This window comes from Panthera uncia (assembly GCF_023721935.1).
Source record: "Panthera uncia isolate 11264 chromosome A1 unlocalized genomic scaffold, Puncia_PCG_1.0 HiC_scaffold_16, whole genome shotgun sequence".
Classification (NCBI taxonomy): Eukaryota; Metazoa; Chordata; class Mammalia; order Carnivora; family Felidae; genus Panthera; species Panthera uncia.
Genome location: NW_026057576.1, coordinates 1,074,562 through 1,192,695, shown reverse-complemented (window position 1 = coordinate 1,192,695; position 118,134 = coordinate 1,074,562). Strand labels below are relative to the sequence as shown.

At 44.2% G+C, this 118,134-nt stretch overlaps 2 protein-coding genes and 2 long non-coding RNA genes across 5 annotated transcripts; 3 read left to right on the top strand and 1 right to left on the bottom strand.

Annotated features, from left to right (window-relative positions):
• Positions 1 to 44,031: 44,031 nt before the first annotated feature.
• LOC125933653 (uncharacterized) lies at positions 44,032 to 54,408 on the bottom strand. 2 transcript variants are annotated; one of them, XR_007461044.1, is made up of 4 exons: positions 53,999 to 54,408; positions 53,702 to 53,893; positions 51,747 to 51,916; positions 44,032 to 45,049 (listed from the first exon to the last, which is right to left on the bottom strand). It is a non-coding gene; the product is annotated as an uncharacterized LOC125933653 (long non-coding RNA). The 2 variants fall into 2 exon arrangements; XR_007461045.1 differs by lacking the exon at positions 44,032 to 45,049 and adding an exon at positions 46,608 to 46,693.
• Positions 46,861 to 53,414, top strand: GJB6 (gap junction protein beta 6). Its single transcript, XM_049646707.1, has 2 exons — positions 46,861 to 46,957; positions 52,482 to 53,414. Exon 2 carries the CDS (start codon positions 52,497 to 52,499, stop codon positions 53,280 to 53,282), a length of 786 nt encoding a protein of 261 aa, XP_049502664.1. The 5' UTR covers positions 46,861 to 46,957; positions 52,482 to 52,496; the 3' UTR covers positions 53,283 to 53,414.
• Positions 54,409 to 54,411: 3 nt separating the features above from the next.
• LOC125933654 (uncharacterized) lies at positions 54,412 to 92,621 on the top strand. Its single transcript, XR_007461046.1, has 4 exons — positions 54,412 to 54,764; positions 62,230 to 62,347; positions 77,514 to 77,566; positions 92,006 to 92,621. It is a non-coding gene; the product is annotated as an uncharacterized LOC125933654 (long non-coding RNA).
• GJB2 (gap junction protein beta 2) lies at positions 82,488 to 88,254 on the top strand. The gene is made up of 2 exons (XM_049646708.1): positions 82,488 to 82,692; positions 86,218 to 88,254. Exon 2 carries the CDS (start codon positions 86,237 to 86,239, stop codon positions 86,915 to 86,917), a length of 681 nt encoding a protein of 226 aa, XP_049502665.1. The 5' UTR covers positions 82,488 to 82,692; positions 86,218 to 86,236; the 3' UTR covers positions 86,918 to 88,254.
• Positions 92,622 to 118,134: the final 25,513 nt, after the last annotated feature.

The following is a 118,134-nucleotide window of genomic DNA, read 5'->3' as shown; positions in this document are numbered from 1 at the left end:
ATGGGCAAAGCGGAAGTAGAGGCACAGGCTTCCGTTTGCGGAATGAGGAAGCGGGAGGGACCAGAGGCGCGGCACGGGGAGGACGGCCGACGATGCCGTCGTAGTGTTGTGTGGCGACAGATGGCGGCCACGCTTGTGGCCAACACGGCCTGACACACAGCCTTGTCAGGTCGCCGTGTCGCACACCTGAAACGGACGTCATCCTGTGCGTAACTATACTTCAACGTTGTTTAGTTGTGGGGAAAGAAATTCTTTTTCATGGTGAAAAAAGTAGTGGTCTTTGCTAACTGTGGAACTTGGTGCTCGGGAGTCTAAATAATCCGGACGTCTCTGTCCAGCCCAGCTTTCTGCGCGGCTGGAAATAGTACGTATCCGTGCTTTCCAATATGGTAGCCACTGGACGGTACTGGGCACTCGCAATGTGGCTAGGGTGACTGAGGGGCTGGATTTCTATTCCATTTAATTTTAATGAATTCAAGTTTAAACTTAAGTAGCCACACGTGCACCAAGTTAGAGCGAGTCCATAAAATCAAAAGAATTTTTTGTTCAGTTAGGAAATCTTACCGGCTCCCACAGCAGCTCGTGAAACTCGGTTTCCTCATCGATACGGATGCGGACGAGGAGCGCAGAAGCCTGCGACCTCCTGGTTCCCGCCAAAACAAAGCTTTGTTTTCGCATTTCGTTACAAACGGGACTGATTCAAAGCTCTTCTGAGTGAAACGGTCTCTCAAAAAGTTCAGCAGAAGGTAAACGAGGAAAAAGATCCACAACTAAATGGAATCACACACCCTCCTAAAGGATCAGTTTGAAGCTTTTATGTGTAGGCAAAATGAGAATGATGCTTTTTCGGTCAAGCTATACACAAAATGAATAACTACAAATCACGGGATCCCACAGACGTGTGTCTTACCAGGAAGCCTTTACAACGGTTTAAAATGTAGACTTTGTTAGAATTTTATTCAAAAAAATGGCTCCCAAACTTTTTTAGTCGCCCGACCTGGGACGAGTTAATTAACGTCTCTAACCCTCAGTTTGTTTGTTACACAATGGGATGATGATAGTACCTACTTCACAGGACTGTTGTGAGGACTAAATAAGATAAGAATAAACGAGGCTTTAGCCCTCACATGGTAAGCATTCAGGAGTAGATAAACGGTGGCTATTATTCTGTTGTTGTCACTCCTCCATAAAGTGAAGGCTAATCATCACGTAGAGAAGTCCAGAGGCTCTCCCGGGTATCAGTCATACCCTGGCATTCTCAATTTAGACACCCAGAGATGGCTAAACTCGCTAGGACTTCTAATTGTCCATTCCCGATGGTTCCTTCACACGGAGTGTGTGCTCTGGAGGGTCTCTGCATATTTAAGATATAGGCCATTGTCCAGCCAACAGGGTATCTCACTCGGATACAAGGAATCACAGAGTTTAAGGAGTAAATTTATGGATAAAGCATTAACCTTGTCCTAAATGCCAAGGCCTTTGGGGATTTATCGGTCTTTACCTTACAAAAATAGAGTAAATGCTACGTATGTACTCTCTTTTAAGGATAAAACCAAAAACTGAACTTTTACCTGCTAAAATACCAAATCCGAAATTTGTGTTTTAAAGGCTGGGTCGGCATTCCACGCTCAGGTGTCCTGTTAGAACCACTGTGTGACGATTATGTGGCGAAGAGACGGGCTGGTAATGAAAGTGAATTAAACATATCTGGGGATACACTGTTGTACATCTGTATGTCGTAAGAAAAACTCTCATCCGGACTCGATAATTTAAAAATATGTGTGCGTACCTACACCCATACATACGCACACAGGTGTTCACGTGGCCTTACCTGTTTTGAATGTTGTATGCAGGGAATATAGGGGAGATCATAAGTAAAATTACATCCAACTATGCAGATTTAATGAAAATTTTAAATCTAATTTTCATCAGAGCCATCCGGTTTTAATCATTTCCTGCTTCCTAAATCAAATCTTTTGAAAGGGCTCTCCCAATGCGTTCCGCGAGCGACTCACATGAGCCCCGGCGTCTCCTCTCATCTTGTGCCCTTTAAGTGAACAATGGATAACATTGAAATAGATTTGTAAAAGTTGTTTTATACTGTTTCTTAGCCTTGGGATATAAAAGTCAGGAAAAGGAACAACTTGCTTTTAAACAAAGTGAAATGAAAACTTTCATTTCATTGCCATCTTCCACTCTGAAATAGCCACTGGGATGAGCTGGGTGTTCAGTGCACGGGTGATCCTAGCACGGGCTCCCTCTGTGACTCCTTTCCGAGAGCAGTTTACAACAACCCTGTGAGGCTGACGGGGAGCCTGGAAAGAACCACCAAGGGCCAGTGAGAGCTCGCAGCCTGCCCCCAAGGACCGAAAATCCAGAAGCCCCCAGAACAAGCCTCTGAAGCAAAGGGGAGGCTTTCTCAAGCACCCAGACCTTTCTCCTGTCCTCGCTTTTTTCCTTCCCTCCCCTCTTCACCTCAGTCACCACTGAGTGATCACACAGTTCTAGGTGCTAGATGTAGGGATAAAAAGTTGAATAGGAGTAGCCCGTGCCCTTCAGGAAATCACAATCTGATGAGGGAAGGAGATAAGTAAAACTCACACATGCCCACCCAGAATAAAAATCAGTTTATGATTGCTGTGCTGTGTAATAGATGAGCTCCTGGTGCTGGAGTGGGACCTGAAGCTCCCTGGGGCTCCCGGTGTGGGTGACTTCTCCATTCTTGTCTCGTCTTCCCAGAATGTTGATTACAGCACATTCTTCCTGGGCTGCCAGAGGATGGCCTTTGTACCGCTGATGCTGGCCTCATTTTAAATAGATTCCAGCCTCCCGCAGGGCACCAATCCTTGCTATTTGGCATTTGGCTAGAAAGCTGTCGAGCACATGATGCTGCCCGCAAGAAGCCCACCGGTTAGTGGAAAGCAGTCGATCGGAAATCACCAATAAGCACAATGATATGTCAGGGGCAAGATATTCTGAAAGCAAAGAGAAGGGCAGTGGCTGAACCACATTCAGGGAGCGTGGGGAAAGAGTAGATGCATAGCCCATCAGACTCCTGAGAAGTACACTACATAAGGGGACCCCAACCATGTTCATTTTCACTCGATTCCCTCTCTCAAGAGGAAAAACACATCAACAGCGAAAATAGGTACAGGCTATATTTACTACACTATCAAAACTTGAAGCTTTACATAGAATATAATGGTGACCAGAAGAATCTTGCCTCTCAGAAGCAACTGTAAGAAAGTTGTGAGTTTGTCTGTGTATTTTGTTTTGGTTTTGGAGTTTGTTTTGAAGGGGTTAGCTTTTTTGCTCGTCTGATTCTTTTAGAAATCTCAGCAGAATAAATAACAGTTGGCAACAAAAAACATCAGTGCTGGTCTGCCCCAGCAGTCAAGTTCTCAAACAATCTTCAGGAGCCCTCAAAAAACAGAACACAAAAAGTACCTCCACTGGGGAAAAGGGGGGTGGGGGGGGGCAGAAAGAACAACAACAACCCCCGAGCCTCTATATTTTTGGAAAAGTCCAGCATGCAGAAGAAGCCTCCTTGCTTGGCCTACATCTGCCGATTGGTAATTTGTAATTCAGGTTAAAAACAAAACAGAAGCGCGCATTGTTCTGATACTTGCCCTGATAACATCCCAAGAAAACTCTAGAGCTGGCAAGAGAGAAAAGCAGATAATGGTCAATGCTGTCATTTGAGTTTAAAAAGCACTGTGATTTTTCTTTTAAAGGAACATCTTCAGTTTCCAAGACCGTACACATGGTTTCTGACCGCAGCTCAAAATTTTCCACTGGGCTCCCTCCTGAGAACAAACACCGCTCAGCGGAGAGTGTGCGCCGCCTGCGCCCGTCCAGCCTCCCCGCGGGACCCTTTGCAGAACCAGGGGCCGCCGCACCCCACACCGGAAGCCCACACCTTACCTAGCAGAGGTTCGTTTTATCCGCCACACTGCCACTCCCCCGTCAGACGTATTTTCCGTTTCTCCTTTGCCTATAAAAATGAGAAGATTCATCAGGTTGGAATTTAAGGCCTTTTATAATCATAATTGATCCTTCTAGGCTGATCAGAAGAATATTTTATATTTATTAAGTGCTCTAAAGTTACAATGAACATTCACATATAACATATTATTTAATCCTTCAAATAGCGCTTTGAAGAAACTGTTATGGCCCCCACTTCGCAGCGAGGCAGATTCTTAGAGAAGTAAGTTGCCTAAGGTCACTTAGGGTCACGGGGGTGGAGCCTCGGACTCTAACCCCTTCTTCCTGCGGTTGGATCTCGCCCCAGGCTGCTACCTGCTGTTCCCCAGCGGGCACCAGTCACCTGCCCGGCGACTCACTCCGCCTGGACTTAGCACTGCCCATTTATCTTTGCCATTCTCATTCATCCCCTCTTCCGCAGTGCCCATCTCAGTCACCCCGGCTGCCACGACGCCTCCCAGGGCTAATCCATATAGGGCCGTGCTGGGCCTTGTCTCTGGGGCTTTGGCTATCGGTGCAGCTGGGCAGAAAGGGAGCAGTCTTTCAGATTTGGCTTCGAACCGCAGCTCTGGCCTTTAAACTGTGTGGTCCGGGGAAAGTTACTTCACTTCTATGACTCTCCATTTCATCGGCTCTCAGGGGTGCACCATAGTGCCAAATGAACAGGGCCAGCCTGGCACAGAGGTGGGCTCACTCTGCAAAATGCAGTACCCTGCACAAATACTCAATGGGAACTGGCATTGAAATAAGGAGTCCATTAAATACACACACTTTATGAGACTTCTGCTTAACACGAGCCTAAACATGTGCATTCATCTCTGCCCCCGTGTTACATGCCAATTAAATGACGGGGAAAAAAAAGGCGTAAACTCCTAAGAACAAAGAAATGGGAAGGGAAGGGGGAGGGCCGGAGGATGGCACATCGAGTGTATGAAGACATCATACGAGACAAGTATAAAACTTTTTTTTATACAGAAAGACACAAAAGTGTATTCCCCCTGTTCTCTTTCTCAGGAAGCTACTAGAAGATGCGCTTCAGCCAAATGGGGACATACAGCAGGAAAGAAGACATGGAACCCAGAGAGCAGAAGCTCGGACCTGGGGGAAAGGCAGAGGGCCCCGGCTGGCCGCTGGGCAGCAGCCGGCCGGACCCAGTCCAGATGGGAGCAGGGCAAGGGTGAGGACGCCAAGAAACAAATGGAACAGGTCGAGTGTTCAGAGCTGTGCCTGGGAGTTGGAAAAAATTAGTTCTGGCCATGTGACAGATTGGTTGGTAGAGCAGGGGAAAAATGGAACAATAAACACATAGAAAGCTAAGCAGAGGGAAACACAATCATTATTTACTCCATGGCTCCGGTGGGGGAGCTGGGGGTGGGGGGAAGAAATTGTAAGAGAAAGAAGCTGTAAACATAGAACACACCTTGGTTCAGAAGGGATTACGTTCGTAGTTTAAAATCATGTAATGAAGCAATATTGATTTCACCAAAATAGGAGCTATGACTCCGTTATAAGGTTGTAGGTTTTGGTAGGAATGGTGGCGATTACATAAGAACTAAGACTTCAAATGGCAAAATAAAAAGTCAACAGGTCTAATATCCATAAATCAGTATATAGCATATTAAGCACACTGCCTAGAAAATAGTGGTAAATCTCAGAAGAGCGGCCAGAAATGAAGGTGCTGGTTGCCTCTGGGGCAAAGTACTGGGATAAGTATGGGCAGTGGACTGAAATATTGCACTGAAAGTCTTTCGGTTCTACTTAAAGTTATAAACTAAAGTTATAAACTAAAACTTAAAGTTATAAACATTTATTGTTTTGATAAAAATTTTTAAGTGGTTAATGTTTTCGCTATTTAGTTAAATAGTGTAGAATACAATTAAAACCTGTATCTTATAAATTTAAATAGCGGAAGGTCATTTTACCAGTATGATCAGCAAGCATTTTGCTCTTCAGTGGGACAGAACTGGTAAATAGAAGCTTCAAGCTGAAAAGACCCATGGTCGTCACCTATGATGGTCCTAGAAGAGTATTATTACTGCTGATAGCATCTTATGGCGCCTGTTGACTCTGGAGACTTAATAATGTATTTCAAATGCAATGCCTCTGAAGACTTAAAGACTTAGCTGTTTTCATGATAGAGAATAATTTAAGAAAATGTAAGAGTAAGGAAAGGTTAATGACCTGAAATACGTAAGTGACCTGTCTAAAGCGAGCCACGCCGTTTTCTGGCTTTTCCCTTTTACATACACTTATAAAACATGTGGCTTTGGGAAAGTCAGGAAGATTTGTTCTCTTTGTTTATAAAATTGGGATAATCAGCTTCTCCAGGATTACAGTATATCCTTATTAACATCTTAGAATCCTGATCTGTACGCATGTAGAATTGTACAAGATTTACACCTTTGAAACCTGCCCAAGAGCATATGGTTATTAGAAAGATCTCAAAAGGACCTTCTTTATGGGTGATTTTGGTTGTGTAAGACAATTCCATGATACGTTTCCCAAGGACCGATGAAATCCTCGGTCAAGTGGAACCCACGTGGCAGTTGGGCATGGTTACAGGCATTGAGTGGAGAGATATACAGAAGAAAGGATTCTTGTCCATAAGGAACTTACAGTCAACCTAAGGATGTGTGAAAGCACAAAGCTACCAGAGAATGGGCAGTTTGAGATAAATGCCTACGAGTAATGCGAGCCCCCGTGGGCGGCTCATCCCAATACGGAGTAAAGACTTCACCACTCTGTTGGTGCTGATTGTCCCCTCGATGTCCAATCACCTCCTGCCACCATGTCATCAATCTGTTGTACAATCGGAAGAGAGAATGTCTAGGCTGAAATGGCGGTCATGATAAAGTGTTCATTGCATGACCACTTAAAACACCATTATTTAACTAAGCCGCTGAATCCTAAGCCCACTGGTCCTTTCTTACTCCCCTACTCCTGGCATTCCCAACAATTTGTTGCGTTCGACTGTCTAAAATTGTGTTATTCCTGGTTGTGACTCCTAACACCACCTTAAGGTGGGTAGCACTGATTTGCGGATCCGAACCCACAAAATGGAGGCTGCCCCGGCGAAGTCACAAATCTAAACCTAAGGCGGCTTGCCCTTGGGAAACACCGGTCACCAATCACACCAATCACAATCCTCCAGCTCAGCTTGAGCTCGCTACCGTCCACCAGAAAGTAGGACCTGCTGGCCTTCTAAGGACATCCCCAACCTCCTAGCCAACTGTCCCATCTCCACATTGCCTCCTCTGCACTCACTCTTGCTCGCAACCTCGCAGGAAGATTGCAGAGTCCTCCGCGGCTGCTTGTGAGGCACCGTGCTCCTCCCGTCCACGGGCTGTTTTCTTTTGAACAAAGAACATCAAACTTGTTACTAAATTGTCTTGGTTTCATCACTTGACCAAGCAACTTCTGACGTGTATTCACTGTTGTCAGAAAACTCCGAGAAACCACAAGATCTCAGGCAGTGGCCACTCACCATTTCGGAATACAGACCACTGAGTTCCGTGGGATTCATCTCTCTTGTCAACACTATAACCCTCATGCTTAGGACAAAGGAGAAACTTAAGAAATCGTCGCTGAGTAAATGAATAACTGGTTGGCACACTGGTGATCATTTGCCAGCATATCCAAATGTCAACTCCTGCAACTAGTCGTGCATCAGTCTTACCTTAATTATAAAACATTCTCCATGGGCAGTGACAAATGACACATTGTTTAATCACGTAATAACTGCTGTGCTGCGAAAAACGCCTGAATCATCTTGAGGCTCCAAGGAAGTGTTTGAAAATAACTGATCCTGTAAAAGTGAGCAGCTGAAATCGGCCACGTGAGAAACTGCTATCACGGGAATGACCATACAACTCTGTGCGTGAAATAGTAAGAAAATGAGCACGGCCCGGGGCCGGAAGCAGTGCTGCAGACTGTGAGAGCCGTGGGAGTGGAAATTATTAATAAATGGATCGCATATAAGGAACTGCTTTGCTTCTATTGTGGAGATGACAGAGGGTGATTCAGGAGAGCCGGGCACCAAGGGGCAAGAAGGAAATGAAAGAAAACTGGTGAGACTCGTTTACAGAGAAAAATTTAAGAGATAAAAGGCTTTCGTTTCAAAGCTTCCCTCCTTCCCAGCATTCCTCTGAAGTGGAGTTTGAGAAGAAAGCAAATCAATACAGTAGCGACAGGGTCTACCAGTGCGGATCTGGAAATGACTTTCAGAGACCGACCAGCCCCGCTCATTGGCAGGCCTCGGCAACCCCAGAAAGCCCCAGTGCAAACCTCCAGGCAGAATACTCTGCCAGTGAGGGGTGACAGACAGCACAGACAGAGGAACCTGCACCCCCTTTGAACACCCCCTGTGGGGACCTCCCTCGTACCCCAGGTGTATACCCAGGAGCCGCTTATGAGTTATGCAAGAAAATAAGTAACATGGTCTCCTCTCATGCTGACCAAAACGGTAACCTAACCACTTATTTTTTTTTTAATTTTTTTTCTTAATGTTTTTATTTATTTTTGAGACAGAGAGAGACAGAGCATGAGCAGGGAAGGAGCAGAGAGAGAGAGACACACAGAATCAGAAGCAGACTCCAGGCTCTGAGCCATCAGCACAGAGCCCGATGTGGGGCTCGAACTCACAGACTGTGAGATCATGACCTGAGCCGAAGTCGGATGCTCAACCGACTGAGCCACCCAGAAGCCCCCTAACCACTTATTTTTTAGCCAACCCTGACGAAGAACAGCTTTCAGACGTTTCCAAAAATCAAATTGACTCCAGCTGGATGAAGCCTTGTTGAAGGGCTGCATCCATAGCACATGGAGCCCAGAGGTCAGGAGACACATTCTGGCCCTACTGTCACTACTGAGAGGACAGGGGGCAAGTCTCTTTCCCACTTGGAGATGTGGGTTTCTTGTGTGAAGATTATAAGTGCCTGCAGATCGTGTCAGATAATGGTGTAAACGTGCATTATAAATTTTTTTTAATGTTTTGATTTATTTTTAAGACAGAGAGACAGAGCATGAGTGGGGAGGGGCAGAGAGAGAGAGGGAGGCACAGAATCAGAAGCCGGCTCCAGGCTCTGAGTTGTCAGCACAGAGCCCGACGCGGGGCTCGAACCCACGAACCGTGAGATCGTGACCTGAGCCGAAGCCGGACGCCCAACCGACTGAGCCACCCAGGTGCCCCAACGTGCATTGTAAACTGTCAGCAAGCATTAGCACGTGCTCTGGAAGTAGGCAACAGGGGTGGACCAGAGATGAGGCCGTGTGCCCTCTTGAATGCAGGCCGTCCTCGAGACTTGCTCGGGTCACTAGAGGCAGCGGAACTGACAGTGACAGTCCGGGCCTGCACCTTGGGATCCATTGTTGTCAGAAGCCTGTACCTTCTACACGGGTGGCTCTGCACAGGACAGTCACCATCAAGTGTCTAAGGACTCCTTCGGGTTTTCGCTAACTAACATATCAGTTTTTCCTTAGAGGTGGAAAGAGGGAAGGGAAGAGAAGTAACAGCGGATGACGAGGCACCAGGGATTAGTTAGACCTACTAGCTGAACTCTCTTTTCTCCATCTCTCCCATACACACTTGACTTCTTATAAGTGCAAACTCAGATTTTTGCCCTTTTCTTCTTCGCCCTCTGCTTGTTTATGTTATCCATTGACATAGTCACCCAACGTGCTACAGAAAAGGAGAGAGAAAAGCCCTGGAGATTTGAACTAGCCTGAGTCAACCCCAAAGCAGCTGGTGACCTCTTGTGCCCAGAAGCCCTTTGTCCTCTCCAGGGCTGCCTCACACCATGCCTGGATTACACCCTCGCTTGGGAAGGGGAAGCGCCTTGCTTCTGTCACTCCTCTGCCCTAAATCATCTTCAGACTCTCTATGAAACTGTCACTTTTGCACGGCTGGCCACCCACCTCGTGCTTCCCACCCGTCTCAGGCAATCTGCTCCTGGACGTCGTCCGCTGCTGAGACTCTAGAGCGATGACACCTGTGCCATGGAATGTCGGGATGGCTTTCAAGCTCTCGTTGCCCAGACACGGGCAAGACAGAGCTGGGTCCCTATGAACAGCACAGGAAGGGCAGCTGTGGACGAGACACGCCACAGAGACTGCGTGTGCTTGTTGCACACAGTGCATTTCAGGAAGTATAATGAAGTGTCAGCCTTCCCAGGAGAGGAACTACTATTACCAAGCATAAAAATACTCCAAATGGCACAGTTTTTAAATGTTTATTTTATCTATTTTTGAGAGAGAGAGTGGGAGCAGAAGAGAGACAGAGAGAGAGGGGGAGACAGAGAATCCCAAGCAGGCTCCACACTCTCAGTGCAGAGCCCTACAAGGGGCTCAAACTCATGACTGTGAGATCATGACCTTCGCTGAAATCAAGAGTCGGACCCTTTAGCTGACCGAGCCTCCCAGGCACACCAGCACCTTTTATGATTACAATCCTTATTCTCAAAATTTATGTTCCCTTCATCTGTGTCTGGGTCCACACTGTATCACAGATGATAGAGAAAAAAAAGGGTCAGAAGTAGAAATACTTTGTAATTAGTGTCATAGGAGTCAATTGTCTGGGCAGAATTAGTCACATGATAAATGGAACCTGACGCAACGTTTCAAAGACATCGAAAAGGCTAGAGGTTTAAGTTGGAAAGGGTGGGTCTCCTCTAGGAGTACAATAAACACCCGGAGAACACATGGAAGTGAACTATAGTGGTGGGCACCATTATATGCTGTTGCCTCTCTCCAAAGATGACGCATCTCTTAGACAATCTAATCAATGCTATAAACCCTTTCCCCAGAAAAATGTCCATGGGCATGTGCATACACACTTCTGCATACAGTTTCATGCAGCTCATGAACCTAAACCCCATCCTTGCTGGTAGACTATAAATTCCATGATGGGTTCCATGATGACTGAGGTCTGGCCCTGAGGCCAGGATATGGGAATTCAAATCCTGCCATTTACTAGCCATGCATTTTGGGCACACTACTTAACCCGTGTGCTTCAGTCACCCTCAACTGTGGCATGGGGGCCGCAACTCTTATATTTCAAGGGTTGTTGTGAAGTTTAAAGTCAAATTGAGAAGATACACTTGATAGCACATTATTTTTCCACAAAAAGTGCAAAAATGATGGCTAAGAAAGCCTTAACTGCAGCTAAAGGAGTATGGACAATATTTTTAACAGTCATTTTAATCACAGGCCATCACATCTATAGGTAAATCAAACAGAGATGATAACGCCTGGGAGAATCAGCCTTCAGGGACCACCTCAGCAGCTCCCCCCACTTCTGCTGGGACGGCTGTGAAGGACAGAAATGAAAGGTAAGTAGGTGGCATTGCTGTCCTTCAGGTGACTCTTGGCTTCAAGGGTGAAATGAAGCAATGCCATTCGTAAGCTGTGTCCACAAGAAAGATGCAAAGAAAACCTGATTTTGCAAAACAACAGCAACAACAACACAACAGCAAAACTGCAACAAAAATGGCTAAGCCCATAGAACTGGAGTATTTCATAGGGGCCTTTGCACAATGGCAATTAGACACATACTTGATATCCCTATGTTCTTTCCTCCATCCTCTACAGACGCCTTCTCTCACTTCCAATTCACTGCATCCCATTTTTGCTTTATTTTGCATTTCATCTGCTCCAGGAAACCATAACTTACCATCTACCCCGTATCCTCCCGCGGCATAGCGCCCTTATATTCCATCTAATGACTTTTGCTGACACGTATGTGGATTGTTTTGATATCCCTGGATTCCCGAATTAAAACGTAATGCTCTTGAGGGTGGATACTGTGTCTAATCTTTACTACGTACCCCTAAGCATTGTGTCCAAGGGTGGTGGCAGACTGTCTCCATACACAGCTGGGATCTTTATCTCCAAATGTTATAATGTATAGTTATGTAAGAAGCTACTCCAGTACGACAGGCTGTTCCCACCTTAAAAAGCTTAAAGACCTGAATCACACTTAGGTCGTAAGGTATCAGCACCAGAATAAACAAGCTAAATGGGCCCTAGAGAGGTCAGAGCCACAATACGATCACTTACATGTTCCAACTGATCACTAAAAGCTAAAGAAGAAACTAAACTGGTAAGACTAATGTGACATGAGGAAGGCGCCTGGCCAGCCACTTGCCCTTGGGGGCCCGTGCAGACTACTTTCTATGTCCACAAAACCACCTGTGGGTTGATAGACCCAGAACAGTCCTTACTTCTTGCTTCCTCCTATTGTTCTTTGCCACCAGGCCTGCTTGAAAATAAAGTGCCCTTGTTATAGGCTGCCCCCCAAAACCCTGCAGTGTTCTGTTTCTATGTCCTTCCTGGCATTCTTCCTTGTGTGCATCATATTCTGATCACGGGCCTTCTCTTCTATCCCACTCTTTTCTCCCCGACATGATTCTTCCCCCCAAAACACCAATTCACAGCACGACGCTTCCCCAGAGGTGTGAGGAAACGGGGCAAGATGGCCCCTCATCTGCTTAAAAGGATGTGTCCGGAAACGTACTGCCTCTCTGCTCAAGCAGCAACTATGGGTATACCAGGCCCAGCGCTGACTCATCCTGAACGTCACTGGCACGAGCAATGAGGCCACAATGCCTGGACCTTCAGACCCATAACAATCATAACAAGAAACATAATAATCATAATATACCATATACCATAATACCATATGCCATAATAATCATAACATAAAAAGCATATGACCCATTTCAAGCCAGCTTTTGGAGAGCAGAATAAACGGAGATTGTTAACAATTTCAGACAGAAGAAATTCAAGGTTCCATCAAGGTACCCAAAATGTGGAGCCACAGACTACAACCCAAATTTAATTGAATTTGCTCTAAGAGGAAAGAAGGTCAATTAAGTAACATTGTCTATACTCCTCGTTTACACCTCCACGTTTGCTTTTCAACCACTTCAGCCCCCTACTCCACAGAAACTCCCACCACCAAGGCCACAAGTGATCTCCTCATTATACAGATAACATTAGCGAAGTGCTTACTACAGGTTTCGTTAAAATAGGGCCTATAACACTCTGCATAACAATGACCTGGGATGTTGTGAAAAATTAAGATTTCTGAGTCTCAGACCCAGAAAAAAAAGCTAACCGACCCAGGAAAAATATCTTTTAAATATCTTCTAAAAATGAATGCAGAGTAAAACCATTCTCAGGTAAACAAAAACTGACAGAATTCATTATAAACAAACATGCTCTTCAAGAAATGCTAAGGCAAGTTCTTCAGGCTGAAAGGCAATCACACCAGATAATAAATAGGGTTCCAAGAAGGATAAATATCACTGAAAATGGTAAATATGTGGTAACTATAAGAGACTCCGTGTTTGATCTTCTTCTCTTAGCTTCATTAGAAAGCATATGATTATTTAGTGCAAAAGGAAAAGGAATGCACTGTGGGTTTCTAAAATACATAGAGTAAATATGACAACGACAATACAATGGTTAGGGTGATGGGTAATTGAAACTGTACTGTTGCAAATTTTCTGTTTTATATTTCACATGAGGGAGTACAGTGTTAACTTTCAGTATAATGTGAAATGTTAAAGGTGCAGATTTTAATTCCCAGAACAATATTCTCAAAGGGTGGTCCCCTGACCAGCAGCATTGGCATCGCCTGGGAACTTGTTAAAAATGCACCTCCCAGGACACCACCCACCCACTGAACAAGGAATTGTGCGGTGGTGCCCGGTGATCTGTGTTGTAACAAGCCCTCCAGGTGATTCAGGTGCACATGAAGTTTCAGAATTGCTTTTCTAGAGCTGCCTGTTAAACAATAATGCAAAAAGACATAGTGAAAAAGAATAATTAATAGAATGGAATAGAGTAAACAGAACAGTTAAGATGGAATACGAAAAAATATTTTTTTTAAATTTTTTTTTAACATTTATTTATTTTTGAGACAGAGAGAGACAGAGCATGAACGGGGGAGGGTCAGAGAGAGAGGGAGACACAGAATCTGAAACAGGCTCCAGGCTCTGAGCCATCAGCACAGAGCCTGACGCAGGGCTTGAACTCACGAACTGCGAGATCATGACCTGAGCCGAAGTCGGACGCTTAACCGACTGAGCCACCCAGGTGCCCCACGAAAAAATAATTTAAAGAAGGCAAAAATGAGGAATAGAAGGGAACACAGAAAGCAAAAAAGAAAAATGGGGACAAATAGCAAAATGGCAGGATTAATCCAACAATACCAACAATTTCCTTAAGTGTAAGTGGACTAGAATCTTCTGTTAAAGGCAAAGATTAGTAGGCTGGGGGAAGAAAAGCAAGATTCAACTATATTCTGTATGCAAAAAACTCATCTTAAATACAGAGGCACACGGGGTGCCTCGGTGGCTTGGGTGTCTGACTTCACCTCAGGTCATGATCTCGTGATCCATGAGTCAAGCCCTACATCGGGCTCACTGCTGTCAGCACACAGCAGCCCACTTAGGATGCTCTGTCCCCTTCCCTCTCTGTCCCACCCTGCTCATGCTCTCTCTTTCAAAAATAAACAAACATTGGGGCGCCTGGGTGGCGCAGTCGGTTAAGCGTCCGACTTCAGCCAGGTCACGATCTCGCGGTCCGTGAGTTCGAGCCCCGCGTCAGGCTCTGGGCTGATGGCTCGGAGCCTGGAGCCTGTTTCCGATTCTGTGTCTCCCTCTCTCTCTGCCCCTCCCCCGTTCATGCTCTGTCTCTCTCTGTCCCAAAAATAAATAAAAAACCGTTGAAAAAAAAAATTAAAAAACAAAAATAAACAAACATTAAAAATAAGGCAGTAATAGGTTGAAAGTAAAAGGACAGAAAAAGATACACCATGCAAACACTACATGTATTAAAACTGGAGCAGCTATGTTGATATGTAACAAAGCAGACTTCAAGGTAAGAGCCCTCTGTAAATAAAATGGTAGGTATGTTATAATGACGGAAGGTCAAACATCACACATACTTAACAATTATACGTGCATGTGCCTACCAATAGTTTGAAAATGCATGAACAAAAGCTGTTAGAACTGAAGAGAAAAAAAGACAAATTTATGAAACCGGTTAGATAATAACACGTCTCTCTTGTTAATTGGCAGAACAACAAGACAAAAAAAAAAAATGAGTAAGGAGACAAAAGATATGAGCGACACCACCAACCCCCTTGCCCTAGTTGACAATCATAGACACTGCACCCAGCGACTGTAGAATACACATTTTTTTCAACAGCACAAGTGACATCAGGGCAGACCATATGCTGAGCCTCAAACGAGTCTCCATAAATTTCAAAATACGAAAATCTTACAGACTTTCTTTAACAAATGATCTCCACATGCAAAAAGGAAAACAGAACAAAAACTTCTGGACACAGACCTTGTACCCTTCACAAAAATCAACTCCAAATGGATCATGGACTTAAATGTAAAATACAAAACTCCTAGAAGATAACATAAGAGAAAATTTAGAGGACCTTGAACGTAGCGCTGCCTTTTTAGATACAATTCCAAAGATATGATCCACAAAAAAAATTGATAAGCTGGACTTCATTAAAATTAAAAACATCTGTTGTGCAAAACTCAGTATCAAGAGATTAGAACACAAGCCAAGCCTCAGAGGAAAACATTTGCAAAAGACACATATGACAAAGGACTGCTATCCAAAATATACAAAGAACTCTTAAAATTCAACAATAAGAAAACATACAACCCAACTAAAAAATGAGCCAAAGATCTTGACCCCTCACCAAAGAAGATATATAGAGGCAAATAAGCATCTGAAAAGATGCTCCACATCGTATGTCATCAGGAAGATGCAAATTAAAACAAAATTGAGATACCACTACGCATCTATTAGAACAGTCAAAATCTGGAACACTGACCACACCATACGCTGACAAGGATGTAGGATGAACAGGAAGTCTCATGTATTGCCAGTGGAAATGCAAAATGGTACAGCCACTTTGGAAGACATTTGGTGATTTTTTGCAAAACTAAATATGCGATACCATAAGACCCAGAAATTGTGTTCCTTGATGTTTAAAACTTATGTCCACACAAAAATGAGTGAAAAACATCCATGCACATGAATGGTTGTAGCACTTGTTTTCATAATTGCCAAAACCTGGAAGCAATCAAAATCTCCTCAGTCGGTGAATGGATAAACTGTGGTGCATCCAAACAATTAAATATTATTCAGCAATAAAAGAAATGAAATATAAGATCATGAAGAGACATACAAAAACTTTAAATGCATATCACTAAGTAAAATAAGCCATCTGAAAAGGCTATATAATGTATGAATCCAACCATATGACATTCTAGAAAAGGCAAAAACAATGGACATGATAAAAAGATCAGGAGTTTCCCAGGGTTGAGTTTGGATGTGGGGGAAAAGACAAATAGGCGGAGTGTAGAGGATTTTTAGGGCAGTGAAAATACTCTGTAAAATATTATAGTGATATGTCATTATACATTTGTCAAAACCCATAGAATGTACAACACCTAAGGTGTAAAGCCTAAGGTGAACTATGGATTTGGGGTTATTACAATGTGCCAATGTAGATTCATCCTTGATAAAAAAAAAAAAAAATGTAGCATTCTGGTGAGTGATGTTGATAATGGGGAGACTCTGCATGTGTGAGGACAGAGGGCATATGGGAAATCTCTGTACCTCTCTTTCAATTTTATTGTCAACATAAAATTGACCTAAAAAGGAGTCTTTTTCAAAATCTTACAGTCTTTTTTACCAAAACCAAATTCAATTAACAATAAGATAGGTAGAAAACTCCATGTATGTATAAATTAAGCAATAAACACAACTAATTAGCTCATGGATCAAAGAAGACATTACCAGATGAATTAGCAAACACATTTTTAATGTAAGCTCAAAATTTGTGGAATGAAATTACCACAGTACAGTGCTTAGAAATGAACTTATGGTTTTAAATAGGTAGACAAGAAAGGAAGATTACGTACAAATCCCGCACGTGCACCATAGCACCCTCTACCGCCACGTGGACCAGCCTTTGGAATTGGAAATAACCAGTAGAGTTCTCTGCTTCAAAATAGTTCCCTCAACATGTTTCAGAATACCTGGAAATGATACCAGATTTAATTAGAAAATACAACATCTTTAATTAGAAAACACATCTTAAGCTTTTATGTCCTCAGTTCTTTTTTTTTTAATTTTTTTTTAACATTTATTTATTTTTGAGACAGAGAGAGACAGAGCATGAATGGGGGAGGGTCAGAGAGAGAGGGAGACACAGAATCCGAAACAGGCTCCAGGCTCTGAGCTGTCAGCACAGAGCCCGACGCGGGGCTCGAACTCACACACCATGAGATAGTGACCTGAGCCGAAGTCGGACGCTTAACCAACTGAGCCACCCAGGCGCCCCTGTCCTCAGTTCTTAAAAGAAATGTATCACAAGGACAAGATTTAGTACAATATGTCCCTAGAAAAAGCAAAGAAGCAAGGCTGGAGAAATAAATATTAAAGACGGAGACAGTGGAAGAATGGGGAACACAAATGATAAACATCACATGCTTCATGATTTTGCCTACATGGAAGTGTACAAATAGTCACATTCCAAACAGGGATGATAAGCTCAAAACTCAAACAGGATGTCCACGTAGAAGGCAAATTGATAGTAAATCCTACACCGCTAATAAACACGAAGATAATCTACAACTTGATTCCAATACTACCACCTAATCCTAAATGATAAACCTGATAAAGTGTTTGTATGTGTAAGCTGGAAAGATCTTCGGACTAAAATATAACCAAGATAAAATATAGCCAAGATAAACCAAATATAAACCAAGAAAGGACCTCAGACTGCCACCAAAGACTACACAGTGCTGTGATGGGTAAATCGGGTAACAGGGCAGAACAATGGCAGGTCATTGAATGTGGGGATCCTTTGTAAACCAGTTTGTGTATAAAGCTATGGGGTCATTGTCCCCTCTTCCGTTATCCTCTGCTGAGACACCTCCTAGGAGATGGTGCGACAGCTGCTGCTTTAGAGGGATGTGGGGAACGGGAACCGAGCGTTTGCACCCATCTGGCAACTCCTGGAGGTCTCCTCAAAGGCCTGGTGCACAGAACTCAGGCCCTGCTGACACCCGCCCGCGCAGTCCCCTGGACTACGGTCGAGGCCTCCACTGGCGCCATTTCTCTCACTTATTGAAACGAAGTTCACTGGTTGGTCGTGGACGCAAGGAGCCACAGTCAGGGAGATGAGCAACTCATTCTACTCAGAAGCAAATAGGTGACCACAGTCAAGAAGGGATGTAGAAGTGGATAAGGGAGGTCGGGAGTCCCAAACAGGACATTAGGTGAAATGGATCATGGCCAAAGGCACCGACCCACTCTCCCAGCCAGTCCTGATGAAGGACCCCACCACCACCCTACTGAGAAGAAGGGGCAATGCCAGAATCATACCTGGTCCGTACAGTGCTTATAATTTACAACGTTTGTTTATGCTGCCTGGTAACCACACAGCTCACTCGCCTCAAGTTATCGTCAGGCATCGCTGAAGAGATATACTTGGCCAGGGTCAACCCAACCAGAGTTTGCAATTCGTACCTGAGTACTAAACTTGAGAGCAGGCAGGCAGCATCTTTGACAGGATGGCTCAGGGCCAGGGGCCGTGTTCCTGGGTGTGCCCACTGGCATAGGCATCCCACCATCAAACTGACCAGCAGATCAACTCTCTGTTGACCCTGCAGAACCCCTTGTGGGCAGGCCGACAGCAGCAGGCGTAGTTCAGGAAGGATGGAGAGCTCTGTCCATAAAACACGGCAGACAGTCCTGTCATGACAGAACACCTCTGTGTCGTCAGCACTGTTGTTCACATCAATCTGGAGAAAACAGCATTAGCCCGGGGGATATGAGCAATACACCCTAACTTTAACTTACACAGTAATTGGATGGTACAAATCATAGCATTATCCTGAATTTTCCTTTGAAATATTTCAAGTGCCTTTACATGTCTTTGTGATATTGCTGACATATGAAGAAAAGGTAAATGCTAATATCCAGGTCTGGATGGGGATGTGGGCAAAGGATTAGCAAAATCTTTCCCCCTGGGGGCACCTGGGTGGCTTAGTCAGTTGAGTGTCCAGATTTGGCTCAGGTCATGATCTCACTGTTCATGGGTTGGAGCCCCACATCAGGCTCTGTGCTGAGAGCTCAGAGCCTGGAGCCTGCTTCGGATTCCGTGTCTCCCTCTCTCTCTGCCCCTCCCCTGCTCGTGCTGTCTCTCTCTCAAAAATCAACAAATATTTTTAAAAAAAATTTTTTTAATAAAAAAAAAATCTTTCTCTTCTGTAAAAGAATTCGACCTGTGGTTAACTTCTAGGCCCTGTTGTCCTGGACTATGTAACTGTCACTGATGATAGAAACAGCCTGATTGATAACTGCACCAAGACCGGAAACATGTGAACACCTGACAGGAAGCCACATGCTTGGGCTTCCCTCTGTGCAATGATCTTGCCGGTGCGTGCATTTGTGGGGACCCTGGAAACTACAGGAATGGCTCCTGTGAGGAATGATGCTCCATAGTCAGGGCTCCCCCCACACCTGCGCATGAAACTCAACCCTTTGCACCTGAGCCATCAGCTGGGGCAGAAAGACTAGCTCCTTATGACTGGTGGGCAGACCGCGGAGTGCCCAACAAGAGGAAAGCGGGCAGACCTCAGAGTGCCCAGCCAACACTTTCTGTCCCCTGCACTACACATGTCTGAGCAGACTCATGCCTTGAGAGTTTGACAGTTGATTCAGCTCCATAAAGACACCCTGGTGGTGTTGTATCAAGGCATTAAACTATCTGGTTCATACCAAGCAGGAATTCACATTCACGCCAGTGGTGGTTTCCAAGATGTCTACCTATTTTATTAATTTTTTTAATGTTTATTTTTGAGAGAGAGAGAGAGAGAGAGAGACAAAGCATGAGTGGGGGAAGGGGCAGAGAGAGAGGGAGACACAGAATCTGAAACAGGCTCCAGGCTCCGAGCTGTCAGCACAGAGCCCAACACAGCGCTTGAACTCACAAACCGCGAGATCAAGACCTGAGCTGAAGTCGGATGCTTCACCGACTGAATCACCCAGGTGCCCCATACCTATTTTAAAAGCAACTGTCCAGGGGCGACTGGGTGGCTCAGTGAGTTGAGCTTCTGACTCTTAATTTTAGCTCAGGTCATGATCTCATGGTCGTAGGATCGAGCTCCACGTCGGGCTCCACACTGGGCATGAAGCCTGCTTAAGATTCTCTCTCTCTTTCTCTCTCTCTCTCTCTCTCTCTCTGCCCCTTCCCCCCACTTAGTCAATCAATCAAAGCAACTTTGCAGCAAACACAGATCAAAAATGTCTAAGCCACTAAGCTCTCAAGTAGCTGGGTGTGCATATACAAAAAAAAAAAAAAATTCAGCTCAGAAATATCCTGTGGGACCATGCTGAAGATTTACTGTATCCCGGGAGATTCAAAGGACACTGCAGGGAGAAGAGTCAGCCTCGTCATTTGAAGCTTAATGCTCGATCCAAGCGGAGAAGCCAGGCGTGAGACGTACCCCAGGTGTGTCATTTGCAGCACCCAAAAATTGCAGAGTTGAGTTACTCTGGCCCAACTGCCTGCATTTCGTTTCTGCTGATGTTTCATTTCAGTCTCACGAGGTGATAGAAAGAGCCTGAGCAAGAAGTGAAAATACCTGCCCGGGCAGGCGCCTTATGTTACATGTGTGGCACAGTCACATCCAATAAATATTTGTTGAATGAAGAAATGAACGAACCTTTCTGAACCCTCAGCTTCTTCCTCTGTAGAGCGAAAATATCTACCTCACCTATCTTGGAGAATTGTTTTCAAGTGAGGTAATGCACGCGAGAGCTCTTCAAAAACCGCATAGCACTGAACAATTAATAGTATAAAGACATAATTAACAGGCTCCTTTCATTACTGAGTTCTTTTTTTTTTAATTTTTTTTTTAATGTTTTATTTGTTTTTGAGACAGAGAGACAGAGCATGAACAGGGGAGGGGCAGAGAGAGAGGGAGACACAGAATCGAAACAGGATCCAGGCTCTGAGCGGTCAGCACAGAGCCCGACGCGGGGCTCGAACCCACAGACCGTGAGATCATGACCTGAGCCGAAGTCGGACACTCAACCGACTCAGCCACCCAGGTGCCCCCTGAGTTCTATGAGAAAGGTACATCTTGAGACAGATCTCGACATTTACGGCCCACATAGTTCTCCGGTGGAAAAGAGCTTAGAGCTAGTGTCAATGTCAAGCACAGTGGACATGTGGGCTTAGTAGAAATGGATTCTTTACTGTAGTGTCATTGTTGCCTGTCGAGTACGTGAAGCTCCAGGAGGTTTACATTTCGACTCCATCTTCCAAGGTACGCCTGCTAGATCTCTCAAGGCTTAGACTGTTCACTCAGCACAAGTCACTCCTTACACCACACTGAATTCCACAGACTTAGGTGTTAACCTACTGCAGGATACGGTTTCTTAATCACACCCAAAAGAATTTTACAGCGGTGCCACACCCATGTCAATGTCTCTTCTCTGCCAGGGTCCCATGCAGGTCCCACGGCAGGCACGTCCAGAGCCACACACACCTACGGAGACTCAGTAAACGTTCATTGAGTGAATGCAATGGGTGAGTCATCCAATGAAAAGGTGACAAGGGCCTAAATAAAGTCATTGAAAAGACAGAGAACAGAGATACAAGAGAATCAGAAGAGAGAATTGAGATAGTGGCTTCTGAGGGCCATGGGGTGCCTAAGGATAAGGAGGTTTCACGTCAGTGACTGGAAGATTGTCTGGGCCGTTAGCCGAGACAGAGAACTCAAAAGGAAGGGTGGAAGGGGGGAAGTTCTCAAACAACTTTTCTTACAGTATTTATTTATCACCATGCTTTTACTTTTCTCCCTTCCCCCTTCCCTTGCAATGTAATGAAATTTAGCATTATAAACAATGCTTCCTTTTTCCCTAGCTCAACTAGAAAAGTGACACACTAGGTACAGACTGAATCAAACTCTTTTGCTCTCCATTTGTCACAGGATACTATTTCTCCTGTTCCAGGAGGTAAATGATGGCTTCCAAGTTTGTAATGACACGCTAGAAAGGATATTACAGTTTGGTGCCGGCCAAATACAAGGGTGTTAGTTATGGGTGATTGATGCTAAGCTGCTTTTCTGACACCAGCTGGGACAGAAACAGGTCAAAGATAGAACCCACGTCATCTCCCTTAAGACTCAGACGGATGTTGATCCTTCCAGGTGCTTAAGATTACACGGTTGATTCTTGTAACTGTGCAAAGTTTCTTGTTAAACATTAAAAAGAGAAACAGTGGGACACTAACTTGTTTCATCAGTTAAGATAGAGGATTCCATCTGCCTGGATCATTTCAGCTATGGAGCTTTGACACGGGTGCCTTGGAAGATAAAATAGCTTAGACTTTGGGTCAAAGTCTTACCACTGGGCCCAGATAGGGCCAAAGGCCCTATTGAACCAAAGGCTGAAGGTAGGTCAGATTCTGCAAATAACATGGCTTGGCTCTCAGAAATTTTCTTGAATAAGAGAGTAACTGTTTAGTAGATTGACAACTGTGTCCGGGTCCTCTTTGGTCACCATGAAGATAATGCTTGAGAAACCTGGATCCGCAGATGTGGAGAATGAGAGCTGAGAGAAGTTCTAAAATGGACAAGCTCAGGGTCTGCTTGCTTCCCTCCCAATTCTTTGTTGATTTGCTATAAAAACATGAAACCCCTGAACCTTCTACCTGGCCACAAAATAGAAATTATAAGTGAGTAGCCCTGTTTGTGGAGACCAGAACAGCTGGTTATTATACGTACCAGAACGTGTACTCAACAGACCAGACATAGAGATAGGGGTGAGAAGAGGTAAATCAAAGAAAGATGAGGGAGGCTAAAAGTCAAAGAGCTTAATGTTTTCACATTCATTCATTCACTCACTTATTCATGCAATATAGCCAATTTAGTGTGTTAGGCCTAGAACATAGTGAATGAATGTTGAACTATTTGTTGAATGAATGAAAAAGAAAATTACTACAGGAAGCAATGTAATAAATGACACATTTATTGGGGCACCTGGGTGGCTCAGTTGGTTCAGCGTCTGACTCTTTTTTAAAAAAAAATTTTTTTTTAACGTTTATTTATTTTTGAGACAGAGAGAGACAGAGCATGAAAGGGGGAGGGTCAGAGAGAGAGGGAGACACAGAATCTGAAAGAGGCTCCAGGCTCTGAGCTGTCAGCACAGAGCTCGACGAGGGGCTCGAACTCACGGACCGTGAGATCATGACCCGAGCTGAAATCGGCCGCTTAACCGACTGAGCTACCCAGACGCCCCATTAAGCGTCTGACTCTTGATCTCAGCTCAGGTCATGATCTCAAGTTTCGTTGAGTTCAAGCCCAACATCAGGCTCTGTGCTAATGGTGTGGAGCCTGCTTGGGATTCTGTCTCTCCTTTTCTCTGCCCCTCCCCTGCTTGTGCTCTCCTCTCTCTCTCTCTCAAAATAAATAAATAACACCCCCCCCCCAAATTTAAAAACACATTTGTTAAGACAATCAACTGCTTAAATATTTTAATGTTTTGTTGTAAGTAAATGCTATTAGCTACAGGATATGATTTTGTTAATTAATGTAAGGTCTTTTTTTATTTTTTTTTTATTTTTAAAAAAAAATTTTTTTTTCAACGTTTTTTATTTATTTTTGGGACAGAGAGAGACAGAGCATGAATGGGGGAGGGGCAGAGAGAGAGGGAGACACAGAATCGGAAACAGGCTCCAGGCTCCGAGCCATCAGCCCAGAGCCTGACGCGGGGCTCGAACTCACGGACCGCGAGATCGTGACCTGGCTGAAGTCGGATGCTTAACCGACTGCGCCACCCAGGCGCCCCAATTAATGTAAGGTCTTAAGCTAAAGAACAAAAGGGCTTTCTTTTCCTTTTTAATTAATACACTTTATTTTTTAGGGAAATTTTAGGTGTACAGAAAAATTGAGTGGAAAGAAAAGAGAGTTCCCAAATACCCCTTGTTCCCCATATACAGTTTCCCCTATTATTAACATCTTGCTTTAGTGTAGAATGTTGGTTAAAATCAGGGAACATCAACTGACACATCGTTATCACCCAAAGTCCACAGTTCACATCAGGGCTCACTCTTGGTGTTCCATCGGGTGAGTTTGGACAAATGTATAATGACATGTATCCACCATTACAGTATCGTATAGAATACTTTCACTGCCCTAAAACTCCCCTGTGCTGCACCTACCTATTCGTCCTTTCCTCTCCCCAAACCCCTGGCAACCGCTGACCTTTCTACTGTCCCCATAGTTTTGCCTTTTCTAGAATGTCCTATTGTTTAGAATCATACAGTATGTAGCCTTTTCAGGTCGGCTTCTTTCACTTTGCAATATGCACTTAAGCTTCCTCCATCTCTTCTCATGACTTTTCATCTCTTTTTAGCACTAAATAATATTCCCTTGTCCGGATACACCATGTTTGTTTGTTCATTCACCTACTGAAGGACATCTTGGTTGCTTCCAAGTTTTGACAGTTATGAATAAAAATGCTATAAACATCTGTGCATAGGTTTTTGTGTAAACGTAGGTTTTCAGCTCTTCTGGGTAAATGCCAAGGAGCACAATTGCTACATTGTACGGTAAGACAATGTTTAGTTTTGTAAGAATCTGCCAAACTGTCTTCCAAAGTGGCTGCACCGTTTTGCATTCCCACCAGCAATGAGTGAGAGTTCCTATTGCCCCATATCCTTGCCAGTGTTTGGTCCTTTCATTCTTTTGGGTTCTAGCCGTTCTAATAGGCGTGTAGAGGTATCTCACTGTTGTTTTAATTTACATTTCCTGATGACAGATGATGTGGGGTATCATTCCAAATCCATATTTGCCATCTACATATCTTCTCTGGTGAGGTGCCTTGTTTAGATCTTTTGCCCATTTATTAAACTGAGTTTTTGTTTTCTAATTGTTGAGTTTTAAGAGCCCTTTGCATATTTTGTGTACAGCCCTTTTTCAGATATGTGCTTTGCAAATATTTTCTCCAAATTTGTGGCTTGTCTTTTTATTACCTTAAAAGCATCTTCTGTAGAGTAAAAGTTTTTTATTTTAATGAAGCCCAACGCACCAATTTTTTCTTTCATGGATTCTGCTTTCAGTGCTGTATCTAAAAAGTCATCATTGGGGGCGCCTGGGTGGCTCAGTCGGTTAAGCATCCGACTTCAGCTCAGGTCACAATCTCGCGGTCCGCGAGCTCGAGCCCTGCGTCCGGCCCTGGGCTGATGGCTCAGAGCCTGGAGCCTGCTTCCGATTCTGTGTCTCCCTCTCTCTCTGCCCCTCCCCCGTTCATGCTCTGTCTCTCTCTGTCTCAAGAATAAATAAATGTTAAAAAAAAAAATTAAATAAATAAATAAATAAATAAAAAATAAAAAGTCATCATCAAGCCTAAGATTTCCTCTAGATTATCTCCTACGCTATCTTCTTAAAATTTTAAAATCTGGGGGTTTACATTCACATTTTACATGATCCATTTTGAATTAAATTTTGTGAAATGTGTAAGGTCTCTCTATGTATATGTATATATATATATATATATATATATATATATATATATGCATGTGGATGTCCAGTCGTTCCAGCACCATTTATCAAAGAGAATATATTTTTTTCCATTGAACTGTCTTTGCTCCTTCATCAAAAATCAGCTCACTATGTTTGTATGGGTCTGTTTCTAGGCTCTCTATTCTGTTACATTGATCTATATTTCTCTTCTTTTGTCAATACCACACCGTCCTGATGACTGTAGTTTTATGGGAAGTCTTGAGGTTGAAAAGTGTCAATATTCCAGCTTTGTTCCTCTTCAGTGTTGTGTTATCTATTCTGGGTCTTTTGCCTTTCTGCTCTTCTGCTTGATATAAACGTTGGAATCAGCTTGATGACAGATCCACACGTTGCTGACATTCTGATAGGGGTAGCTTTAAATCTCGAGACCAAGTTGCGAAAAACTGACACCTTAACGATGTTGAGACTTCCTATCCAAGAACACTGTTGTGGGTTGAACTGGGCCCACAAAAAGGATGTGTTGAAGTCCCAACCCTCAGCACTTGTGAATGGGATCTTATTTGGAAGTAGAGTTTTCTAGGTGAAATTAGCTAAGATGAGGATATATAGGATTAGGATAGGCTCCAAATCCAGTGTGACTGGTGTCCGTTTAGAAAAGATAAGAGAAACAGTAGTCACAGAGGAGACAGAGACACACAGGGAAGAAGGCCATGTGATGACAGAGGCAGATAGTGGAGTGATATGGCTGCAAACTAACGGACATCAAGGATTGCTGGCAACACCAGAAGCTAGAAAAAGGCAAGGAAGGATTCTTTCCTAGATCTTTCAGAGGGAGCACAGCCTTGCCAAACACTTAATTTTGAACTTCTAGCCTTCAGAATTGTGGGGGGAAAATTTTCTGTTGTTTTACCCACTCAGTTTGTGGTCATTTGTTACAGCAGCCATAAAAAAACTAATACAAACAAGAAATATCTATTTATTTAGATCTTCTGTGATTTCTTTCATTTCAGAGGTCTGTAGTTTTTCCAATATAGATCTTGTATATATTTTGTTAGATTTGTTCCTAAGTATTTAACTTTTGGTGCTAATATAGTGTTGTCAATTGTGTCCATTGCTGGTATACAGGAAAGCAATTGACTTCTGCATATTACCTTGTATCCTGCAACCTTGCTATTATCCCTTACTCGTTCCAGGAGAATTTTTGTTGTGTCCTTCAGAATTTCTACGTAAATAATAGTGTCATATATAAACTAAGATTTCTTCCTTCCCGATAAAATACATTTTATTTCCTTTTCTTTTGTTTTTAACATTTATTTATTTTTGAGAGAGAGAGACAGAGTGCGAGCAGGGAAGGAGCAGAGAGAGAGGGGGACACAGAATGCGAAGCAGGCTGCAGGCTCTGAGCTGTCAGCCCAGAGCCCGACGCAGGGCTCGAACTCACGAACAGTGAAATCGTGATCTGAACCGAAGTTGGATGCTCAACAGACTGAGCCACCCAGGTGCTCCATTTTATTTCCTTTTCTTGTCTTATTACATTAGCTAAGGCTTTCAATACAATGTTGTTAGTAGGAATAAGAGGGGACACCCTTGCCTTGTTCCTGTTAGGAGAGCATTTAGTTTCTCACCAGTATGATGTTACCTGTAGGGTTTTTGTAGATGTTCTTTATCAAGTTGAAGAGGTTCCTTTCTATGTTTAATTTATTGAGAGTTTTTATCATGAATGGGCCTTGATTTTGACAAATGCTTTTCCACTTCTATTGATATGATCATATGGTTCTTATTCTTTAGCCTGTCGATGTGATGGGTTACATTAATTGATTTTTGAATGTTGTACTAATACTCCTTACTTGGGGTAAACCTCATTTTGTTGTTGTATATAATACTTTTTATACTTTGTTGGATTTGATTTGCTAATATTTGTTGAAAATTTTTATATCTATGTTCATAAGAGGTATTAGTCTGTGGTTTTCCTTTCTTACAATGTCTTTATCAGGATTTGGAATCAGGGTAATGCCAATCTCACAGAATAAGAACATATTCCCTCAGATTCTGGAAGATATTGTACAGAATTTGTATTATTTTTCCTTAAATATTTAGTAGAATTCACCAGTGAAACCATCTAGCTCTTGTGCTTTTAATTTGGAAGCTTCTTAATAATACTGCTTCAATTTATTTAATAGATATAAGCTTATTCAGATTAACTATTTTTCCATATATAAATTTTAGTAGATTGTGACTTAAAAAAATGTTCCATTTTATCTAAATTATCAAATTTGTGGGCATAGACCTTTCCATAGTATATTTTATTATCTTTTTAATGTCCATAGGATCAGTAGTGATAGCCCCTCTTTTATGTCTAAAACAGCAATTCATGTCTTCTCTTTTTTTCTGTTATTTATTTTCTTCTGTTTGATTTAAGTTTATGTTGCTCTTCTTCTTCTAGTTTCCTAAGGTAGAAACTAGAAAATATTGATTTTAGGTCTTTCTTCTTTCCTAATGTATGCATTCAGATAATTTCATTCAGATAAAATGCATTCAGATAAATTTAGATAAATTTCTATCTGAGCAGTGCTTTCACTGCATCCCACAAATTTTGATAACTTGTGTTTTCTTTTTCACTTATTTCAAAAATTTTTAAATTTCTTTTGAAATTTTTTTTGACCCATGTATTCTTTAGATGCGTTGTTTAATCTGCAAATATTTTGGTATTTTCTGGCTATTATTCGGTTATTGATTCCTTATTCAATTCCATTGTAGTGTGAGAGCAAACTTTGTATGATTTTTACCCTTTTAAATTTGTTAAGGTATATTTTATAGCCTAGAATGTGATCTATTTTGTTGAATGTTCCATGCGAGCTTGAGAAGAATGTGTATTTTGCTGTGAATGTTCTATAGAGGTCAGTTAGATCCAGTTGATTGGTGATGCTGCTGAATTCAGTTGGGTTCTTACCAGTTTTGTGCCTGTTGGATCTGTCCATTCCTGATATGTTACCAAGTATGATAGTGGATTCATCTATTTCTTACAGTTTCATGGTTTTGCCTCACATAATTTGATGCTCTGTTGTTAGGTGCATATACGTTAAGAATTGTTACATCTTCTTAGATTATTGACCCTTTTACCATTATGTAATGCCTCTTTTTATCCCTGATTATTTTTCCTTCATCTGAAGTGTAATTTGTCTGAAATTAATATAGCTATTTCAGTTTTCTTTTGATTTATGTTAACATGGTATATCTTCCTCCATCCCTTTACTTTTAAAATCAAAAGTATCTGTGTCTTTATATTTAAAGTTGGTTTCTTATTTTTTGATCTACTCTGATAGTCTCTGTCTTTTAACTGATCTATTTAGATCATTCACATTTAAGTTGATATTGGTCTAGTGGATTTAATATCTCTCATATTTGTAACTATTTTCTATTCATTGCCCTTGTTTTTGTTTTTGATCTTCCATTCTTTTCCTGTCTTCTCTGATTTTAATTGAGCATTTTATATTATTCCACTTTTCTCCTCTCTTAGCATATCATTTATAATTTTTTTTTACTTTTTTTACAGGTTGCTCTTAAGTGTGCAAATACACTTTCAACTAATATAAATAACCACATCAAATATCCACTTCACTGACAGTTCAGGTACCTTATATCAGAGTATTACTAACTGTTCCCTCTGTCCCTTATAAGATTGTTGTCATACCTTTCACTTATACATAAGCTATAGTAACTAAACAATTGTTGCAATAATTATTTTGAACAAACTATTTTCTGTTAGATCAATTAATAATAATAAAAATAAAAGATCATATTTTCCCTTATTTATGCCTTCTGCAATGCTCTTCCATTCTTTATGTAGATCCAGGTTTCTGACCTATATCATTTTCCTTCTCTATGAAGAATTTATTTTGATATTTCTTGCAAAGAAGACTATTCTTCTAGTTCTGGGTCTGTCACCAAAATGGTCTGGTGACAAATTCTCTCAATTTTTGTCTGAGGAAATCTTTATTTCTTTTACTTTGTTTTTGTTATTTTTCCTCTACTTTAAAATATTTTCATTTTTCATTGTGATAAAATATACAGGATACAAAATTTACAATTTTAACCATTTTTCAGTGTACATTTCAGTGGCATCCAGTATATTCATAATGTAGCTCAACCATTCCTTTCTCTCCCATTCCATATCCAGAAATTTTTCATACTCCCAAACTTAAACTCCATACCCATTAAACAATTAACTCCCCACTCCTCCTCCACCCAGCTCTTGACAACCACCATTCCACCTTTCCACTTTCTCTCTCTATTAATTGGAATGCTCTAGGTGCCTCATAAAATGGGATAAGAAGGTATTTGTATTTTTCCTCACTTTTGAAGAATTTCAAGGATAAAGAATCCCAAGTTGGTAAGTTTTCTTCTTTCAACACTTAAATTCACTCTACCCTCTTCTTTCCTGCACAGTTTCTCAAAAGATGTTTGATGTAATGCTTGTCCTTGTCCCTCTATAAATAAGGTGGTTATTCATCCTCTGGCTTCAATAAAAATTTTTCTCTTTTCATTGATTTTCTGCAGTTTGAATATTCTTTGTATTGATGTAGATTTTTAAGTACTTATCCTGCTTTGTATTCTCTAAGGTTCCTGGATCTGTGGTTTACTCTCTATTATTACTTTTAAGAAATTCTCAGTCATTATTGCTTCAAATACCTCTTCTACTTCTTTCTCTTTCTTCTCCCTCTAGTATTCCCACTACAGGTATGGTACAATTTTTGTAATTGTTTCATAGTTTTGGATATTCTCTTCTTTAGTTTAATTTAATTTTGTTTTTTTCTTCTTGTTTTTTTGGTTTGGGAAGTTTCTATTGACACAGTTTCATGATTCCTTCCTCACCCCTGTCCAGTGTACTTATGCACCCATTCTCCATTTCTCTCTTGCAGTGCTTTCGATCTCTATTATTTTTTTATTTATTTTATTTTATTTTATTTTATTTTATTTTATTTTATTTCATTTTATTTCATTTTATTTATTTTATTTTATTTCTTAGCATTTCCATTTCTCTGCTCACATCACCCATCCGTTCTGCTATGGTGTCCACTTTCCATTAGAGCCCTTAGCATATTAATCAGTTATTTTAAATTCTCAGTCTGTAATTCCAAATCTTTGCCGTATCTGAGTCTGGTTCAGACACTTGCTTTGAATCTCAGACTGCGTTTTGTGCCTTTTAGCTATACCTTATAATTTTGTTGTTGTTGTTGAAAAGCAGATAGGACATAGTGGATAAAAGGAAAAGCATTGGCTCTAGCAGCAACCTTCTGCTCTGTATCTGCTTCTCTCTCCAGTTTGGGAGCAGTGGTTTCTCTGTGACCTCAACTCTCTGAACAATCTAAGAAGAGTTGTTGATTTTCAGTTTGTTTACCTTTTTTCTTGTTGTCAGAACAAGAGTGATGACTTCTAAGATCTCTACATGTTGTACCAGAAACCAGAAGTCTCCAAAGGACTTTTAGTAGGCCATTGAATCTTTTCTATATTTCATACATTCAGTGAACATTTATGAAGCACAATCGGCCCGGTGCTGTCCCCAGCCTCCACCCTATAACCAAATGTCCAGACTCTTCTGAACCCCAAGGAGACTTACCCATGTGAGACCTCCAGTTTCCAGAGGTTATGTACATGGGGTTGGTGGGGAAGGAGAAGACAGAAGAAGGAAGAGGTTTTAGTGAGGAAGAGAATCAACCTTACTTTTAGAGTTCATCAACTTTCATAAAATTATAACCCACATCATGGATTATGGAAAACTGGCTGTCCAACAATAAACCTTTTCCAGTTTCCTTTTATTCTATTCTTACCAAAGTTTGTTCTTCCCTACTGTCCCACAGAGAAAAAGAGAGGTGCGACATCAGATGAGTCTGTACTTGTTTGTAATATTCCAGTATCGAGTCAATGAGAAGCTTTTCTTTCGTGACAGTTGTGCCTGAGGAGAAAGGGATGAGCTACTGACCAGATCCACGAATAGGCAGAAGTCCACGGTCTGGGTAGCACAAGCACTTCAATGCTGCCCGATGTCAAGCTCAAAAGTATTGTCTCCTCTCCGTAGTTGGCCTGAATGGAAGAACATACACAGTAGAACCAAAGAATGCAAAGCCACGGTCATCCAGCACAGAGATGGAACACAAGGCCACGGGGCAAAACCTCATAGTTCTACCTTGCGCTAATTCAAAATAATTGAACTCACAGAGATTCAAAATAGATTGAAATTTTACTTTTTCACTACTTACAAAGATTTGCTAACAAATTAACAGTGCAAAGCACCTTTTGGAAAAGTATTGAATTAGAGAACAAAACTAAAATCTTTTAAGAGCATCTATGTGCATAAAAACAATAATAATAGAAATGTTTGTATCAATTTCCTAAGAACTTCTATTAGGCAATACGTTTTTGTTTAGTCCTGTTTGTCAACGGCTGTATCTCTAAGTACTTTAGAGACTTTTGACCGATCCAGAAAGGGAAGAAGGAGGAAGGATTAGGCTAAATTGATGAGGCTTTTCTATATATTTACATTAGGAAATAAGGGTCATTTGCAATAGTGTATAATACTTCCAGATAAATAGTGACACAACAAAGACCCAACCCAATAAGGATGAACCAACTCTCTACCTTACTTCCACACAGGTGGTGCCCTCTTTTAATTTCCCTGAAATCTGCCGTATTCTTTTCTCATTTCATTTCTCAAATTGAACTACTTTATCCTAAGTAGTAGAAGTCACCAGGAACAAAGCGGGATGAGCTAGTCAGGATTCACTGTGACAGAAGTTCTCCGGAATATTAAACCACCTACATCTTTCCACTGACAGATAGGCAGCCAAAGCTAAATGAAACAGAAGGAGTAAAGAGATTCTGAAAAATATGTTTCAATAAACAAGGGCAAAATAAACCCACGGGGCAGTTTTGAACCACAAGGTTTTTTGCCAGCTTCTTCTCAAATGATCCCTGGGACACTGTAAACAGTCCCTGCAATGTCTTCAAGCTCAAACAGATGACCTGGACACATGTGAGAGCAGGAGGCAGGAACACTCCAGAAAGGCAGGTCCAAGGAGCCCGGGAGCTGGCTGACACAACAGGGAACCCAGGAGCAAACAGGCCACCAAATCTCAAACAAGCACCATCCCAGCATCTAAGAGATTAGACCCTCTTTCCCTAAACTCGCATTGTGACAACACCATCAAATTACACGGTGGCGAGACAAGAGAGGACCAGACAAGGGGGGTGGGGGGGCGGAGAATGTGACACAAAAACACTGTTGACATTTTTTGTTGAGTGAGAAATGTCCTATGGAAATGGTGGCAAAGATTGAGACGTCATTACGTTTCAGACACTGTGCTTGGCCTTTCAGATACACGGCTTCATTTAAGATCCCAACAATTCTGTGAGATGCTGAAACATCCCCAGTTTACAGGGAGGAAGCTGAGGAAAGAGTAAGACCAGAAAAGAGAGGAGGAGAAAGAGAGGGAAAGGAAGAAATGAGCTTTCACGGAGCACCTGCCCAGGTGCCAGGTCCTGTCAGGAACGTTCACCTGCTACCATGTTTCAGCTTCTCATTTTTAAGGTGGCAAGTTCATTAACCAGGAAAGGCCTGGGCCACGGTTGTAGTTCGGTCTTCTAAAGCCGGGATAGCGCAGAGAACACACAGAGCCCTGACTGGCCAGCGGACAGCTGCGCACTGGAGAGCAGAAGGGAAGTGAAAATCCCCATAGATCAGAGAAGTGGTGAAATGCAGCGTCGAGGGCCAAGTGCAATTAGAGGCAAGAGAGGGCTGAGGAGCGGAGGCTGAGGGGAGCATCCAGGAGGACGCAGTCAGAGGTGACAGGCTGTCGGGAACAGTTATGAAGCTGGAGATTGAATTATGCTCGGTCTGAATCCTGGCTCTGCACCTAGCCGGGAAGCCTTAAGTCACCAGTGGCTCCCTGGGGACAGTATTACCTGCTTTGGGGGACTGCCGGAAGGTGGAGATAATGCCTGTTCCACGGAATTTATTAATAAGTAATAAGAACGTTATTATTCTAATCTCCTCCTTGGAGTATGCCTGGATTGGCCTGGGAGGCGGAGAGAGGGAAGGCATCGCTGTTGCCGGAGATCTTAGGAAGCAGGAAAGCAGAGGGATCTGGAGGCTCTTCCCTCACTCTACGCGGGGCCTTCTTGCCCATCCCTTTGGGTCTCCTCTAATCCCACCCAACACTCAGAGTCTCTTCTCTGAAGCAGCCCCCAAGCTCAGCTGCAACCGTGTTGGATTCGCCTTCGCCGCAAGCTGAGTTAGGAGCGACTGAACCCGTAGTGAACCCACTACAAAAAGGGCCTTTCTCAGGGAAGGCCCACTGACCTTGGTCACCTGCCAGAGAAGTTAGAAAGCCAGTTGCTGGAACAGCGCACCTGGAAACTAGTAGGGAGACTTAGGAGTAGACTTAAAGCGTCTGCTTTTATTTCAGGGTCACAGTCAATGTGGCTTTTCTTGTTTTGTCTTCTACTATTCCGTGGTCAACTCCTGAACTCCTAGCTCCACGCCCGCAGCTCGAAACGCTGGCCTGGCCGGTGCCGCATTCGCCTCGGGGCCTGGCCCGGCAGCCTTCCGCTGATAACACACCTGGGTGACAACAGTCATGTGTCACGTCAGCAGACTTACATTTTGCAGAAGAGTCACGGAGAAGAAGTAAACAAACACCACTCCGCATAAGAAGCTCATTGTTCCAAAAGGGTGCATCTGCAGTGAATTCGACACCTTATCAGCAGGCGATTTCTTCTTTCCCAAAGGGCACTCGCAGAGAAAAATGTCTCCAGTACGGTCGCCGTTCTTTTTACAGAAAGAAGGGACAAAGGACAAAGGCATACCCTCCAATATCCCTAGTCTCTTCTAGTTTACTTTTTAGTCTTTATTTTTCTAACAATCAATGTATCATGTATTCATCGTCGGGGGAAAATTAAGATTACTTGTAAAATCACCTCAGACAAGATAGAATAAATAATTGTTAACATTTTGTGGCGGCTTCTGTTGATGTGCATACCACACATTAAATCAAGGTCTTAACAAGTCCCCTCTGCTTTTCTCCCGTGTTCTCGGCCTGTGGATGGTGCTCGTTGCCCTTGACCACCCTTATCACAGCCCTCACTGCTGTACTGCAATTGCTTGTCTACTCACTGGCCTCTCAGCTCCCCTGTGAGCCCCTGGAAGGAGAAGTAACCTTGTCTACCGGGGTGGCCCTAAAGCTTTGCTCCCTTTGGTAGGATTCATCTGCTGGGAGGAAGAAATGAACCCACCTGTGAGGGTTCATTTTATCCACCAACTGGGCTAGACTACAGTGCAAACATGTAGTTGGGGAAACATGAATCTAAATGTCCTGTGAACATGTTTTTTAGATGTGATTGACAGTTAAACCATAGACTTTAAGTAGAGCAGATTACCCTCCATAATGTGGGTGGGCCTCATCACATCAGTTGAAGGCCTTCACAGAAAGACTGGTCCCCCCCCCACCCCGCCCCGGCAAAGGAGAGAGAACTCTGCCTTCAGAGTGCCTTCACATTCAAGCTGCAACACCAGCTCTCCCCTGGGGTTCCAGCCTGCTGACCTGCCCTGAAGATTTGGGCTTTTGCCAGCCCTCACAATCATGTGAGCCGATTCCCAAAATAAATTTCTGTATAATATATATATGTATATATTATTGGTTTTGCTTTCCCGGTGAGTCCTGATCAGTGCACCACCCTCCTGGATACTCTGTCCCCACCTAGTCGGCCACACAGCTATCCGCCCCTCATCTGGGCTAGCCTCTCTGTCTCCATTCCCTTCTTCTCTCTCCTATTACTGGCTCCCACTCCTCTTTTCTGCAGGCTCAGCATTTATACCTCCACCTTCTCTCCCACCAAAGCCCTTCTCTTGTAGAATTGACTCTTTCAAGCAGCAACTGTATACTGCCTCAACTCCACGTTAACTTGAACGATTTATTCCATCAACGATACAGAAGCAGCAGACAGGATCTGCGCGCTAGGTAGGTGGTACTAAGGGCCGGGGGGAAGCAATGATACAAAGATAAGTAAGGGACGGGTTCCATCCTGAAATGTCTTAACCATCAAGGAAATCATTGCAAGAGGGGTAAAGCAAAGGCACGGAAAGCGGCAACAGAGGGAGGGCTGCACGTGGAGCACAGGAGCGCGGGGCAGAGGGACCGGGGAGAGCACACGGGGATGATCTCTCTCCAGGAGTAAATGGGGAGAAACAAGAATTCAAAGAACAACCGCGGAACAGCAAGCCCATGAAAGATGGATAGGATTTTGAGCACGTTGGGAAAAGTGCAGGCCCATCTGGAAAAGGCTGACTAGACAGGAATGAAGGCTAAACAGGGAGTCCGAAACAAGACTGAATTCCCAGACCTAGGCTTTCACTCCTGACGTTCAGCCACATGTCGCCTATAGCGTCTCACCAACCACCCCCCCCCCCCCCCACCGTCCCGGCCCACAGTCAGCCTCACAGACTCCATCACTCCCAAGGCGGCTTCCTTTATCAGCATCTCTATTTGTCAGTGGAAGAGAAATATGATCGTCTAGGTCATTCAAACTCAAAACGGAACCTCTGGACTCAGTTTTTCCCTCCCCAGTGGTGACTGTGTTACCAGTGTTTCTCCAGTGAGCAGACCTTCGGTCTGTCCCCCATCCAGACAGCACCCTGCTGAGGGTCATTTGGCCTCGGGTCAACTGCTCCCCTCATAGAAATCCACTGCTGGCCCATCTGTTTACAGTTTGTAAATGTCCCCTGGAAAGAAACCTATCTGCTCCCACTGGGCGGGACCAGCTTAGAAAAGAGGGAAAAGAAACACCCAGCTCACTGAGACACCAAACTTCCACTGAAGGTGCCCAAAGTTGCAATGGCTGTGGGGCAGTCACATCCCACTGGCTCGTAATGGACGCGCGCTTCATTAAAGTCGCCACGTTCGGTTCACGTCAAGCGGCATCTTGCTCCTTCTTCCTCATTTCGTAGCTAGTCTAGTTCCTCTTCCTGACTGGCATCCCCCACATGCACCCGGGCCCTACCTGACCACGATGCGCCTGTGTTCCCAACACCAGCAGTCCGCTGCCGCCGGGCCGGCCAGTCCCCGCCCCCCACCTGCCATCACACCAGCACATCACGTTCATCCAGCTGCCACACACACACGCCTGCCCGCAGCCCATCCCAGGCGCTCTGTGCCCCCTGCCCAGGCCACGAAGCTCTGCCCAGAGCTTGTCACCCTCACTGAGCTCTCCCCTCGCTGATCCCCCGCAGAAGGGAATTTGGCTTTTGTATGCGGTGTATGGCTTACGTTGTGAAATGATATTTCGTGGGACATGATATTATATGTGATTATTATACATAGTTTTAATATATTCTTCTTTGGCCAGAACTTAGAGGGTTATAAGAAATCACCCCAGGATGTGTATTTAAAGTCATGAAAATGTCACCCCCAAATTAGTACTGGCCTGCCACGGAAATATCCCAATCTAAGAAATCACTAATAAGTTGCTAAAGAAAACCTGGAAATACTAAGGTTTGTGAAAAGCAAACAGAAAAAGAAGATAAAAGAAGGAGAAGAGTCTGGATATGTGTGTTAGAAGCAAAGTATAACCCCACTAGGTATACTTCGAGATGACATAAGAAGTGAAGACGTGTTTAAATAAGAACTATATTCTCCATGAAGCTTAAAAAGCCGAGAGTCAAAGACCAAGAATCCAGTGTTTTTTTCGGAAATGATCCTGTCTCTAGACGGCAGGCCAGATACTGGACTGAGGTCACTTGATGGACGGCTTGATGGAAAGAACCTTAAAGCATCCACCTGTTCTGCTCACAACTGTAGAGTACCATAAGGCATTGCGGGGGAGTGGACGGGTCTCCCAGGGAGACCTTCCCACCAAGTGCCCCTTAGGTCAGGTGCATCTCCATGAGAGAACAGTGTCATTGGATTGGGGCCTATGATCTCCTCTCTTCCAAGTCCCATAACTTTACGTTGTTTCTGCAGAGCTAAGAGCCGGATGCTGCACTGTCCAGATTGACTTCACTGGAGACACCTGTAACTTCTGGCTGCAAAACAACAGGCCTCTTTCCCTCTAACAGCACGTGTCACATCTCCCTGTGAGATCATAACTGTTTCGAGGGTCAGCACCATGTCCCCACTCTTCCTGGAGACCTGCCACTCTGTCACGTACACAGACACGTCACCGGTTAGATCTTCAAACTACTCTTTCCTCGTATTTTCACCCACCAGACTCTTCTAATATTTTCAATTAATAAACCCAACAAATACTCCTTGAACTTATTCATTCAACAAAAGCTTGCTGAGCCTCAAGAATACATCAGGCACAGCACTAGTGCTTGTACAGGAACACAAATTGATGAACAACACAGTCAAGACACCCTCCCTCAGGGAGCCCACAGTCAAGTAGAGGAGACAGAACAAGTAGGCAAACGAGATCACAGACACTGAGCTCTCCACTGAACGGAAGCAGGACTCCCTGGAGAAATGCCTGATCCTAGGGATGGGGCACGGCACACACAATACGAGCCTCGAGCATCTTGCAGGGCTAGAAAGAAAGCATTAAAAAAACCCACAATGATGGGTGTGTATCGAAAGGTAAAGAGGAACCAAGTGAAAGAACTCCCAACGGACAAAGATGAAATGATTTGAACAACAAAATAAATAAGGTAGTATTTATGAATTATAATCCAAAGTATAAAATAAATATCCATCAGTCCGTGGCAATATAAACAAATGCGGGCCAAATGAGTAAATCTGGAAAAGGGACAAATGTCCCACACAGAAGAATAACAGATCATTATGTGGCTACTCCAGCCTCAAAGAGGTGGAGCGAAACTCCCCCACCCCTTACATGTGAGCTGCAGTGACTTCCTTCCAAGAAGCACAGTATGGAAGGGGGGATGGGAGGATGTAATCTTACAGTGGCAAGACCGGACAGACCCTACCCCAGCCAGATGAATAAGCCTGACATCCCAAGGGACAAGGGATGTTGATTGTAACATGTGCCTTTGACACGACATAATGAAGGTGGCAATTCTCTTCCGTGGTCTTCCTCCCCAAAACGCATAACCCCACCTAATCAAAGAAAATAATCAGACAAACCTCAGTTGAGGGACCTTCTGTTAAATACCTGGCCAGCACTCTTCAAAATTATCAAGGTCATCAAAAACAAGGAAAGCCAGAGAAACTGTCACAGCCGGGAGAAGCCTAAGTGTACATGGTGACTAATGGTGACGTGCTATCTCAGACACAAATCCTGGAATAGAAAAAGGACATTGGGTAAAAACTAAGGAAACCTGAGTAAAGTATGGGCTTTAGTGAGTAATAACACATTGCCATAGGTTCATTAATCGTAACAAACGTATCATACTCATGTAAGGCTTTACTCTTAGGAGAAACTCCATGCAGGGTATGTGGTAACTCTATTATCTTTGCAATTTTTCTGTAAGTCTAAAACTGTTTTAAAAGAAAAGGTTTATTATAAAAAAGAAAAGGTCCAAAACCACAGCTAGGGCTTTCAGTTCATGTACGCGAAGGGCCCCGTGGAGAACTAGAGGACAATCCCAGAGTAGTAACCAGTATCTCAGGACTTCCAACACTGGCAGCCGGAAAGAGTAAGGACACACAGCCACGCTTTTCGATGACAGCTTCATGGTGAGCTGGGCTCTGTGCCCCCTTCCCAGTTTCACCGGCCGTCGCCAGAATACGCTTCATCCTCCAACACAAGACCTTGCCTCATCACGGCGAAGTCTGTAGGGAGCATAGAACTGCCAGAGTCGGGCAGCAGCCTACATTTTGCACATCAGAGGAACTCTGTATTTGTTGAGATAGTGTTTGTAGATCACTTGGACACATGAAAACATCCATAACCGAACAGACATTTCTCCAATGATATACGAATGGCCAACGAACATATGAAAAGATGCTCAGTGTCATTAGACATCAGGGAAATGCAAAGCAAAACCACAACGAGATAATCCCTTAGTACCCACTAGGACGGCTGTAGCTTAAAAAAAGACAAAGGAAATAACAAGTGTTGGTGAGGATGTGGGGAAAGTGAAACCCTCAGACACTGGAGGTAGGATTGCAAAGCAGGGCAGCTGCGATAGAAGATGGGTAGTTCCTCAATAAATTAAACATAGAACGACCACACGACCCAGCGGCCCCTCTCCTCTTCTGGTTTATACTCAGAACAATTGCAAACAAGTGTTAACACAAAAACTTGCACACGGATGTTCATAGCAGCATTGTTCACAATAACCAAAAGGTATAAACAACCAGAGTGCCCGTCAACTGATGAACGGGTAAATGAAATGTGGTATATTCGTGCATTAAAAGGAATGAGGTACAAACACGAGCTACCACACGGATGAACTTCGAAACCATCATGCTAAGTAAAAGAGGCCAGACACAAAAGGCCATATATGGTATGAGCCCTTTTGTATGCAATATCCTGAACGGGTAAATCCATAGAAACAGAAAGCAGATTAGTAGTTAGTCAGGGGTTGGGAATCAGGGAGTGACTGTTCAGTGGGTACGATGTTTCCTTTTAGGTGACGAAAACAATATAGAACTAAACAGTGGTGATGGTGGAAAAACATTGTGACTAAACATCTCTGTGCATTGTACAATTTAGAATGGTTAAAAGTGCAGCACTCAGTAAGTTCTTTACAGATTTTGGATACTAACCCTTTATCTGATATGTCAAATATCTTCTCCCATTCCATGGGTTGCCTTTTAGTTTTGTTGATTGTTTCCTTCACTGTGCAGAAGTTTTTGTTTTTGTTTTTTTTTATCTTGATGAGGCCCCAGTAGTTCATCTTTGCTTTTATTTCCCTTGCCTCCAGAGATGTGTCAAGTAAGAAGTTGCTGAAGTTGCTGCCTAGGTCAAAGAGGTTGTTGCCTGTTTTCTCCTGTAGGATTTTGATGGTTTTCAGGATGAGCGCTGGGTGTCGTATGTAAGAGATGAATCACTGGGTTCTACTCCCGAAGCCAAGACTACACTGTATGTTAACTCACTTGAATTAAAAAAAAAAAAAAAGTAGGGCGCCTGGGTGGCTCAGTCAGTTAAATGTCTGACTTCATCTCAGGTCATGATCTCATGGTTCCTGGGTTCCAGCCCCACATAGGGCTCTCCGCTGTCAGCACAGAGTCCGTTTTGGATCCTCTGTCTGCCCCCCTCTCTCTGCCTCTCCCCCACTCACTCTGGCTCTCTTTCAAAACTAAATAAACGTTTAAAAATAAGTAAATAAAATAAAATGGTTAAAAGTTTATGTTCTGTGTATTTTACCATAATTCAAAATCACAAGTGCACTCCTTAATCCCATCACCTATTTCAGCCGTCCTCTCACCTGCCTCCCCCCTGGTAACCATCGGTGCGTTCTCTACAGTTAAGAGTCTTTTTCCTTTTTATGTATGGAATTGTTGAATCACTATATTGTACACCTGAAACTAATATAACACTGTATGTTAACTATACCAGAGCTAAAAATAAAATAAAATAAACAGAACACAGGAAAAAATAAAAACACCGATATCCTTTTAAAAATCAAAAAGCAAAGAACATCCATAACTAGCATGTTTCCAAGTATCACTCTCAGACTACCTATACCAGGAACACTCAGGATAATTGATAAAAATGCAAGTTCCTCGGCTCACCCAAGACTCACAGAATTAGATTCCCAGAAACCTGTCCTATTATCCTTTCAACAGCATCTCAAATGACCTTTGCACACAGATTTGAAAAATCAAACTAGAAAACTCTTGATATGGGAACTGTTTCCTCTATGTCCCCAGCCTAATAAAGCCCTGCTCAATATAGGCTTTTTTGTGGACTGAATAGACAAATGTTAGTTTTTGGGGGGTTTGTTTTGTTTTGTTTTGTGTTTTTTAAAGGGAGAACATGGTCGTCTCCCTTCCAGGCATCTGGGACTATGTCACTTACGAGGAAGAGTCCCCACGCTGTACTTTCAGCTTTTACACTGTGAGTCTGCTCCACTGACCAACAGGGCAGGGCATGGGGGGTGGCCTGATGGGAGTGGGGGCTGAAGTCCCCTTTGCTCTCCATGGAAAGGCAGGAGAGGTCACCCAGAGAATTTACAGATTTTCAAAAGAGCATTTCACCGTTACCCCTTCAACCCAGATTCTGGTGTTGCAAAGGAAGATCCACACTTCACAGATTTTGTGCGGATTAAAGTCATGGCCTCTGGAAATCATCATTAAGACACAGAGGGAAGATATCAATCAATCGTGTCACTGATTACAACCAGGGCTACAAAAGTCTTGCTTTCAGAATTGCGTGATGCTGTTAAGTGGATAGTGGAGTTGTAATCCGCTCCCGAAGGTTTTTCCATGCGTGCCACACAGGTCACCAACACAGTCTACACTCTAGATGGTTCTCATTAGCATAAAATCCTTAACTTTCAGTTTTCAAGTGAACATCTCAACAAGCCCGTACATTTATACAGTCCATATTAAATTTCTGCTGCCACAGGACCATATGGTAAGAAGTGAAAATTGGACGGGATTAAACATTAAGAGGCAAATGACAAAGTAAAAACCCATAGATACGGGAAAAGAGTACTTTTGCACAGTGTTGAGACTGTTCCCTTTCTGGGCACCTGAGCAAATGAAACACATTCTTTGTGGCTACTTTAGTTCCAAAGTTCTTTCCTGGAAAGGTCCTGGAATGATTTCCATTGGTCTAGAATCTACGTGCTCAAACACAGTGCTGTATGGAAGCAGCTTTAAAGAGGGGGAAGGTGGACAGTCATACTTGAGGAGTAAAAGCCATTTCCAGGATTATCTCCATGTTGCTTGGGCTTTGCCAATCAAGATGCAAATACTCATGGATCAGCATCTACCCTGTGCAAAGTATTTTACCTAGCGTGCTGGGAATGCAAAAACAAAAGCTTAAACTGACTACGATCCCCAAAGAGGTTTACAGTCTGCTTTTATCATTGAGTCATGTTACTATGCAAACAGATGGGTCCGGCTGGTGTATTTGTCTGGAGATAATGATGGAGAGACTAGAGGGCAGGAGAGGACCAGCCACACCTTTAAGGCTGAGGGAACATTCAAGGCACAGGATACATTAAAGACAGCAAGCCTGTCTAAAGAACAAGCCTAAAACAGGTTTTTGTGTGCCTCCTTTCAAGCTTACTTTCAAGGCCATTCCAGGGCCCACTCCGAAGTATTTTTAACTTATCTGAGTCTGGGCAGTTTTCTGAGAATCTTGTTCTCCTGAAAATATTTCAGGGGAGGGAGGTAGATTTTCATCCTCTTCCTTCATTTTTCAGGACCTTAGAGAGACCGGAGAACCACCACTCATCGCGTTACATGACACAATAGGACCCAGTGACTTGCGTGTGGTTTAGGTGGGGATGTTTAATGACCAACCGCGTGGAACACGCAAGGCCCACGTCTCCTGTCCGACTTAGGACAGGCTTGCACCTGTGCAGCCGGGTCCCCAAACAGCTTCCAACATTTGCATCCCACCGGCCCCTGCACCAACGCCTGTGCCTACCCCGGGCATCCCGAGCCCCGTCCGTGAAAGGAGGGCACCAGCAGGGTCCTGACGTGGTGCCCCGGCCAGCCCGGGAGGCCCACTGGGCTTCCCCCGGAGGAGGTGTCAAACAAAGGGCGGAGAGGACTAGTAAAAATAGCCCCTTCAGCTCCCCTAGGCGGTCGTTAATTAATAAAGAACAACAGTCACGGTTCTCCAGGCTGCTCTCCGGCGCGCGCACGGCCAGGCTCCTAGAAGGTGGCAGCGTCCAGAAAAAAAGAGGATGTGTCCTGGCAAAAAAAACTCCCCTGTCCCCAACACCGAGCCCCACGAGTCCACCTGCTTCGGAAGCCCCCGAGGGCTGCGGACCCACTGGCCCAGGCCCTTTCCCTAGGCCGCGGGGCCGGTGGCCAGGAACCCCCCCCCCCTTCAGGCCCAGGTCCGGCCGGGCCCCCAGCGCGCGGCGCCCCCCGAGGGAGGCGCCACCCGCTCCCCGCGTCCAACCCCGGCTGTCCGCGCCCCCGAGGGAGGGCCCGCCTTGCACCCCGCGCCCCGGGGCGGGCGCGCGTCGGGTCTCGGCGCGCTCGCCTCTCGCGGCCGGCGGGGGAGCGTCAGGGCAGAGGCGGGGTGGGGCGCGGTTAAAAGGCGCTGCAGGTGGGAGCCGGGCCTGCACGCGAGGCCGCTTCCGACACCGGCTCCGGAGCCGCGGCGCCCCGGCCCGACCTGCCTCCCGGCTGCCGCGGAGGGCGCCCCCCGCGCCCCCCGCGCCCCGGCCGCCGTCCAGCCGAGCAGGTAAGCGGGTGCCAGGCGCGCGGCCGCAGGCACGGCGGCCCCTGGGTGCTGGCTGCGGGCTGGGGGACCGGGGGGGGGGGGCGACGGGGGGCGCCGTCTCGGCCCTTGGCGCGCAGGCGTTGCCTCCGAGGGCCCCGCGCGGGTGAGGTCTGCAGCCCGTCGCCCTCGTCGCCCTTGTCGGCGACCGCTCCAAGGTGGGCCCTGTGGCCGCAGGGCACAGTCGCCCTCCCGGCGCCGGGCGCCGGCGGGGGTGGGGGTCGGCGCGTTGGGGTTGCCCGGGGCAGCCTTATCGGCCGGGGACCCGCATCCTCCCGCGACCCCCGGGGCCACGTCCGGATGCCGCCCCGCAGCGCCTGGCGTCCTCCGCGCGCCCGGAGGAACGAGGATGGACGGGTCTGACTTTTACCCTGGATGGTCCCCCTTCGACTGGCACAACAGGTTTCATAAATACACCAACCGTGTGTATAAGCGGCCAAGGTGCGGGCCTGGGCCCCTTTCCCCCACTTGCTTTGCCGCGGTTTGGATTTTCTTTGCTTTCACCGAACACCGATGAACCCTGCTTGGAACTTCCCTGCTCGGGGCAAAGGAAGGCCGGTTCAACCGGGCTGGTGGATAAGTCCCAGGTAGAAGTGACCCCTTTGGCTGCGTGATGCGCGCCCAAAGAACTTGGGAAACGCAGATGACAGCGGTGCAATTACTGGACAATTACTGGACAACAGTAATTAAGTGTCGTTGGTGACACATCTCGGTTGAAAGGAGGAGGCACCAGAAGGGACTTCCTGTCTGCTGAAGGAGCAGTCCCAGGTGTTACCTGTATCCTGTGTTTGACGGGGGAGCGGGACTCACCTGAGGTGAGTGTGGCCCCAATGCTGTCAGGGACACCTGGCCCAGCAGCCACCGTGGCGTCGCCCAGGTGGAATCTCCCTGTCAGTTTAGGGCCTGATTGAATGTTACCGCGCATCATTGTTCTTTCCCCTCAGTAGACATTATGCCACAGAAGTATTTTCTTGCTCCAGTTCTAGTCGAATCTAACCAGTGTTCTAGAAGAAAATGTCCTGCCCGGATGCAGTTTCCTTAGAATCCCGGGATGCCGCTCAAACTGCTCCTGTGGAGAGCTTTGTCTGCGGCTTGGACCAGGCTGAGGCTTTGGGGGTGATGTCTGGATCCTGCCAAGGAGGGGAGAAGGAAGTCATGAAGAGAAAACATCAACACTCCCTAGCCTGTGACGTAACTGGGGTGGGGGAGGGGAGGGGGTGCAGGGCTCCCCATCCCTGCCCCGCAGAGACCCAAACTGGGAAGATGCTGATCAGTCCCGCTGCTCCACTGGTGTTTTTATTTTAAAACAAACCCCGGTACAGGTAACAGCGAATTCCTTTTCTTTTTCTCACTTTCCTGAATTACAACAGCTTTGAGAACGAAAAGACCCGCGGAAGGTCTGACTAAGCACTTCAATGGGGTGAAAAGAAACTTCTTGCTTGCAAACCCTCACTGTGCATCTTTGATTCAACCTGAATATTCCAGGAGCTATGAGTAGTCTGTAGACATTAGTTAAAATGTTAAACAGAATAAAATGGTGGGAAAATAATTTTCAACGCACGTGTCTTAGCCATGAGGACATAATCCTCCCAATGGCTACGTTAAGATATATTAAGATTTCTGTTTAACTTGCTTGAACGGTGAGAATGTATGGGCCCACAGAGTGCCTTTTCCTTTTTTATTTTCATGGACATTCAACTCAAGGTAGACTTAAATCTTTGGAAAGGGCACAGGTTTGCTTGAATGAACAGAGACTGCTTAATGGAAAATTTAACTCTTTGAATTCTTTTCTTTTTTAAAAAATATTTATTTTTGAGAGAGAGAGAGGGACAGAGCACAAGCAGGGGAGGGGCAGAGAGAATGGGAGACACAGAATCCAAAGCAAGCTCCAGGCTCTGAGATGTCAGCACAAAGCCCGACACAGGACTCGAAGTTGGGAACGGCGAGATCATGACCTGGGCCGAAGTTGGACACTTAACCGACTGAGCCATCCAGGAGCCTCAACTCACTGAATTCTTAAGTGGATTAAGAAATACGTGTAATTCTATGAATTGTCCATGCTTCTATTTAGACTACGTGGATAGAAAAAGTTCTTTCATTTTTATTGAGTTAATTTTGAAGAAGTACATAAACCCTAAATCCATTTTAACACAACCTGTTACTCTGAAAGGACAGTTGATGACATTTTAAGTCATTACATTTATTTTATTTATTTTTTTTTTTAATTTTTTTTTAACGTTTATTTATTTTTGAGACAGAGAGAGACAGAGCATGAACGGGGGAGGGTCACAGAGAGAGGGAGACACAGAATCTGAAACAGGCTCCAGGCTCTGAGCTGTCAGCACAGAGCCCGACGCGGGGCTCGAACCCACCGACCGCGAGATCGTGACCTGAGCCGAAGTCGGACGCTTAACCGACCAAGCCACCCAGGTGCCCCTAAGTCATTACATTTAAAGGACAACCTAAGGTTGTCCCCAGGAAGACCTGGATATCTGTTGAGAGACAACAGATATAGATTCTTCTTGATTAAAGAGTTTGAGATTTTTTTAGACTGCCGATTTGAGGGAGAAAAGAGCATATCCAGTTTTTCAAATTCCCTTACCCCCTTTTTTAAGGGAATGGGCTCGAGGTTTGGGATTGGGGATCACAATTATGATCTTTGATAGGGGAAAGAATCTACATTAAAGATTTTAGTTTTTTCGTTTTATTTTATTGGTATATAAAGTAAGAAGCATCAGGAAACTGGCGGCCTCTAGACTTCCATCATAACAGTTCTGGGGATAAAGAAAAACACCCACAAAGGTCATGCAATAGACACGTGGGGAGTAGTTCAATGAATATGGCCACATCTACTATTTTTCCCTCAACAGGTGACACCCTCACTGACCTCCAGAAACTGCGTAGAGATTTACATTCGTGTCGTTACTGTGCCCTGTTGCCTTCTAAGCAATCAGATGGTGTAGAAGAAAGCCTGAACCCTTGAAGAGGGACCCTTGCCCTAATTCTCCTCCAGGCCAATACCCTGTGACTCCTTGGAAGTAAGGCTCGGATGTGCTTGTTTCGCTCTGACATTGTCTTTCATCAATATAAATCTCTTCAACTACCTAAAGCTACTGTGGAAATCGGGAGGGATGTGCTCTGTTCTCAGGCCTATCAGATATTCAATGAATATCTTTGAAAGGGTTATCCAAATGGGAATAGAACTTTCTAGAAAGATGATTTCCACCTCTTGGAAATCTCATTGGTGTCTGCTAAGGGGTAACACTATAATTGTAAAGTTTTAGTTTTCGTTCTGTCATCAGTGAAATTTAAGATGGCATTTTTAAGCCAACTACTTAGGATGAAATTTTTAAGTTTTAAAACAATCAGAAAATCGTATTGCTGAAGCAGAATGCCCATAGACTTAAATTATTTGAATTATAAAACGGAAGAACAATCTAACTTCAGAATACTGTGTGTATCATCAGAATGAGATCAATTGTTTACCTATTCTTAGAGCAAAGTATTCCAGCCTGGAGCTTTCGTATCAAGAATGCAATGTTTTCACCACGATTAGATATACCAGAAAACCAAAGACAGTTTTACCTTTGTAACTTGAGGTGTAACCACATTCTTGTACGGAGACAAGACTATAGGAGCGAGGCATATGTATTATTTCCTTAAAAGAGAGCCAGAGAAGCTGGTTTAAAATAAACCTCTCTGGTTGGCAAAGAAAGAGTTAATATTCTACTTTTTGTTGAAAAGTCTCCTCCCATTGGCTGCAGCCTGCCTAAAGCATGAAAGGAAAGAGGTATTTTGTTTACCGACACTAATTGCGAAGGGTTTCAATGGATGCGGTTGTTTTGGAAAGTAATTTTCACAGAGTGTTTGGCCATCAAATCTGCAACCACAGTGCTGATGGAAAACTACCCCAAGAGTTACATTTTTATAGGGCAGACACAGAGGGGGATCCGGCCGGTGGGCAGTCTCTTCGCCCCAAGCCAGAAGTGGCTTTAACCCACTGAAAGGCCAGGTCAGGAGGAGCAAGTGGAACCAAATGTCCTCCTTTCAGCCTTGCTGAGTCTTCTGCCCTCTGTCCGCTCCTTCCTCTCCTGGGCTCCCTGAGTGGGCAAAGTGTCCTGGGGGCAGCCAGGCATTACCAGTGGCTGCAGCAAAGTGTCAGGAAGTTTGGGGCGGTCCCTTTCCCTGACTGGCTCCTCATAGTTGTGAGGCGGGCTGTCCTTAGGTTCTCAACACTCAGAGAGTGATATGCAGGACCCCTGCCCCGGCTTCCTTGGTGAGGCCCTGAGGAAATGATGTGGACTGGACCAAAGAAAGTTCTTAGTGTAGGAAACATGGGCCAATTCACTCAATGGCTTTCCTGCTGCGCACTTAGGGCAAGGGAGCAATGGAGATCATGGACAGAGACTATGGACGGAGACTATGGACAGAGACTATGGACGGAGACTATGGAAAGCAGTGCTTGCTGTCGAGCCGTTTCTACTGTGATCAGTGATAGGGCCTCTGTTGCTCCTGCAGGAAGATGCTACAGATCAGGTGGTTTGCCATTAGCCTGATCGTCTTGAGTGACCGGTAGGCAGGACACACCCGTATTTGGGTTTAATCACTCATTTTTCTTAGTGTCCTAGGCATCTCTTTTTCTCCCTTTAAAGGCACAGGTAAATTGCTGATTTTTAGTGGAAGTCAAAAGTATTGTAAAATAGATTATTCTCTGTTCAGCTTTGCTACTTTGATAGAGCTTCAGAATGTGTAATTTGGGCACCCAGAAAAGCCAAAAGAAATAAAACTGTTATCATAATTGTCCCTGTTTTTTTGTTTTGTTTTGTTTTGTTTTTTAAGAAGGAGAAGACCTAAGGTGCAGATGTCAAGGGTCCTGCTTCTAGAAAGCTGGGACCATATTCTTGTGGGGAAAGCCTCTTGACCCCTCCAATGACTTCAGCCTTTCCAGATTCCTTCGGACTGAGTTGTCCTTTGACACCTGATCGGTTTGCTTGCTAGAAGAGCAGGTAATAGGTGACCACAGGCGTGTCATTGTTCAAGAAGGCGGTTGATAAAGAACTCAGAGGGAAAACACAGCCTTCTTACCTTTGGAGGAGTTTAAATTCTCTGCACTTTGGAGGCTTTGGGAAAATGTGAACTTTTATTTGATAAATCAAAAACTTGTTGAATGTGCACTTAATTAAACCAAATTACAATGGGAGATGTTCATTGGTTAGAGAACGTCTTCATTTCATAAACAAACCAGAGTGACCCCCTAGGTGAACAGCTCCTGTAAAATATGTGTAAACATCAGGTTGTACGAGTCTCTACCTCCTGAAATGCTTCCGGGATAGAAGAGCAACAATTAGGAAAATTTATTATAATGACTTTCAGTAGGGACTAAAACTTAATTTTATAGTTTGTATTACCCAAGGTGAGTTTTTAACATCGAAGATACATGTACTGGGGACACTGAAAATCTCTTTCTCAGAAAGTACACACTAGCTCCCCACCGCTCTTGTACTACGTTAGAAATAATTTTTAGGGGCATCTGGGTGGCTCAGTTGGTTAAGGGTCAACTTCAGCTCAGGTCATGATCTCATGGTTTGTGAGTTCGAGCCCCGAGTCTGGCTGCGTGCAGATAGCTCGGAGCCCGGAGCCTGCTTCGGACTCTGTCTCTCCCTCTCTCTCTCTGCCCTTCCCCGCCCCCCCTTTCTCTCTCTCTCAAAAATAAGTAAACATTAAAAAAGAAATAATTTTTAAAATAATTTCTCTTTGATAAAGAAGGGAGAGTAAAATAAGAGTTTCTGCCTTTTATCTGCTATCAGTTCAAATTATACCATCTGCTCCAAGCATTGGGCCCACCCCTTTCTTTTCTTTTGACCCAAGTTTATCATATTTTTCTTTCTTTTTCATGTTTTTTTAAATTTTATTTTATCTTATTTGATTTGATTTTATTTATTTTTTGCCTCATTCAGTAATTAAACCTTTTGACACTGTTGTTACAAGCCTGGGCCCCTCCATTGTGTGGGGGGGTTGGGGTTGTCTTCCATCATCTTGTCAGTTGAAGATCTGAGCTCCTCAGAGCTGCTGGCAGTGTCCACCCCCCCCCCTCAGAATTATCTGACACACTTTCGAGCCCTTGCCCCCCCAGCTCTGCCTTCCAAGTCCTCAGCTATGGAATTCTACCTCCCTTTTCATTTTCATTGAAAAATTAATATGCTTCTCAAAGTCTAAGCTAAGTTAAAACCACGATTTGAGTTTTCCTATCTGGGCCACAATGGAAGCTTTAGTTTGGATTCAAGACTTCAAATGTTCTTGTATTCTGTGCTAGAACTTTCAGAAGACTCCCATGGCATTTGAACAACTACAGACATTTTGAGGTTCTTTACTGCTTTCTGGCCAGTGGAGTTGGAATGGGCCGATACGCACTGAATCCTCCAGAATGATTTTTCAGCTTTCTTATTCCCAGCTCCACCTCCTTCGCCTTGGCGCCTGCCTGCAGGGTCTGGGAGCCCTGAGTAGTCTGAGGGTGCTGGCTTGTTAAGTGCTGGTTTTTAACTCCTTCTTCTGGATTATTTGAGGAAAGAATAAGCGTCTGTGAGATTCTGCGATCACTTTAATTATCCTGCCTTCCGGTGACTTGTTCATCAAGTGCAAGTACAGGTGCTGAAGGGCCGCCTCAAGGTCTCCTCCCTATTGCTTTCTCTTTGAGATGCTCTGTGCTCCCAGCTTACCTAGTTGTGATCTAACGCCTTAAACTTCGTGGGATAGGAACGCATCTCTGAAGCTCTTCCCAGCGCCTCTAGCCCTGACGCCCCGACATCCCCCACCTGCTCTGCATCTCTGTTCAGAGCCTACTCAGCCCTGGGAACTGGACTATGTCTTGAGATGCAAAGGTGAAATGGCTGACATCTATATACAATAGACACTCAATAAATGCTCATGGTAGGCCTGGGGATCGTTATTTACTTGGCTTTGGCGATGTGGTGCGAGGAGGGGTTTTCCTATAATTGGGCTCTGTGTGCTTCAGCAAGAGAAGGCGGGGGAGAAACTCACGGTGCAGAAACTTCTAGCTATGCCCCCGCTTGCCCTCCACTCCCCTCCACCTCCACAGCATGTGCCCCCTACTTCCCCTGCCCAGTTCGGACAGGAGGAATACACACACGTGTGCAAGGTGTGTGGTGGCATTATTTCCTCGGGCCTTGTGTCCTTGTGAGGAAAAGGTAGTGTCTAAAAGCCAAACCAAGGGCAAAGACAAATTTCCCAGAAAGCCAGCTAAAATGGAGGTCTGCCTTTTATACTACAGAGCTGGCTGACTTCATTAGTGTCAACGAAGGGTCTTGCTTCTGGGGCACACGTTAGTCCCTCGTCCGGAGACGCAGTGCCTAGCACTCCTGGGGACGCTGAGGCTGCCTCCTGCTACCTAGCTGCTTCGAAGAGCAGCACACGTGACTCAGGGGAGGCAGAGCTGTGGGCCAGAGGAGGGGCCCAGGAGGTCGAGGGGTCAGCCTGAGGAGAGGCCTGACCCCAGCCCTCAGTCAGATACAGGAAGGTCTCCCTAAGACCAATGACATAAAGGACTTTGGTGTCGCCCTCAGCCCCTAAAAAGGTTTGACAAGCTGTGTGAGTCTGTTTCTCTGAAAACAGGGACTTCACTTTCAAAAGATTGCCAGAGTGGCGTTGTTTCGTTTAAGGCAAACGCTGATTCATTCTCTCGTCTTCTGCAGCAATGTAGGGTCAGAGGGCATATCCATGTGAACTGTAGCAGAAGTTCCTGTGGAAGTCAAGAGCGTTTTCTCTCAGCACGCTAAGTCAGTGCTCAGTCAGCAGGGAGGGGAGCCCTACCTGGCAGCAGCCACTGGTTCCCTTCACCCATGGCTCCTGGGGCTTGAGCTGTCGGGGAGGGAGCGTTGTCACCAGTCCTGGTTACCATGGAAACAAGTGACCGCTTTTCGTAAAAGCTCATGATACTCTTTTGGAAGAGGACCTTCCAGTGGCGTGTGACGTCAGGGCCCCTAAGAACACAAGATTTCAGCAAACGATGTTATTCAAACTAGAGACGGCCATAAATATATCGTATAAAGTAAGCTAACAAGTATTGGGGGTCCCTTCCCCCTTCCGAGTCTGCTGGGTACGCCACAGTAGGTCATTCCCATGATTAATTTTTTTTCTCTTCAATAAGCCACTTAATAAGATCCACTGTTGAACTTCCATGATCCCCTGGGCAAAACGAAAACTGATACAATACTTAAACTCATGGTGGATAAGAGAAAACTTGGAAATGTATTTGTTTACCTGAGTTCCTGGGTTAACGTCCAACAGCAACCTAATATATAATCTGAATTCAGTGGAATCTGGATGATCTGAAACCTGTAACAGTTATTTCTGATTCAAAATGTTAGAATGCTTTTAGAGTGGGCATTCCTTATCAGAAAACCTACTAACCTAGGGGGTTGAAGTTATAAAATATCACAGCATCCTCTTAGGGAAATTTGCTTCCGTCTGTAATATAACCATACTATTTCATAAAACCCGAAGGAGCTTTCCATTAGTTAACCTTTGCTAATGTTTTCTGTTTAGGAATAAGCCAACACAATGGACTGGGGTACCCTGCATACTTTCATCGGGGGTGTAAACAAACACTCCACCAGCATCGGGAAGGTGTGGATCACCGTCATCTTCATTTTTCGCGTCATGATCCTCGTGGTCGCCGCTCAAGAGGTGTGGGGTGACGAGCAGGAAGATTTTGTCTGCAACACGCTGCAGCCAGGGTGCAAAAATGTGTGCTATGACCACTTTTTCCCTGTGTCCCACATCCGGCTGTGGGCCCTGCAGCTCATCTTCGTGTCCACCCCGGCCCTGCTGGTAGCGATGCACGTGGCCTACTACAGGCACGAGGCCGCCCGCAAATTCAGGCGAGGAGACAAGCGAAATGAATTCAAAGACCTCGAAGACATTAAAAAGCAGAAGGTCCGGATAGAGGGGTCCCTGTGGTGGACATACACCAGCAGCATCTTCTTCCGCATCATCTTCGAAGCATCCTTTATGTACGTCTTTTACTTCCTTTACAACGGGTACCACCTGCCCTGGGTGTTGAAATGTGGGATTGACCCCTGCCCCAACCTTGTTGACTGCTTTATCTCTAGACCTACTGAGAAAACCGTGTTTACCATTTTTATGATTTCCGCATCTGTGATTTGCATGCTGCTTAACGTGGCCGAGCTGTGTTACCTGCTCCTGAAAGTGTGTTTTAGGAGATCAAAAAGAGCACAGACACAGAGAAATCACCCCAATCATGCCCTAAAAGAGAGTAAGCAAAACGAAATGAACGAGCTGATTTCAGATAGTGGTCAGAATGCGATCACAGGCTTTCCAAGCTAAACGTTTCAAAGCACGGTGTAGCCGACTCATAACAAAAGTGGTGTCTTCTCCTGAAGGCAATGCCCACGTAAAAATCCCCTCTATAGACTGAAGACTTTGTCTTTATAAATGGCTTTCATAATCCATAGACACTTGCGTTAACTTTTTCTAGAATAATTGGTGCAGTAATACGCAACGTAGTCGAGTATGTGGTCCGTCTCGGAAAACTAAGACACGATTGCCACTGTGCCTTGAAGTAACCTTAACACGTTAAATGGACTGTCTTACTAGGTGTTTCCCGAAAATTGCGTAACTGTTGTTGGTAAAGAACATTTATCTAGAAATTGATACTTTGATTAGTAAAAGGTATTTTCATAGGATTGGAGGTTTTAGTTCTGACTTTGAATTCATATATTTTTATAATGACTGGTCTCTCTTACCTGGAAAAACAAACGATGCTGGCGTTGGGATGGTGCCACACGATCTACATTTTGAACTTGTAGAGAGTCTACCTTGTCGTCAATAGCGTGTTGTGTGGTCTGCTGACAAATCTACGAGCTGTCGTGATACTCTTAAGGTGGACATTGGTCATCGTACGACACGTTCTTACCGCTTTCCGAATGTAGACAGAGCTGTACGGGGGAGCGGGGCGCTTCTGAACACTGGCCGATGTGCGGCCGTGGCGAACGGCCGAAAGGAGGGCGCTCGCCTCAATAAAAGATCAGCCCGTGGCTTACCTTTCGCACGCGTGGCGGGTTTCTGTTCGTCCGGCCTCCGCGCAGCCACCTCGCGCGAGGACGCGTCGGTTGGGTGGCTTTGCCGCGTCGGCCGCCGGTTGCGCGGGTGGGGGCGCCCGAGAGGTCAAGGCGGACTCTCGCGGCCTCTTTCGAACGAGCCGAGCCGCGGTCAGCAGCCCGCCGGGCCTCGGCCGGCAGAGGATCCGGCCGCGTCGGGACACGCAAAATGCACCCCCGCCCCGGGTCGGGGCAGCCTGGGCAGAGCGGAGGCTGAGGAAGCGGGCAGCGGCTGTCGGACAAGGCTCGCCTCAGAGGACTCGCTCGTCACCGGCGCCCCTCGGTGCGTGTGACCGAGATACGCGCCCGTAGCTCCCTACCCGCAGGCCGGGACGCCTTTCTCTTCAGAGGTTCCCAGACCGAACGCGGATGCCGTTAGCGTGGGTGCTGGCGAGTCAGCCGGTCACAGTCCGGCCGCTCGAGCGTGAAAACACTACACGCACGTGCGGCCTCCGCGTGAAGGGACGAGAGCAGCTCGGTACGTTCCGCGCGAGGAAACCTGCCGGGCAAGAAGCGAGCACGAGGGCTTGACGTGGCGCACGATTCTAAGACCTCCCTCCAGAAAAACGGGATATTCTCATTTTCTTCGGAGTCCAGAGCAAACTCCACACATACCATTTCATCCACAACTATCTCAGTATTAATCTATAAAGACCAGGACTACCTTGTGAAACAAAACTACAACTCTACCATCAAATTAAAAAACCTGGTGAGCACGCGTAACTCCCGATGTCCCTTAAATTTTTTTTTTAATTTTTTTTAACGTTTATTTTTGAGACAGAGAGAGACAGAGCATGAATGGGGAGGATCAGAGAGAGAGGGAGACACAGAATCCGAAACAGGCTCCAGGCTCTGAGCGGTCAGCACAGAGCCTGACGCGGGGCTCGAACTCACGGACCGCGAGATCATGGCCGAAGTCCGTCGCTTAACCGACTGAGCCACCCAGGTGCCCCATATTATTTCCTTTTAAATAGCTGTTCAAATGAGTATCAGATGAAGGGCGAGGGGGAAATGCCAGGGGTAGACAAAACCACCTTGGTAACAACCCCGGTCTGCATCAAAGAGGAACCTCCTTCCTACCATGATCTTGGAACTCCTGGTGCCTCGCCCGGCGGGACCCCTGGTCAGCCCCTCCTTTCTTACTTTCCATCTCTTTCTCTTCTCCGGTTGGTTTCTGCTCTTTAGCCCCCCTAACACTCCTTGCCTCTGGAGCCGTCCCTCCACGCCACCCCACAAGGTCAGGAGTAGTGGCCACGCCCTCTCAGCCCACTCACTTCTCAGCACCTTCATCTGGGCCCACCTGGCCACTGAACCCAAGCCTCTGTCAGCGCCAGTGACTTGCTGAACACCGAAGCTGATGGCTTCTCACCGGTTTTCATCTTCGTAAAGCTCCTTTCGAGACCTTTTTTGTTTTTGGATTCCAAGACCCTGCCGGCCTAACCTTGGGTCTCCACCTCGAATGGCTCCTGGTCTCCTGCACTGGCTCCTCTCCCTCTCCCACCCCTGGAGAGAAGACCTTTCCTTTTCTCTCCCTGTGCTCCTCTTTGGCAATCTCCTGTCTGCACAATTACCCTGAGATACTGTCACACTTTACAGAGAGGTTAAATAACGTGCCCCAGACTTGCCTCATATGTAGCAGAGCCAAGGTTCAAACCAGGTCCGACTCTCTCTGAAGGCAGTGGCTTCACGACCGTGTTGTGCCGGCAACCACAGCTCCGTGCTGGGTGACTGCGTATAAGGTATGATGTGGAGAAACCCCCTGCACCTCTCACCCAGCTCCAGCCGATGATCGAGTCGTGCTTTTTCGCTTTCCCAGGAGACTCTCACCTGCTTGCCCCTCACTCTGGATTCCTCTGAAGCAAGTCCCAGACACATCGTTTTGCTGGTAGATATCTCAATACGAGTCTTGTAAGAGTAGACTAATCTTTTAAAACTAAAACACAATGCCACCATCACGTTACAAAATCCAGTCGTGGTTCATAATTCCCCAACTGTCCTGTAAATGTTCCTCTTCTTTTTCTCATTATTTTAAGATAATTGGAGAATCACATGTAGGTGTAAGAAGTAACACAGAGGCCCATGTGCCCCTTGAACTTTCTCTCAACGGTAATATCCTGTGAAACTATAGTACAAGATCTCAACCACCGTATTGCCATTGATCCAGTCAAGACGTAGAACGTTGCCATCACCACAAAGATCTCCCATGTGGCCCTTTTATAACGACGCCCAATTCTCTCCCATCCCGTCTCCACTCATCACATCCCTTTTTGATTCCTGGAAACCACTGATCTGCGCGTCATTTCTATAGTTTTGTCATCTCAAGAACATTATTATAAAAGAAATGATACACTATGCAACCTTGTGAGATTGGATTTTCATTCCCCCGGCATACTTCTCTGAAGATTCGTCCAGGTCATGGTGTGCACTGATAGTCTATTCCTTTTTGGCGCTAAGTAATGTTCCATGGTATGAATGTGCAGAGTTTAACCATTCACTCATCAAAGGACATCTGGGCTGTTTCTAGTCTGTGGCCTATATGAAAAATACGAACAGGTTTTTCAGTGAACACATTTTCATTTCTCGTGATAAACATTCAGAAGTTCGATTGCTTGGCATACGGTGGTTGTACATTCCATTTTGTAAGAAACTGCCCAACTGTTTTCCAGAGCAGCTGCACCATTATACATTCTCACCAGCAGTGTATGAGTGATCCGCTTCTTCCTCATCCTTGCCAACATTTGGTGTTGTCACTATTTTTTATTTTAGCCATTCTGATTGATGTGTTCAATTTGCATTTCCATAATGTCTAATGAAGTTAAACATGTTTTCATATGATTATTTGCTATTTTTATATTCTTTTCATTTTCTAATTAGACTGTTTTTTTTTCTGTTGAACTTTGATAGTTCTTTATATATTCTAAATACTAGTCCTTGGACAGAAAGTAGTTAGCAAATTTTTTCCTACTTTAGCTTTTCTTTTCATCTTCTTAACAAGGTCTTTTCCAGACCAAAAGTTTTACATTTTGTTTGTTTTTTTTTTTATTTTTTTAATGTTTATTTATTTTTGAGAGACAGAGACAGAATGCGAGTGGGCTAGGGGCAGAGAGAGAGGGAGACACAGAATCTGAAGCAGGCTCCAGGCTCCAAGCTGTCAGCACAGAGCCTGACATGGGGCTCGAACCCACGAACCGTGAGATCATGACCTGAGCCGAAGTCCAATGCTCAACTGACTGAGCCACCCAGGCACCCCAAAAGTTTTACATTTTAATGGAGTCCAATTTATCGAGTTTTTTTTCTTAGATGGATTGTGGTTTTAGTGTCAAGTCTAAGAAGTCTTTGCCTAATTCAAGATCCCAAAGATTTTCTTTCTTTCTTTTTTTTTTTTTAATAAAAGCTGTATAGTTTTAGGTTTTACATTCAAGTTTGTGGTCCATTTTGTGTTGAATTTTTTATAAGGTCTGAGATTTAAGTTGAGGTTCTTTTTTTGCACGCAGATGTCCTGTGGCTCCAGCACCCTTTTTCTTTTTTTCATTTAAATTTTTTTAACATTTATTTCTGAGAGATAGAGAGAGACAGAGAATGAGGAGGGGAGGGACAGAGAGCGAGGGAGACACAGAATCTGAAGCAGACTCCAGGCTCTAAGCTGTCAGCACAGCGCCCAACGCGGAGCTCAGACTTACGAACCATGAGATCATGACCTGAGCTGAAGTAAGTTGCTTAACCGACTGAGCCACTCAGGTGCCCCGCTCCAGCACCCTTTGATGAACATGCTATCTTTCCTCCGCTGAGTTGTTTTTGCACTTCTGTCAAAAATCAATTGTTTATATTTGTGTGGAGCTATTTCTGGATTCTCTGCTCCGTTCCATTGATCTGCATGTCTATTCCTCCACCATTACCAAATAGTCTTGATTATTGTACTGTATAAATCACCCTTGAAACCTGCTAGAGTGATTCCTCTCTCTCTATTCTTCCTTTTCAAGTTATCTTAGCTCTTCTAATTCATCAGCCTTCGCATATACATTTTAGAATCATTTTGTCTGTGTCTAAAAAGTCTTGGGGGGGGTTGGTAGAAATGGCATTAAATCTGGATATCAGTTTGAGGAAAATCAACATCTTCAAATATTCCTATCCATACACACAGTATGTTCCTCTACATATATCTTCTTTTATTTCTTTAATCAGCAGTGTATAGTTCTCAGCACACAAGTCATATAAATGTTTTGTTAGATTTATTTTAAGTATCCCATTTTCTTTTATTATAAATACTTTTTTATTTTAACTTCAGAGTCCATATGTTCATTGCTAGTATAAAGAAATAAATGGTTTGGGTATGGGGATTTTGTTCTGTTTTTGTATTGTGTGATCTTGCATTGCAAAAATCTAGGAGATTTTTGAAGATGCCTTGGGATTTTCTGCATAGACAACCATATCATCTGCAAGCCGGGACAGTTTTATTTCTTCCTTTCTGTTCTAAATGTCTTTTATTTCATTTTCTTGCCATATTGCACTCTCTTCTTTTCCCCTTTGTCAGTCTTGCTAGAATTTTTGTCAATTTTATTGATCTTTTCAAAGAACCAGCTCTTTGTTTCATTAATTTCTTCTATTCTTCTTCTGTTTTCAATTTGATTCCTGATCTTACCTTTATTATTTCTGTCTTTCTGTTTGTTTTGAGTTTATTTTGCACTTTGTTTTCTATATTCCTGATGGGGAAGCTTAGATTATTGACTTGAGTCTCTTTCTCTTTTCATTCCGTGCTATACTATTCCTTATCATAATTCCTTTAACTGTGTCCCACAAATTTGGTATGTTGTAATTTTTTGAGAGAGGAATCAAGAGAGAGAGGGAGCATGCACCTGAGTGGGAGAGGGGCAGAGAGAGAAGGAGAGAGAGAATCCCAAGCAGGCTCCATGCTCAGTGTGGAGCCCAGAATGGGGCTCAGTCTCACAACTGTGAGGTTATGACCTGAGCCAAAATCAAGAATCAGATACTTAACCAACTAAGCCACCCAGGTACCCCAATATGTATTTTTAATGACATTGTCTTTTTATTGAGTTTTGAGTATTCTTTTTTTTTTTGAAGCTGCAATGTTTTTTTCTCTCTCTCTTTTTTTTTAAATTCCAGTATAATTAACATACAGTGTACAATAGTTTCAGGTATACTGCAGACTGGTGCAAACACTGTGGAAAACAGTATGGATGTTCCTCAAAAAAAATTAAAAATAGAATCATGATCCACTAATACCACTCCTGGGGATTTACCCAAGCAATATGAAAACACTAATTGGAAAAGATATATGCATGCCTATCTCTAGGATTATTTACAATAGCCAAGAAGTGGAAGCAACCCAAGTGTCCATCAATAGATGAATGGATAAAGATGTGATATATATCTCACAATAGAATATGTGTGTGTGTGTGTGTGTGTGTGTGTGTGTGTGTGTACACACACAATGGAATATTGCTAGACCATAAAAAATAGTGAAGTTTTGCCACTGCAAACACATGGATGGATCTAGAGGTTATAATGCTAAGTGAAATAAGTCAGTCAGAGAAAGATAAATACCATATGATTTTACTCATATGTGGAATTTAAGATAGGCTTTATTTTTATTTTCATCCAATACAATGTATTGACCCATGATGGTTTATTTTTTTAATTTTAACACTAAATTTTTATTTAATTTATTTTTTTAATTTACATCCAAGTTAGTTAGCATATAGTGCAACAATGATTTCAGGAGTAGATTCCTTAGTGCCCCTTACTCATTTAGCCCATCCCCCCCCACAACCCCTCCAATAACCCTGTTTCTTCTCCATATTTAAGAGTCTCTTATGTTTTGTCCCCCTCCATGTTTTTATATTATTTTTATTTCCTTTCCCTTATGTTCATCTGTTTTGTATCTTAAAGTCCTCATATGAGTGAAGTCATATGATATTTGTCTTTCTTTGACTGACTAATATCACCTAGCATAATACCCTCTAGTTCCATCCACGTAGTTGCAAATGGCAAGATTTCATTCTTTTTGATTGCCAAGTAATACTCGTGTGTGTGTGTGTGTGTGTGTGTGTGTGTGTGCACCACATCTTTATCCATTCATCCATCAATGGACATTTGGGCTCTTTCCATACTTTGGCTATTGTTAATATTGCTGCTATAAACATCGGGGTGCATGTGCCCCTTCAAAACAGCATACCTGTATCTCTTGGATAAATACCTAATAGTGCAATTGCTGGGTCATAGGGTGGTTCTATTTTTAATTTTTTGAGAAACCTCAAAACCTGGAAAACAAACTGCTAGAACTGATCCATGAATTCAGCAAAGTTGCAGGATATAAAATCAATGCACAGAAATCAGTTGTATTCCTATAGACCAGTAATGAAGCAACAGAAACAGAAATCAAGGAATCTATCCCATTTACAACTGCACTCTGTTTTCCAGAGTGGCTGCACCAGTTTGCATTCCCACCAGCAGTTCAAAAGAGATCCTCTTTCTCTGCATCCTCGCCAACATCTGCTGTTGCCTGAGTCATTAATGTTAGCCATTAACAGGTGTGAGGTGGTATCTCATTGTGGTTTTGATTTGTATTTCCCTGATGATGAGTGATATTGAACATTCTTTCATGTGTCGGTTGGCCATCTAGATGTCTTCTTTGGAGAAGTATCTATTCATGTCTTTTGCCCATTTCTTCACTGGATTTGTTTTTTGGGTGTTGCATTTGATAATTTCTTTATAGATTTTGAATACTAACCTTTTATCTAATATGTCATTTGCAAATATCTTCTCCAATTCTGTTGGTTGCCTTTTAGTTTTGCTGATGGTTTCCTTTGCTATGCAGAAGCTTTTTATCTTGATGAGGTCCCTTTTTGCCTGCTTTCTCCTCAAGGATTTTGATGGCTTCCTATCTTACATTTAGACCTTTCATCAATTTTGAGTTTATTTTTGTGTGTGATGTAAGAAAGTGGTCCGGGCTCATTTTTCTGCATGTTGCTGTCCAGTTTTCCCAGCACCACTTGCTGAAGAGACTGTCTTTATCCCATTGGCTCTTCTTTCCTGTTTTGTCAAAGATTAGTTGGCCATACATTTGTGGGTCCATTTCTGGGTTCTCTATTCTGTTCCATTGATCTGAGTGTCTGTTTTTGTGCCTGTACCATACTGTCTTAATGATGACAGCTTTGTAGTATAGCTTGAAGTCCAGGATTGCGATGCCTCCAGCTTTGGTTTTCTTTTTCAAGATTGCTTTGGCTATTCGGGGTCTTTTCTGGTTCAATACAAATTTTAGGATTGTTTGTTCTAGCTCTGTGAAGAATGCTGGTGTTACTTTGATAGGGATTGCATTGAATATGTAGATTGCTTTGGGTAGTATCGACATTTTAACAATATTTGTTCTTCATATCCAGCAGCATGGAATATTTTTCCATTTTTTTGTGTCTTCTTCAATTTCTTTCATAAGCTTTCTATAGTTTTCAGTGTATAGATTTTTCCTCTTTGGTTAGATTTATTCCTAGGTATTTTATGGTTTTTGGTGCAATTGTAAATGGGATCAATTCCTTGATTTCTCTTTCTGTTGCTTCATTATTGGTGTATAGGAATGCAGTTGATTTCTGTGCATTGGTTTTTATATCCTGCAGCTTTGCTGAATTCATAGATCAGTTCTAGCAGTTTTTTGGTGAAATCTTTTGGGTTTTCCATATAGAGTCATGATGGTTTATTTAGAAGTGTGTTTTAGTTTCTAAGTGTTTGGAGATTTTCTTGTTATCTTTCTGTCATTGATTCTACTTTGATTCCACTGTGATCAGAGAACATGCTCTTTATTATTTCAACTACTTTAAATGCATTGAGGTTTGTTTTATGGCTCATTTACTAAGAATATCTTTTTATTCTAATGTTTTTCACATCTGTAGTCTTGCTAACCCTGAGGAAGTTGCTCCTCCCATGGCTAGCTAATTCCCAAAGATAGCAAACAACTCCCGCATGAGTGTATCTTTCATATGCAAACAAATCAATCCAAAACTCATAGCCTCAGCCACATTTTTTACCAGGCTTTCAAGGACTCTCACATTCTGGGCCACTATCCACCTGCCTAATCATCCCAGGGCCAGATACCAGACAACAGGCTGAAATTTTTCAAAGCAGCCAATCCTAAGACTGTTTACCCTGCCTTGCCTTTCCCACAGAAACAACAGTGAAGAGTTTTGCCCATATTTCTTCACACCCTTGCTGTCTCCTGCTGACTCTGGTGCTTCCCCCATGTGGCCCTTCATGGTATGCTGTGCCCCCTGCTTCCAGAGAACTGTGAGTTAACACTTTTTCCTTCACAACAGTCATTTCCAAGTCTGCATGTCTTATACTACCTGATTAAAGCAAATCTTGGATACATTTAAAAACAACCAGAATATGGTCTATCTTGGCATATGTTTCACAAGCGCTTGAAAAGAACATTCTCTTGCTGTCAGATGAAATGTCAATTAGATCCTATTGGTTGATGGTGATGTTGAGTTTTTCTAAATCCTTGCTGATTTTTTTTTTAATTTTTTTTCAACGTTTTTTATTTATTTTTGGGACAGAGAGAGACAGAGCATGAACGGGGGAGGGGCAGAGAGAGAGGGAGACACAGAATCGGAAACAGGCTCCAGGCTCCGAGCCATCAGCCCAGAGCCTGACGCGGGGCTCGAACTCACAGACCGCGAGATCGTGACCTGGCTGAAGTCGGACGCTTAACCGACTGCGCCACCCAGGAGCCCCCCTTGCTGATTTTCTGTCTAGCTGTTCTATCAGTTGTTGAGAGAGAGGTGTTGAAGTCTCCAATTTTAATTGAAGATGTGTCCATTTCTCCTTTCAGTTCTATCAGTTTGAGCTTCGTATATTATTCAGTTCTGTGTTTAGTGCATACACATTTAGGATTGCTATTTCTTCCTATTCAATTGCCATTTTTATCATTATATGATGTCCTTCTCTGTGTCTGATGACTTTTTTGTTTATTTTATCTGATATTAATACAGCTATTACTGCTTTCCTTTGATTCTTTGCTTATGTCTTTTTCCATCTTTTTACTTTCAACCTACCTATGTCATTATATTTAAACTGAATTTCTTATAGACAGTACCTAGTTGGGTCATGTTTTATAATCCATTCTGTCATTATGTCTTTTAATTGGTGTATTTAGACCATTTATATCTAATGTAATTATTGATAATGTAAAGCTTAAGTCCACCACTTTGGTTTTTTGTTGTTGTTGTTGTTTCCTGTTTCTTACATCTATTTTTTTTTATTTCAGTTTCCTTTTTCCTGACTTCCTGTGGTTTGCTTAAATGCTTCTTATAATTCCCTATTTATTTATCTAGCAGCTTTGCATGCATCTTGGTATAGCTCTTTTAGTGGTTGCTTTAGATATTACATTATATATATAACGTCACAGTCTACCTGCATCATTATTTTACCAATTTAGGTGAAATATAGAAATCTTACCTCCCATTCCATTTCTTTACCTTTCTCTATAATTGTTTTAAACATTTCCTCTCCATACATCTAGAATCACATTAGAGAGGGTTATAGTTTATGTTCCAACTGTCAAATTTAGAAAACTCAAGAGGAGAAGGAAATTCTATTGTATTTACTCATATTTTTGCTTACTATATTCTTTATTCCTTCCTGATGTTCTAAAGTTCCTTCCTTTATTTCTTTTCTATATAAATATCTTCCTTTAGCCATTCTCTTATGATATGTCTGTTAGTGAAATATTTTATAAATGTTCTTTCATCTGTGAATGCCTGGATTTCCTCTTTATTCAATGAAGAATATTTTTGCTGGTATTAGAATTTGTGGTTGACTTAAAAAATATTGTGCCACTTCCTTCTGGCATCCATGATTTCTGATGAGAAATCCTCTATAATTTGGATTGTTTTTCCCTATGATTAAGGTATTATTTTTCTCTGGCTGATTTCAAGATTATTTTCTTTGTCTTTAGTTTTCAGACATTTATTTATCATGTATTTTGGCATCGTTTATTTGGATTTATCCTCTTTAGTGTTAACTTCTTTAATCTGTGGGTTTATGCCTCTTGCTAAATTTGGAAAGTTTTCAGCCATTATTTCTTTGAGCACTCTTTTTAGTCCTGCCCTTATCCTACTCTCCTCTGGAACTCCAATGACACAAACATTAGGGTTTTTATTATAGTAATACAGGTCCCTGAGAGTCCCTTCTTTTTTTCCATTCTATATTCTCTTTCTTGTTCTGATCAAGTGGTTTTTGTTATTATAGCCCACTGATTCTTTTCTCTCTTCCATCCCTCTGCTGTTGAGCCCACCCACTGAGCTTTTCATTTGAGTTAATGTGTTTTTTAGCTCCAAAAATTTCAAATTCGTTCTTTATATCTTTTATTTTTCTGCTGAGACTTTCTATTTCTTGCTGAGGTTTTCTATTTTTCATTTGTTTCAAACATGTTTGTTATTGCGTGTTGAAGTAGTTTCATCATGACTGGTTTAAAATTTTTATCAGATTATTCTAGCATTTCTGTCATCTTGGCTTTTGCATCTATTGATTTTATCATTCAGTTTCAGATCCTGGTATGATAAGGGATTTTAGATTGAAATTTAGACACTTTTGGTGTTACATTATAAGATTCTGGATCTATTTCATTTAAACCATTTATTTTAACTGGCTTTCTCTGACACCACAAGAGGGGAAGAAGGATGGGGTGGGCACAGTCGCATTACTCTCAGGCGGAGGTAGAAGTTCAGGTTTTTCACTTGACGTCCATTGACACTCAAGGTGAAGAAGGGCCCCTCTTTACTTCTGGGAAGGGATGGGGTTTCCATCTCCCAATGTGATCTCTACTGACACCTTGGTGGTTGTGGCCTTGTTATTAGTGGGCAATGGTGAAATCCCTCGCTCTCCACTAGGCCTCCTTTGACACCAACTCTGGGGGGTGGGGGGAGATACGTCATGACTTCCTGATGGAGGTAGAGTTCAGGCTCCTCACATGGCATCCACTGAAACCACAGGCTATGGGACCCTTTTTACCAACCAGTGGATGAAAGTCCCAGCTCCCTACTTGGCCTTCTCTGACACCACCCCAGAGGGGGTGTTGGGACAGCTCATTGTAGCCTCACTAAGTCTAGGCTCCTTTTTTGGCCTTTACTGGTATCAACGTGAGGATATAGGTTATTTCTCTGATGCTAGCCTGGAGTAAAGCAGTCATTGTCTAAAACTTTTCTGTCTTGCTACGCTTCCCTTTTCCTGGCCCTTTGGCTAGAGGCAGAATGTTTATCTTGGATTTTTAGGTTTGGGGGATTTTGTCTGCACCCGTTGGTATTTTGGATTATTGGCTTCTTCAACTCCAAGTCTGAGATTTGTGATGCAAAAAGAACACCTAGGCAAACCCACCACCATGTGAGTCCCAAGGTCCCTCCCTGGTCTGCCTTCTTCTCTCCACTTTTCAGGGTCTTCTTATGTTTTTGTTTCTATAATTTCCAAGGATTTTAGTTGTACTTGGCAAGAAGAATTGGGAAAAGTACATCAACTCCATCATCCTGGGAGCAAAATATTTCTTTATTTTTAAATAGTAGTTTAAATAGAAATCAATGAAATCTGTATATTGCAGTTAGTTAATATGTCTCTCAAGCCTCTGTAATCTACTGGTTCCCCTACTCCTCTCTTTATTTTCTTGCAACTTTTTGTTTCTGAGAAGCTAGATCATTTGTTTCCTAGAGTTTCTCATAGCCTGGACTTTGCTGATTGCATATTTGAGGTATTTAGTATGTTCTTCTATCTTTTGTATATTCTATAAACTGATAGTTAGATTTAAAGGCTTAGGAGATTTTTTTTCCTTTTGCAAGACTGTTTTATAGGTGGTATTATATATTCCCATCAGAAGGCATATGTCTTGTTGTCTCCCAGTGGTGATGTCAGCAACCATTAATGGCCATTACCTAGCTACTTTAATTTATTACAGGTTTCAAAATGGGTTATTCAGACTAATATTTCAAGCTATCTCCAAGAGGCGTCCAATAAAGACTCTGTGGACACCTCAAACTTATCATGTAAAAAATGGAACAAATTATTTTCCTCTGAAGTAAGAAAACATCCGTTTACCTGGGTTTTTTACACTGATTAAAGACATTCTCCCCAGTCTCCCAGGTTTGGCCCCTTAGTGCAAGACTGACACTCACAGAGGCCGCAACAACAAATGGGTAAAGTAGCCAATGGGTTCTCTCCAAAGATGGCAGCTGCTTCCCAGCTCTGGCTCCTTCTTGATTTATGATACTGTGGGTCCAGTGTTACTTGATCTTTCAATCAATGCTAGAAATTGGTGTTTTTATGTAAAAATTTACTGATTTTAAAATGGCAACAAAGGTTTTTTTTTTTTTTACAGTTCTTATTTTTTTTATCATTTTTTTCATCATGATAAGCGTACTCTTTAATCCCCATCACCTCTTTCCCCCATCCCACACCCATCTCCCCTCTGGTAACCGTCAGTGTGTTCTCTATAGTTAAGAGTCTGTTTCTTGGTTTGCCTCTCTTCTCTTGTTTTTTCCTTTGCTCATTTGTTTTGTTTCTTGAATTCCACATATGAGTGAAATCATATGGTATTTGTCTTTCTCTAACTGACTTATTTTGTTCAGCATTATACAGTCTAGCTCCATTTATGTCGTTGCAAATGCTAAGATGTTATTCTTTTTCTTGGCTGACTAATATTCCAGTGTGTGTGTGTGTGTGTGTGTGTGTGTGTGTGTGTGTGTCACTTTTATCCGTTCAACTATCAATGGACACTTGAGCTGCTTCCATAGTTTGGCTATTGTTAACAATACTGCAATAAACATAGGGGTGTGTGTATCTCTTTGAATTAGTGTTTTTGTATTTTGGGGGTAAATACCCAGTGCGATTCCTGGATCATAACGTAGCTCTATTTTTAATTTTTTGAGGAACCTCCATACAGTTTCCCACAGTGACTGCACTAGTTTGCATTCCCACCAGCAGTGCATGAGGGTTTCTTTTTTTCCACATCCTTGCCAACACTTGTTATTTCTTTTGTTGTTGATTTTAGCCATTCTGACAGGAATGAGGTGATATCTCATTGTAGTTTTGATTTGTATTTCCCTGATGATGAGTGATGTTGAGCATCTTTTCATGTGTCAGTTGGCCATCTGTATGTCTTCTTTGGAGAAATGTCTGTTCATGTCTTCTGCCCATTTTTTAATTGGATTCTTTTTTTTTATATTGAGTTGTATCAGTTCTTTATGTATTGATTTATTGGACATATTTGATATATATCAGATATATCATTTATTGGATATATCATTTGCAAATATCTTCTACCATTCAGTAGATTGCCTTTTGTTAATTGTTTCCTTCACTGTGCAGAAACTTTTTATTTTGATGTAGTCCCAATAGTTTATTTTTGTTTTTATTTCCCTTGCTTCAGGAGACATATCAGAAAAATGTTGCTATAGCCAAGGTTCAGAAAGATTACTGCCTGTACACACTTCAAGGATTTGTATGGTTTCAGGTCTCACATTTAGGTCTTTAATCCATTTAGAGTTTATTTTTGTGTGTGTTGAAAGAAAGTGGTCCAGTTTCATTCTTTTGCATGTGGCTGTCCAGGTTTCCCAACACCATTTGTTGAAAAGACTGTTTTTTTCCCATTGTATATTCATTCTTCCTTTGTCAAAGATTAATTGACCATATAATTGTGGGTTTAATTCTGGGTTTTCTATTCTATTCCATTGATCTATGTGTCTATTTTTATGCCAGTACCGTACTGTCTTAATTACTACTGTTTTGTAATATAACTTGAAATCTGCAATTGTGATATCTCCACTTTTGTTTTTCTTTTTCAAGATTGCTTTGACTATTTGAAGTCTTTTGTGATTTCATATAAATTTTAGGATTGTTTGTTCTAGATCTGTGAAAAATGCTGTTTTTAAAGCTAATATTCTGCAGGTCAAAAGAAGCACACGTTCTGCAGGTCAAAAGAAGCACACGTGTGGGCTGGGGACAGCTTGGGAGACGTGATGTGAGCCCCCTCGTTCTCCCTCCTGACTCCTCCCTCTGCCAACAGAGGCCAAATCATACCTCCTACAGCTCCACGTTGGATCTCGAGTGCCTCTCCCTGCTACCCTGGCATCATTCCCTCTTTGAGGGACCTTACCAGTGGCTTTCCAACTAGCCTTTCCACATCTGTTACTCATTCCCTCCAGTTTCCAGGGTCATTCCACTGAAACCTGGATCTGGGCCGGACACACTCACTCAGCAAACTCATACTAAGAGGCTCCTGGGAGTCAGGTTCTGTATTGAGTGTCAGGGGACAGAATGATGACTGAGATATTGTGCCTCTTTACAGTCTAGTGGAGGAGCTAGAGCTACAAACAGAAAATTCTAAAATAATGTGAAAATGCAACAATATGATGGTGATAAACCAGGAGTCAGTGGAAGTCGTTGGGGTGGGAGGAGGCAGCCAACCTATCTGGGCAGTGTCCTGAAGAAGGTGAGTCTCAAAGGATGATTAGAAGTTAAGCGGGAGAGAGGGGAGGAATGGAGATTTCTGACGAGATATGGAGGAAGCAACACGGCATACGCAGGAGTAGCGATTTAGTGTGGCTAGCCCCTGAAGTGCCAGGGAGGGAGTGGTGACGGCTGAATCCAAAAGTGGGCAAAGTCACCACTGAACACAAAGTAAAATCCCAAATCCTCTGACATCAGCAAGTACTTCCAGGTTTCTCCCACTGACGTCTCCGTGCTCCCCACCCCCAGTCTGCCCATGTACGCACTCTGGTTCCTGAGGACTGCTTATTTATCCCCACCTCTGGGCATTGCACCAACTCTCTCCTGCCTAGAATGTCCTCCCTGTCTGCCCCTTCCTCCAGCCTTTCTTTCTAAAGTAATTCAAAGTCTTCATTCCCAAGATTCTCCCTGCCTCGCCCCAGAACCACTCCCTCCTCCCCCTCCTCCCCAGGGTTGCCCTGCTTGTGTTTGCACTCCTGTGTTCTCTTTGCTTCCCCTCTAGGGTGGGGGCTCCTGGACAGAAGAGAACAAATTCGCTTTACCCCCAAAACATGTCCCTTCATATAGTGAGTGCCACTATACGTATTGAATTAATTGGGGTCTTGAAGACTAATGCCTCTTCTCCCAGTTTTGTGGCATAGCTGTTGGGAAGGAAAGAAGGCTCATTAGCTTGCCATCCTGAGGGGGACCCAACAGTAGCTCTCTGAGGCTCTGCGAAACAACTTCCCCAACCGCCAGAACTGCCGTTGCTATGGTTTCTCCCTCCCACTAGGAGTACTTAGGTGAATGCTGATTGAAGAACAGGGTTCCACTGGCCAAGGCCTTTTCAGGCCATTTTAAGAGGCAAAAAAGTTGGTGAAATGACAGAACGCCTTGAAATTATTCCGATATCAGAGCGCCGTGAGAAAAACTCACCACAGTGAGAAATTAATTGTGAGACCGCAGCCAAAAATCTTTTTAGAGATAGTGCTACAGATCTCATCCATCATTAGCCAACCTCAGAAACATGAAGATACTTGTTAACCTAAATTTATTTCTGGATATGACCTATTAGACACTAAGACGATTTATTTTTACTTTTTTGCTAACATAACTTTTAAATGTATGGATTCAGGATTAATGTGGCATTTGAGATTATAATTAGTACTCAGCTATAAGTAATTGCTTCTAAGCAATTACTAAGCAAAACTAAGAGATTAGTTTCCTATTCAAAACATACTAATACAAGGCACCGTATACAAGACAGAGACTGTCCCTTCTGACTGGTAATCAGTTTCTAAATCTTCAATGTTCGAAAAATGGAAGGCATAAGCTGAGAGAAGAATTGATTGTTTCACGTTTAACTTCGGCCCTAAAAGAGACCTAGGAGTGGTCTTCTAGATTCTGCTCATAGAAGCCAGCTGTCCAACACTCATCAGGAACTAATATTTAGGTTCAGTGCTAATACCAAAGAGATGCGCTTGGTAGAAAATGTGCCACAATCTCAGATTTACTTACAAGATGCTTGGGATTTTAAATTTTATCATATTGTGCCTCTTCCCCATACATGACTGTTCTAACACAAACAGAAGATGGGCACCTCTCAGTTGGAACTAGTATTTATAGGGTCAGGATGTGACGTTTCCCCTGAAGCACATCCACATCTGTCAAAATCGTGCTAAGCCCAGTTATAAAATCATAAGGATCAAATTAATGTAGACTACGGGCCACGGGTCCCCCAACACACAGCCCAGGAATCTGTGTTTCTAACAGATTTCTGAGTTGATTTTTATACAGCCAGCCTCAGTCCAGATGCCCATAGAGCAGGCAAATTTTCAAATGTCAGTGGGCCACAGAATTGCCGGAAGTAATTTAGAATGTTTGTCCGGAGTCTAATTTGGTCAGCCTGGGGAAGTGGGGGGATTGACATTCTGACGTTTCCCTGGCTGTCCTCACACTGGTCTTCAGAAACACGTGGCATTTCAAGCAGGTGCTTTGAAAATAGCTGTATCTCCCTGATGTATCTCCACTCTGGAAACGCATCTGTAAAAGTTGGGCTGTGTTCCGCCCCAGAATGGCAAAAACTGCTATATAAGCATCATAGATTGATTTGTCCCTTTTCGGCCCCTATGGACTCAAAACAGGAGTTTGTCCATTCAGCAGCTTGTTCCACACGGGGAAGGGGGCGAAGCTCAGGCAGTCGCCCTGCGTCACACCGTGTCAGCGGTTGCCTTGTTCTGCTGGGGCCTGAGCCTCTGCTCTCAACGGACGGCATCCCCCGTGGTCAGTCTGTTCTCCAGGCTGCTAAGCAGCTCTCTCAAACACTCTGTGGTCGCCCATCACTCTCCTCACGAGTAAAACCACATTAAAGACCTCTGATAAATCTTTCCAGGATCTACTTTCTGCCTTTATCCTACTCAGCTTTCTGCTTCCTTTGGTGCCACAAGCCTCACCGCTTTTTCTGCCAGCTCCTTGGCTTTGTTTTTCTGTGGCTATCTTCTCTCCCCTTTCTTTCAAAATGTTCTCCCTTGCCTTCTCTGATATAGACAAAAGGTCAGAAGCCAAGCCCATCACAAGGGGAGAGCCCCGTGTCCCAGTTTGCTCTGTGTCACAGTGGCCGCACCTCTTGGGCTTGCAGACAGCCTTGGATGCAGATACCAAGCAGGTCCGAGGCCGAGAGCCGCCGTGTCGAGGAAGGCAGTTGCCCGGAACGCATCTTCCCTCTAAGGATGGAAGTAGGTGGATTGCTGGCTCCAGTTGTTGCTCCGTCCAGCTCCTCCTTCCTCCTTAATGCAAAGTGAGTCTCTTTAAATCGGAGATCCTAATCTCTCGAGTGTCTACTGCCCTAGGCCTTGCACATGATGGGATGTAAACTTTCATGTTGCAGAAGAGGAAACAGGCTGAGAGGGCTGAGGCATTTCATTTCAGGCCATGTAGTTGATACAGGAAAAAGCAAAGACTTAAGGGGCACCCGGGTGGCTCAGTCAGTTAAGCCCCCGACTTCAGCTCGGGTCATGATCTCACCGTCCGAGAGTTCGGGCCCGGCGTCAGACTCTGTGCTGAAGGCTCAGAACCTGGAGCCTGCTTCGGATTCTGTCTCCCTCTCTCTCTGCTCCTCCCTCACGCACTCTCTCTCTCTCTCTCTCTGTCTTTAAAATTAAAATTAAAAAAAAAAAACATTAAAAGCAAAGACTCAAAATTGGGTGTCACTGACCCATTCTCCCATCGCACTGCTGGGAGTGATGGGGAAGCAGAGAGGGTGTGGACGCCACGCCTCAGTTCTTCTTGAAGCCATTTTCCGAGGCCCTGTCTCATTTTCTGCCCTCACACACTACACTCTGGTGCACAGACCTGGTGCGAGAAAGGTACACAACAGCAAGGCTGAACGTGACCTGCATGGTGTGACACAAATAACCACAGTGGCTTTTTATTGTTGGTAGCATAACCACTGGATAAAAGTAATGCTCAAAATGCATATCATTAAAAGCAGAATATACATATATTTTTTCAAAATAGCAATTACTTCTATCAAAGCTCATGATTCAAAGAGAATCCGTACTCATCAATGAGGAAAAACTTAGAAGACCATCACAAATAAGTTTGACATAATCATTTGAAGTAATAAAAATTTCTAAAATCTTATCAAATGATATGTCTAAAAAAAATTTAGAAAGTTTTTCAACATTATCTACTGTATAGTTTCAAATAATCAAGCAGGTTATTTCTGGCTCACGTAATGGTGGGTTAGTTTATCCAAGACAAACCCTACTGCTGAGAACATGTAGAGAAGTTGAACAATGTGAACAGACGTGTATGAAAACTTCTGAGAGCTACCAGAGTAGCAAAGACTTGAAGAGCCAAGATCCCAGCCAGAAAAGATGAGAAGGGAAGTGAACCATCTTATTCACAAGGCACCTGCCGATTTGTAAACAAACAAACAAAAACAAAGTTGAGAGGCTAAGAGGTTAAATAGAGTTTCTGGCAATCTCATGGGGCTAGGAGAACAAAAATTGAACTTGGGGGTCCACCAGAGGACAGGCCCTTGTAAATACCCCCACTCTTTCGGTCTGGACCTCCGGAGGGCTTACTAGGAGTAAGAGTAACCTGAAATCAGGCAACACTCACCAAGCCAAGTTTGAATCCGTTCAGACTTTGGATTGATGATACCGCACCTACCGTAACTGCTTTCCAGAAGCAAAAATAAATGCCCTCCAGACAAAGTTGACATCAGCCCGAGGCTCTAAGTTCCACTTTCAGATTCACCCTCCTATCAGCCACCATAGGTTCACTTACTACTCACAGTCCTGGTCTTGAACGCTCTCTTCATTTCTGGCACTTCCGTGTCTTTATTTCACTTACTTATTTGTCACAATTTTTAAATAATATTTTGTTGAGAATTCTTATATCTGAAGAGGGAAGAAGAAACTTGTAGCATAGGTCTTCCTAGTATGTTGCCAGAAGTCAAAGTCACCTGGGAAAATCTTTTCTCTCAGTTTCCAAATCTCTTTAAAATCAAAATACACATATATCTAAAAAGTCTTCCCTAAGTACTGAAGAGATGGCTATCAAGTACATCCTTATCTCTTCTTTCCTTTTGTCTATATTATTTTTTCTTAATATTTCTATGGTAACTGAAATAAAACTCAAAACTAACAATTTCTCTACTTGTTACAAGGTTTCACAAAACATCTGGAGGAAGAGATTAGTACTGAACTCTAATCCAGGTTTCAAGAAGCTTCCCCCTCCCACCCCGTGCACCGTGTACTCCTTTGCCATGACCCACCCCACCACGACATCTTAATTTAAATTTTGGACCAGTAATTCACGAAGAAAAAATAAATGACAAAGAGAATTAAAGAGGATACAGCACATTTTCTAAAACTGAAAGTCTTAGGAATTGGTCAATGAGAAAAATCCTCTATCAGCCGCTTCATATAACATGTTTAATGTAATTTTTATGAACCTAAAACATGCTGACACCCTGATCATGGGCTTTGAGGCTCCATGGTTTCAAAATTGAGGGGAAAAAATTGTTTTTTAAGCCACTCAGTCTCTGGCATTTTTTTATGACAGCCCAAACTGATGAAGATAAGGAGTTTATCAATTTTATTAACATTTTCAAAGAACTAAACTTTAGCTTTGTTGCATTTTCTCCATTATTTGATTTCTAACTCATTGATGTCTTATCTTTATTATTTTCTTCCTCTGCTTACATTGTTTCATTTTTCTTTTTTTCAAGCTTCTTAAGGTAGAAATGTAGATAATCAATTTTAAGCTTTTCTTCTTTTTCTAATGTATACACTTAAAGTAAAAATTTATCTCTTAGCACTGCTTCAGGTGCATCCTGCAGATTTTGAAGTATTTCATTTTCATTCATTTTATTTATTTGAAGGATCTCTTATGATTTTTTCTTTTACCCATTTGTTTTTGCTTAATCTCTAAATATCTGGTATAGAAAATACCAAATATAGATAGATAGTAGATAGGTAGGTAGATGGATAACTAATTTAATTCTGCAAAGGTCAGAAAATATAGTCTGTGTGATTTCCATTCTTTGAAATTTATTGAGGCACGTTGCATAGTTCAGCATGCTTTCTCTCAGCAAACATTTCATGTGCACCTAAAAAATGTATATTATGCAGTTGCTGGGTATAGTGTTCTATAAAGATAAATGAGGTCAAGTTAGTTGATAGTATTATTTTGATGTTCCATATCCTTGCTGATTTTTGTGTAATGTTCTATCAGTTGCTCAGTTATTCTAACTATGAATATAAATTTGTCATTTCTCTCTTTGGTGCTTTCAATTTTGCCTTATGTATTTTAGAGCTCTGTTACTTAGTGCATACACATTTAGGATTGATGTCTTCGTGATGAAATGATCCGTTTGCCATTTGTCTCTTTAATTTGTCTTTTTAATTTGTCTCTTTACTTCTGGTAATCTCCTTGTTTTGAGGTATACATTGAATGGTATAGTGACTGGAGCTTCCCTGTGATTTGGGTTTGTATATTCCTTGTATATATTTTTCCAATCTTTTACCATTCAACCTATTTGTGAGTCTGCTTCTATTGACTGTTTTTTTCCTCCTGATTATGGGTCTCATTTTCCTGTTTCTTCATATGGCTTGTAATTTTTTACTCAGTGCTGATTTTGCATACAAAAGGATTTCCCCGGGGTGTTTTGTTTTTGTTTTTCCAGTGAGTGCAAGTCTTTTTTTTCCTGATAGGTGGCTAGAATGAAGATTTGATCATGCAGATTTATCAAGAGTCAAATTGATCTGGGGCTGAGCTGTAGTGTTAATTAAATTGGGTGTACCTCTGGGGGCTCCTGGGTAACTCAGTCGGTTGGGCGTCCGATTTCGGCTCAGGTCATGATCTCCTAGCTCATGAGTTTGAGCCCCGCATCTGGCTCTATACTGACAACTCAGAGCCTGGAATCTGCTTCAGATTCTATGTCCCTCTCTCTGTGTCTTCAGATTCTGTGTCTCCCTCACTTGTGCTCTGTCTCTCTCTCTCTCTCTCTCTCTCTCTCTCTCAAAAATAGAGGGGTGCCTGGGTGGCTCAGTCAGTTGAGCGTCCAACTTTGGCTCAGGTCATGATCTCATGACTCGTGAGTTCAAGCCCCTCTGTGCTGACAGCTCAGAGCTTGGAGCCTGCTAAGGATTCTGTGTCTCCCTCTCTCTCTGTCCCCTCCCCCACTCATACTCTGTCTCTCACTCTCTCTCAAAAATAAATAAACATTAAAAAAATTTTTTTTAATTTTTTTGAATTGAGTGTACCTTTAATATCTGATGGAAAAAGGACATTTGCCATTCAGCCCAACCTCAGTTTCCTACACATCCACTGTGGAGTGGCTAGTCTCTTCTATCTTGTCATTGTTTGACACAGACATCATATAGTGTGGGCTCACTTAGACTCCAACTGTAGCACCACTCCAAAATTCAAATAGTGTGAAACTGTGTAATTCTTGGTTGTCTAGACTTGCCTACACTGACACTTTTGCAGTAACACTGTGCAGGGGGAGGGGGCCAGGAGGGAGGGAGGTTGATTATTAAGCCAAGCTATTTATTTTTGCATTTGAGGCACTTCTAAATTCCAATCTGTCTGGCAACCTATATTGTTATTAGTGTTTTGACTGATGTTTTCCTCAACTCTACAAAATCTCTTCATCTACAGGAGGCCTGCTTCTCCACCTTCCCACAAATCCGGAGCTATTCTCCAGATATGAAAGCAGTTGTGGCTCTCCGCTCACCATCACTTCCTATAAGTCAGTTCCACTGAGTTTAATCTGCCCACTTTTCTTTGACAATTGCCAATAGACTTTCATTTTAGCAGGGTTTTTGTTGTTACCATAGGAATAATGGTATTTTTCATCCTATACTCTAATTTGAAGCAGAGCCATAATGCTGTTCGTAATAGCAAAAGATCAGAAACATGGAATCAGGGAAAATTACATGGCTTTTAATTAAATTTTTATATAATCATATAAGGAATACTATGAAGCTATGTGAAAGATGAGGAAGCTCTTTATTTATTTGCAGAAAAAGATTTCCATGATATATTAAGTGAGAAAAGCAAAGTGTACAATAGGGTGTACAATGCTCTACCTTTTGTATAAAAGAGGGAAGAGGGGCGCCTGGGTGGCTCAGTCGGTTGAGCGCCGACTTCGGCTCAGGTCACGATCTCGCAGTCCGTGAGTTCGAGCCCCGCATCGGGCCCCTGTGCTGATAGCTCAGAGCCCGGAGCCTGTTTCAGCTTCTGTGTCTCCCTCTCTCTGACCCTCCCCCATTCATGCTCTGTCTCTCTCTGTCTCAAAAATAAATAAACGTTAAAAAAAAAATTTGTTTAAAAAAGAGGGAAGAAAAATCATCTATATATAGACTCATATAGATTCATATCACATACGAACATCACAGATCAGTTTTCACATCTGTAGAATGTAGAATCTGTAGAAATTTAAAAGTATTTTAAATACTTTCCTCAGAGTTATGCAATAAAATAAACATAAAACATTTGGCTCACTTCATGATATCAAGTTCTAGATAAATGATTAACACAATGACCTTTGCATTGGATTATCCCGGAGATGCCTTCATTTATGTTACACACTCGAATTAGTTATTCAAATATGTTACGTTTGCAGTGGCCTATTTTTTCCTTTGGTAAATTACAAGCAGGGACTGTATCTTTCCAAGGCCTATCCATCTACTAACCTAGTATGTAATGTCATATAGCCTGCAAGAAAAAAAAAATGAATGTTTCCCATCACATGGTGATTGAGATGATACCAAGAGCCTCCAGACTGACCATCTTTGTTAATGGTACACACTGTGAACGAGGCCCCCATGGTACTAAGAGAAGAGCCCTGTACTCTAAATTCCTCACTATCACTGGTTTATTTCAAAGGCAATAAAGAAACCATAAAAGACGTTATGCTTATTGACTCCTCTTACCCAGAGCACCATAGTTCAATCTATACTTTTGACCATAAAAGTCTCCATCTGGTTCTTTAAATACATAATCCATTAAAAAGGCTGATCCATGACTTTTGAGCGGACCAGACATTAAAGCATTACATGCATCTGTTTTTGACAATCCTGTCAAGTTAGCGAAAGACCCAACCAAATGTTGCTCTTGCTTCTCACCCATCCCACGAACCCAACATACTCAGATGGGAGAGGGGCATTCACACCGCATACTCAGATCGGAAGGAGGCAACAGGGAAGCAGATCTAATGGAAGCAGGTCAGTTACCAGCCTGAACTAAAGTTCTTGAGCGATTCGACCACCAGTAACTCTCATCAGCTTGGGGTTTCTGGGACCTTGAGTCTGGGAGCTCAAATACAACACGGCAGAGCTGGGAGGCTGCTCTTAGGGCCCAGATATCACTCCCTCGGTACAAACACTCTTCACCTAGGCCACAGTGATATGTCTGTTTCTCTGGAAACGGAATGGCACAGTGACTTTCCGGCTTTTTGTGACAGGGATCTACAGCAAGAAGTACACTTTACATCGGGTCCAGTGCATACGTGTGGATGTGAGTATGAAAACACAGGAAATATTTCATAAAACGTTTCATAGAATGTTGCTTAAACCCTAAGAGCAATTCATTCTGATATTTTCTATTCTGTCCTATTTCATTTAATTTGGTGGGGGCATGGGGAGGAAAGAAATTTATTTCTCAGGACAAGCAACACTGGACTAGAAGAAAAGATTATCCTTTTATCTCCCACTATCTTCCAAGTTCGTGCATTTTACAAAAACTTCCTGGCAAGTCTTCCCAGCGCCATCTACTGTACCCTCTGGGTATTGCAAGTGCCCTTTTTTTTTTTCTCCCCCTGGCACAAAGATATTTTTTTAAGGATGAGATTGTATCACAGAGCTCTACACACCAACAAGTGCGTAGAACACAGAACAGAAATGACTCCCCCAACACAGAAATGACTCCAAAATAGTTTAAGAAGTTTAGACTAATAGCTAACACACAAACCCAGTTCTGAATTCTCAGACCAAAGACTTCACATCCAATTCCAGAAGAGGGGCTTTCTAAGTCAGAGAACATCCACCTGATTGGAACCTCAGTAGCAAAACTGGCTGTGTAATCAGGGGTTTCCAGAGAGTGACAATTTAAATTCAGGACATTCTAGACTAGCATTTCATAGAAATCTGCTGTAGTCTATCAAATACAATAACCAGGGAATCTCTCTGTAGTCCCTTGTCAAACCTCTGTCTGTGATTTTTTTACTAAGCAACTCATGAGTGTTTACTGTGCCCTAACTTATTCCAAAAGCTCTTTAAGATGATTTGTAACACAAACTAAAAAGTAGAAATCTCTTTTGTTCCTTTGTGAATGGTGCAGAACTTCCATTTTGATAAGTCATCACAGCTTACAGAATTTAATTTTTATATTCACTAGAAATAAATTTTATCTACCAGTTTGCCTAGGGATTGATAGCTCTGGATTCGTTTCTGACAAACATGTGCTCTGATACAAATACATTTGGAAGTATCTTTGTAATTTCTCCATCATCTGCTTAAATAATCATAAAAGAGCTACACTGATGTATTTGCAAGTAAGAGCATACACTCCTCCAGTAAAACAAAAGAAATCAACTTATTTTACTACTGCCTTGCCACTGAGACACATTCAGCACCATGAATTTCCCCCAAATATTTTACGTGTGAATATAAGAATAGAATGAGGAAAATGGAAAGACTTACAACAGTTTTAGTCACACTCAAAAGCTGGCATTTTTATGAGATGACTTTAATTTGAAAGTGAAGAAAAGAATAAATTATTGAAGTCTGAGATCTTTTTTCTTAACTCTTTGAATGTAACAACTGATTTTTTTTTCCCTAAGTGATTTGACATTAACAATTTTCAGGATACATAAATAAGGGTGTGGGTCAATGATGCAGAGAGAAATCATAGGGAAATGGCATTCTCCTGTAATAATTATTCACAAAAATTTTAAAGGCTTACTTTTAAAGATCACTCCTGCTTTTAAATCATATTATCATATGTAAGTAATTATTAATTACCCAGATATGCCAAGGGTCCATTATATCTTCAGTTTCCGACTGCTATTTTGAGGGAGGCTGAACTTTCTGGAATTTTTGCCAATTATTAATATGATGAATAATATTTCAATAGCCAAGTCAAGAGAGTGGGTCTAGACCAGTAGCTAATGACCCTAATAACTGATAGCTAAGAGACATTCAATGATTCTAACTTGCCCTAAAACTGCCAAGGTTTCGGACAGGGACTCCATTCTCTCACAAGTCTCTTCTTGTCTTGAAATATTTTCTGCTCTCTCCTACATATGATTTGTGTGTCAGAAATTTCACTGAGACATTTTTTATGTGCATTCAGATCATCCTTCCCAGAGGGCATCCAAGGGGCTGCCCCATTAGGCAGCTGGCAAGCAATCATCCATTAAAATATGTGAAGAAATATCATTTTTCACACACTTATTTCTTACACAAGAACAACTTCTTTCCTTCTGGTCCATTTATAAAACAGCTGTCAAATTAAAACCCTGAATAGCTTCAAATATTCACATTTCACCTTACAACCTGACAACTGCATCACTTTAAATGCCTGCACACAAGTTCAACTCAATTATAAACACCTGGGGTTTGCCTGCTTGCTACTAAGCATGTACCTAAAAATATTCATCATATGTGTCTCTGACACTCCAAAGTGACAACGTGTGGCTGTAACAGATCTCATCAGTTAAGCATCAATAGCTACTCGCTACGTGCCCGAGTTTCCCTGGGAATTGCTTCGTTCAAGACCGCTTCAGGAGACACCAGAGTTTTTTCCATAAAGCCGAGTCAAAAAACATTCTCTATATTGTTCAGTGCCTGCAGGTTAAGAAGACAGAGGTATACCAATCAAGGAGCAGGCACATGCTGGGCATCTGCTATGCTCCGGGCCCGGGAAGCCTGGAGTAGAGGGCAGAGCTTTCTCCAGGGGCTGGTCAGTTTAAAGATGAAGACGTCTGAAAACAGGGGACAAAATTAAGGCTTATTTTCAGTGTTTCCATTTAACAAAGTAATGCTTTTAGCCCAAAGGGAAAAAAGACAGCAATAGGATTATGCTATTCACAAAATGATTACAGGATTTACAAAACTATTAATTTGTGGTGTGACCTCCTAATTGTAAGTCTAAGCTCATGTGGACGTAACTTTAAATATCCCAACTTTTTTTCCATCGTACCTCGTCTTTTCCTCCTCCTCTACTCTGGAAGACACAAAAATATATATTTAAGATGTTCTGTCTTGAAGAAATTCAAGTCTGGTAAGGAAGAAAACACCAATACAGAAAAACAACACAAATCACACAAAACAGAATAAAATCAGGTCGAGACTTAAGAGCTGCAGGAAGTCTAGCTACATAGTCCCAAATAGGAGCAGCTGTGATATACAATTAGCCCACAACGCACACTAATTATGCAAATCAGGAGAGTAAGTCCGGGAAAACAAGGAAAAGGAAGTTGAACAGCAACCTATGTATAATCAGGAGACACACACTAAAACCTAAGGTGAAATTTTTCAATGGGGGAAAGTGACTCAACTTGCAGTCTCCAAACCACCTTTACCAGCAAGCTTCCTACGATGGTTCTAGACCCTTCCTTCATTCTGACCCAAGCAGGGCTCTAACCGGTTCCTAAACAGTGCTGTTCCAGAAAGTAACTGAAGGGAGGAGCCGCTGGCCAGCTCCACAACGTCCACCCCCTCCACCCCGGCCACCGTGCCCCCCACCTTCCACCCTGAGACACCTCCTACCTCAACTGTGATGTGTGCTCAGACCCAGCAGGTTCATTCCTCCACTCCACCCGGCTTTGCCTTGTAATTTCTAAAAAGCCGATTCAGCACATCTGTCAGATGGGCCATGCAAGGGCTTTTGGCAACTCTTGGGGCTCTGTCTCTTCATGAACAGACACTCCCTCCTAGACTAAGACTTAGAGCTGGAAGGTGGGGTAGTAACCACGGGGAAAAGCTCACATTCGCCCATACAAGAATGGCCTGAGTTGGCCCATGGCGACGGGGCACCAGTTTTACAAGGAAAAGTTAATGCTTTCACGCTAATGGTGATAATCATGGGAAATCCATTTTTGAGGCTGGATCTGCTCTGTCAGGATGAATCATCATCTTTGCTTAACATAAAACTGAGCCTGAGAACGGCTTGCCCACCCTTCCACACTGGCCGCTCTTTGCAGAAATCAAGGTACCTGAGCAGTGACAGCCACCCACGCTGGGCGCTATTTCCCCAACGCGTCCTGCTCTGGCAGTTTTAATTCTCCATCCACTTGATTTGTGCATATCCCCCTTCTGTCAACCTGCATCTCGAGACATCGAAATACCCGACCAAATGTGAACCATGAGACTTCCTAATCCGGGATGAAGCTCCTGGGAGAACTGAGCGGCCCAGGATCCGCTCCCCTTTCATGGTGTGCGCGTGCAGGGAAAGGAGGGGTGGGTAGATGTCATTCATACCCTCTATTTTCTGAATCATCTGGGTCGCCCCCGCCCCAAACCGAGCAACTAACTGCCTTGCGATTTCTCAGCTGCGGGAGGAGGAGGAAGCGGCAGGGCCCAGGGGGGCACCGTCTGCCGGGACGTGGAAGGCGGCACGTCCAGGGCCCACGGAGACGCCCGTGCCTGCCTTGGCAAGAGCAAGACTTGTCTCCCCCAGCCGCCTCCAACCCTAGCCCTTAGCATATTGTTGAACGTGGTCGAATCAAAAAGGGAATCCAGGCAGGCGCTGGTTGAGTTTGTGGGATTCTGGGGGGAGAAAGAAGCAGGGACTTGGCCAGCCCTGGTGGCCCACCTGCCTGCCACTCTGAACCCAAAATCCAAGGCGGGAACAGACCCTGTGTCACCGCCCCGCAGCGGAACTGGAACCTCCACAGCCTGAGCTTCAATCTTCAGATCTTTGGGAACTCCTGTTTTCCCAATAATTAAAAAACGAGTAAAGCAGAGCTTTCAATGCAATAGTACTCTTTGGACTAAAGCAGAATAACAGTAACAGCAACAACGACTGTCCTTTAACCCCACCCGTCCCCAAAATGCAGGGAGCCGAGGCTTGGGGCTTTGCATCCTCCTCTGGTCGCCAGGTCCAGCCCCCCGCCGCTCGGACCCTGGGCGGAGGGGCTGGGGGGGCGGGGCTGGGGGGGCGGGGGGGGGCGTGGCGGGGAGTGGAGCGCACGGGGACTCGGGGAAATCCAGGCGCTCAGGGGTGCTTGGGGCGCTGTGCGGCCCGGGCTCCCCTGGACCCCGAGGGGCGATGGGGGGCGTCGGGGTCCCGGAAAGCCCCGGCTACCGGGGAGGCCCCGCGCGCCCCGCCCGCAGCGGGGGAGGGAGGCCGGGCAGCGAGGTGCCGCCCCCTCCGTAACTTTCTAAATGGCTTTGGGGAAAGAGGCGGAGTGTCGAGTGCGGTTAAAAGGCGTCGCTGGAGCAGGCAGGTGTCGAGGACCCGTAGCGCCCGGCGCGCTCCGCACTCCGGGACTCCCAGCCAGTCGGCGGCGCCCCAGCCCGCAGCGAGCGCGGAGGCGGCCCCGGCCAGGACCGGCCCAGACCCCGCCAGAGCGCCCCGCCGCCACCCGGGACCCCCTCGCCGCCCGCCCCCGGCCCCGCCGAGCGCTCCCTCCCGCACAGGTGAGGCCGCGCCGCAAGTGCGCCCGACTCTCGGCGCCCCGGGGACAGCTAGGGCTGGGGGACCCGGCTCCGGGAGGGACCCCGGGACGGCCTAGGGCCGGGGACCCCGCGCCAGGTGGGACCCCGGGACGGCCTAGGGCCGGGGGACCCGGCGCCAGGTGGGACCCCGGGACGGCCTAGGGCCGGGGGACCCCGCGCCAGGTGGGACCCCGGGACGGCCTAGGGCCGGGGGACCCGGCGCCGGGAGGGACCCCGGGACGGCCTAGGGCCGGGGGACCCCGCGCCAGGTGGGACCCCGGGACGGCCTAGGGCCAGGGGACCCCTCTCCAGGAAGGACGGCCTAGGGCTGGGGGACCCGGCGCCGGGAGGGACCCCGGGACGGCCTAGGGCCCGGGACCCCGCGCCAGAAAGGACGGCCGGGACTGGGGGACCCGGCCGCGTCCGGGCAACCCGGATCCCGCGAGCTGGACACGCGCGCTGAGGCCCCTGCGCCGTCCCTGTCCCGGGCGGTCGCGGCAGCAGACCTGGGGCGGGGAGGCGAGGGGCGAGCGCGGACGTCTGGACAGGGAGCGGCTCGGGCCGAGCTCTGAAATTCGAATCGGGCTGCTCGGGCCGGATTTGCAGCAGCGCCGGAGAAGGGGCCGTGGTAACCGAAGCCGGGGCCGTGACCCGGCTGGGCGCGCGGGGCGGGGGAGGGGACCGTTCCGGCTCAGCGTGACGCGTGTCGAGACCCTCCTGGGGGAGATTCTCGCTCTGCTGCCGGGTCGCCGTAACTGCGGCCACCTGACCTGTTCCGTTGGCCGAAGGATTAGTTCAGAAAGTTGCAGAAAGTCGTGGGCAAAGCAGGAAGCCTTCGCAGCAGGAAACTGACCTTCACCTCCTCGCGCTGCCCTGGGGAGGGAAGTCACTCGGGTCGAGGTCCGGCCGGATTAACTAGCACTCCCTGCCCCCGCGAGCCCGGAGACCTAGACCGCAGCCCGAACCTGAGGTTAGTTTGGTTGCTTGCCTTTTTCCTAAACAGTCAAGAGCGTTTGTCCCCAGGTGGCGTTTCCCAGCTGGCAAGAACGCTTTCAGCACACTTTTTACAGACGAGGTAGCGTGCAGCTGAGAAGCGTGTTCTGTAGGACGGGCCGCGTTAGCCCTTCGGTGCCCCCTCCCTGGCAGGAGGAAATAAGCCCAAAAGGCGTGTGTCCTCCAAGCTTTCCGACAGGCGGACACCTAGGACCACGACCATTTACTTGGGACTCTGTCTTGAGATGTGTGGCGACAGCCATGCCCCCATTAGTCCTTTGAGTCTCTTTCAAGTCTAGTGTGCTAAGTCAGTCACAGCTACAGACACCTGTGAGGGGGTGGGGGCGCTCTGTGGAGAGGTGAACCATCCAAAAAGTAAGGACCAGGAAGAAGGTAAAGGGGTCAAGAGCTCCTTTTGCCTTTTCTGGGACCTGGTGATTCACCCGGTGCCTTCCCCGAAGACCTGAAGCAGCTTCTCAACCCACTTCTGGCCCAACTCCAAACAATGACGGGGTGGTGTGGGCCAGGTAGGAGCCTGCCCATGACCCATCTGCCAGGTCAGGAAAGGCAGGAGGGCAGCTCCCTGGGTGATCTGAATGCGAGGACAATTCCATCCTGCTTGGCTAGTCCATCCTGACCTATCACCCCTGTCTCTCCTGCGGAGCGCACTGTAATTTGCTCCTTTTCCTAAAAGGATCTTTAAAGCAGATCCTTTAAAGGATCAAGAGCTTTACAAAACGACAGTATTTTTCTCAGCTGATGGTGATTGGACTGGTTTACAAAAGAGCATGTGATCCTTGGTAGCACAGAAGAGGCCAAGGAGTAAGGACCACCCTAGATTTTTAGTCGGACGTATTGACTTAAACCAGGGAGTTTATTTCGGTGAGTGTTCTGCTCTCCACTCGGTGCTAATGAAGAATCGGACTGTCTAATTTCATGATACTGTTTGGTTAAAAGATGAATTTTGGTTCACCTGAGGACCTCCCAGACAGTCTGTATCTAAAGGATCAGGGCTGAACCCAGACGAAACCACAGTTTCTTCCAGTCGATGTGTCTCTTTGTCAAGCTGAGTAGGTCTAAATGTGTCTCAAGCATATTTCAATCTTCCGTAATTTTTGTGTCTGTGACTCTTCTCCGTGTCTCTCCTGCCTCCTCTGACCTGGATGGCGTTGGATGGCTCCGGCCGGATCTTAGTGCCCCACAGCAGTGCCCAAGATGGGGCGCAGTGACGAAAGCCATTCGTTCCCAGCTTGCTTAGGAAGTCCATCGGGAGACGGGACCCAACTTGTTCCAAGTGGGGAGAGCATTATGCTTTTAAGTAAGAGAAGAAGGAGGATTCACTACCAGCTTAGAAGGCGTGGAAAACCGATCACTCACCAGAATTGTGGAGAGGAGGAATCTTGTTTACAAGAGGGGTTGATTGAGACAGCTGGGCTGTAACTATGAATAAATGAAGGCAGTTCACATCCTGGGATGAAGAGAAGGCCACCGTCTCATGGCAGATTGATCACAGGCTTCTCCGAATCCCTTTTCCATGAGTAGCAGGCTTTGGTTCTGAACTTCAATACAGTGACTCATCTTGTAGGGCCGGTGACCGGGGAATCACAGAGTTAAATTTGCTGTCCTTTTTCTTAATGTGCACCTTTAGAAACGCCTCTAAATTAAAACCATGACCCACAATAAAAAATGCACAGTTACAGCCGTCACCAAACAGCTGTATCCCTCAGTACTAAACCGGGCAAATCAGTCCCACCCCACCGTGGCAGTGAGGACCACCCATCCAGACACAGGAAGTATGTGCAAAAATCCACGCATGGTGGCTTTCCTCCATGGGGAGACTAATTCTCACCTGTTCCTTTTCATATAGAAAAAGGAAGTGAAGCCTTCTGTGAAATTTTAACCTGGGAGTGCCTCAAATGTAAACTTTACCATCGGTAACAGTCATTTCACTGTTACATCCCAAATCCATGAAAGTGAACCGAAATGTTTTCAAGGAAGGTAGCTCTGCAGGGAGTTGGTCTGTTGGCCTTTAAGGCAAGGCCGGCCGCAGCCAGCCTCGGTCCCGGTGGTACCGTCCAAGACCTGAGGCTAGCGGGCAGAAGTAACAGGCGGGTCCCGTTCAAGTGCTGAGTGACTCGCGCAGTCTGCAGAGTGCAGAGTTCGGTCAGCACTAATTAGTGCCTTTAAGTTAGCAAGTACTTTTGCTGTGGCGCTCCTCCTCCACCCCCCGCATCTCTGTTATGTGCCAAGCACGGGGTGAATTCTTCCCGGGAACACGCTGGTCTTTATTAGACAACACACACGGACACGTTCCAGGTGGTTTGGGAACTATACGTCTAATCCTACAGCGAGCTGGGCTGGTTTTGTTTTCATCGTTTTGGGTGAGGTTGTGTAAGAGTTGGTATTTGCTCGCGAGGAGGTTTAAGAGTGCTCACTTACCGGGGACCCGGAGAAGTCTCCCCAGTTCCGTCCTGACGAGTCATTCCTGTGTTGTGTTCGCTTTGCCTTTTCCAGCACACACGGCCCGGAGGAGATGGATTGGAGCACGCTGCAGACCATTCTGGGGGGCGTCAACAAACACTCCACCAGTATTGGGAAAATCTGGCTCACCGTCCTCTTCATTTTCCGCATTATGATCCTTGTCGTAGCCGCGAAGGAAGTGTGGGGAGATGAGCAAGCCGATTTCGTCTGCAACACTCTGCAGCCTGGGTGCAAAAATGTGTGCTACGATCACTATTTCCCCATCTCTCACATCCGACTCTGGGCTCTCCAGCTGATCTTTGTGTCCACGCCGGCTCTCCTGGTGGCCATGCATGTTGCATACCGGAGACACGAGAAGAAAAGGAAGTTCATTAAGGGGGAGATAAAGAACGAATTTAAGGACATTGAAGAGATCAAAAGCCAGAAGGTCCGTATCGAAGGGTCCCTGTGGTGGACCTACACCAGCAGCATCTTCTTCCGCGTCATCTTTGAAGCAGTCTTCATGTACGTCTTCTACATCATGTACGACGGGTTCTCCATGCAGCGCTTGGTGAAGTGCAACGCGTGGCCTTGTCCCAATACAGTGGACTGCTTTGTTTCCAGGCCCACGGAAAAGACCGTCTTCACGGTTTTCATGATCGCGGTGTCTGGAATTTGCATACTGCTAAATGTCACCGAATTGTGTTATTTGCTAATCAGATATTGTTCTGGAAAGTCCAAAAAACCAGTTTAACGCATTACCCAGCCAGTGGATAAAAGAGAGGGTGAAAAGGAGGAGGCACAGACAGGTGCTTTGCTGTCAAGGCACAGTCACCAGCACTTCCCCGAGATACAGATTCCTATCTTAGACGCAACCATTTGAAACTGCTCTGGATCTCAGTGAAACTCCAGATGCCTCCAACAGAGCTCTCCTCTCCTAAAGCTTGAAAACAAAGGCATGATTCTGTGCCTATACTGATTTTCACTAAAATTAGTTCCAGTGAGGCCCCGAGCCGCTAGGGCTTGTGGGTGTAGGCTGTCTCTTATTTTAAACAAAGGACATCAGCATTTCTTTCTCTTTCTTGGAAGAAAGGAGAGAAACGCCGGGTTCTAAAGAGGATGCTGAGAAGGTTTGCTTGATCTCCTTAAGGGTCTCTTTGCCGTTTTCCCTGAATTAAAGGTGAACATAGAGATTCTTGGTTCTTTTATTCACTTGGGGAGTTTTAGTCTGTAACAATGGACAGGGTTATCTAACGCTTCAAACTCTGTTGTGCTTTTTTAAGTGAAAACTTTAAAATGGGATAGATGTTCTTTTGATCTGTAAGATGTTCTGAAAACCATGATATGTTCACCCTATTTCAAAGGCTCAGACTCTGATATGTAAACGGTGTGCAATTAGATACTGTCATCGAGTTTAAAACAGAGCCTTTCAGTTATGAGTAATTTGCAGCGCCCCTGCGAGGCTGGTGGCCGTATTCATTGTGGTATGTAGCCCGTAAAAGCATTTCAGCCTCTCACACGTGAAACGAACTAGAAGTTCTTAGGGGTGGCTTGTATTAGCAAAGAGCCTTATTTCAAAAACTTAGGTGTAATTTTGCATGCGAAGTACACGCTGGATGGACCACCAGCTACTACTGACTACAGGCTGGGGCAAGCCACCCTCTTTACAGTGTTTGCCCTTTCCATTACTGTGGTCAACAGTGGGAGCACTGATTTAAAGAGGTGGCTTGGGAATGCTTCATTGCCACAGTACAATTTAATGGTGCAGAACAAAATGGGGGGAGTGGTAGTTACTGTTTTTAAAGAATAGATGGAAACAAAATTTTAAAGAATTTAGATGGACTCTAAATTCTCATGATTAAAAATGAGTTTCGTCTACTTCAAAAGTTTGCTTCCGTCTTTAGCATCCAGTTTTCTTAAGTGAAAATAGAATTGGTAGGCATTTGTTTTTAAACAGAAATTAGAGTTTAGATGAATATTTAGGTGTTCTATGGGACAAACTGGACCCTAATATTATCACTGTGCTTGACATGGTTTCCAAAAAATGGTACTCGACATACTTTCATGAGGGTAAACACTTTTCTGTCGCCAAGAATAGCACTGTAAAAACATTTTGTAATAATAAATCATAGCTTTAATTACATGCTTGTAACTAAATAATTTTGTAATGTCTCAAATGTCATTTAAAATATTAAATATAATTAATTCGTAAAATAACTTTTTAAAATCTCTTACAGTTTTTTTTTTTTCAACGTTTTTTTATTTATTTTTGGGACAGAGAGAGACAGAGCATGAACGGGGGAGGGGCAGAGAGAGAGGGAGACACAGAATCGGAAACAGGCTCCAGGCTCTGAGCCATCAGCCCAGAGCCCGACGCGGGGCTCGAACTCACGGACCGCGAGATCGTGACCCGGCTGAAGCCGGACGCTTAACCGACTGCGCCACCCAGGCGCCCCTCTCTTACAGTTTTTAATAGAAGAGCAGATTTTATTTTAACCCATAGCCAGTGTTCTATGTTAATATTTTATATTTTTAACACCAACTCGGTAAATTACCAGGGTGTCCATCCACCATTCTGGGATTCTTCTGCCCGGGTACAGGAAAGCCTCTGTCACCAGAAAGATTGACAGGAGAGGGGGAAAGAGTATTTTTGTCCAGCCGCATGCTCACCTCCAACAGGTTTTTGACAAACACACGTGCAGCACGACGTGTGGACTGGATTTGTAACCTGCAGGATGCCAAGTTGGGTTCACGTGACCGGTTTGGCTCCTAGAAGAACCACGGGAGCTGAAAATGTCATTCATGGTGAAGTTCGGCGGAGGCATGAGAAAAATTCTATAAGGGGTCTTTTCTGGGAGATGTACTTTCTGTGTATTTGTAGGTAATCGAATCTGGTCTGATGAAGCTGCTCTGCATTCCTTATTGCCCATTTCTATGGGAAATAAGCCCGTAGGCAGGCCAGCCTGTCCTGTGTGTGGGAGTGCTTGCTGTCTGCGGGCCTGCCTGCCTTCAGGGGCTCTCCCCCAGCCGGCCAACAGCGGCTCCGGCTTTTCAGTAAGAGGAACCTTGAGCCCAAGGACCTCAGCATTTGACACATAAATACTTAGGAATGTTTTTTATGGAGAACCATATGCCATGCGCTCGCTTTCTAAATGGATTTAAGAGGACAAAAAAAAAAAAAAAAATAGCCAACTTTCATCCAGGTAATAGAAAAGAGAAAAATAGTCCCTGGTCATCTTCCAAAGTGCTCTGCACACAGGCTGTTAAAACGGCACACGATTTTTAAGATAGATGTGTTCATTCTTAGAAGCTGTGAAGGTTATTACTCTCAAGGTTTTAAAAGACTAGACCAAAATAATTCCAGATCACTACTGACCACTTTGAAGAGCTTATAGAGCGGTCTGGCCACATGCCTGAAAATTAGAGCTTGAACTTTGAACATGAGTTTAATCCTCAATACATATCTCGAATTTATCATTTGTGCTAGGTAAGAAAAACCTCTGTTTGGGGTTTTTGGTTTTGGTTTTCAAAAGGGACCACCAAAAGACCCTGGGCCGGCCTGATTGCATCAAGGCCATTGGCCAGCCTCCAGCAGGGCCTCCACACTGGCTGGGCATCCACGTATTTGACCTTGAAAGCTTGTGAAACGGTGGGTGCGGTCCAGCTGCCAATTTATCTGGCACAAGGTTTGCTAGCAAGCTGGCACTCGTGGTCTCAACTCTTCCATAGATGCACAACTGTCAAAAGGCGGGTGGCAATTGGCAGTGAGTGAATGAGGGCCGACTCAGGAGGACGCAGCCAGTATTCTCCAGGGTGGCCTGGCCCGAGCTGACCATCACTGCTGTCACCGACCTCAGCAGTCAACTAGACAGCAGCAGGCAACGTGCCAAGAGGGGTGTCCGGTGGGTATTGCAAGAGCTCACTTAATTCTCCGGACCTCAGTTCTCTCATCTTACAATGGCCTTACTGGTACTTTCCAAGGTTAATGGCAGCTAAGTAAGACAATTTATGTAAAAGCTTTCTACGTAGTGAAGTGCTAAGTAAAATATTGCCATGCGTGTTCCATGAGATAGATCCCAAGCTGGAAAGATGGTGGGCGGTATTTTAGATAGAAATGACTCAAGCGGAGCTTGACAAACTGGAAGCTGGAAAAAAAATGGCACATTTATACTAAATCTGATGTAAGCACAATAGAGAGAGAGGAGAGGCTAGGTGCAAAAGTCATGGCATAAAAAGGTAGGGTTACGACAGTTATGTTAGTCTATGATTAAAGAAAAGTCAACAGGGTCATAAAGCGTCCATTCATCTAGTTAGTCTCTGTTACCACGTGTTTTATGCGTATGATCTCATTTAATCCTCACAGATACTCTGGCAGTCTTAGGCCTTCGGATAGTATTACTCCTATTGAATGGACCAGGAAGGTGCCTTTCAGGGAGGTAACATATCATACTCAAAGGCCACGAGCAGACAGTCCTATCACACAAAGGGTGTGGGTTGGACTTCCAGAATTCTCCCAGTGCATTTAATTCCTGAAGCTAGTAGCCAACACCACAGGGATGCCCCATCTTCCCCAGTGCTGATAGGGTTAAGAAGAAGTCCTGACTTCTAGAGACACTCCATTCCATTCCTGCGCATCTCGAATTATTCATTTACTCAGCCAATATTTACCAAGTGCCAGCGGAGTGCCAGGAACTACTGGGCACCGGGACTGCGAACAAAACAAAATCTCTGCCTTCATGTTGAAGGAGGCAGGCTACAAACAAATCCCTGTCGATTATATATGCTGCAGATAAGTGCAACGGAACTTTCTGTGCATATGGGAACTAGGAAGGGCCAGGGACGATGAGAATCGCTGTTCGATGTAGGGTGGTCAGGGAAGGCCTCTCTGCTAAGAGACATAGGAGAAGCAAGCCAAACGGGTATCTCAGGGACGAGTCATCCAGGAAGAGAGAGGCCGGGACACCAGAGTCAGGGAGAGACTGGGAGGAGATGAGGCCAAAGAAGGAGGGGGTAGTACAGACGGCGTGGGGCTGGAGGCCGTCAGAAGAATTCCCTATTGTGCAGAAATCTGCCTGTTTATAACACCAGCTTTCCAGCATCTGTTCTGCCCTCTGGTGGACCCAGAGGAAGTCTATTTTCCACTTAAGAACCTTAAAGAGCTGAGAACAGATCCAAGTTCAACCTCAACTTTATTTTCCAGCTATATAGCCCCACATTTCTCAGTCATTCATTGGTTCATCCAATATTAAGCAACTACTGTGTACCAGCCTACGAGGTACAAGCAAATAAGAGAGAACAAAACACATTTTCTAACCTCTGGCAGTCAAGCAGTGATAAGTGTGCCAGGGGTTGCTAGGCTCCCCCTCAGTGTCTTCCAGAAGGCGGACAGTGCCCAGCACTAGGTGCAGCACTCCAGCGTGGCCCAGCATTGGAGTGACTATTCTAGACGCAGTATCACACGTTAATTTTGAGGGAGATTTTTAACGGCCTCGTCACCTTTCCTCACTTTCAGTGACAAGATGATTTATGTAATTACAGAATTAATATACAAATACATTTGCATTTAAAATGAAACGCAGAAGTATATAAAGTCAAGTGAAAGTCTCATTTCATAGTCCTACTCAGAAGTATCAGTATTAAGATCTCAATGTATATCCTTCCAATCTTTTTTCTATGCAATGGCAGATGTATATGTAGATACAGAGATATACATACATAACTACTTTGGTTTGCATTTCTGACATACTTTTTTCCGTGGTAGCTTCTCATCTAGTAATACGTCTTGGAAATCTTTCCAGGTCGGTATGTATAGATCTAACTTGTTTTATTTTTTTTTTAACAGATGTACAATATTCCATAGAATGACGGAGCCACAAACTGTTGAACTGCCACCATGTCCATGAACGGTTGCTCTGTTTCCAAGTTTTCACTGAGTACTCCCCCTCCCCTTCTCTTCCCACTGCCTCCCACCTCCTATCAAAATTTATACTACATGTCACATGGATTTTTCCAACCTAAATACAAGCCTCTAACGTTTTCCCTGTTGAATTTCATCTTGCTGATTTTGGCTCATCCCTCTAGTCCATCCAGATCTTTCTGAGCCCTGTATTCAGTTTATTGGCAATTCTTTCCAACTTTATGTCATGTGTCAGTTTAATTAGCCTGCTTTCTCTATAGTTACTTAAGCCAATAAAAATGTTGTATATGGAACACCACCCAAGATTTCCTTCCAACTCATGTCAGTCCATCTACCAGCATAACTTGAGTTTGGAGTGAATTAGCTGCATCTAATTCACAAGTTTTCATCTTAATAGCATGGATATTATGACCAACTTTGTGAAGTATCTTACAAAAATATTTAATAATATTTACCATTTCATTATCCATTAAAAAAAAACACATCTATTGAGCTCCTTCTATGTGCAGAGCATTGTCTAAGCCTCTGGCAAATGCAAAGATGATTTTAAAGGGTCGCAATGTGGAGGACAGAGGCCTATGAGGCAGTTACCATACAAAACAGTACAGTATGGGAGCACGTGGGCACTTCAGTCGGTTAAGCACCCACTTCCGCTCAGGTCATGATCTCACAGCTCGTGAGTTCAAGCCCCATATCGGGCTTTCTGCTATTAGTGCAGAGCTCGATTCGGATCCTCTGTCTCCCTCACTCTCTGACCCTCTCCCACCAAACATAAACATTAAAGAAAAAAAACTTTAAAAAAACACACAAAAAAAGTACAGTATGGAACCAGCTGGGTGAGGCAGGAACACCAAAGCACCACAGAAAGCAGAGTGTGAAATAGTTTGTCTTGGGGGCCTTCAGAAACAAAAAGCTAAATCATGAAAGATGGCTGTCTTTGGCCAGGAAAAGACCTGCGACGTGGTTACTTTGGCTTTTTCCATTTCTTGGAGAAGCTGAATAACTTATCAAAGACCTTTCTACTATTTGATGTGATAACTGACTGAACCTTTTCTCAGAAGCCCTGGGTCCAGACCAGAACCCCCAGAGGTGTGCAAAGCCTCTCTCTGCTGCCATCTGCTGCCAACAAGGGTAACTACGGGGCGCGGCATCCTTCCCATCCCCGTGGCTTCCCTCCGGGCCTGTGGGGCGTTTCTTACAAAAACCTCTACACCCGAACAGCCACACTTACCCCTTCCTAAAAACCCTATTGCTTCCATTGCTCTGGGTTTGTATTTCCAATTTGTAGATACCTAGCCATTGTTGTTTTGTCAGGGTAACCATAAAAAATGAAAACCAAAAATTCACACATAAACGTATATTTCCTCTGCGAAAGAGTATAATAAGCAATATTAGCAAACTTCTATATATAATATATATAGAAGAATATATTATATATATATTTATATATAAATATATATAGAAGAATATAATATATATTATATATATATATATTTATATATATAAATATATATAGAAGAATATAATATATATTATATATATATAATCTCATGGTTATAGTCAGTGGCTTTCCACAAATTTCCCATTTAGGTTTTCCCTTAGATTTAAGCATTCTGTCACTTGAATTTTGAAATCTTACTATCTAGGACCAAAAACGCCATGGTGAGATTATTTCTTACTCAACACTCATCTGTATGGGTAGGTGAATGTGTTATTTGAAAAATTTTTTCATCATCTAACATTAACACATCAAATCTTTAAAGATTCAGTGTTATTTGATTTTATTTCCTTATGTTGGGGGGGGGGGTGGAAATCACCTAATATAGTCCACTTTAATTTTTCCAGTTCCTTATTAATTGTGATATCTACTTTTTAAAACCTGAAAAATGGGTTTAGGGAAATTTTGAGTCACAATAGCTCAAGAAAGCATAACTTCTTCCCATTTTCCCTGCCTTTTCCTAAAGAAAGATTTCAATTTGAATAGCTATTTGAACACCCATGTTCATAACAGCATTATTCACAGTAGCCAAAAGGCAGGAGCAACCCAAGTATCCATTAACAGATGGATGAAAAAACAGAATGTGGTACATCCATACAATGAAATATTACTTTACCTAAAAAAGAAGGAAATTCTAACACATGCTACAACGTGAATGAAACTTGAGAACACTAAGTGAAATAAGCCACAAAAAGGCAAATACTGTACGATTCCACTTTTGTGGATGCACCTAGAGCAGTCAAATCCAGAGAGACAGACAGTAGGATGATGGTTTCCAGGGGCCCGGGATGGGGGGATGGGGAGTAATTGTTTAACAGTTTCAGCTGGGGATTAAGAAAAGTTCTGGAGATGGATGGTGGTGTTGGTTGCAAGATAACGTGAATGTGCTTAAAAATGTACACTTAAAAATGGTTACTATGGTAAATTTTATGTTATGTGTATTTTACCATAACTTTTTAAAGTGAGAAAAGAGACATCTCTTTTCTCAACACGAGACAATGGATGTTCCCCACTGAAAGACACTGATTGTGATCACAGTATGTTTAGAAGTATTTTGAACTCTGAAACACATCAAACACTATTAATGTCTCTATTCTATTTTATTAGTGCTATAATGCACCAAAATAAATTCCTAAGCCCATGTATATTAACCATAAACATTAAACTAATAAGACAAGTCTGAACACACAGCTGAGTCTTTCCCTGCCCTAAGAAAAACAATCATGTTCAAGTCAGATCAAGTCATTTAGGGAATAAGTACCAGAAAGTGACTCTGCCTCCTGTTCAAGTGGTTGAAGTGACCTTTCCGAGTCTCAGAAATATTTATAGTTCTCTCTATAGCCCATACCAGGTAGAATATTATAAATAAAAATTATTGTCAGGAGGGGTGGCTGGGTGGCTCAGTCGGTTGACTCTTGATTTCAGCTCAGGTCATGATCAGACTGAGCCCCACATCGGTCATCATGCCGGGCGTGGGTGGAGTCTGCTTAAGATTCTGTCTCTCCCCCTCTGTCCTTCCCCCACTAAAACCAAAACAAAACAAAACAAAAATCATTGTCAGGAATAGTGGTAAAAATGGTAGGGGCAAAGGGAACCTCCCATGGCCAGCTCTTAAAGGCTCACATCTCTATGTTCCTCTGTTGTTAATTCTCCCAAAGCTGGTATGAATTAGAATTCATTCTAGTAATCTGGACTACTTTTCATTTATATCCCAAACAGAGGCAAAAGTTTTAATAATAACCATACCCTCTATATCCAGAAGCATATGGGGGCTTGGAAGAATTTTCTCCCAACAGCCAGCAAACTTCCAGCTGTATAAAAGGTACAAGAAATTTAAAATCATAAACAATTTTTTTCATAGGATTTTCATTCTTAGGAGTCTTTTACTACCTTTGAGTTTCCAAAAAGGTGCTCCAATGCTCTAGGAAGTAGCAAAGTCAACATGTTTATGAGAAAACAGGGAATTAACACCTGTTGTTGTTGTAGTCTTTTTTTTTTTTTTTTTTTTTAACGATTTTTTCTGGGCTCCTTCTGCTTAGTAATGAATGGGGAAATCATTTTGTTTATTGGCCTGGGAGATCCTCAAGGGTTTAGCTAAGCTACTCAGGGTACTGCTGCCTCGGCAACTATTTTGCTTGGCCCGTGGGGGCTTTAAACTGACCCTAGCCCCTCGTGCAAGTGCATGCATGCCCTAAAGAGCAGCCCGGCCATGACTTTCCTGGCTTTGGGATAAACAGTCACCCTACCTCCCAGGGCCTTCCCCTTATGGGCCCCGGACATAAGACCCCATGGAACTTACCAAAACTCGGCTCTTTTGGGTTTGAATTGACCAGTCCAGCCTTAGCCCAAGAGCCCCAAAGAACTCCATCCATGGGCCCTAATAAAGACAGGTGCCTCAGGTCCTGCCTCTCTCTCTGCCTGTACCCTGACTTGACTTCCCTGTGTAGCCCCTCGAGGCATGCTGTGCACATGCCTCGCGACCTGTGGATAATAAGCTTCTCTATCTCAATTTTTCTTGTGGTCTGTGGTCAAACTGCAGCTCACATTCTGGCACAACGTGCTCCATTTAAAAAGTGGTAACTTAACGAAGTCAGAACAGAGTTAAGATGTGATCCTGCCTAAAAAAGAAGGAAAACAGACGAGAACTGGCAACTGTCCAGCACTTTTGATTCTATGAGTTACTTATGCTTGTGCAGAGAATGGTACAGAAAGCCCAGAAGGTTCATGAAAAGACCCAGTTGACCCCAAGGATGAACTAGCTGAAAGAACACCAAGTAATTCTAGATTCATCAGCTCCGTCCCATCAAAGCTCTGCAGGAGGCTTAAAGACCTGTGAAGCTCAGTCCTGGTCTCTAAGACCTTGCGGAGGAAGATGAGAGCAAAGGAAGCAGAGATTGCTCACAACTCCCTGTGGGGGGTGAGACGGAAATGGGAGGGGGACATTTCACGTAGAGGAATGACATGAGCAAAGGGAAAGGAAGAAGCCTGGGTATGTATTAGAGGCTGCTGGAAAAGTGGGGGGAGGGGGCCGGGGCTGGTAAGCAGAAAGGCAAAGAGGATGGAGTTTGTCTTGCAGGCAACGGGTAGCCACTGAATGTTGCAGGGCTGGAGAGGCACACAATCCAAGCAGGGCTCCAGAAAGATAACTCTGACTCCGGGACGGTTGTAGAAGAAAGGTCTAAGGGAGACGGGGACGCTCTCTGGAAACGACTGGAATGATCAGATGCAGTGGCACGGGGCCAAATTCATTTAGTGAAAGAGAGGCAGAAATATGTACGAAATAATGTACGACTAATCATCAGAACTTGCCAACAGATGAATTTGGTGAGACAGAGAAGAAGACCCAAACAGGACTACCTTTCAAGCCCGAGCAGTAGAAATTAGAAATAAGAAAGTGAGCAGGGACCCTGGTACCCTCCAGGCGGAACCTAAAATTTCTTGAGCTGACTTCACGTGGTACAAACTACTCGCTGTAGAGCGAGTAGCACAAGAATGGCTACTACTTGCATTTCTTCCACAGCCATTAGGAGTCTTAAGATAAAAGATCTCAGAGCATGCGTGGTTCTAAAAACAAAACACAAACACCGTGAAAAACGCTCATGCCAATTTTCAGAGCGTGAGAGCTCTGCCTCCAGACTTTGCGATGGCAGCCCCAGGGGCTCACCAGCAGGGCCGGTCTGAGCTCTGAGTCCCTTCTAAAATTGCCAGTGTGGACTAATCAGAGGGTGTAGCTACAGGCTGGGTTGGATAGAAGGATACATAGATACTCTGCCACACTGTCATTGACCCCACCGCCACCCAGATTGGAAAGATATATCCCTTGAAGAAGACTGTCGAACTCATTTGTGAGCAGGTATTTAAAGGTTTATCATCAACACCAATGATAATATCTAACACTTGTAAGCTGCTTTATAAGTTTCACCCAACACCTTTACTTGGATAATTCCATATGAGCCTGACCCACCCTTTGAGTTCGGTGGCATTATTCTGGATTCACAGATGAAGAAATTAAGTTCGGAGAGATCAACAGACTTCTCCCATGGTTACACAATTTATAATAACCAACATTTGCATTGACTTTTTAAGCATTCAGACTCATTTTTTAAAATATCAACGTGAAAAAATAAATAAATAAATAAATAAATAAAAATAAAATAAAATATCAACGTGAAGAGCACTTGGCCGGGTAGCCGATGCAGAGTAGGCCTCTACAGATACAGTTGTTCCTTCTCGCTTGAATTTCACCTCTGTGCTGCTATTAACACAGCAGCGGCCCCTCATTACAGATGAGCAAACTACGCTCCCAAAGTAAGACAGCCCGCAAGGGGCCCCATCAGGATCGGAGAGCCCTTAGTCTTTTGTGGCCTTCACATGTATAAGTCACTTCGAATATATGCCCAAGAAAACTTTTATGTACCTGGTAAATTATGTGAAGCTTTCCTAGTATTTCAGCAACTGACACTCAACGTAAGGACATTGCCTGGTTTCAAAATGGAGTAGAACCAGTGGCTTTAACTAAAGCTTGTTTGAGAGGGAAGTATTTTCAAAACACAAAAAGACAAAAAAAAAAACAAAAAAACAAACCACCATTACAACGCCAAGAGTATGTGAGTCTGAATTCTGAAATGTTTATGCCAAGGCAAATAGAAGGACACTGATCTTGTACCATATGCTCGCACGTCCTCCTGTCTGGAGGACGCAGCCACCGAAGGAGAAGGGCAGGAAGAGCCCTGTGCTCCGGAGTCCCAGTAAAGCATAGACGGAGTTGTGCTCATTAAATAGCCCCTTGCACCTGGGGCGCACCCTAATTTCAGATCCCAGGCTGGAGTGATTCAACATGTGGCAGGGAGGCCTTAATTAATGAAAATGCTAGGGTGTTCTAGGAAGTGGTGGTGATTCAGCAAGCATTCTTACTTCTGAGTCAGTCCTAATCACAGGCAAGACTGGGTTAGGATGGTTTCCAAAAAGGGTGTGAGGCTTCTTCTTCAACAACCAATGAAGGGGCAGAAAAGTGCTCAGTGAGGAAGGTCTAATAATAGGTTGGGGCCTTTAACTAGGCGTAGAAGGGACTGGGGAAGCTGCAATGCTGATGCCTGGGTCCGCGAGGCCTATGCCCTGTCCGGATGACACGGCAGTGCGTGCGGAGGTAGGCCAGCTACTAGGCACTGAGCCTACACGGGTGAGCCAGACAACCAGGGTGCAGGCCACATAGAACTTGGTCAGCAACCAACCCAACAAGGAGGCCAGGAGGAATCCTCTGGGAGGTCAGAAAAATCATGTCAACCATGCTACTGCTTTGGCCTGAGGGCACTCCAGCCCACACCCGAGCAATTGGAGAACATGACATCCAGGAGTTCCCCTGGATTCTGGAAGGAGGTGTTCCTGTCTCCTTCCCATTCCGCTTACTCAAACACCAACGAAGTGCTGACATGAGTTGATTCTCCCTTTAAATGCCCAAGCGCAAAGGTGAATAAGGCAACCTGTACTGCTGGCAAAGCTTTCACTGAAAGAAAAGCCAAGACAGAAGGACAGCTATCCCGCAGTGTGAGACGTGCTCCAAACGGCACTCCATCCCAGCACTCTCCATGGGGGTGCTCCCGATGGAACAGCATCTCAAGGTGTTCTGTCCCTATCTCTCTCTCCTCTCCCGTCTCATCCATGCGTCTCCGTGAGAGGAGAGACACCCCATGGGGCAGTCAGGAAGATGGAATGGGCCCAGTGAAGCCCAATGCCCTGTGGCCATTCCACTTTGGTCTGTCTGCAGGCCGAGGGGTGCGTTCTGGCCCGCTCTGTGCTGTGGGGTCAGCTGACCCGGCGGGCTGTGCCCCTGCGGAAGAGTCCAGCAGCCAATGAGCACGTAGCTAATTCTATCTATTTTGGAAAGAAGAAAGAAGTATCAAAAGCTCTCTTGTCCCACCTTTATAGAGCTGACATTTTGATTTCTACCTGCCTGTCCTGTGTTTTATTTCTCGCCTGGTTCTGAACTCGGGAGGGGCGCTCAGGGGATTCCTCTCACCAAACCCTAGCATAGACCTAGGATTAAGTGAACTTCCATGATAGCACAGAAACCACCCTCTTCCATTCAGTGCCAAATACCTGTTGAATCTATATCCACAGAACAAAGGAAGGAGTGGTTCTCTCTTGCTGGCATGCCTGGCGATGCTTGCCAGTGGCATCCTCGGAACAAAGCCTCAAAGGATGCTGAGTGAGGAAGAACTGTGTGCTCAGTAAATGCCAACCACAGGGCTTCCCTCAGAGACTCACTCACTTCCTACACCTTTACCCAGAATCAGGGTCAGCACTCTCTGGCAAAGTCCACAGCCATCCTCTTCCGATGCCCCTTATGGCCACTGAAAGACCCTCTCGATTTCCCCCATTGCCTTTATTTACCCACCTTCAAGTTCCATCATTTCTGGAACATTCAGAGTCTTCTTGTCCATCAGATCCCTACCACCATATTAGGAGATTCTGCTATAATCAGATGATGTGCCAACGCCCGGATATCACACAGAGTAGATGTCTACTCTGATGATCTCCATCCACTCTTTTGGATCATAGTCACACGATATGGAACTTCCTTCGATACCTCTGAGAGGTTCCTCTCTGCCCAGAACTTGCTTTGTTTGGGGGGAATTCTTAGCCAAAGAGATACAAAGAAACACGCTTCTCTGTTTCAACCCTCAAAGTAAAAAATAGGTTAGTCGTTGAGAGAAAAGCTGATATTTCTTTTTTTTTTTTAATTTTTTTTAACGTTTATTTATTTTTGAGACAGAGAGAGACAGAGCATGAACGGGGGAGGGGCAGAGAGAGAGGGAGACACAGAATCTGAAACAGGCTCTAGGCTCTGAGCCGTCAGCACACAGCCCAACACGAGGCTCGAACTCACGGACCGTGAGATCATGACCTGAGCCGAAGTCAGACGCTTAACCGACCAAGCCACCCAGGCGCCCCGAAAGCTGATATTTCTAAGATACAAAAAGAAGCAGAGAGCTTTTAAGTGAACTCTTCATTTTCTAACTCAGAAATCATAAAGAAACATTCACATGAGGCACCTAGAATAGAGAATTCACAGAGACGGAAAATGTAATGGTAGCCGTCAGGGGTTGGGGAGAGGGAATGAGATGACCCTCCTGGTTTCTCACCTCTCTGATGGCGAGGTTTCACCCTCCGACCGTCAACAATGTCAAAGGGCTGAGTGGACTGTAGGGCCCTCATAGCCTCCTCCTCAACCCAGTCAGGAGGCCAGGTGCATGAGACACCATCCAGTCGGTGGTGCGCCCCCCTTCTCCAGCCCATCACCGACAGTGTTGATATTCAGTTCCCACGCCCTGTCTCTTTGGAGTTTGGAGAGGTGGGCATCCTTCACCCACTGACCAAGATATTCCAACTGTGAGGTCTGGAACCCTTCTCAGCATACGAGGTAAAGCATTAGTCTAAAGAACACTCCAACCTGTTCTCTTCCCTTGTTATAACTTACACAGAGTATCCTTTGGGAATGGAAAAGCCTAATCCATACCTTTTCGGCTTCTCCTAATAGCATTACGCCATGCTCAACCTGGTCACATGGCAAATAGCCGAGAAAGTCCATGAGTTGGTCCACTCAGCTTCCACACTTACCATTCACTTAGGTCTTCTACCCAAGGCCCTCAGAGCCTCCAGTCCTCCCTGCCTACCACCCTTCCTGGCTTCACACCTCGCCCCCCAGACCCCATGGCGTAGACCTCAATCCTTCAACTCACTGACCTTTGGACACACCTAGCGTGGTGATCCCCAGGATGAAGTGATTCACCCACCATTCATTCTCTCTGCACCTGCTGCCGCCAGGGAAAATCGCACAACTGCTCTCGTCACCCACAGACCAATCTGGGACTCCTGGTCTCTGTGTGACCTGATTTTGTATAGACCCGGTTCTACTCATTCCCAGCAGATCTCTGAGCCTGCCTCACTCTAACGAATGATCGGTCTCTCGGTCCGCACTGTTTTGGGGAAGATGAATGAATCCTATCTCTTCACTTGGGGGCCCATGTGCATGGGTGGGGAGTGTGAGAGAATCCTCCCAGGACTTCCAGATTCCCTGTTGCCTGAGGGATAAACTCCTGCCTTACTCGTTTGTCATCCAAGGGCCTTTGGCATCTGGTGCCGGTCTGTGCCTTCAAACTCATCTTTTGTTACTTCCTTAGTGAAGTCCTTCGCACCAACCCAGATGATCTCTTCCTGGACCTGCAGACATGCCCCATTATCTTTTTTATCAATTGTGGTAAAATACACGTAACATGTAATTTATAATTTTTAAGTGTGCCGTTCAGTGACATTGAGCACATTCACGCTGCTGTGAAGCCGTCACCACCATTCATCTCCAGAGCTCTTTTCGTCTTATAAAACTGAAACTCTGTTCCCATTAAACAGCTCTCCGTTCTGCTCCTCCCAGCCCCCAGCAACCACTAGTCTACTCTCTCTCTATGACTTCATTATTCTAGGTCCCTCATATAGGTGGGATCATGTAGCATTTGTCTTTTTGTGGTTGTTTATTTCCTTTAGCATAATGCCCTCAAAGTTCAGCCATGTTGTAGCATATTGCAAAACTGACTTCCTTTTTAAGGCTGAATCATAATTCATTGTAGGTATGTAACACAGTTGGGTTAACCATTCATCTGTCAGTGGACACCTGGGTTGCTTCCGTGTTTCAGCTATTGTGACTAATGCTGTTATAAACATGGAGGTACAAATGTCTCTTTGAGGCCCTGCTTTCAACTCTTTGGGATATGTAGCCAGAAATAGAATTGCTGGATCGGATGCTCATGGTATTTTTAATTTTTTGAAGAACTGCCATCCGTTTTCCACAGCGGCTGTACCCTTTTACATTCCCGCCAGGAATGCGCAGGGGTTCCGGTTGCTCCACATGCTTCTCAACACTTGTAATCTTGCTGTTGTTGCTGTTGTTAGTAGCCCTCCTGGCGGGTGCAAGGTGGTATCTCATTTTTGCTTTTGAATTCTCCTCATGATAGGTGATGCTGAACATCTCTTCATGTGCTTATTGGCCATTTGCATGTCTTCTATTCAGGTGCTTTGACTTGGTTTAGTTTTTTGTTGTTGAGTTTTAAGAGTTCTCTATATATTCGAGATATTAATCCCTTATCAGATACATGAGTTGCAGATCTTTTCTCCCATTCTGTGGGTTGCCTTTTAACTCTGTTGATCATGTTCTTCGATGCACAAAAGTTTTTAATTTTCATGAACTTCAATTTGTCTATTTTTTTCTTGTGTTTCCTGTGCCTTTGGTGTCATAGCCAAGAAATCATCACCAGATCCAACATCACAAAGTTTTAGCCCTGTGGTTTCTTTTAAAAGTAACAGCGTTTGTGTTATATCTTTAATGCATTTTCAGTTAATTTTTGTGTATGGTGTTAGGTAAGGGTATAACTTCATTCTTTTCATGTGGATATCCCGTTTTCCAGGCACCATTTATTTCTTTTTTTAAATATGAAATTTATTGTCAAATTGGTTTCCATACAACACCCAGTGCTCAGCCCAACAGGCGCCTTCCTCAATACCCATCATCCACCCTCCCCGGCCTCCCACCCCCCCCCCATCAACCCTCAGTTTGTTCTCAGTTTTTAAGAGTCTCTTATGGTTTGCCTCCCTCCCTCTCTAACATTTTCCCCTTTCCCCTCCCCCATGGTCTTCTGTTAAGTTTCTCAGGATCCACATAAGAGTGAAAACATATGGTATCTGTCTTTCTCTGTATGACTTATTTCAGTTAGCATAACTCTCTCCAGTTCCATCCACGTTGCTACAAAAGGCCAGATTTCATTCCTTCTCATTGCCAAGTAGTATTCCATTGTGTATATAAACCACAATTTCTTTATCCATTCGTCAGTTGATGGACATTTAGGCTCTTTCCAGAATTTGGCTGTTGTTGAAAGTGCTGCTATAAACATTGGGGTACAAGTGCCCCTATGCATCAGCACTATCCCTTGGGTAAATTCCTAGCAGTGCTATTGCTGGGTCATAGGGTAGATGTATTTTTAACTTTCTGAGGAACCTCCACAGTTTTCCAGAGTGGCTGCACCAGTTTGCGTTCCCACCAATAGTGCAAGAGGGTTCCTGTTTCTCCACATCCTTTCCAGCATCTATAGTCTCCTTATTTGTTCATTTTAGCCACTCTGACCGGTGTGAGGTGATATTTCAGTGTGGTTTTGATTTGTATTTCCCTGATGAGGAGCGACGTTGAGCATCTTTTCGTGTCCAGGCACCATTTGTTAAAGAAACTCTCTTTTCCTCAGGGCGCCTGGGTGTCTCAGTTGGTTGAGCATCCAACTCTAGACTTCTGCTCAGGTCATGATACAAAGGTTGTGAGATTGAGCCTCATATCGGCCCCCTCACCCCCATGCTGAGTGTGGAGCCTGGTTAAGATTCTCTCCCTCTCACTCTGCCCTTCCCCGGTTCATGCATGTGCTTTCTCTCTCTCTCTCTCAAAAAACAAAAGAAAGAAAGAAGGAAAGAAGAAAGAAAGAAAGAAAGAAAGAAAGAAAGAAAGAAAGAAAGGAAAAGAGAGAAAGAGAAAAGAAAAGAGAAAGAAAAAGAAACTGTCCTTTCCTTATTGAATTTTCTTGACACTCTTATCAAAAACAATGTGACCATATTTACAAGGATTTATTTCTAGGCTGTCTATTCTATTGCTTTGGTCTATATATCTGTCTTTATGCCAATACCGCATTGTTTTGATTACTGTAGCTTTCCAGTAAGTGTTGAAATCAGGAAGTGTGAGTCCTCCAACTTTGTCCTTCCCTTTCAAATTCATTTCGTTTTTTGGTTTCTGGGGTTTTGTTTGGTTTTGGTTTTTGGTTTTTGGTAGGTTTTTTTTTTTTTTTTTTTTTTGAGTTCCTTGAGATTCCAAATGGATTTTAGGATGGATTATTTTTAATTAATAGATTTTACTCTTTGCGTTTGCTGCTTTTGTGTCCCTTGTCTTGGCCTTCCTTTCCACCTATCATTCAATTCAGATTCCAGCTCGATTCCTACCTGACTCTTCCTACCCAAACTGATTTCTCCCTCCTCCAAGCTCCTACTTCACTCATTTCCTATATCACTCATTCAAGAAGCATCTGACTTTTCTCACGATCCCTTATCCCTTAATACTCAACTCAAACATCACCCAATCTAAAGTAGGCCTTTCCGTGACTCTTTCTTGTAACACCATATGTTTTTCCCCCTTTGAAGCACTCACCATGATTAACAATTAATTAATTTCTAAGTTAATTCTCATACATGCAGATCCTCAGACAAACATTTCAACATCTCTGAAATAGAGCTTCGTGTGTCACAACTGATGACATCTTACCATCAAAATCACAGCTTTTATTTTGGTGAAACATAAGTAATGGTATATCTTGCAATCAATGGTACTTTTGATTTGATGAAACACAGGATGTGTCTGCTTGTGTGATTTACCTGCTTGGCGATTGTCTCACCAGACTGTGAAAGTTCCAAGAAAGCAGTGGCCAACCCAGCTCACCACGGCACCCCCAGGCCTCCCTCACTCAGTCTCTGACCCACCTTTTCGATGAATTGATGAACTGTAAGTTCTTTGAGGAAGCTAGTCAATACATGTTGAAAGGGTCACAACACCTAGAACAGCACTACCGGCTCTTGGACCCTTGCTTAATGAATATTCAAGCTAGATAGCACCTAGCACCTGGCTGCTCTCGGATAGAAATAAAAGGATTAACCATACCTCATTCTTTTAGAGGAAAAAGCAGGAAAGTCCCGTCACGAGAACCCAGTGGCTTATGCTTTTTTTTTTTTTTTCCCTTGACAAACACCTGACTCGGCCTTTGTAAACAGAACGCTGTTTCGGAAATTTCTATACACGCATAACCCTTCATTTTGCAACACACTCTTCCTTGGGGACGTTACATAGGAATCATTTAAAAGTGATGTCATTCTTTTTTCTCAAGAGGGTTGATGCTATTATCTGTTGAGAAAATGACACACACTTCTACACTCTTGGGAGCTGCAAACTATTTATAAATACATTGTCCCTATGTAGCAAATACACTGAACCTTGAAGAAGGAGGAAATCAAGTTTGTCCTCTTCTGAGGGGTCACTGAATCCTGGTCTGGGTTCATCGAGTGTGAGTACACAGAGGCGGAGTTTGGGCCAGATGAGTACAGACAAATTCTTCAACAACCACCCTGCGAATGAACAAAAAGGGCCTTACATGGGGGCACAAGGAAGAAAGGGGAAGATACGGATTCTCTTAATAGAAGCAAGGCTTTTTCATTCTTACCTGTTTATTCTTTCCCCAAAGGGAAATATGAGGCTATGTTTCACAGCTGATTCTTTCAACGTTTGAAGAATTCACTAATTAGATAAACACCTCTATTCAGAGTCAGCAGCTTTCGCAAAGAGGAAATAATGACATCTGGACGAGTGCTTCTGAAACCATCCGTAGTAAAAGATTCCCTAATCTCCTGAAGACTAATACTTTTGTAAATTACAACATAAATGCCAGAGCAATGCCAGATTGCTACAAAATTTTCAAAGTAATAATAATGAGTGTCTTTTTTTTTTTTTTTTTTTTTTGAGCAGCAACTGTGTACCAGGCACTGTATTCAACTCTTTCACACCGTGGGTCACCTTGAATCATCTTCGAAACAGTCCTATGTGGATAATCTCCAAGTTGCACCAATGTGGGCCCATGAAGCTTGCCCCATGCTAGAGAGCTAATGAGGGGCAGACAGTGATTTGAACTCAGACATTCTCTTAGTTATTCTGAAAAATAAAAATATACTTGTGTGGTAATTGCTACTGATGGCAGGGAATCTGTCGGCAGGAATTCGGTGGAGAGGCTTGTCCGCACCACCTTTACTCGCTCCCGACACAGCCGGCAAGGGACAGGGGAGGAAGACTCTTGGCGGAGGAGGCAGAGAAGAACAATCAGTGATGAGGAACTAGGTGAGGAAAAGAAGAAATTACACGTTAGGGAAAAGAAAAATTAAGACGAGAGGATTCCAGAAGAGCAAGGGAGAAGAAAATGTAGCCAGTAGGTGCCAAGAAGCAAAAGAGTGGACGAGGTATCGGAGAGGCAATCAGTGAGCAAGACCTGTTCAGGCAAGGCCACGAGGAGCAGCGCCTCCAAACTCGAGTTCCAGAAGTTTCTGGCGCTATTGTGCTGTCTGTCCTTCCTCTAAGAGCACAGGTTATTTTGAGGAGATGGACCCGGAAGTTCAGGGCACACTCACCCCTCCTCTGCCTCAGTCTTGCTCCATGCCCACTGGGCAGAGGCAAGTCTCAGAGAACCTCGGGCCTCCCGTGGGGTGACTCAAAAACACACCCCTTCTCCTCCTCCTGCAGGTTGCACAAGGTGGCTCAGATGTTCTTTTGAAAAGTTTCCAAAATCAACTGGGTCAGTAAGTGGGTTTCATTTAATGCTTTGACACACGCTAATATTGCCTTCATTAGATCTGAACTCATCCCTTCCTTCCAGAAGGCCATCTTCCACCAGCCCTGCACAGATGCAGCCCCTAAGCACACTTTCAGAGGCATCCCCCGCTCCTCAAACACTCCCGCGGTCTCTACCCCTCCAAAGGCAGGAGCCATCACTTCCTGAAGCCAGCTACCTCCTGACGACTCCAATAGGGCATATATACTGGATTGAAGCAAAAGCCATTCTCCAGTACCTTGTCCTGGGTCATAATTGTCCCTTTGGAGGACACACAAAACGTGCCTAAATCTTCTGCCATATATATATGTATACACACACAACTGGTTAAAAGCAAGGGCTTAAGAGCCAGCAGACTCACATTACTATCTTTGCTTTGCCACTTACTAGTTCTGTGACCTTGGCAAATTAATTAGCCTTTCTGAGCCTCTGTTTCTTCACTGGAAAACTGGGGACCCTATGACCCTCCCGGGGTTCCTGTGAGGATTTTTTTTATTGAGGTATAATTGACATAACATCATATTAGTGTGGTAGGTATACAATGTAATGATTCAATACTTGTATGTATTGCAAAATGATCACCACAATAAATCCAGTTAACATCCATCATAATACATGGTTACCAAATTATTTTTCTTGTGATCACTTCCCAAGATCCATTCTCTTAGCTACTCTCAAATATGCAATATATTATTATTATGAACTGTAGTCACCATGTTGTACATCGCATCCCATGATTTATTCATTTTATAACAAGAAATTTGTATCTTTTGACCCCCTTCACTCATTTTGCTCACCCTCTAGTGTCCACCTGAGGCAACCACCAATCTGCTCTTTATATTGAGCTGTGGTAAGGGGTTGTTTTACGTGTGTTTCGTTTTCTTTCCTTTCTTATTTTTTTTTTTTTTTAGATTCCACATTTAAATGAGATCATATAGTATTTATCTTTTCCTGTCTGATTCATTTCACTTAGCACAATGCCTTCAAGGTCCATCCATATTGTCATAAATGGCAAGATAATTCTTTTTTCTATATGTCTGAGTAACATTCCTGGGGGGGGGGTGTGGGTTTGTGCACGTGGGCGTGCCACACTTTGTTTATCCATTCATCCATCAGTGGACATCCTGTGAGGATTAAATGAGCGAATATATGTAAATCTCTTAGCCCAGTGACTGGCGCATAGTAAGTATTCACCAAATGGACTCAGTCTCCTCTGAGTCCTTTCTCTTTGCAAAATATCCCTAGTGCCTTCAACCATTCGTCATGTTGTGTGGTTTTCAGTCCCTGTCCCATCCCTTTACATGGGTCATCCAGCTTTTAAATGGGTGGTGTCCCGCTTAAACAACCTTTTGATTGGATTGTGTCCAAAACTAACTACACTCCTTAAAATGTGGTCCACACAGCAGAGTGGAGGGACCACACCTCCTTGTTTTGGATAGCAGCTTTTTTTAAGTCCCTCTTTGTGGCGCAAGACCTTTTCCATCAATACCATCCCATTAACACAAATGGCCACGTGCTGCTATTTTGCCTTGATTCATTACCTCCTTGATCTTTTTTTTATGGCATAAAAGAGGAACTTATGCTTATACCTCTTAAAAGGCACCTTTCTTTGTGCTTTGACCGTCATCGAACACCGAGGCCGATCTGAGCCGCCTCGGAAGACGTGAGGAATTGGGATAGAGTGAAGGGTTTCAGACAAGTGACCAGGCAAGAACACAGATGCAGGCTCCAGGCCCTGGGGCCCGCGGGTGCGGGGAAAAGGAGTGGCGTCCCCTTCTTGACACAGCCGAAGGCCGCGCCCTGGGACAGTGGGTCTCACCGAGACAAGTCACAAGTCGTCAGGGAGGCCACATTTACCGCGGGTCACAAAGGGCTCAGGAAGGGCTTGTTATGGGTGCGGTCAGTGGGGGAGGGGAATGACAGCAGGGAGGAGGTGCAGCCCCAGGTGCTGGCGGAGACGAAATCCTTGGGCTTTTCCAAAGGGGTCTCCCCCATAAAGCTGCAGCCTCGGCCGGCGGGCACCCCATTTTCCAGGTGGTCAGGGAAGACGCGACCGGCTGCTCCAAATGCCTTCAGATGGTACCCGCGGTGGCCCCAGTAGTTTGGAGGGGACCGACCACATTCCAACTACAGCTTTCAAAGCCCCTCGTGTTGACCTCAGTACTGCGGGAGCCAGGCTGAGTAAGAAGGCTTGACGAGGGTCCATCCAGGTTCACGTGTAACGAGGTACCTCGCCCACGCGCCAAGGGCAGCCCTGTCCCCACAAACTGCATGAAACACCCCATCCGCTCTATACCAGGAAGGCCAGAGGAACCAAAACAGAAACCAACTCCTTAAAAATAAATCTCGCCTGAGGCCAATTCCAAGGTTTCACCTTCACTGTGCAGATTGCTGCCCTGTTTCTTCTGACTTTAAGACCTCAGTCTGAAACGTGTGATCCATTTTCCACCAAAGAATTTCATTCTCCTGAAAAGTCATTCATCCTTTCTCTGTCTTGGTTTCATAACTTTCAAGTAGAAAAAAAAAAAAAAAAAGTAGCAACATCTCCCCCAGAAGATTAGAAAGGATAAAGAACATTTCAGGAAAAAGTAAGAAACGGAAATGTACCGGCATCCTGACGCCTGTCATGGTAACAGGAAGACCCATCATCCCAGAACCACAACCTGGCAGCTTAACGCTGGTAGTATTTCTAGATGAGACCAAGACTCTTCCCAATTTATAAACTAAGTTCATTCCCAGTCAACCTCAGAAGCCTCACAAGTGTTCCGCAAAAGTACTAGATTTACGATCCAAAGGCCTGGGCCTGTGAGCTACTTCCTAGCAGCGGAAAACGTTTGCAAACCATTTCACCTCCGCATCTCCACCTCTTCCTCTGCCACATGGGAAGCGATGTCTGCCTCACACTCTCGTTGTGAGGCTCCAGGAAGACCGAGCACCTTCACCAAGGAGCTGTCAACAGTTACATTATCATTATCAGAAATAAGTTCACTCGGGGGCACCTGGGTGGCTCAGCCAGTTAAGTGCCAGACTTCAGCTCAGGTCATGATCTCACAGTTCACGGGTTCGAGCCCCGCGTTGGGCTCTGTGCCGGCAGCTCGGAGCCTGGAGCCTGCTTCCGATGCTGTGTCTCCCTCTCTCTCTGCTCCTCCCCTGCTCGTGCTCTGTCTCTGTCTCTCTCAAAAATAAAGAAACATTATAAAAAAAAATTTTTTAAAGAAATAAGTTCATGCCCACCAAGAGCATCTTTACTTCTGAGCCGCACCAAACACCAATGCTACCTGATGCACCGAGCAGAAAGCACCTCCTACGTGTTTGCTAAGTTTATCAACCGATTTCCTACTTGCTTTCGAAAGCACGCTGGCTCCCTTCAACTTGAAAAGACAGCTGTCCAAGCTCTCTGTCTGAATCGCCCCCCAGTAACTGCTCCATTCAGTTTGTAGGGTCCTATAGAAAGCACGAGGGTCTTTTCCACTTTGCAAAAATTGTGGTGAAATACACAAAACATAAAATGTAAATTGTAGGCATCTCCATGTGTACAGTTTAGCATCATTAAACGCATTCACGCTGTTGTTCAACCATCACTATTATTCATCCACAGAATTCTTCTCACCTTGCAAAACGGAAACTCTGTCCCCATTAAATACTAACTCCCCATTCCGCCCTCCCCAGACCCTGGCCACCGCTTCCATCTTCTGTCTCTATGCGTTCGAATATTCTAGGTCCCTCCTATAAGTGAGATCGTACAGTATTTGTCCTTCCGAGACTGGCTTATTTCACATAGCGTAATGCCCTCAAAGTTCCCCCGTGTTGTAGCATTTCCTTCCTTCCGAAGGCTGGATCACAGTTCATCGGACGTGTATGGCGCGTTTGGCTTAACCATGGATCAGTGCACACCTCGGTTGCTTCCACGTTGCAGCTGTTGCGACCAACGCGGCGATGAACGCGGGGGTACAAGTACTTCTTTGAGGCCCAGCTTTCGGTTCTTTCGGGTGTGTATCCAGGAGCGGAATGACTGGATCAGAAGATGATGCGGTTTTTAACTTTTCTGAGGAACTGCCGTCCGTTTTCCACAGCGGCCGCACCCTCTTACATTCCCGCCAGGAGTGCACAGGGGTTCCGGTTATCCCATGTGCTTCTCAGCACTCCTTGCTTTCTGTGGGTGTTGTTTTTTGTTTTTTGTAGTAGCCATCCCCATGGGGGTGAGGTGCTATCTCATTGTAGTTTTGGTTTGCATTTCCCCGATTAGTGATGCTGAACACCTTTTCATGTGCTTACTTCATTTGTACATCTTCTTTGGAGAAACATCTATTCAAGTCCTTTGCCCATTTTTGAATCAGGTTGCTTTTTTTTTTTTAATTGTTGACTTTTTAAGGAAAAAAATTGTTTTTAGCGTTTATTTTTGAGACAGAGACAGAGTGTGAGCAGGGGAGGGGCAGAGAGAGAGGGAGGCCCAGAATCCGAAGCAGGCTCCAGGCTCTGAGCTGTCAGCAGAGCCCATCGTGGGGCTTGAACTCACAAACCATGAGATCATGACCTGAGCTGAAGTGTCGGCCGCTCAACCGACTGAGCCATCCAGCTGCCCCTGTGGAATATCTATATCTATATATGCATATGCATACATATTCACATATATTCATATATGTGAATATGTATGCATATGTATATATGTATATATATACATAATATATATGTATTATTTGCAGAATTATTATCTGTTCTAATAGTTCATGTGTGTTGTGTGAGTGTGTGGAATCCTTAGGGTTTTCTCATATAAGATCTCATCATCTGCAAACAGAGATAACTTCACTTCTTCCTTTACAATCTTGATACCTTTAATTTCTTTTTCTTTGCTAATTGCTCTGTCCTGAACTTTCAGTGCTATATTGAGCAGAAGTGGTGAAAGTGGGCATCTTTGCCTAGTTCCTGATCTTAGAGGAAATGCTCTCAGTCTTTCACCATTGAGTAGGATGTTTGCTATGGGTTTTTCATATATGACTTCTAATATGTTGAAGTAGATTCTTCATAGCCTAGTTTGTTGTGTGGTTGTTTTTCATTTTTTGGTTTTTTTGGGGTTTTTTTTTTATCATGAAAGGGTGTTGCATTTGCCAAATGATTTTTCTGCACCAACTGAGATGGTCATGTGGGTTTTTTCCTTCCTTCTCTTGGGGTGGTGCATTACACTGATTAACTTGAATATGTTGAAACATCCTCGCATTCCAGGAATTAATCCCACTTGGTCAATGTTGTATAAACCTTTTAATATGCTGCTGAATTCTGTTTGCTAGTATTTTGTTGAGGATTTTTGCATCCATGTTCATAAGAGATGTTGGTCTATGGTTTTCCTTTCTTGTAGGGTCTTTGTTTGGCTTTGGGATCAGAGTACTGTTGGCCTCATAGAATGAGTTAGGAAGTGCTTCCTCCTCTTCAATTTTTTGGAAAATTTTGAGAAAGCTTAGTACTAGTCCTCCTTTAAATGTTTGGTGGAATTCACCAGAAAATCCGTCAGGCTCAGGGCTTTCTTTGTTGGTTTTTGATTACTGTTTCAATCTCTTTAATGTTTCGGTTTAATCAGATTTTCTTTCTTCATGATTTGGTCTTAGTGGTTTCTAGGAGTTTCTCCATCTCATCTAGGTTACCCAACTTATACACTGTTCATCGTGCTCTCTCAAAATCCTTTTTATTTCTGTTGATTTGGGAGTAATGACCCACTTTCATTTCTTATTTTAGTAATTTTAGTGTTCTCTCTTTTTTCTTTGTCAAGGTAGCTAAAGATTTGTCAATTTTAGAGATCTTTTAAAATACTCGACTTCTGTTTTCACTGATTTTCTCCATTGCTTTTCTATTTTCTATTTTGCTTGTCTCTCCTCTACCCTTTATTTCCTTCCATGTGCTAGCTTTGGGTTTAGTTTGTTCTTCTTTTTCTAGTTCCTGCGCCAGGCCCTTTTGTGCACAGCTCCCACAAAGCCTGCTATTCCTCCACAGCATGCTGTTCCTTTTGCCTTTCCTGCACATCTTTTCCAGCATGGTTTTCCCAGCCCTACTTTATCCTGACTGGCCAACCAAGAGATTATAGATTCTTAGAAAATACGCAACCAAAGAAAAGAAAGAGCAGCTGCGAAGGAACAGTTCAGCAGATTAATCTAAAACTTCTGCTTACAACACACAAATTTCACCAGAGGATTCAGTTAATACACTCTAGATGCGTCTATTAGTTGAATATAATCATTCGTGTAAGAATCGTGTAATTCTTAAAGTATTCATGAAATTGTATGCTGCAGTAATAAGGCCAGGAGTCAAGTCCAATTTATTTGCCTTATCGTCACTAGGATTACAAAGCAAACTCCCACAGGAGATGGAATCTCAAATTATTAGATTTAACTCTCTGCCAGAAAGTAAAAACATTCTTTAAAATGTGTATTATGTTGATAAATAAATGTTATCACCCCAGTGTTCTGGTTTAAAATTTTTGATACTTTAAATCTGGGCAACATCATATCCCTGAACGTTTTATTCACTCCAGTAGTTCCAAAAAGCTCTACTTCTACTGACTCGACTTGCTCTGATATCTCTGCTGCCCTCTCTTCTGACCCCAAAATTTTCTGTAATTAAGTAAAGTACTGACACTAAAGTTATGTACAGCTCATGCAACTGCTCAGAGAATTTCCACAACGCACATTCCCAAGGCCTGCAAAGCCCGCAGGGGACCGACGGATCTCTATTTTTTTTTTTTAATGCAAAAAAGAAATTGATAACTGTACGTTTATATTTTTCTCCCAATTGCAAGAACTTTATAGAAATTATCTCACAGATTCTCATAACCTTGCAAGAATTGAAAAAGAAAACAGATGCTTAGGAAACTGAAGAACAATCACCTAGCAAAACAGGAGCATGTGGTTATTGGATCATAAACCTGGGCCGTCTGGTTTGATGGGGAATCATGAGGACTGACACTTCGCAGCCTGAGACAGGTCAAGTGCTAAATTCAGAAGCAGAAACTCCATTATCTATTCCTTCCTTTCTGCAGTGTAACCTGTGCTGGGAATACTCACCAGAGATGATGAGAAGTTAACGACTCAGACCCGCTGAGCTGGGATCTGCAGTGAGAGAGGTGGGGGATGTGGAGTCAAGGGCAGAAGAAGATCAACACTACGACTCTTCACGCTGGTTCGAAAACCTCAAGATGAGAGTTTATTCAAGACAGTCATCTCATATATAAATTGCTAAGATTCTGGCTCTGTCTTAAGAAATCCTCAAGAAATATTAAAACACCAACAATAATGCTATGTAGCAAATACAGACACTGCCACTTGCTAAGTAGCCCCAAAGTGTTTGGGGAGCAGTGGGGAGGGCTCCAAGGTGACTGATAGTAATGTTTCTGAAGGCATTCGGCTCCTAAATGCTCTTGGGAAAATACTGGTCTGGGGTAGAATTTCAGTACATGACGCTACCTGTAAACTTTGGACTTAATCAAGGTAGGGCAGTTTTTAAAAACAGAAATGCCCTAAAATCACGGAATCAAACCCCGTTGCCAAGAAATTCAGCAGAAACTGACACACATGTAGGCTTTCACAACAAAACAGAGCCCTGCTCCTAAGTGTCCAAAGGACACTCGCCTCCACCAGGTGTCTGATTACATCTCTTAAAAAAGTGTGCACAGAACATTTACGACTGTGCCAGAAACTATTTAAATTACTATGTTTTTTATTTACTCACTACTGTCTTCATATGAAGTAAATTGTGTCTCATTTTTCAATTAATACTTTGTAATTCAGAACAGGCTGTCAACTCCTCCAGTGGACAGAGATTGGCATAGAGCTCAGCACAATCAATTCTTGGGGTGGAGAAAGTTCTCATCTCCCTCAACATCCAGCCTACGGTCTTGTATGAGCAGAATTATAATAAATAGTAGTTGAATTAATTTACAAAAATAATATAAATACTTTCACAGAGGAAGTAAAATACTATGCATTGCCAATTAGTTTAAGTAGTAACGAACGGTACTGTCTGTACTAGTAATTTTAAATCAAAAGAAAAAATAAGGGTTTTTTACCCATCTTAAACTTGGGTGCTTTAAGAAGAGCTCTCACATGATCACACACAAGATCACTCTGGGCTGCCACCTCCAGCAAGGAGATAAATACTCAACAAATATTTGTTGAACTTCCATTAACATCTGCAAAGTGCAGATTTAGGCAGATTCCATACAGGTCTCAGAAAAGTAATTCCGGCCCTGACTACTAGGGGGCACCCTAAGCAAGCACATCTGAGTGGTTCGTAGAGAGGAAAAGAGGACCGAGTGGCGCCTCTCCAGCACCCCCGTGTGAAGCATTCCTAGCTCAGAGAGCCACTGTGCAGTCAGGTGTCTGTCCACGGTACACCTTTCCTGCAAGAAAGGTTACTAGCACATGGAAACAGGACCTGCCAGTCGAAAATCCAGCTCGAATCAGTTTGGCGTATGTGCATATGTCCATACACATCGACATTTCCCCCTGAAATTATCCCGAATACCATCTTTCCTGAAACTAAATGAGAAGCAAACAATCTTTACAATAAAAAAGTAAGCCACATGGTTAAGATCTTAGTTGTCGACCTGAAAATACACAATATGACAGGTAAGGTAGACAAACTAGTGTTTTCTTAATTTTGCTAGTCTTTATACGCTATCATTTTTAATGTTTTTATTGTAGTAAACCATACATAACATAAAATTTACAATTTTAACCATTTTTAATTATACAGTTCTGTGGGACCAAGAACATTGTTTGCTCTGCAACCGTCACCACTGTCTGTCTGCAGAACGTTTTCATCTTCTCAAACTGCAACTCTGTTTCCCCTAAACACGAACTCCCCATTCTCTTTTCCCCCAGTGCCTGGCAACCAACAATCGACGTTCTGTTTCTATGATTCTGACTCCTCTAGGCATCTGATACAAGTAGAGTCATACAGTATTTGTCTTTTATTTTTGTGACTGGTTTATTTCACTTACAAACTCCCAGGTATCCGATAAACCAGTCTCAGGGATGAAAAGTACAGCATAAACTATTACAGTCGATAAGACTGCAATACCTTGGTATGCTGGCAGATGGTAACTACATTTACTGCTGTGACCATTTCACAGTGTACATAATTGTCAAATCACTATGTTTTATACCTGAAACTAATATTAATACTGTATGTCAACCATAGTTCAATGAAAGATAAAAAATAGGGGCACCTGGGTGGCTCAGTGGGTCAAGCTTCCCACTCTTGATTTCAGCTTCGGTCATGATCCCCTGGTTGGTAAGATCAAGGCCGCACAGGGACTCTGCTGCTCCCCCCCCCCCCCCCCCCCTGCTTAGGATTCCCTCTCTCCTCCGTCTCAGCCCCTCCCCCGCTCGTGCGCTCTCAATCTATCTCAATATGGATAAACTCTATCAATTAATTAACTAATTAAACAGAAAATTATTTGAAGACCTGGTAGAGCAGTATTTTTCAATTAAAAAAAAAACAAACTAAGTCTACATGACCATCACCTGCTACATACATAGACCTTCACGTTCTACAAGGGAGAAGATATTTTAAGATGTGATTTCAGAAGCTTAGGGTTTTTTCTTCCCTAGGATATAACCTTCAGTTCAGATCTCTCCAGGGAAAGAAGATGGCTAATCAGAGCAGATCCGGACTCCAATAAAGCAGCGATCGTAAGCTGCTTCGTGGAAATTTGAAAACAATCAGAGACTCTGATTTTGCCACATTCCCGCAATAAGTCCATCACTCGTAAAGGGAATTCCGAGATCATTTTCAGCCTCTAGAAGGGTCAACAAAATTCAGTCAACTAATATTTATTAAATATCCTGTCCAGGCCAGGTCCCGTGCTAAACCCTGGGGATGCAAAAGCGAATCCTGAGAAGCGGAGAGAACACTTAAACTGAGACAATCATAGACAAGGACGGGCTTCCTTTCTTGCTCAGTGGGCTTTCGTGGTAGGCTTTCAAATGTGCGCGATACCAACCGTGGGGAGGAAAGAAGATACTAAAACCTTCACCCCAGTCTGGGCAAGCAGGCTAGGCCTCGCCCTGGCATCTGGTCACGAGGACCGGCGGGAATGAGTGACCTAGGGGGACACCTTCCCTGTCCCCCAGGCAGGGCCAAGTCTCAAGTGCATCGGAACAAGTGCTTTAAAAATAAGTAATAAATAAATAAGAATCCCTATGGCCGCCGGCTAAATTAAGTGTGTTTGATGGGAACCAGGCTCGCGGCCACTATTTATAGCTCCTCGGCTCCCTTTCCGGGACGCGCTCCAGCCTGCGCCTGGGCACGGCCCCCGACAGCATCCACGCCGCGGCTCTGGCTTTTCTGTGGCCGATGTGGCCAGCTTAACTGGGAACCCCATGCGCAGTGGCCCCGTCCCGTGCCAGCCATCTGGAACCTGCGTCCCCGGGCGGCGGGACGCGGGCGGGGCCGCGGCGCCCCAACGCCCACGCGCCCCACGGCTCAGCAGCGCCCCCAGAGCCGCGGGTCGGCCCCGCGAGGGCAGGCGCACGTGCGCGCGAGGGGTGCCCCAGGGGCGGCCGAGGCGGAACCCGGGCGCCCTTCGATCCCGCTTCCGCCCCTCGCGCGCGCGCCGAGAACTTTCAGTGGAGAACAGACCCGAGGCCCGCGGGAGCCCCGCGGCGGGAAAAAGCCCCGGGGCCCACATCCCGAGTGGGAGGGCGCTCTCGTGGGTGGGGGCGCGGGATGCAGGTGCGGTGGGAATGCGGGGCCGGTGCAGGGTGACGGGGGCAGGTGCGGTGGGAATGCGGGCCCGGTGCAGGGTGACAGGTGCGGGTGGGAATGCGGGCCCGGTGCGGGGTGACGGGGGCAGGTGCGGTGGGAATGCGGGGCCGGTGCGGGGTAACGGGGGCAGGTGCAGGTGGGAATACGGGGCCGGTGCGGGGTGACGGGGGCAGGTGCAGGTGGGAATGCGGGCCCGGTGCGGGGTGACAGGGGCAGGTGCGGGTGGGAATGCGGACACTGTGGCGTAGCGCGGGGTACAGGCGCGGTGTGGCGGCACGCGTGGTGCGGGGGCAAGTGCCGACCGACGGCGCACGAGAGGCGGTGCGGGGCGGGGAGCGGCTGCTCGCGGGGGCGCG

Coding starts and splice junctions, on each gene's coding strand:
- GJB6 (XM_049646707.1), top strand. CDS start 52,497: ATGGACTGGGGTACCCTGCATACTTTCATCGGGGGTGTAAACAAACAC.
- GJB2 (XM_049646708.1), top strand. CDS start 86,237: ATGGATTGGAGCACGCTGCAGACCATTCTGGGGGGCGTCAACAAACAC.